The sequence below is a fragment of the Pecten maximus genome, chromosome 10 (genome assembly GCF_902652985.1).
Source record: "Pecten maximus chromosome 10, xPecMax1.1, whole genome shotgun sequence".
In the NCBI taxonomy this organism is placed as follows: domain Eukaryota; kingdom Metazoa; phylum Mollusca; class Bivalvia; order Pectinida; family Pectinidae; genus Pecten; species Pecten maximus.
Window position 1 is genome coordinate 17,175,367 of NC_047024.1, and position 144,179 is coordinate 17,319,545.

At 38.0% G+C, this 144,179-nt stretch overlaps 4 protein-coding genes and 1 non-coding gene across 9 annotated transcripts; 2 read left to right on the plus strand and 3 right to left on the minus strand.

Moving 5' to 3' along the window:
• Window positions 1-376: 376 nt before the first annotated feature.
• LOC117336498 (serine/threonine-protein kinase tricorner-like) lies at window positions 377-42,775 on the minus strand (the record flags this gene model as incomplete). The annotated part of the gene is made up of 14 exons (XM_033897089.1): window positions 377-6,192; window positions 6,715-6,803; window positions 8,348-8,443; window positions 8,845-8,968; window positions 9,826-9,943; window positions 11,277-11,338; window positions 12,221-12,338; window positions 13,392-13,546; window positions 13,853-13,976; window positions 15,732-15,815; window positions 17,556-17,678; window positions 25,673-25,724; window positions 27,312-27,454; window positions 42,596-42,775. Coding segments are annotated over 14 exons (1,596 nt in total), but the record flags the coding sequence as incomplete, so codon positions are not given.
• Window positions 42,776-43,070: 295 nt separating this feature from the next.
• LOC117336499 (transcription initiation factor TFIID subunit 11-like) lies at window positions 43,071-50,096 on the plus strand. The gene is made up of 4 exons (XM_033897091.1): window positions 43,071-43,606; window positions 45,362-45,449; window positions 47,219-47,315; window positions 49,050-50,096. Exons 1-4 carry the CDS (start codon window positions 43,254-43,256, stop codon window positions 49,181-49,183), a joined length of 672 nt encoding a protein of 223 aa, XP_033752982.1. The 5' UTR covers window positions 43,071-43,253; the 3' UTR covers window positions 49,184-50,096.
• Window positions 50,097-51,648: 1,552 nt separating this feature from the next.
• On the minus strand, window positions 51,649-74,296 carry LOC117335440 (cell cycle control protein 50A-like). Of its 4 annotated transcripts, none has more exons than XM_033895419.1 (9): window positions 74,199-74,296; window positions 71,648-71,781; window positions 65,217-65,360; window positions 64,624-64,834; window positions 63,781-63,891; window positions 61,986-62,207; window positions 61,418-61,583; window positions 58,966-59,024; window positions 51,649-54,352 (listed from the first exon to the last, which is right to left on the minus strand). In XM_033895419.1, exons 1-8 carry the CDS (start codon window positions 74,245-74,247, stop codon window positions 58,967-58,969), a joined length of 1,095 nt encoding a protein of 364 aa, XP_033751310.1. In that variant the 5' UTR covers window positions 74,248-74,296; the 3' UTR covers window positions 51,649-54,352; window position 58,966. The 4 variants fall into 4 exon arrangements, with proteins under 4 accessions (XP_033751310.1, XP_033751311.1, XP_033751314.1 ...); XM_033895420.1 differs by lacking the exon at window positions 58,966-59,024 and adding an exon at window positions 59,574-59,605; XM_033895423.1 differs by lacking the exon at window positions 58,966-59,024 and adding an exon at window positions 60,967-61,003.
• Window positions 74,297-75,265: 969 nt separating this feature from the next.
• Window positions 75,266-75,338, minus strand: Trnar-ucu. Its single transcript has one exon. It is a non-coding gene; the product is annotated as a tRNA-Arg (tRNA).
• Window positions 75,339-95,560: 20,222 nt separating this feature from the next.
• On the plus strand, window positions 95,561-117,837 carry LOC117336029 (CD151 antigen-like). Of its 2 annotated transcripts, XR_004534525.1 has the most exons (10): window positions 95,561-95,686; window positions 105,966-106,029; window positions 106,833-107,042; window positions 107,438-107,512; window positions 111,913-112,017; window positions 112,968-113,036; window positions 113,261-113,371; window positions 114,148-114,231; window positions 116,010-117,239; window positions 117,320-117,837. XR_004534525.1 is itself a non-coding variant. In XM_033896360.1 (9 exons), exons 2-9 carry the CDS (start codon window positions 105,970-105,972, stop codon window positions 116,073-116,075), a joined length of 780 nt encoding a protein of 259 aa, XP_033752251.1. In that variant the 5' UTR covers window positions 95,561-95,686; window positions 105,966-105,969; the 3' UTR covers window positions 116,076-117,837. The 2 variants fall into 2 exon arrangements, 1 of the variants encoding a protein (XP_033752251.1); XM_033896360.1 differs by having other exon boundaries at window positions 116,010-117,837.
• Window positions 117,838-144,179: the final 26,342 nt, after the last annotated feature.

The window sequence follows — 144,179 nt, forward strand, 5'->3', positions numbered from 1 at the left end:
CACCATGAGATTTCTTAAAAGTTGGCAAGTATGACCAAGGCCAAGGGATCCACAACCCTCTATTTATAAAACATTGGATCTCCCTCGCTCAATATTGCCTCAGACCAAATTTCAACAAAATCCATTCAGTCGTTCAGGACTAGCAGTGATTGTTAAAAGGAAGATGCACCATAGCATAATCAAAGCTCACCAGCTAGGCGAGCTAATAACCATACAAGTCACTTAAGTCTGAAGAAGATCCCGTCAGTGGATTTTGATAAATATTCTTACAAGAAGCATTTACATAGACAAAAGTGATTTCAAAAGTGGTCTGTCTACAAAGAGTGAGCAGTCAAATTTGGTTATTGGTATATGTAAACACAACAAAGACATTCCATAAAATTCAGTAAATTTTTATTTTTGATACATTCACCCATTTGGACACAGATTACGATTATCTACATATCACAGTATTAGGTCACCTGGTCTGAATCAGTGAAGCAGTTAGAGGCAAAGAACTGCTCAATGAACCATGTTATGTATTCACGTCAGGGTGACTCACTGATGGCAAATAAGGCCAACAAATGAACACAAATAATCAAACGTGTATTTAAAATATTGAAATGTGAAAATCCTAGTCATTGGAGGCCTTCAGTAAATCAACAGACTGGGTCATATGACCATCCGAGTTCACATATGTCATGTGATAATTAGAATTCACATTTGTCATGTGAAGATCAGAGCTCACATTAGTCATTTTATAAGAATGGCAAAGTGCATGAATGATTACACAATTGGAAATGGAAGGACTTCTGGTGTGGGCTACAATGATGTATCCATGAGAGTAGCAAAGAATCCACTTTCTTAAACAAAAAAAGTTTTTTTTAATTGTAAGAAGGGAAATACACGTACATTTGTAACTGCATTTTGTAAAATTTACCCAATTTTACTGCTGAAGCAAATACTGATGCAAAATTCAACCAGTTTTTAACCTGAAGCAAAGATCAATTGCCAAATAAGCAGTCTTCATTTTAATCAAAAATAAGGTTCTAAAAAGGGAAAACTACCAATTTTTTCAGAAATCGAAATATATCATTTTCTGAAGATAAATGTGCACAATAATCAATTACACGATTAAATATTCATGTAGTTTTCATGTAAAATATCAATGTTATGAAATACATATTTATCATAATTTGAAGATTAAAAATGCTACATGTTCAGCACATATGACTATAGACAATCATCCCCAGGTGACCCTACAGTGACTGATCACTGCAAGGTCATTAGTTATTATAAGCTGATCAGTAACATTGGAATGACACAATATTTTGGAATACCTGCTACCCAAATGGAACAGGTGTACAACTTGAGTTAAGTACACTAATGCCATCAATATATAAACCACTAAAGCATGTCAAAAACAATTCTCATTATATGACATTAATTAGTGTGCAGTATATGAAACAGAAAATTAGATTAATTTTTAGAAATTGGCTTAAATTAAGCAACCTGTGTTGATTTAGGTTTCCGACAGTTCAACAATAAGCATTTTCATTCCTAAATCATGATTTAAACTTGATGAATTATCTTTCACTCACAGGGCACTATGCACAAAGTTATATAAGAACATTATTGTGATTCTGAATCCTATGAAAAGGAAAAGTTCAATCATGCAATTGTACGGTACATGTTTACCATCTGGAGTTCAATATTCAAAGGAAATTGTACCTTTTATATAAGCATTACTAAAACTATGGTAAACAAAAAGCACTTGAAAAACAAACAAGATGAACAAATGAATGAATGGATTAACTAATTAATGAATTAAAAATATCTTATGTGTTTTCATAACTGACAAATAAATTAAAAAAAGACAAAGAAAACCAACAAGAAAAACAACAAACGTGGAATAACACGGACATGTAAATGCATGCATTATTGCAATATTTGTGCAATACTGTAACAGACTAACATCAGTATGCGCCCATGTGCTAGTATTTTGATTATGATAGGAGGTACAATTTATATCTGTGACAACATTTACCATAGACAATGAGGAGATGTGAGGTGCGATAAAAACTGCATGAGATCAAACATCTATCATCCCCATATATACTACATATCCTTAAATCAACTCGTTAAAAGAAAGATGGTCAGTTTGAACCTATCTCTATTCAACCTGAAACATGGAGGCCAGTCCTAGTCAATTACCACTCTAACAATGCTTGCATGCTTTTACAATGCTACAAGTATAAGTTTGAAATAAGTATCAACGTATTATAATGTGTAGATTCACAGAATTATGGTTCAACCCAACATCAGTGGTGGCCTAGACCAGATATTGGGGCAACATTAGGATTATTATTTGTGTCATATATGATGTATTCAACTGCAGTAAGTAATTACATCTATTAATAGGCTTTAAATAATAACATTTACAGGTATTACTAGTAATATAACGATAATAAAATAACATGTGCAATCATGATAATAATAAAAATGACCGAAGTAACTCAATGACAAAACAAGTTGTATATCACACCGCAAATGAAATTTTACCAACTATCACACATGCAAACACAAACAAGATTTGAAAACAAAGTGCTTCCTTTACCAGTGTCTACTACAGTTTAAATTCAAACTAAGGTGACAGTTATGCTACATCACTTTAGTGTTGTTAAAGATGTAGAGTTACTCAAGGGCACTGAAAGGCTATGCTTAAGCCACCATTGGCCCTGGATTTTAATAAGCCACCATTGGCCCTGGATTTTAATAAGCCACCTTTGGCCCTGGATTTTAATAAGCCACCTTTGGCCCCGGATTTTAATAAGCCACCATTGGCCCCGGATTTTAATAAGCCACCATCAACTAAAATTGAAAATGTTATATATTAACTGGTAAACATCATCTTGTTAACATAAACTATGAACTTTGTAAGCAGTAAATACCCAAGAGAGACCTCGTATCCCTACACCCATATACAGGGGGGCAGTTATATCAATGACCAGAAACACAGAGAAACATTACCAACCACAGACAAGGGGCCCTTGAGCCTTAACAGTAATATGACTTTCAAGGCCGTAGAACCTTGTAAGTGTAATGGTACTGTTGGCCATTGGGACCATCTTGCATTTTTGACCAACCAGAAAAATAACAACACTTGGTCAGGACCATTTCAGGAAAGATTGAGCTTAATTTCACTTGTGGAACTGGAAAAAGAAGCTTGAAATGGATTTTTATAAAAAAAAATTTCATAAATGGCAGCCATCTTTGATTTCAGGGCCTGTATAGCTCACCTGCTTCTAATACAACTTGAAGTTGAGGTCATTTGTGCAGATGCTAACCTGATAGCCACTTGATTCAAATATAAGAGCAGGCTAGATTTTTATTTGTTTCAATTAAATTTGTAGCCCTTCATTCCAGCATACTATTTGCCCAATATCAGGGGTGATCCATGTGACCATGAATCTAGGTCAAAGTCATTCATTCAAACAAACTTGTGTAGCCCTTCACCCGAGAATGCAACAGGCCCAATATCAGGTCCCTGACCAACTTGGTTATTAAGAAGAACTTGTAATGTAGGTCAAAGTCATTAATTTGAACAAACTTGGCAAACCTTCACCCCAGCATATTACAAACCCCGACTGATTTGCTATTGAGAAGATGTGTACAGATTGCAATAGAATTTGAACTTCTAGGAAGCTGTTTTAAAGGAATATTTTCACTATATCTCTGATTTTCACATCTACCATACACACTGAATCCAACTTCATCTTACATGATCCCTTCTTAAACCATTTGTATTGCTTCATTTTGTGATTCCTTAAGATTATCATAGTTATTCTTCCATAATAATCTTGAGAGGTAGAATTCACTTACGTGTAAAACTGTATCTGCTGTTATACCTAGAACAATCTTAAGAGGTTCATGCCTGGTTTTCCTTGAAAACTCAAATAAATACAAACACTACATCCTAACTGTTTAACCTGTGTTAGTGTACTCAGTGAGAGTCTTGTTATTCCACTTTTATCATACAGCAAATCCATACAATTAAGCAATTGTAACAGATGTTTAAATTAACTCATTACATTCATGAAATAGCATCAAAGGAAAGAAACTGAAAAAGAAAATTGGCACATACAATTTTGAAATCTTTGGAAATTACAGCATTTGATAATAGACTATTTCTTTTAATTAATAACAATAATTGCAAAATAAAGTAGATTTAATATAAATGAGTGCCACCCTTGTTAAACTGACATCGGATGTTCACACTCCCATGATAACATAGCACAATATGTATTTTCATTACAGATAATAGTTGTCACTGATATCAAATCAAATATGTCTTATCATTACTAAAAAAAATATGCTACAAGCAAAAAGAAAACTTTGTTCAATCACTCTTACAATGGAAAATTTACACACGCACATCAAATATAACAGCAGTAAAATAGCCATTAACCAACGTGTTTATATTGGATCATCAAAAGTGTAACAGGTTCTATACATGGGTCAAAAGCAGCAGTGTTTTAAATAAGGCAAAAAAATAAATGTGGGCTACCTATTACCCTCTACTTCATCATTATAACAATAAACATCTTGGGATTAAATGGAATGTGCATATTCACAATAACATATCGTCTCTTGTTGTAAGAGCATTAGCAGGAAATGACATCCTCCGTCACAGTATTCCCTCGATCTCAACCAAAAATATTGCTCAAAAACATCCAACAGCATTCTTACAATCTTAATCGTCTACTGAAACACTTTTCAAAATCTTAATCGGAAATAAGTTTGTTTCGTAAGAAGAAGTTTTGTTTGCTATAGTGTAGTGGATATACAATTCTAAAAAATAGCAAGTAAAAGTGATTTGTTTCAATGTAAAGAACCAGTAGGTGAAAGTCTGGAGAAATAGATTTTGATTGAGATTAAGAAATAACTGCCAAAAAAAGGAACAAGTTTGAGGCAAATATCATACCACAGACATGACAATTACATACAAGATGAAAATATTTGCATACAATGTGTCAAAGACATGGGGATGTTCACAATTGATAGTATAATATTTTAAAAACTTTCCAAAATTCAGAATTCTATAAAAGTTCTCTCCCCTGAGAACATTTACTCTGATCCTTGCTTCACTTTCCGTTTGTGGTAAATGACAATTTAGTTCAAAGGGAAACACTACAATGCACTCTTTGGCAAGTTGATATCAACACAACAGCTATCTCTGTTTGGTGAATCAGATCAACCAATTCAGAAATTTAAGTTAAAGCCTAATTTTGCAGAATTCAATACAGATTGAGTTCAGAACCCCAAAATTCACAGAAATGACTGATTTTAACATAACGGATATCCTAAACATGTTGATTGTTTAATTTCAATTAATTTTCACACACTAAAACAACAACAAGGTCATCTGCAGGAACTTCATAAAGCTGGTTGGTATTCAGATTCTGGGTTGTGTCACTGCCATTACAAAAACATTTCAATATTCTAATTTTGGTTGATCTTACACACCCTAGGTAAAAATTACCAAAAATGCCAAATTAAACATATTTGGATTATTCTATCCCTTTTCATTACTAAGCTAAAATTCTACTGACATTATCACATCAAGCATTCAACCAAGTTCAAGTCAGATCACTTTCAGCTGAACATGTGACATGTCTGAAATTTCTCCTTTGCTGAAGAATGAAAAGGATACAATTATAAATGATAAAGTGTAGAGTTGCTATTGCCAACAACAGATCAATCCCATTTAAGTTGGTTGTAAAAACAATTGTCTGTAGATTGTTGTCCCTTTTTCCATTCCTGGTTCTAATCTACAACAACGCTTTCTTATCACAAGGAATATCCCGTGTGTTCCATCTTCATTTATAAATCATCCTTGTTTTAAGTTTCTTTGGACAACATTCAATATCATCACATTCACTGGGACTGTCCATATTTATTACTACTGAATAGTGATTGTGTCAGTACAACTATCTCGGATGCTTCCAGATATGTGTATGTTTGTGTAGAAGTGTGAACCAGTCGTCATTATCTAACGGTCAACTGTAGTGATAAACCACTCTAACTAGCTTTTCGGGAAAGGGTTTCCCCGCTGTGTGAGTCCCTCGAAGCGTTTGTATGTATAATTGATGAACACCCAGTCTTTGTACTTGGAATCCTGGGCTTCTTGGCCTTGTGGGTCCGGGTATGTTGCTATAATACAGAAGAATAATAGTCAGTTTTCATTTTAATCATTATAATATAAACAAGAGATACATGGGCCTTAACTGTCACATGAGTACTAATATTTTTGTTATGTTTTAGTCAATATGACACATTTTAACCTGCTAATCACCCCCTAGAGTCAGTCAAGGCCAATATGGGCATTCCATCAAATTGCCATCCCATACTGATAATTCTAACCAATTTTTAACTATTTTCAATGGCAAATCAAAAATGTGATGGCCCTATATAAACTATAGTAAATTTTACCTCCTCCCCAGGAGGAAACCTGAGACCCCAGCTCCAGGGTCAAGAAATTCACAAGTTTGGCAACTCTTGTCTTGTTGGCCAACAAATATTTGTTGCAAGTGAGAATTTCAGTTTAGGGATATTTCTACCACTCTAAATACGTAAGTGTCAATCACGATGAGTGTTGAGAAAAAATATGATGTTTCAGCAAAAATGCTAGGATTTTTTAATGCCATTTTGTATATATTTTGTATAAATACTTACGCCACTTGAGATCAATTTCAGGAAAATCATCAAAGTTTGAGGTATCGTCTATACTCTTTACCTCCACCGGAATGGCCGCTGGCCTCTCTCTGTAACAATAAAACATAAAATGTTGGTATTCTTGTTAAGATTGTAAAAAGGCCTTTTTCTCAATTTCATTTTTTTCTCTCTCTCTCTCTCTCTCTCTCTTTAGAAAAATTATTACATATTCTTCTCCTGTTTAAGCCGTATTTTAGCAGACATGCATTGTCACCTGATCAGCATCAATGTAGTGCTTAACTAACTGAAATGGCGTTAATTTCCCACTGAGCCCTTTAATTATGTCTTTATCTTTTACTGTAACTTGAACATTATCAGAACCCAATCTGGTATGATTAAAGACAGCGCTCAATAATTATATATGTATAGGTGAATGAAACTCTAGCAATGTCTTTTGCACCTAAGTGCCCAGAAATACAAATTCATATTTGAGTAACAATAACACAAAATGGCCAGAAATTTTATCCAGAAACGTTCGCCTATACGTGACAGGCAACAGATGGCTCAAAAGATTTGGACCTTACTTCTGGACAAGATCGATTTTTATGATTTTTGATGGAAAACACTTGAGGGGTTTACCAGAGTAACACGAAGAACCCTGATAACATTAAATAAGAAGATGGACAAGTTGTTTTGATTTTATGTATTACAGTACTGTGATGAAGGAGTTTACCCGATATGTTCCCAGTCCACTCCTCTGATTTTATGTATTACAGTACTGTGATGAAGGAGTTTACCCGATATGTTCCCAGTCCACTCCTCTGATTTTATGTATTACAGTACTGTGATGAAGGAGTTTACCCGATATGTTCCCAGTCCACTCCTCTGATTTTATGTATTACAGTACTGTGATGAAGGAGTTTACCCGATATGTTCCCAGTCCACTCCTCTGATTTTATGTATTACAGTACTGTGATGAAGGAGTTTACCCGATATGTTCCCAGTCCACTCCTCTGATTTTATGTATTACAGTACTGTGATGAAGGAGTTTACCCGATATGTTCCCAGTCCACTCCTCTGATTTTATGTATTACAGTACTGTGATGAAGGAGTTTACCCGATATGTTCCCAGTCCACTCCTTTGAAGAATATGTCTGATTTTATGTATTACAGTACTGTGATGAAGGAGTTTACCCGATATGTTCCCAGTCCACTCCTCTGATTTTATGTATTACAGTACTGTGATGAAGGAGTTTACCCGATATGTTCCCAGTCCACTCCTCTGATTTTATGTATTACAGTACTGTGATGAAGGAGTTTACCCGATATGTTCCCAGTCCACTCCTCTGATTTATGTATTACAGTACTGTGATGAAGGAGTTTACCCGATATGTTCCCAGTCCACTCCTCTGATTTTATGTATTACAGTACTGTGATGAAGGAGTTTACCCGATATGTTCCCAGTCCACTCCTCTGATTTTATGTATTACAGTACTGTGATGAAGGAGTTTACCCGATATGTTCCCAGTCCACTCCTCTGATTTTATGTATTACAGTACTGTGATGAAGGAGTTTACCCGATATGTTCCCAGTCCACTCCTTTGAAGAATATGTCTGATTTTATGTATTACAGTACTGTGATGAAGGAGTTTACCTGATATGTTCCCAGTCCACTCCTTTGAAGAATATGTCTGATTTTATTTCCTCTATACCATTAGCACCTAGCCTGTGTTCAGGATCACAGCAAAACCTGCAAAACAGTGAGGACAAAATTTTGATCAATTTTTTTTTTGCATATAACTGTTACATGTTTATCATATACTTAAATAGATCAAAGTAATATCGTAAAAGTGAAAATTATTTAATGGAGTATTCCTTCGTTCGAATGCCAGATAACTCGAAATGGCCTCTCGCCAGACCTTAATTTCATGCCGAATCATGACTACCTAACCTCAGGATATTCACATACAAAAAATAAAACGTATCGGTGATTACCACCAGAGGGCCCAAACTGGCACCTTTCCTTTACGTTAGTATTTTTCTGCCATCTAATTTTTCACAGAGATAACAATAAATTGACTATTAACTGGATCTTGAAGAAAGTCTACACAATTAACTTACTTTCTAATTAAATGCTTACAATTTACTTACTTTCTAATTAAATCCCTAGCCTCATTTGATATAGGCATCTCGGGTGGGAAGATTAGAGTGTCCCGCCAGTTCATCACCTTCTTGTATGTCTCCTGTGGATTCTCGGAACAAAATGGTGGATACCCTGAAATGGGGACATTTACCAATAAATATATGTATCTTCAGTCTCCTGACAGAAAAAGCCTGGTTGTAACTGAACACAAAAGAATATATTTTACCAAAGAAAGTATTAGAACCTCAATGTTAGCTATATCTATACTTAACCACACAGAATAATCTATTTAAACTTCAATGATCATGAACACAATGGGGATAGATAAAGCAGCATTTCAAATACATAAATAGATAAACATTTATTAAAGTTAAGTCTGTAATAATGAAAATAAATCATAATTCCATCACTTGGCACTTATTTTGTTGTTTTTGTTTTGTTTTTTTGTTTTTTAAGCCTGAACAGGAAATTATTGTAAAATTCATACTTATTTGACCTTTGACATGAAGGTCAAGGTCATAGTGAAGTAATTGCCATCAGCTTTAGGTGATAAAAGTATCCTCCAAGTTTTATCAAAATATCTTCAACAGCTTAAAAGTTATGGTCATTTGAAGGGGAGACAATAATAGATTAGCATACTTAGCAACAGATGTCCCCTACAAGCCCCTGCTCAAAATAGTAGCAGTGAACTTGACCTTGACCCAAAAACTCTTGAAACTCAAACTTGTCCAAGTTACTATGGTCTTTTATCATTGTCTGAAATTTCATCAAAATCCCTCAAGGAATGAAGCTGGTAGAGTGCCGACAAACTGACGTACAATCTTACATACTTACATATAAGACGTATGGAGAGGAAACCTAGTCCCCACAGTTTGACTGGTAGGGAAACGACAATAAGAAACAGAGCAAAACAATATGTCCTCCACACTTTGTTTGGGGGACATAATTACCATTAAGGTTAATAATTAGTTACCAAGGATCACACTCACCTATCATCATCTCATACATAATGACGCCGAGCGACCACCAATCACAGCTGCTTGTATAACCTGTCTGAAGAAACACTTCTGGGGCGATATAGTCCGGGGTGCCCACCGTGGAATATGCCTGTCAACATTATCAGATTTTAATTCTGATGGCCACTTCAAAAATCATATTGGTTTACCATATGCAGAGTTTCATACACTATATTTCAGGGTCAAATATGTACAGAATACACAATTACATACAGTTAATGCTGCTGATCAGGTTTATCTGCAGATTTAAGAGTCAATATTTTTTAATGAATTATGAATGGGAAACACACATGCAACATAAGTCATGTGTGGTTACAACTGCTATCAAAATAGTGATTTGAAAGTAGCAGTTTATGCACAGCACATAACAATTGACGAAACACTAAAAATTTGCTTGTTTCCCATATTGAGCCCTACCCCTGAAGCTAAACCTACTGTTTACACAAAATAGTTTAGACCAATACTTTCATTCCTACACATGAAGAAGAAATCTAAAGAATTTGCTGTATTTCTTCTATTGGGCCTAGCCCCTCAGCCTAGTTCCCCTTCACCCAAGGATTCTTAAGACCAAATTTGGTCAAAATCCATAAAAGTTGTTCATGACTATAATAGCAATTCTTATCAAAATTTTATGGAGGGACACCACACTACAGCACAAGCCCTCTTGGCCTTTGCCCAAGTGAGCTATTTAAAATGAAAGTCAAGCAAACAATTATTTTACATATTAGTGCAATACTTTGCAAAAGTACAAAATGTATCACCATTTGAGTTTAAAACATATTTGTGGACAAAATTAAATGAATTTCCTTCAGAAATGAGTAGTGCTTGTCCTCAGACATAAATGTACAAGTATATGTAGCTCTGGAGCGTGCCTAGTAACAACTTTTAACTGCTTCTATACAGATCCTGAACCACTTAACACTCCCTCCCAAATGCCACAGAAATGCAAAACGATCAGACCAACACAAACAATTCTAAATATAAACGAAAAACGATCAACAATGAACACAAAACAATATCCCCTATTGGGCCCCACCCCTCTAGCGCCAAGAGAGCCACACCCTTCGTTTCTACAACATTGGATCTTCTTTGCCCAATAATGCTCCGGATCAAATTTCATTAAAATCTATTCATGCATTCATGACTAGTAGCAATTCAAAATAAATGTTGACAGACGATGGATACCTGATGCAGTGCCATGGTATGAGCTCAGCAAACGATCTCAAATAGAGCAAATGCAAATGAAGCAACCTTCTGTGAATGTTAAACTATTCAGGGTCTGTAATACACATTCGAGGGGGACTTATATCTGATGTACCACTCCTGAAAACTGTCCTAACATCCACCCAAAACCACAGTCAGATACATCTACTAGTTTATATCTACTAATGCTGTTGGTAAAATAAAAACTGTTTCTGACGTACCAATGCCCGTCGATTCCTCTTCCAGCTCTCTGCCCTTCTCTTGGAATCCATAGGGTTGGAACCTTAAACAGGCAACAAACAAAATTAACCTATTTAAAATATTGTTACAAAAACCATCATTTTAATAATTTTTGAATCAGCTTATTTGTTTAATGTTTTTTTCCCAGATGAAGATATGCAAATTAGCAGATCATGCAAATAGATTTGGGGTTAACTTCTTCCAAGACACACGTGCATCACCCAGCAAGTCAAAAACGGATTAGAAGAATAATTTTGCAAGAATTAAAGTGTTATATGATTTACTGTTACACAGTTGATTTGCATTCATTGAAGACTTTGTTTTTTTTTAAAAAAGCAAATATTCTTCAATGACTAGAAATAACTGCATCATATCAGTGCAAGTAGTTAAATGTTTATTATTGGAACAAGACCTATTGAAAGAATCACACAATTCAGTCTGAATTAAGTTAGGGTTGAAGTTTGTTTGTGTTTGAAAATGACAGCAATAGCTGATGAAAAACAAGCATACGGTAGAGTACTGTACTAAACATATTGGCAAAGCACAAAATCCTTACAGTAACTATACAATATTAAGAATTTAAAACAAAGGTGCATTTCAAAAACATTAAAACAACTTCCTTATATCATCCCCATACAGCCATTGCCAGTCATTAACACTTTGAGACAGTAACATGCTACCTTACTCATTACCCGTATGATGCAATGTGCTGAGTGTAAACAATCATATCTTGGTGGTCGTAGTAAAAACATGGTTTTACCAATGCAGAACGAAATACAGCTATGATGATGTACCAAATAAATAAATCTCAATATGCAATGAAGTGGATTCCTCTGTATTAAAAACACGTAAGTCATTAGGACTACACACATCCCGTCTTGCTGCTAGCGACATATATATTGCTGGCTAGCCACATCCCACTTACTTTTGTTATAATCACAGAAGTCGCCCGCCTTGGCTTGGGACAGGTCTTTGTAGTAATCTGTTCTATGGGATTTTTTACGGCCTGTACATAGACCAAAGTCGGATAATTTGATATGTCCCTGAAATTTAAAAATAGATCAGAGTTATTTCAACACTCCACTGAATGAAATTTTGTACAATGGTATTCTTAAAGTGTCCAGTACACACAGCAAACCTACACTGGGATATTTTAGATACCTGGTTTGTATACCTGTTTATGGATGATGCTTAGGTGAACATGTTACCTTATCAAACAAACCTAACCCAGTACTACAAGTCATGCTATAACCCCTTTACTAGTCAATGTTTGATTTTCCAAGTTTGAGGAATAAGGAATTCGACTCATCAACACAACTTGATATCTTGATTATAAAACCTACACAGTTTCAAAGAGATCAGTAGAAAACTGTAAGAGAAGATCTTCAGACAAGATTCAAGTACATCAGTGAGGACCCTGTAATGTGTCTGTCTATACCTGAACTTAACCAAAGTCATATACTGACATAGAATTACTACTTATCTGCTGCAATTATACAAATTACACTATGACCTTGACCTTAACATAAGCAACTTTTAAAATTCCTATTGCACATCTGTATTTAACAGAATATCCTCATGCATGTGAGAATAGTTTTACGTAGTAAACATGTGATATATAGCGTTGGAAAGTGACATCGTTGTCGTCAGGTGGATGCCTTGTGGCGGTATGGGGAAAGTGGTTACTAATAAGGTAATATTTCTAATTCAAGTTCTGGATTGTAATAACTACTGATGTGAAAAGAAAGGTAAGTCAGTAGAAGGGACCTTTGGCCTAATGACCTTGACCTCTGACCAGATTTTTTTTTTTGATCTCAGTATGTATTTTTGTGAACTGAACCTTCATCTTGACCAAATTACATGTCAATGAGTCAATAAATACTTCAGTGGGAATTTGTGGATGGATCGACAGATGGGACATGAGAGTGATTGCTAAAGGTGTGTATCTCTGATATTGTGACATTTAAATTAGACAAACTATCGTCATTCTTACAAAAAAACTTTAAGAGAATCAGTTAAATTTCCCCTTTGGGTAGGCGAGCTTAAATCTATGATGGAGTGTGAAAATATATGGAAGCAGATATTTGTGACTTCACCTTGGCGTCTAAAAGTAAATTATCTGGTTTGATGTCCCTGTGTATGAAGCCCAGTTTGTGGATGGAATCGATGGACAACACTGTCTCAGACACATAAAACTGTGTCTGTTCCTCAGTTAGTGTGTCCTTCTTCATCAGCAGTGTCATCATATCTCCTGCAAAGGTCAAAGGTCAACATTCAATATAGTGGAAAGGCAGCAAACCCTACAACAGGTAGATTTATATTATAGAATAAAGAGCCCTAACTCACTACTGTTAAGAGACATTTAATCATAGAACTGTAGCAGTACAAGAGGCCCATGGGACCTGCATCACCTACCTATTGTAAACAAGTTAGCATTTATTCAAAGTTTTAATGGACTTACATATAATTACTTGCATTGTAAAACAGTGTGCAGAAAATTGTGCAACAACTACACAATTACTGATATACTCTACACATAAGTTACATTCATACAAACCTCCAGGCAGAAACTCCATTATGAGGTATAAGTTTTGTGCATCTTGGAAAGAGTAATACATTTTCACAACCCATTGATGATCTGCTTCTACCAGAACATCCCGTTCTGCTCGTACATGGGCCACCTGTAATATATCATAATGACGTACAAGTACATGGGCCACCTGTAATATATCATAATGACGTACAAGTAAATGCTAAAAGTTTCAGTTAGCGATTGTTCACTGACTTCCAAGATGTGGACGACACTCATTATTATTTTTTGACAATTAGTAATTTGTGTGAAAAACAAGAGGCCCATGGGGCCTGTATCGCTCACCTAGTTGGATTAGACCAAATGTCAAAATAATGTTCATATTCAATTTGTTTTATTTGTAAATCTCTAACAGCGCTATATATGGTCATAGTGTGGAAATCCGAACTGCTTTAAAGATTAATGAAGTCCAGACTCTCTAAGGTCTGAAAGACCTCAAGAATTGTTTTTAGAACATGCATGCATTCATCACTTCATGACTAGTAGCGATTTAAAGAAATTACCTTTATTTCCCCTATTGGGCCCCACTCTTTTGGCCCCTCGGGGGTCAGAGTCACCAATTATGCAAAATCTGTTCCCCTTCCCCCAAGGATGTTTCTGACCAAATTGGGTTCAAATCCATTCATAACTTTACGACTAGTAGCGATTTAAAGGAATTACCTCTATTTCCCCTATTGGGCCCCGCCCCTTTGGCCCCTTTGGGGTCAGAGCCACCATTTATGCAAAATCTGTTCCCCTTCCCCCAAGGATGTTTCTGACTAAATTGGGTTCAAATCCATTCATAACTTTATGACAAGTAGCGATTTAAAGGAATTACCTCTATTTCCCCTATTGGGCCCCGCCCCTTTGGCCCCTTTGGGGTCAGAGCCACCATTTATGCAAAATCTGTTCCCCTTCCCCCAAGGATGTTTCTGACTAAATTGGGTTCAAATCCATTCATAACTTTATGACAAGTAGCGATTTAAAGGAATTACCTCTATTTCCCCTATTGGGCCCCGCCCCTTTGGCCCCTTTGGGGTCAGAGTCAGCATTTATGCAAAATCTATTCCCCTTCCCCCGAGGATGTTTCTGACTAAATTGGGTTCAAATCCATTCATAACTTTATGACAAGTAGCGATTTAAAGGACTTACCTCTATTTCCCTTATTGGGCGCCGCCCCTTTGGCCCCTCGGCAGTCAGAGTCACCATTTATGCAAAATCTGTTCCCCTTCCCCCAAGGATGTTCCTGACCAAATTTGGTTCAAATCCATTCATAACTTTATGACAAGTAGCAATTTAAAGGAATTACCTCTATTTCCCCTATTAGGCCCCGCCCCTTTGGGGTCAGAGCCACCATTTATGCAAAATCTTTTCCCCTTCCCCTAAGGATATCTCTGACCAAATTGGGTTAAAATCCATTCATAACTTTATGACTAGTAGCGATTTAAAGGAATTGCCTCTATTTCCCCTATTGGGTCCGCCCCTCCAGCCCCTGGGGGGTCAGAGCCACCATTTATGCAAATTCTGATCCCCTTCCGCCAAGGATGTTTCTGACCAAATTTGGTAAAAATCCAATAAGAACTTTTTGACTAGTAGCGATTTGAAGCAAATGTTGACGGACGGACGACAGACGGATGACGGACGGACGCCGCGCCATGACATAAGCTCACCGGACCTTCGGTCCAGGTGAGCTAAAAATTACAACTGTTGCATCTTTTACAAGTGTTAATACTTATATCTATATATATAAACTTATTTAGTTTTCACAATTATTTCAGTAGTAGAAGCCTGCAGATGCTAGAACCAGGCCTCTGCTTCCCATTTGAAACAATTTTTATCAAACATATACATTGTAAGACAAATTTACCTGGTCTTTATCTAACATATCCTGTTTTCGGAGAATCTTCATTGCATACACATGTCCTGTGTCCTTTTTCTGTACTAGACGTACCTGTGGAAAAAAGCAAACAAAACAGTGAGGATGCATTTATTAGAAAGCCATTTTTTTTTTTAATTTGGGAAAGGACATGAATTGAAGTTGAATATGGTTGTAAAGAGGTTTGGAGGATTGATAATCACAGTACAGTGGATATAAAAACCCTCAACAATTTATAACTCGCAGAACTACAGGAAAGTAATAGACATATACAGAACTACAGTAACGTAATAGACATATACAGAACTACAGGAACGTAATAGACATATACAGAACTACAGGAATGTAATAGACATATACAGAACTACAGGAACGTAATAGAAATATACAGAACTACAGGAACGTAATAGACATATACAGAACTACAGGAACGTAGTAGACATATACAGAACTACAGGAACATAATAGACATATACAGAACTACAGGAACGTATATACGTAATAGACATATACAGAACTACAGGAACGTAGTAGAAATATACAGAACTACAGGAACGTAGTAGACATATACAGAACTACAGGAACGTAGTAGACATATACAGAACTACAGGAACGTAATAGACATATACAGAACTACAGGAACGTATATACGTAATAGACATATACAGAACTACAGGAACGTAGTAGAAATATACAGAACTACAGGAATGTAATAGACATATACAGAACTACAGGAACGTAATAGACAGTACAGTGGATATAAAAACCCTCAACAATTTATAACTCGCAGAACTACAGGAAAGTAATAGACATATACAGAACAACAGTAACGTAATAGACATATACAGAACTACAGGAACGTAGTAGAAATATACAGAACTAGAGGAACGTAATAGACATATACAGAACTACAGGAACGTAATAGACATATACAGAACTACAGGAACGTAATAGACATATACAGAACTACAGGAACGTATATACGTAATAGACATATACAGAACTACAGGAACGTAGTAGAAATATACAGAACTACAGGAAGGTAATAGACATATACAGAACTACAGGAACGTAATAGACATATACAGAACTACAGGAACGTAATAGACATATACAGAACTACAGGAGCGTAATAGACATATACAGAACTACAGGAACGTAATAGACATATACAGAACTACAGGAACGTAGTAGAAATATACAGAACTACAGGAACGTAATAGACATATACAGAACTACAGGAACGTAATAGACATATACAGAACTACAGGAACGTATTAGAAATATACCTGATTTGTTCCTTATTGTATATAACCAATGTCCTAATTATAATCACCCTATATGTAACATAGGCCAGGGCTACTTCCTAACACACATTTGTTGTCAATCATTCCTGTAGGGCTAGTAAATACCGTTCAATATCTTTTGTTTCTCAACCCTTATTTGGGAACCTTTATTGACATCTCGATCTTGTAACCCACCCTACCATTGGACCCTCCCACTCAATGCTGGCATGTGCAATTTCAGGAAGATTTACTACCTAACAACCTATATTTTACCACCCTTACCATCCTATAAAGGAAATAAACTGAAAACTGTATGTTAAGTCTGTATGTACAAGAGACCTGTACATGTGTACATCCATAATACACTGTGGTCAATACTGCACAGTGTGACTGGGGCTTTATCTCAGGATCGTGACTAGTCAAAATAGATCACTACTCCAAACCGAACCCTCTCTAAGCTGACCAAATATAATATGAAGCATGGCTGTTTGTTGTTTAAAAGCTATAACATCAAAATCTATAAGCTTACTTCACCAAAGGCACCACGTCCTATAACTTTTATTGGAGCGAAATCATCTATATCTAGGCGAGATCGCTTTAGTCTTAAGAACTCGGTCTCCTTTGTAGCATGTTGTTGTCGCCGTTCATTTTTCTGCAAAATACAAAAAAATATATATTAACCAGTCAATGTCAATTTAACAAATATATGTTCAAGTTCAAAAGCTGGTTTGGTTTAGTATCAAATACATATAATGCTATATAGATACACAGTTAAACAAACCTTAGGATTTGACCGAGGTGATCAAGATTTGTGTGTCACACTTTGGTTCTGTGAACAGTTATGTCATTATCTTGATGAATTGACCATCTATTTCTGGTCTCAGTTTTGTGGTCTGGCATTCTTGGGTTTGCACTAAGAGAAATTATGGACAGTCTAGATTCTGATGTCAAAGATCCAAGTTCTTTTAAGAGTTTGTAGTGCATTATTAATGAAGGATTCCCTCTCTAGAAAACCGTTTCCTGAGTTTGAGTTTAATTTTGAAGTCTGGGATATGGGGAGTTGTTCTTAATGTTACAATGGGTACAGGTTTCAGCAACACTGCCCTAGTTTTACTTGTTGTTTGACAATAACTGACACATAATTAAAGTCTCATGGTACTATCTGGTACTATCAAATCAAAACACCTTATAACCAATATCAAACTTGAAATGTTTATAGTCTGTCTAATATAACCACAAAACCTGGGTCATAGGAAAACTTCTCATTGTACCCATCCACCAAGTGCCCTACTACACTTGTCCATGCAGTTTTCATTTCAACTTGATTTTCTACGTCCTATTTACATAATGCCATGTATTCTAGATTAAAGCAAACATTCAATTTGTTTTTTCAGCAAACAATCAAATCTATTTAACAAGAGGCACAGAGGGCCTGAATCTCTGCATGGCCAATCAGGAATAATGGCATATTAACTACTACTGATTTTCCTGTTGACTGTACATTATGTTAGTGATTATAGTCAGTAAACGGTATTGAAATTCCAACAAGAGGCCCAATGGGCCTGGATTTTATTGCTCACCTGCTTCTTATGCAACCTTGAAGTATTTTTTTTTTAAATGTGATCATGTTCACAGGGTCCAAAGGCAATCAAGCTACAAAGGGCCAAAACTCTGTAAGTTACAACTGAATTGGCCCAAATGGCAAACATGTCAGAGATCTAATAAATAAAAGATTACATTACACCTTTCAAGATATTCTGTTCATATTTACTGAAGTGATCATGTTCACAAGATCCAATGGTAGTAAAATACCAAGAGCCATAACTCTGTAAATTACATTTAAATTTGCCCGATTGCCGAACATGAATGATTATATATATCAAACATTAACATAGGGACATAAAAATGTGACAACATTTGTCAAACTGCACCATGTGCACATGCACATTTCATCTATCAGATCCTTATATTTTATCTGCACCACATGCACATTTCATCTATCAGATCCTTATATTTTATCTATCACTGGACAGAAAAAACCCACACAGTATATGTCAAAATGTTACATCCATTTTAATTATACAGGCCTAACCAAACACAATTCTGTTTGTCAAACTTCTGAAGACATAATAGCTCAAATAGGGGCGTTATTAAATAGGACGAGCTATCTTGTTATTGACAAATAAGCTGTGCTATGGCAGATCCTGAAGCAGCTGGTCCGTCACAATCAATACTTCTAACCTTGGACCAACATCTCTTAACTGACAGACATAAGCTAACCTCATTCAATATCTCAATTCCACCGCATCATTTAGCCTGTATCAAGGTGTACCAGGTGTTAGAGATCGTGGTCTGGGATGAAGATCCTTATACTTAGTCGGTCATTACTTACACTGTCTAGTATAAAGACAGGCTAGATCTATTATCTACAACTTATATATTAATAAGGTAACAATCAAGACAATCTATACAGCTCCACCTCCAGTCAAAATGATGAACTACTATAAAGGACAAATAAGTCCCACTTCAGTACTTTATATATGTGCTCACAAACAAAATTTGTCAACAAGAGTACCGTGGGGCGGACCAATATACACCCATCGAATGCCATAAAGAGGTGTAGTGTTGCATTGAAATAAGATTTGCATCACCTTATGAGTTGTTACACAGTGCTCTAGATAAAGGGCCTACAAGCGTAATATGTATGCCTTAAAATTCCCCTAGAAAACAAGAGGCCCATGGGGCCTGTATCGCTCACCTGGTTGGATTTGACCAAATGTCAAAATAATGTTCATGTTCAATTTGTTAATACATATACAAAAATGTACTCTCTGAAAGACCATATGGATTATTTTTACAACATAATGGTGTTTAAAGAAACTTAGTCCTTTAGGGTGGGGAAAACCCTTTGGCCTATTTTTACATAAGAATTGTGTTTATCCCTTAATGCCCAGCGCTACTATACATAGTTATGGGATTGAGGGTCACAGTAACCATTTATGCAAAATCTGTTCCCCCATCACCACGGATATATCGATGTTTCTGACCAAATTGGGTTAAAATCCATTTAAAACTCTATGACTGATAGCAATTAAAAGACTAATCTCTATTTCCCCTACTTGGCCCCGCCCCTTAGGCCCCTAGGGGTACAGAGTAAAAATTCATATAAACTCTGTTCCCCCTTCCCTCAAGGATGTTCCTGACCAAATTTGGTGAAAATACTTTAGGACTAGTAGCGATTTAAAGGAGTAACCCTATTTCCCCTATTTGGCCCCGCCCCTCAGGCCCCTGGGGGTTGAGAATAAAGATTTAAACAAACTCTGTTCCTCTTCCCCAAAGGATGTTCCTGACCAAATTTGGTTCAAATTCATTAATAACTTTTTAACTAGTAGCGATTTAAAGGATTAACCCTATTTCCCCTATTTCCCCTATTTGGCCCCGCCCCTCAGGCCCCTGGGGGTTCAGAGTAAAAATGTATACAAACTCTGTTCCCTTTCTGCCAAGGATGTTCCTGACCAAATTTGGTGAAAATCCATTCAATACTTTAGGACTAGTAGCAGTTTAAAGAAAAAGTTGACCTAACTCGATGTACGCTTCAAGACTTGTTTCAGGAGCTGTAGTCCGACTGCAAGTGCTTATATAAGCACTTTAATAACTCAGATCACTAATAACATGATGCGCACCGTGTGAATAGCAACAAGCTTATAGATGGCCCAGAGTAAGCTGACAGTATTTTTCAGAACTAAATCATCCGTCAATGAAAGCCAGATTATTGTCAAAGGTATTATAGACAAAATTATTAAAAACGATTTGTAAAAGTAAACAACACTTCAAAATTCATTCAACAACTGCAAAAGCATGGAGCCTATTATTTCTTATCTGGAGCACTGGTTGTATGTGGCATGATTGAAACCTTCTCCTGACTTGTCATCTGTTTTGACATATATGCATTATCACACAATTTCTTGTGACTTGTCATCTGTTTTGACATATATGCATTATCACACAATTTCTTGTGACTTGTCATCTGTTTTGACATATATGCATTATCACACAATTTCTTGTGACTTGTCATCTGTTTTGACATATACGCATTATCACACAATGTTACCAGAGCCTATTGTTAGTTTCTTAACACAGGTGAAGTAAAATATTAGGGTCTATAACTTAGAATAAAATGTACAAGTTTAAGTCTACAAACCATAAATTTTGCTTTGATCTGTAACCTTGCACAAATATTTTTTATTATATTAGATAATCAAATAATTGTTATCATGTACAATTAATTTCTTTGTTATTATTTACTGTATTGTTTGTTTTCGACCATGTTATCAAGCATACAGCTGATGATACTTGGGTATTTTGTCTCCATATACAAACGGACACGGATAAATCGAACCATCGGATAAGTCGAATATTTTGCTTTGTCCCGTCGACTTCGACTTATCCGATTTTTACTGTAGTTCCTCAACAAACAAAAGGAAATGTACTCCATTCGTAGGAAGAAACATGGAACTCTTAACACCCTTCCATCCATGTTGATCTTACTTAATTACAAATAGATCTCGAAAAGAAGAAAAAGAACAAACTTCAGTTAATCTTGACCCCTAAGTCTTTTTATTATAATTCACATGTTTGGTTGTCCTTTGGCTATAAAAAGTTTCTGCTAAATTTCATTGAAATTGGTTCAGCGGTTTAGGAGAATTTGAACATGTGAAACTTAACAGTGTTATTTATCCAGAATAAAATAAATCATCAATGAACACTCTAAAAAGACTGTACTTCACTTCGGCAAAAAAAAAATGACTATTAATCATAAAAAAAAAGAAATTTCCCCCACTTGCCATAATTTGCCAATTGTTAAATTCTACACTTGATTGATGACAAGAGATGTCATCCACTGACCTTCTGATTGCATTGGTGACCAGCTGAACATCAGAACACAATGTTGCCTGTGGCTGTCTGTTTGTGTGGCCTGACTGTACTTGTGACCATAATATACAGAACCAGAGAAGTACAGTCATCAATATCAATCAGAACCTTAGTTCCACTTATCTTCACCTGTCAACACTGCTAAACAACCAATACCAGTATGTATAATTCTCAAACTATTTGATGAATACCCACATCAAGACAGAAATCATTTACATCTACAATGATTTTGAAATCACAAAGCACCAATTGCAAGAATGCATTTTAAACAAGAGGCCCAAGGACATCAAAGAAATCATCTGACTTTCATTAAAGTTTGATTTTTACTTGAAATACAAAATATGACAAAAATCTCAAAGACAAGGATAATCTAAATTTGCTGTATACTATTATTTCTATATGATCATGAGCTATAATAAACTTTACCCTTTCAAAGAGATTGGGGGGATGTCTCATGATCCCCGTCTTGGTTATTGAGAAGTTGAACATGTATGACTAAGCATGCTACAGGCTATATAAAAGGTCTGGATCTCTTGGACATAAAGAAGTTGTTAAGATTTTAGTCTCTTTGGCCCTTGCGCTCTCAAAGAAATGTCAAGGTCATTCATTTAGCCCCCCGCCCCCTCATGATCAAGGTGCTACAGGTCAAATATCAGGTGTCTGGGCCTCTTGGTTATTGAGAAGAGGTCAATTTAAAGATTTCATCAGATTCACCCCTATGACCTTAGATGTAGTTCAAGGTCATTCATTTGAACACACTTGGTAGCACTTCAGCCCAGCATGCTACAGGCTATCTGGTCTCTGAGCCTATTAGTTATTAGGAAGAAGCTGTTTAAAGCCAAAAATTGAGGAAAGACAGCAAACCATTTAGAGGACAGACACTGCAATTATCCAGCTAGGATTTGAAAAGGGCAGGGCGCAGGGTGAAAAAACGGGCTTTTTTGCGCACGACATCTTTTCCGCGATAATATATCCATTTGAGTGATTCATATATATATATAAATATGTTTCCACACTATATTCAGGCAGTTTAGTTTGTAGTACAAGATGATTATAGTACTGTATTTGTATCTCTAATAAAAAGTCCACATTGTCCGCCTTTGGGCCAGGTGAGCTAAAAACATTATTTAGGTCAACAATATGCAGTCACACAGTACAAGCAATATGATAGATGTTCTATGTCAACATATCATTGCATAACAAAGCACCCACAAGCTACAGACAGGGAATAAATAATGTGTATGTAAAATAGTAAATACTCCTACATCTGGAAGCAATGCAGTTTTTATTTTGTTTGTGACCGTGAAACGACCCTGTGCCCACTTAACAACAGTTGGCGCGCAATGCTTTGTTAATCATTCAAGTTATGTAACCCATCATGTCACAGCCTAATAAATTTCTCTGACAGTGTCAAGTTGTATGCATAAAACATCTTGATGAATTAACAGCTCTAGTATAGTAGACTTGCACAAGATCATTCCATCTCATTGTAATAAAGATTGGAGCCCGTATCTGCTATGTTAATATTGTTTTATCCCATCATTACATGTGAGCTACATCACATGCGATCTAGATTTTTTTTTATTGTTGAGGCAGACTCACTGAATACTGATTGCTTCAGTACTCTCTGTCTCTACCGAGTTGGTCTGTTACATAATCCATTTGTAATGAACCTCAATCGATGTGAAGGTTTTATTTTATCATTGGCTGTGGTGACCTAGAGCACAAGACCCTCAGCCAGTGCCAATAATCTGAATGCCACTAGTTGTTTTTAGTATTTCTGAGCTTTGCTGGAGACAACATGCTTACACATAGATTTGTTAAAGTGCATGTTCCCCAAGGCCAATGATCCATCAATGGGGAAAATAATGTTCCATAATGTAGTGAGATTTTAACTTTTGTAGTGAGGATTTTGTTTGTTTTTGTTTAATGTCCTATTAACAGCCAGGGTCATTTAAGGGCGTGCCAGGTTTTGGAGGTGGAGGAAAGCCGGAGAACCCGGAGAAAAGCCACCAGCCTACGCGTACGGTCAGTACCTGGCAACTGCATGCCCCACCTAGGTTTCGAACTAACTCGCAACCCAGAGGTGGAGGGCTAGTGATAAAGTGTTGGGACACTTTAACCACTCGGCCACCGTGTAGTGAGGAAAGAGATGGGTTATGGCATCGAAAAAAAGTTAGGGAAATTGAAGGGCAGTAGGGAGAAGGGGGAGGGGCAGCATAGAACACTGAAGTTGAGGGGTAGTATAGGACACTGAATTGGAGGGGCATCCTAGGACACTGAAGTGAAGGGGCAGTATAGGACACTGAAGTGGAGGGACAGCCTAAGACACTGAGGTGGAGGGACAGCATAGGACACTGAAGAGGAGGGGCAGCATAGGACACTGAAATGGAGGGACAGCCTAGGACACTGAAATGGAGGGACAGCATAGGACACTGAAATGGAGGGGCAGCATAGGACACTGAAATGGAGGGACAGCCTAGGACACTGAAGTGGAGGAGCAGCCTAGGACACTGAAGTGGAGGGGCAGCATAGGACACTGAAATGGAGGGACAGCCTAGGACACTGAAGTGGAGGGACAGCCTAGGACAGTGAAATGGAGGGACAGCCTAGGACACTGAAGTGGAGGGGCAGCATAGGACACTGAAGTGGAGGGACAGCCTAGGACACTGAAGTGGAGGGGCAGCATAGGACACTGAAATGGAGGGACAGCCTAGGACACTGAAGTTGAGGAGCAGCATAGGGAACTGAAATGGAGGGACAGCATAGGACACTGAAGTGGAGGGGCAGCATAGGACACTGAAATGGAGGGACAGCATAGGACACTGAAGTGGAGGGGCAGCATAGGACACTGAAATGGAGGGGCAGCATAGGACACTGAAATGGAGGGGCAGCATAGGACACTGAAGTGGAGGGGCAGCATAGGACACTGAAATGGAGGGACAGCATAGGACACTGAAATGGAGGGACAGCATAGGACACTAAAGTGGAGGGACAGCCTAGGACACTGAAGTGGAGGGGCAGCCTAGGACACTGAAGAGGAGGGGCAGCATAGGACACTGAAATGGAGGGACAGCATAGGACACTGAAATGGAGGGACAGCCTAGGACACTGAAATGGAGGGACAGCCTAGGACACTGAAGTGGAGGGACAGCCTAGGACACTGAAGTGGAGGGACAGCCTAGGACACTGAAGTGGAGGGGCAGCATAGGACACTGAAATGGAGGGACAGCATAGGACACTGAAATGGAGGGGCAGCCTATGACACTGAAGTGGAGGGGCAGCATAGGACACTGAAGTGGAGGGACAGCCTATGACACTGAAGTGGAGGGGCAGCATAGGACACTGAAGTGGAGGGGCAGCATAGGACACTGAAGTGGAGGGACAGCCTAGGACACTGAAGTGGAGGGGCAGCATAGGACACTGAAATGGAGGGACAGCATAGGACACTGAAGTGGCAGAGTTAAATAGGGCTTGGAAGGTATTTGGATGAGGACAAATAGAAAGGAACAAATCATTTCAGATTCAAAGGAAAAGGTTTGGCTCTTGTTTTCTTTAGACCTAAAAGGGGTAGGGTCGGACAAGATTGAAAAGGGAAAGATTATTAAAGCCCAGCAGGACTGAAGCAGAAAAAGAAATGTCAGTTTTTGACTTTTCATTTAAATATCTTGCAATAAGAAACTATGTGGCATTTTGTATAAAGAAGAAACCTACCTGTTCATCTGAAAGTCCCTCCTTTTCCATGGATTGTTCAAGGAGCCGATACCTAGGAATATAAAAGATACACAATTAATATGATCATTCTCTTTTATCATAACAGGAGGTCCAATGGTCTTGTGTTGCTCAAATGCATCTAATGCAACTTTACACATACTAAGCTAATAATCACTTCATTCAAACATAAAAGTTTGGCTCAATATCAGGTCTCCAGCTGTATGCATCTGACCCATGTGACAGTGAAAATAGTTCAAGGTCATGATTCATTTGAAGATGATTGGTAGCCTTCATTCATAGAATTCCACAAGCTCGATCAATATCAGGTCTCTATACAGCCTGGTTGCAATGAGAAGAAGTTGCTTTTTAAGCAAATTTGACATCTGTGAACTTGAATAAAGTTCAACATTGATATTCATTTGAAAACAAGACATCCAATGGGTCTATAATGCTCACATGTTTCTAATGAGACCTTGAAGTTGTTCTAGTTCACGTCTATGCAGATGATAATTGACTTGTGACCTTGAATGTAGGTGTCATTATAATTCAAACAAATTAAGTAGCACTTCACAACAACAGTATTAGCACAATATTAGGTCTCTGGGCCCCATGGTTTTCGAGATGCATTTGTTTTAAAGATTTAAGCTTAAGATTTCAACCATGTGACCTTGATTGTAGGTCAAGGTCATTCATTTGAACAAATGTTGTAGCCCTTCACCCCCACCATGTTACACACCCAATATCCAGTCTCTGGGCCTTTTGGTCTTTGATAAGTTGTTAAAATGATTTTAGCCTATTTGACCCTTGGTTATAACCTTCAATATAGGTCAAGGACATTCATTTGAACAAAATTTAGCCCTTCTTTCCAGCATCATGTTACAGGCTTAATATAAAGTCTCTAGTGCTTATTGCGAAGAAGCTGTTTAAAGATTTTGGCGTATTTATATTGAATGAAAGACAAGGTCATTCATTTGAACAAACTGGCTCGTCCTTCACCACAAAATAATCAGCATTTCAACTTTCTGTATGACTTTCTTTTCCATACTACAATATTTAAAATCATTATGAATCACATCTATCAGAAAAGTTTACCGTTAACTCTTGGGAGTACAGCATAATTTCACATCAATATTACCTTTGTTGTAAACATATGATCAACACCTTATGATCTAGGACTAACCAATGACAACTCGAATACCTTGTATTTTTCAATTTTTATCATGGTCCCTTGGAGTTGGAGTCATCAGTCAGTGCCTATGTGGCTGTGAAATACAGTTGTATTTGTGTTGCAAACCCCTATTTCTTTTTGAACTGCAAGTTTCGCAGTTTATATTGGACAACTTGTCAGATCTAACAGGTTACTTGCTCTATATGGCACTAAAATTAACATTGTGCATAAATTTACCACTTTTTTCTCCAATTTTCACTTGATTGTATGAAAATGAGCTATGATGGACCATATTTACAAATTTCTCCTGTCCTTCTTGTTCAAGACAGTGTTTGCAGGACTATACATTTATAAGATTTTTTGTGTGTAAAGTGGAATGAGGAACAAACATTACCAGCTGGATATAGGCCATTTTTTACCCAATTCATTTTGATCATTATTATGAGACAGGGGTTGAGGGACTATATTTACCTGTTTTCTCTCTCCTCATTCTGTGAGAGGAGATTGGAGTAGTAGTTTTCAAGGGTAACCTTAGCTTTGGTAGCCTTGTCTTTGGTATGGTTACTTACTACAGGCGTCTGCTCCCCCACAGTGGCCATTTTGGAGCGGCGACTCTACAAAACAAAACATCATTATTGACTCTATATAACTGTGTGCATGGTATTAACAGACAATTACTTCTCTACTTGGTAAACGTAACACATGGATTTCTTCAGGCTTTAAAAAATATGAAAAATTGGAAGTTAAACAATATTGTTATTTAAGATAAGCAACCCAGATATCATACATCATTGTGTTTGTAAAATCACGTAAGCAATTTACACCCTTTATAGTTAGGTGTCCTGATATATAATTGCTCAATACACTGAATACTTTTGTCACTGCCCGAGTACATCATGTGAATCTCAGAAACCTTTAACTGAATCACAAGTCTGTATATGTATGTTATTTGTATCATGCTCTCTTTTGATTATTTCCGGATAAAACTGAAACAATGGACCTCTTGGTTATTAATCAGAATTAAAGTTGTTTTAAAGATTCTTACACGTTTGCCCCGCATAATCTTGAAAAAAGCCTCTAGGTCAAGGTCATTCTTTTAAACAACTTTTGTTGAAGCCTTTCATTAAAGAATGCTTTTGGCCTAATATCATCACCCTTGGTTTCTTGCTTATTAAGAGATCATTTAAAGATTTTACCCTTTTTGATCCCTGTGACCTTGAATGCAAGTCGAGATCATTCACTAGAAAAATCTTGGTTGCATATTAACCCAGCATTCTATAGGCACAATTATATCAGGTCCTTGGGCCTTCTGGTTTTTGAGAAGTCATTTAAACATTTTTGCACACTTGACCTTAAATGTGGTATATTTTTGGCATATTTCACCTGTGACTTTGAATGTAGATCAAGGTCATTCCTTTAAAAAAAAACTTGGTAGTTCTTCATTCAAGCATGCTCGATCCATACAGGCCCAGTATCAGGTCCCTGGGACTCTTGGTAATTGAGAAGATGTTTAAAGATTTTAGCATATTTGATACTAGTGTTCTTAATGTGGGTCAAGGTAACTCAAATTCATTTAAACAAATTTGGTAACACTTCACTATATAGTATGCTACAGACATAATAAAAAGTCTCTAGGCCTATTGAATTGGTTAAATATTTATTGAGATTTTGTACTTTTTTCAGTCAACCACTAATATTTTCAGCTGTTTTACCTGTTTTATGCACGTGCAATGCACTGCTGTAATCAATAGTTTGTGCATGCATATTAATTTTGATGCGTGAATCATCTACAGTTGTACGTAATGGGACAGGCTGTAGCATTTATGACCACTGTGACCTTGAAAGTCAGTCATTTGGACAAAATTGGTAGCCCTTCTATAAGCATGCTCAGGCCTCACATCAAGGTCCCTGGGCCTCTTGTTATTGAGAAGCTGAAGTAAAAGTTGACACAGGACAGACACTAAATGACTCACCATGGCATAAGCTCAATATATAGTCCTTCAGACATGGGATCATCATGATCATGAGCTAATAAATTCCCGAGGGGAAGATGTGAGACCCCAGGATCATAAAATTCACAAGTTCATAATATGAATATAGTATTTGCTTCTACTACGTCTTCGTGTTGGAAAGATGATTTTTGAAATTTCAGTCAATTTAACCCATTTTGACCCTTGTGCTACTCGAAAGCCACTTGGGGTCAGCTACGTGTGTAGGCCCATCATGTGCATATGAGCAAACTGCTATCCCATGCCAATATTTCCATAACCAATTGCAAGCTTGAGTTTTTTTCTTAAGTCAACAACTGATGGTCAAAAATATAATTTTCTCTACAAACTTTAGTAAAGTTTAACAGAGGGGAAACATGATACCCCTGGGTCATCAAATCCACAATTTTGGTGAAGCACCTGAAGACACATCAATCTATGAAGAGCATCTGGCATGAGTAGCTACATATATATATAATGGGAAGAAAATTTTGGAAATTCAGTCAATTTGACCTATTTTGGCGGCCACCCATCAGCCAATGGTGTCGTTTGAATTGAGGGCCAATATATGTGCATACATGGCCATGGCCATATACCATCAAAAAATGCCATCCTTTATTTCTAAGCTTTAAGTGTGTTGTAGCATTCAAAATAACCTAGGTAAAACAATATACATACATATACACAGACAAATGATGATCCTAATCAAGTGAATTAAATTTCTTTTGTTAGATAGTATTTACTGTAGAATATTAAAGTGAAATTTATTACCCCGGAAATTTATTACCCCATGAACTACCGGTGTAGTTCCTACACCGGTAAGTCAAACTGGGTCAACCACGAAATATGAGCCCTAATGAAATTTATCAACTATAAAGTACATCGGCAGGATATAGTAAATCTTACTTTCCATTCAAGATATGATATGACCAAGAAGTGTATATTCTGATCACAAAGCCATATATAGATTATCACCCCACCCCCAGGTACACTGAATTAATCACATGAACATCATGATGATAAATAATGAACATCAAAAGATTCCTGAGTACTGTGCAATATCATCATAACTGATCATCGTAACTGATCATGATAGTTTGTGCAACAGAAAATATCAGCCAGCTATAGGGTCAAAGACCTCTGATCAATTGGACAGACTATTGGATGTATGCATGTAAACTTAATTTAAACAAACCACATAATTGTACAGCTCACACAGACATGCAGACATCACAGCATATACACATGACCTTCACCAGGCCTTTTGTCCAGCTGTATGTATCATACATCTAAGGATGACACAAACCAGGCAAGTATATATATATATACAACATCATCATGTCATCAAATGTGTATCATAACTTATAAAGTCAAACACAGCTTGGACATAAAGTCAACAGGTCTCGCTTCACCTTATTTCCAATCATAAAACACAATATTGGGGTCATGTAAAGGTCATTTAATGTCTTCAACTTTTAACACATCTGTAATGTTTCCCTGACAAGCCTGTCAACTTTGATAAAGGGCTTAAAATTATAAGTACACCATGTTGTTATATTTGTTAAAATGTTTCACTGTCATGGTCTAGTGATATTTGATTCCTTATATTCATCCTTCTGTTGGTGTCAGCTATAAATACATTACATAAGGCTTAGAATTTGTTGTTTTGGGTGTTTTTCGGTTCAGAATTTTAGTATGTAGAAAAATATAAAGACATGACTAGTGCTTCTATGGACGCTACCAGGTGTTTTCTTCATGTTTCAGGCATTGAATAACACTATAGCAGCATATAACAAAATATATAAATCTTGTTACTTGAGGTTATCGTTTTGTTTGGCTAGTCTGAATTTTCTGACAATCTTGCAATATGTATATAGCTACAAGGCAGTTTTAAAAATGTATTAACATATGAACCCTTCAGAATAAAGTTGGGCTAGCGCAGATGCTTTTTCCAAATCAATGCGTGTTTATTATCCGACGTTGTGTCGGCTGTGAGATTCTCGAACTATCTTATATTCAGAGTGTACTCTATAACCAAAGTAATTCCACATTCGAAAGTAGACTATACGTAGGGAGCATCCTTCATAATTGTTTGGTCCAATTCCATCTTCCTCACAATTGGGTATCATTTAAACTGTAGGATTAATTACCAGTGCATGATGAAACAGCTAAGCCACCCTGAAGCACATACTGTAGTTTGGAGTTATTATACTGTTCAACAACACCACAGTTTGCTCTTTCACCTCTTCCAGGTATGATTTTATATCAAACAAAAGATGATACGGTAAATGTATCAACATAGGTTATGGCATTTAATTACCTGTAATGAGATACACACTAATAGCATTTAGCAGTAAACACTTGGATAATAATATTTATTCAAGCTAAAAAACTTCAACAACACCCCAACAACCTATGTTCGACATCTGATACAAAAGTATCGAACACACTGGGTATTGCTAAAGCAATTAATGTGGCCAACCAGTCCCCACTAGCTATAATGTATACACTGTAATGATTTATAAAGATGGTACCCGTTGGTGTTCATTTGGGAAAATGAACAGTTTACCATAATTAGCTTGTAAATCATTTGAACATATATCAGTACAAGAAACATTGTAATGTTAGTATTTTGACTGGGGAATCATACAAAATGAAAGTGGGTTTTCTAAAAATAGCAATGGCGACAATTACCTTACAAAAATGTTGTGTAATAACGTTATAAAATGGCCCCCATGGCTGCCATGCTGAACTTTTTATCATGCCAAAAGATAAGAACATTTGTCCTCTTCCCTTCCTTTAACATCCTCACCAATTCCCAGCTAGATGGCACCAATGAAGACCAGTATCAATATTGAGGTCAGGACCATCACAGGATCATTTCAGCAAAGTTAGAGGTAAATCCAACTGCAGGTGAAACTTTGAGAAAAAGTTTGAAATGTGAAATGTTTATAAACACTGGACAGCAAGGGACGAAATACATTGGATATAGGTCATGCTGACCTATGGGTCAGATGATCTAAAAAATTAAATATAAGTGTACTCTGAAAGTCTTACCCCCATGGTTCCAATGCTATATAACACCTGTACCACACCTGGTCAACTTCAATGTACTCCCTTCCCCATAGGCCATCTCTGTAGAAATGTAGAAAATCAATTCCCATTGCTGGATGATGATTTAGGTACATTAGGTAGTAAAATGCTTTGTCACACAGGCCACTGTTTAACATACAGTAGTCATGGAAGCCTAATGCAATTGGTGGTGAAGCACTTTTATTAGGACTGCAGCTCTAGATCTACTGACTGTAATCTACAGGCCAAGGTCACCTAGTCTACACCTTATGTTGGTAAATAACAATGGCTGAAATAATATATTACCACAGCTTCATCCACTTAAACCTTTATATATCTAGAATAACTTGTTAAAACAAGCATCTACTAATCTGGATACCTGTCTATTCCGATCCCTCTGTAATGTTTGGTTCTGGCGTTTTTTCTCTTAAATATATGGTAGTCAATAATCTGTGAAATCTGGCCGTCTCATTGATTTAAGTCCCCATGGGTGTCGAACATAAAAATTGATTCCCATGGAAATCTTTTAATTTATTGATTAACAAGAGATTACAGAGGGATCTTGGTGCCCACCATCAAATGATCTGTATCAGTCAAATGAAAGAGTAATCTTTTCTCTTCTTTTCCCTTCTTTCACTCTTCCTTTAAAACATTTAATAACTTTATATAACACTATATATAGCAGAAGCGACCTGCAATTGTCAAATCCAAGATGGTCATACTCTTTGTCATCCATTCAGTTCTTCAAATCTGACTAACATGCACAACTGGAGACCAAGGGGAACCTCTACTTTCAAATTTGAGAATACAAAAAATTAATAATGACTATTCAGTACTTCAAGAAATTGTTAATGAAGTACGTTTCATTGGTCAAAATCAAAATGGCTGCCTGTTGTCAGGTTGGTCCTATACCGCAATTCAATATGCATAACTTTGGATCAAGGGGAACCTACATACTAAAGATCCCTTTATAGCACTTTCTGAGAAATTGCGATAACAGACTTCAATTGTCAAAATCAAAGATGGCCCCTGCTGGCCATGTTGTTTTCCGATCGATACCAAAATGCAATATGCACAACTAGGAATTCGGGACCCTACAGATGAAATTTCACAATTTTTTTTAGTACTTTGGGACCCTACAGATGAAACTTCACAATTTTTTTTTAGTACTTTCTAAGAACTAGCAGTAACAAACTTCTATTGTCAAAATCCAAGATGGCCACATGTTGGCCATATTGTTGCTCAATCAGTCGCCAAATGCAATATACATGACTAGGGACCAAGGGCAACCTACATATGTAATTTGAGAAAGATTTCTTAAGTACTTTCTGAGATCTGGCAGTAACAATCTGGCAGTAACAAACTTCAATTGTCAAAATCCACCTAGCGGCCATGGTGTCTTTTCATCTGTCACAAAATGCAATATATATATGTACCACTTGGGTCCAAGGGGAACTTACATATTAAATTTGAGAAAGATCCCTTCAGTACTTTTTAAGAAATAGCGATAACAAGAATTGTTTATGAAGGGACCCAAGGGATCATCTAGACAATGCACAGATAAGGTGACTTGACCTCTATAGTTTTCGGTTGGTGAGGTGTACATGTAAACTCTCAGACTGAGGCACTGGCATGGAGGCCTCTGGCGATAATTAGGGACGCTAATGACTTGTCCAGGTGTCAAATATGACCAGTATCTGAGGTTACAGCTTATAAAAACAAGTGTACCATCTTTGGTACAAAGCTCGCCTCACAATGTATATCACTATATATATATACTTCACACCAGCATTCTGGGATGAATTCACCAACTGGAACCTATATTGTAATACATTGTATAGAGGATATCTAACAGTGTCTTCAGTAATACCAAATATATTTCACGAGTGGGCTAATATTTTGATATTTTTCACGAGTGCGCAGCACGAGTGAAAAATATCAAAATATTAGCAACACGAGTGAAACATATTTGGTATTACTGAAGACACTGTTAGATATTCTGTTTATTACATTTTTTATCAACGAAAACCCTACCCTGTATGCTAACTAGGCCTAATGTAAACAAAAAAAGTAGTTTCCCCTGTCCAGGTGCTGACATATATGTCGGGCTTTCTGATTGGTCAATTATTTTGCTATTTTCTAATCATTGATTTGATTGGTCAAATCAGCAAAAGTGATATTTTTCACTATATTTTTCACTAGATGATATTTTTCACTAGTGAAAAATATCACTTTTATAGAATGAATAATTTTTGATATTTCACTGGTAAAAATGTAATAAATACTGATATTTTAAGTAAATTAAAAAAAAAAAAAATTTTAAAGGTAAAATTGACCAAATCAGGTTTAACTTTTTTTATTAATCTATTATTGAAAAATGTTCAACTACGGGAACTAAAAGTTAACACTCACAGCAACCCTCCAACAAAACATTAGTACCCTTGTACAATTATAAAGGGCCTTTCAACACGTGCACCAAAATCTTAACATCAGATTAGCATAAAAAGTCTAGGTCCAAAATGTTTTTCCCAAAAAATATTGATTCCAAACCTGGAAAGTAATAGTTTACCCCAAAAGCAATCCTCAAACCAATTATTAGAGCCCTAGTACACTTATAAAGTAGTTTACTGATACCCGCCTTGCATTTACACCAAAAACTTAACATCAGATTTAGCACAAAAAATCATCTTTAAACACACCTCAGCCCTAGCCCTGTGACCTTGAAAATAGGTCAAAGTCATTCAACTTGGTAGCCATTAATCCTAGGGTCAGCCCCACCATTGGTACAATTTTGAATCCCACCAACCAGTGATGCTTCTTGTCATATTAGCTTAATTTTGGATCAGTGATTAAGAAGAGAAGTTGCTTAAGAAATCGTTGATGTACAAACAACAGGTGACAGATGGACAGACCACAGATGCCACTACGGTATGACATAAGGCCACAATGATCTAAACCATGGTGAGCTAACAAGTGGCCCAATTGGCCTGCATCGCTCACCTGGTAACCACTTACTTGATGATTATCTCTTGTTCATCTATTTCAGGTAATTAAAAGAAGTCCTTCATATGTATGAATATGTGGGGCTCTATCTCTGGAAACTAGCAGTCTAATATGATTCTAGGTACATTAATTTTTTAGAACAAGTGGTCTGAAGGTTTCAACACATCGGACCCCTTATGACTTTGAATGGAAGTCAAGGTCATTTCTTTTCAAAACCTCTATTGGGCCTCATTCAAGGAACATAGCTATCAGCCAAAATATACTGGAGAGTCTTAGTGAGAAGAAATTGTTTAAATGGAAATTTGACACCAGACAGATTCAGAACGACAAACGACAGACGCTAACATTGCACCATGGCATAATTAGGTCACAAAGGGCCAAATGAGCTGAAAATAGGAAGGAAGATGGAACCAGATGTGCATCTTTAATATCTATTATACTCTATTCTACGGGTATACGTTTATATTATTATCATTAAGGACAACAAAATACAGAATCTTTAAGCATTCACTACATGACAGTATATATACATTGCAACACAGTTCAAAACATAAAACAGTAATTTATATAATTATTCAAACAGGTAGAGGCCGCCCGCAGAGGACGCTACCTTAGCTACCGAGAGTGTATTATAGTGCTCTGTCAGTACTACACACTGCTCACACTACAAGGCTCCAGATGCTGCATTGCACAGGTCAATATAAATGTACCATTGATTTTTATACCTCAATGCACCATGAAATGTAAATAAATACACAAAAGATGCCAACTTGTATTCTTATTCATGTGTACACTAACTGCATCAATGTGTCCTGTACAAGTTTCAAGTGTGTCTCTATTTTCAGAAGCAGATAAAAACATCATTCAAAAACCATGTCAGTTTGATGTAACATTGACACAGAAAGGAGACTTGTATTTATATTTATATGTGTACAGTAACATTGACACAGTGAGGAGACTGGTATGTGTACAGTAACATTGACACAGTGAGGAGACTGGTATGTATACAGTAACATTGACACAGTGAGGAGACTGGTATATATACAGTAACATTGACACAGTGAGGAGACTGGTATATATACAGTAACATTGACACAGTGAGGAGACTGGTATATATACAGTAACATTGACACAGTGAGGAGACTGGTATATATACAGTAACATTGACACAGTGAGGAGACTGGTATGTGTACAGTAACATTGACACAGTGAGGAGACTGGTATATATACAGTAACATTGACACAGTGAGGAGACTGGTATATATACAGTAACATTGATCACACAGTGAGGAGACTGGTATATATACAGTAACATTGACACAGTGAGGAGACTGGTATGTATACAGTAACATTGACACAGTGAGGAGACTGGTATATATACAGTAACATTGACACAGTGAGGAGACTGGTATATATACAGTAACATTGACACAGTGAGGAGACTGGTATATATACAGTAACATTGACACAGTGAGGAGACTGGTATGTGTACAGTAACGTTAACATTGACACAGTGAGGAGACTGGTATGTGTACAGTAACATTGACACAGTGAGGAGACTGGTATATATACAGTAACATTGACACAGTGAGGAGACTGGTATATATACAGTAACATTGACACAGTGAGGAGACTGGTATATATACAGTAACATTGACACAGTGAGGAGACTGGTATATATACAGTAACATTGACACAGTGAGGAGACTGGTATGTGTACAGTAACATTGACACAGTGAGGAGACTGGTATATATACAGTAACATTGACACAGTGAGGAGACTGGTATATATACAGTAACATTGACACAGTGAGGAGACTGGTATATATACAGTAACATTGACACAGTGAGGAGACTGGTATATATACAGTAACATTGACACAGTGAGGAGACTGGTATATATACAGTAACATTGACACAGTGAGGAGACTGGTATGTGTACAGTAACATTGACACAGTGAGGAGACTGGTATATATACAGTAACATTGACACAGTGAGGAGACTGGTATATATATACAGTAACATTGACACAGGGAGGAGACTGGTATGACATTTGATCTCTCAATGTTTAAGGAGATAAATGTGACATTTAGTTTTATTACTATATATAATTAATCAGCTATCCGATCCTGAGTTTAGAACGTCCTGTCAACTTTCCATGTAATTGATGCAGATAAACTTTTATTTACATTAACTTTATACCAGACAGGTGTCAAAGTGCTCAAATTAGGAAACTCTCCTTTGTGTATATATATATATACATGTAATATAATTCATATCCATGTATGTAAATACATTGCGATTCAGATATTCATATCATCTAATAGACAAGTCAACTTCCACAAATTAAAGATCATGTCAGGGTATACGTATCGGGCCGACCATCACTGCGCCATTGAAACGTTCTTTATAAGAACGCCTATGTGGCGCAGTGGTATAAGCTGCGGATACTTCTGGCTAGATGATTGGGTGCCGTAGATCGCAAGTTCGAGGCCCGGCCAGGGCACGAGTCAAAAGGTTGTCTTCCTTTGTCATTTGTGTTACTATGTTAGATATATATATATACAGTTGAACTTTGATGTTTGAAGTTCAGGAGACTAACAGAAAAACTTTGAAAAACAGTGGGACTTCGAATTATTCATGGTTGACAATAGATCAATGTTTTCTTGATAATGACCAGAGCTGTTAACGTTACATGTCCTCAGTGTCTTCATGTTGATCGTCGCCTGTCAGGCTCACATCGAAAAGTTTAGTTAATTTTAAATTACCTCAAAGTAAAACACAGCAAAATAAAAAAATACCTTTCATCAATTAGGCATTTTATTAATAAAACTATGCATCGTTTACAAAACAATTATATAACATTTAAAAGATAAAGCAAAAGAAGTACAATGCACACTTACGTTAAAATTTTTCTGTTGAAGACACATGTGTTTACGTTATGTGCATAAATAAAATGCGGAATGCCGATCAGTTGGAGAATGCATGTTGAATGATTGTAACCCAGGGTAATTGTTGTACGTTGTATGTGTCAGGTCCCTGTGCAATATACTCGTGACCTGTACTTATTGTACCTGTGAATCGTATTGTGGTGTTATATCCGTACTTGTTACCTGTTAAGATTTGTACTCATGTATTGTATTGTGATGTTAACTCTGACCTCGGACATGCACGCTTCATCTGACAGATGATCATGAGCGTGGACACGACACTCGACGAGCGGCACGACTTTCTCTCTTTACTTTCACTGCGCCTGCGCACTGAGCTTTCTTGCTAAATCTCTTACCCTATACTGGTCATTCTATAACTGCTAACTGTGAGAATCAGTTGTAACACCCTGATGGTCAGCACTTTAGCAACATATATATATATCATCCAGCTGAGGGGATCGGGAAGCCTGGTAAGCATAGTGTTGGTGCGAATGGGAGTGAGGGTGTGCTCGATTTGGTGTATACTTGTGTATGGGTACGAAGTCGGAGAGTGTGTGTACGTCAGTTTATATTTGAGTAACATGTTTGTTTTTGTCTTACAGGTCTTTGTCTTGAATATAAATAAAACTATTGAACGGAAGAACTCCCGAGAGTCTATTATATTTGATCCCCGGATTACATGATAAATAATTGATTTACATGGATATTTCTGTAAAAGTTTGAAACACGACACATTTAGTATAAGTGAAGACATCGCTAATTTTGTATGTTTTAAAGTGATCCTCTTATTTTACTGTTCGGTATAATTTACTCACCAACCGCCGATTTCAATGGCGGCGGAGATCATCAAAGACGAATACTGGTATGTTATAACGGAGTTATAAAATGCCATGACTTCTAAATACACAATTAATCTATAAAATGGGCCCAATTATTAATTGACCCCATGATCGGGAGTAGACAACATACGCTATCGTAATCCATATTGTTGTTCAGAGCGTTTGTGGGAGAGGTGTGAAATCTTGCCGCGGGAGTCACGGCTGACACCTGTCTAGTGGTCAGTACATACAGGTACATTTTTTGTTTGAATCATGAGATGTCAATTACCTTAGCTATAATATTATAGCTAATGGTCCATGAAAAAAGTTTGATACATCGAAAACTTCGATTTGTAAAAATTCAAATCATACATAGGTTTGTTAGTAGTGTTATTTAGTGAGGAAATTAGGGACCAAGCAAAAGGTTCGATACAGCAAGAAATTTGAATCAACGAAGTTCGAATCATAAAAGTTTGACTGTATTTTAGACAACTTAAATAACTAAATTTTCATTTAAGTTTTTTAAATCAAAAATATGAAGGTTATGAAATCTACTGATGTCATTATATTGTACATGTTAATATAAGTGAAAGAATAGAGAGGATATAGAGACCTCAATTGTGAATAATCTCAAAGGTGTTTATAGTTGTGTCATGATAAAAAGTCAGCATAATCAAATAATTATTTGTCACTCAAATCAAATCAAAATTAAAAATGCTATAGGCCAGAAGGTTTCAATTGGTGGCTTGCTTGTAGGTGGAAAGAAACTAATTAAAAACATGCTATTTTTATCCTCGTGTATTGTGGTATTACAATCGAAGGAACATGCCTGCAGTACCACAATCATTGTGTTACCCAATACAATAGATTTTACAAACATAATACCGGTATATCTTTTATGACAGATGACTAGGTCAAGAGTTCTGAATGACTGACGGTACATGCACGTATTTTCCAAAATACATTGGTTTTTGAAAAGATCATATCACGTACAAATGGATATATAGTTTGGGCTGTAAATATATTGTGAAAATTATGACAATATAAAACATGTACCTATGTACATCAGTGAGAGGTTAATGTGAGTGGGTGTGGATAATGAATAGACTGGTTTGTTGTGATCACAATATATGTCTCTGGCGGGAATGGATAAAATATGGGAGTATGAAGTTCAGTGAATATTTGAACATAATCATGATTCGTTTTGATTGGAGTACAATGTGTGCACATGTATGATTTTGACATGAATGTTTATCATGTATACAGGCTGGAATGTTGGGAACATTTTCCCCGATATATATACAGTGCTGCAGATAAGGGGTGCACAAGCGTAATTTACGCCTTAGAATTTAAAAACTCCCTAGAAAAAAATTGAGACATACGTATACACAAAACTGCCATGAATGTAGCATTATACCCAAGACCTTGACGCAAAATGTACAAGCTCCTGTGACGATAAACATTGCATAGGGATCATGACGTGTTCATGTATAATACGTACTACTTATAAATGATGTGCAAGATATTTTTTACCGACAATGCCCCGCGTAATTCGATGTACGCTTCAATGATTGTTCCAAGTGCTGTTTGTCTCTATAGTATGACTGCAAGTTCAATATCAAGTCCCTTGGCTTCTTAGTTATTGAGAAGAAGTTGTTTTAAGATTTTAGCCTATTCGACTTATGTGACCTTGAATGTAGGTTAAGTTCATTCCTTTGAACAAACTTGGTAGCCCTTCACCCCAGCATGCTACAATATCAAGTCCCTGGGCCTCTTGGTTATTGAGGAGAAGGTCGTTTAAAGATTTTAGATGATGAAATATTCAATAATTTTTTGTTGGTTCGGAGTATATATTTCATTGAAACGTATATAATGCATATAGTATAGGGCAAGTAGAAATTACATTCAGACAAGTGGATTTCTGATATCTACTGGGAATAATTAGGACAGTCTAGTAGGTAAATCCCTATTATGTTCTGTGATCATGTTAAACAAAGCGAGGATCAAGTATGTTTAGAAATTTATTACAGATCTCAAAAGGCGAGACTCCATGTAAAGTAGGACCCAGTTTGTGTCAACTGTCAAACCAATAATTTTGTATAAGAACTTGCAGATTATGAGATAGCGAGCAGGCAATCTCATATTAACCATATATAGTGCTTAAATAACTTTACAATAAAGCAGAGAGGTTGTTAAACCAAATTCTAATGATAGGGCTTTAGACAGGGCTATATATATGAGTGTGTATAAGGTATTATTATATACCGCTGTTCATTTTACAAACTAGAGACTGTAAGGTTAACGTTATACCCGATATAGATCTATACCAGTGAGATAAAGTCAGTCTGATACAGGTGTACATGTAGTCTGGCAAAACTGGCCACCAGCATTTCATCCAAAAATCTTATTTAATTACCAGCTGTTGAATACAAATGATCACATGAGCATGTGCTATCAGGGGTTTTTAATCTATGTGTTATTATATATTATCATGTTCAGTTTTAGCTTATAGTCTGATTTTATGTGACAGAAGAAATTTGAATTCTCAGTCATAACTGCAAGCAGCTTTAGTTTCTTTCGACCCAAATACTATGCAAAAATGTTAAAATGATCTGCCTGTATTATCTGGTAGATCCTGTCTAGGTGTCCACAAACTTTTACTAAAGGTAGAACTGATTCACTTTCTATCCATGTCTAATTCATGCTGTTGTTGCATTTTGTTTATAACTATATGTTCTTTAATCCTAGACATGACATTTAAATTTTGTTTCTTACAAGAAACATTTCAAAACTCATGAAAATATTGACGGTGATGATAACTAGTTCCACCTGACAATAACTGCCTCTGTTCCACCAGAAATACAAATAAAATATTGCTCCCTAGCTCGTATAAGTGACAAATACTCAAAGAGTCAAACACAGGTAAACACAACACTGGACTAAACTTGACCTACAACAGTTATTGTATTTTTAACGACATTGACTGGCAATAGGGTAATCATACTTAACCTGACGATAATACTCTCCATTGCTCTATTTTTCCTAAAATATATATTAATAACAACCTTCAATTGCCAAAATTCAAGATGACTACTTGTCTATGACATTTTATTTCTGGATAAGACTGTAGAGCAATATCCTGGTTATCATTATATATTTTTCCTGGAAAGTGGAATAATAGAAGTGGGATTTGCCACTAGTACATTAAGCATCATATAGTTGTTGGTGATGAATAGGTAATGGTTTATTCTTAAATTGTGAATTGTAGTGACAAGTTAGGTAATAGATTAAGCTGTAATCTATCAAGGCGACATCTCTGGGTTCTAATTAATTTAGGATTTTTCATTTACATGTAGTTGGCTACTTTCTGGCAGCTTTTAAGATGGACACATCTCAGAAAAATTCTGAAATATTAATTATGAAAATAAATCAATGTGCCTCCATGCATGGCCACTGGGGTAATTCGCACCCATAACCATCAGCTTACTGGTCCGCTGCTCTAGCTGACAGAACTGAAAGTACTGCAAAGCTAGAAGGCGACAGTATCACTATGTACAATACATATATTCACAATTAAAACCGACAAAAGTATTTGTACTCAACTGTAAAATAATGTTAAAACCTAGTAAGAACTAAGATCATTCTCAGGTGTTGTGTATTCCAAATCCTCTCTAAACGAACTCCCAATTTCGCGTCATTCACCAATGATGACACGGTCAGGCACAACAATCAAAATTAGAGTTTCAATACAATGATTTGAATTTCACCAACTGTTACCACGATATAATTAATCAGAAATGATCTTTAATGATTTCAGCATTCGAATATCATTTCGCATGACGATTGAGGTCATGGAGAGATGTAAGTTTATATTGCCAAAACAAAGCAGACATAAATCGATATATTTCTCCGAAAATCGTTCGATTTGTAGATAAATTCTTACCCTGGCCTTAAGGAGTTTATTCTTGAGTCTCCAAATTGCAGCGGTTGAATTGTTCCTACATCCAAACAGTATTTTAACATTCACGACTTGTTTCCTTGCTCTGTAGAGATTTAGGTGACGAAGCGGAAATGTGGTCCTCCGCAATCGGCAGATCTGCTCATAAAATAGTGCACAGCCTTTTCAATGATTACATGGTTTGCTTTTTCATTCAATGTCTTTTGTAACAATGCCGGAATATCATATATTCTTTTGATATGAACATAAAAGTCACAATTATTTTTAATCCGTTAAAATGTTTTGTTTATGTCTAGGAAAATAAATTCATACGCGATCATTCCTTGATTATTTTGTGATATTTTGGAAACGGAGGTGTCAACATTTGTTTACATTAACATTATAATGTTGCATACTGTCCATTTAATATAGGTATTATTTGCACAAATTAACACAAAACTTATCTACTTATAATGGAAATATTTCTATTTTCAGCTAGGCCTATATAAGTCACCTGTGAAAATATACAGATATAAACTACATCATAAAAACGTTTGACTGCTACAGGCACCCGTGCATATTGACGGATTAACTATCAAGCATATGATCTACGTTGATTGTTTATCTGAACTTCCGTGAGTTTTTCATCTCTAATCGTCTAAAAATGAGTTCAACCACACCTGAAAAGGTTTCAGCCAGCTTTAATGACAATGTATCACCTTTGAAAGATACATCCAAATCTCCTGCAAGTGAAAAGGGTGGTAGTGATCACATAAATGAACATTCGGGGCATTCAGAGTCAGAGAGTGATACAAGCCCCGAGAAATCCATTTCTTGTCGGAGCATACCTGGCCCATCAACTTCAAGTGATGGTAAAAGGGAGAGAAAAACAAGTGGCTCCAGTAAAGCAGCCAGCGAATCTCCTGACAGGAAACGAAAATATGAACCAACAGAAGAAGAAATCAGAGTATATAGGCACAAAAAAGAAAAGCAAGAAGAAGAAAGATTAAAAATGCAGTCAGTTACATTCTGTATAGATCTAGCGTATATATGAAAGATTGTAAAAAATATTTTTCAAATCATGCCATGGTGCGGCATCCGTCTGTCAATTTTTTCGTAAAAAAATCAGCAAGTCGGGAACGAGTAAGTAGATTTTGACCACAATTGGTCTGAATCATCCATGGGGGATGGGGAACCAATTTTGTGTAAATGGTGCATCTGGCATCTGCATGGCCCCAAAGAAGTTAGAATTTAATTACTTAATATTTCATTAGCTTCATCCATACATATTCTACTCGCTGATCATCATTCACTAAATATATCGGAGAGCTTCATAGCTACCACTATAGATAATCAGGTGACCTAAATCTTGCCGCAAGTGGTTTGTCTGATCTGTTTGCATTGAAATCTTGTGAGGTCTTAAATTGTGTCTTAGCAATAATAGCCATTTTTAAAACTATGCTTATAACAGGATCGCAAAGAATGTGAATGAATTTGTTTATTTAACAATTGTCAGTGAGTAAAATGTATTTAAGCAAATAAAATAACTTATATTAATTGATACATACATTTTATGTGTCAGGTTAATTGAATTGAAGGGAATGAAGGGAAGTGTAAATTGTTCAAACACCAATCTGAAGGTCAGGGTCCAAAAAATAGCTTGTTTCCTTATGGGTTGAGTTCTGATGTTAAATTGCGGCAAGGCAGCTTTAAAGGCGATATATTATTATTAACATCAGGAGCCTGAGGGGTGGGACCAATAGGGGAAATATAGCAAATTCTTCAAAATCTTTCTTCTGTAGGAATGATAGGATTTTAAATACTTTTAAGCAAACTTGGATGATGGAGATTTTAAATACTTTTAAATGGTGGCTATAATTATAACTTCTTAACCGCTGAAGTTATCTTGACAAAGCTTGGAGTATACTTGCATTACCTGAAGCTGATGTAGAATGTGCTACAGTACACTCACTTTGACCTTGATCTGTATGCCTTTATCACCCCAATAACAAAGTACAACGCAAGTTTGACCTACAGATCAAAGGTCAATGGAGTGCAAACAAATCTGCATAATAAGGGAGAATGGGAGACATGTTTTTGTTCTCAAAAGCATTCTCTAGCTGTTAAATATTAACTGTTTAATTCTCTTTCTCTTTAGGATTTCTTTCCATACCATTACCGATAGCTTTGTTTTGATAGTAAAAACTAAACAGATCACCATTTCAAATCAATGATAATAAAATATAATATGCTCAACAGTTGGGTGAACATGATTTAAGGATAATTTAGTTATGATGGAATCCATATTAGAATTGTAAATATCTCTTTAAGTTGATCTGTATATCATTTTATTTTTTTTAGTGTTAGTTATTTTAAATCAGATGGTTTTGCTTCTACCAGATAAACTCATGTCTACTAAATTTAGATTTTTTTTTACAAATTCTTTATTATTAATCAAAGCTTAAGAAAGTCCAACTCTTATCAGAGTTATTGCCCCTGGTGGAAATTTGGTATCTGGACCTATCTTCCAATCATAAGTTTTGTTCTTGGATTGATTTTTGCTTTAATTCGCCCCAGAAGTTTTTGTTATACATCTAATGAATCATTTTGTGTATAATATAATGAAACATGTAATCATCAATGAACACATGGTACATGTACATACTTATATATATATATTTTTTTGAATCTGTATCTACCTACGCTATTTTATTTGGCTCATGTGAACAGATATGTTTTTTATGGTCTTATCAATCTTTATTTAATTTTCAGAGTGTTGGTTTCCAATTTTACGGAGGAACAACTTAACCGCTATGAGATGTATAGAAGAGCAGCATTCCCAAAGGCTGCTGTAAAGAGGGTGAGTAGCTGTGCTCAATATCCACATGTCTTTAAAGTATACAGGGTGCTTTCAAACTCTCAAATGTAGGGGGTGGGAGAAGGTTGTTGTTTTTGGAAAAACCAATATTTTAGAGAATTTGCTTAAAACTTACTACAGTATTTGACCTAATAAGGGCGCCCCTACCTTTTTTCAAGGAAATAAATCTTTGACTGAGTGTTAAAATGGTGTTCAAAAGTAATAATTCATGTGAAATATTTTGCTACTTTATGTGTTCAATTTTCTTCAGCAAATTGAGTAACTGGAACACATGTTTTCGCCACATTTTGTGTATTCCTACAGGCTACAGATGACATGTCAGTGCAAAGAGCACCCAAAACTAAACACACATACAAATAATAACTTACCATCTTTATTTGAAGATAAAGTAAAGACTTCATTCTTGTTGATAAATAACTTTTGTTCAGAACAGAAAGCTAGTAAAAGACATTGTAAACCAATTATTAGGTCAAAGAAAAGATGTCTGACATGATCTGGGAAATCACCTGTTTCTATAAATAGAACACAAAAGAGTTCCATTTGAACATAAATGGTGGAACACACGTTCTCTGGTCTAAAGATCAGCTGGCATGGTTTACAAGTTTACAGGAGTATTCAAGTGATGTTTAAGCTTAATATATGATAATGAATATATATCTTCATCTGGAATATTTTTATGACTGAATATTTTACCGTTTCCACAACCTTGGGTATTCTGCTATAAGGTATAGTCTGTTTCATAAAACTTCAGAATAACTAATCTTAATAAGGGCGCCCCCACTGTCAATTACCCACGCCCTGCGCCCTTATTAGGTCAAATACGGTATTGTATTGACAAAGTAGGACAGGCCAGACATAATAAGGTACATGTCATACTGTCCAGGCCTTGGGGCCTGAGAGTCGAGCGCAATAGATGAAATGTAGCAATTCAACATCCTTTTTCTGTAGACAGAGGCATAGAATACAACCATTACTCATTTTATAACACAGATTCTAGTTTCATGTCATAGTGAAATTAAAATTTAAGATGTCACCCTGATCCAAGTAGAGATGAATTTTTGATTTGTCAGTTCTAAATGATCATAATTGAAAGCATAATAGATGATCATGTTATGAACATCTGTCACCTGTGTGCTTGAGTTCTTAATGTCATTAATGGCATAACTAAGCATTTGATACACCTAGATGAATATACAATTTACGTTGGAGAAAGGTGTGTTGAATTGATATCAACCACATATGGTTGTAAAATCTTATTAAATGTAGATATATATAACTGAAAATGTTCACTTGCCAACAGGCTAGTCAGTGTCATGGAGCCTGAAAACCACTAGCCCAGTGAGTTAGGATTGTGGAATTTAATAAACAGTGGATCTAGTCCTCCAGGTGGCTGATCGATGACCAAATTATAGCAAATTCTTTAAAAATCCTTCTTCTGTTGTCATGAAAGGATTTTGTCCATATTTGGACTGAAGAATATGTGACAAAAAGGAAACCAATTTTGTATAATTGGTAGGTTTGGCTCCCCAGGGGCATGAAGGATAAGGCCCAATAGGGGAAATATAGCAAATTCTGCAAATTCCTTCTCCTACATTGGGTGGAGGGTTGGGACCCAAAGGGAGTCTTTGAACATAATTGGCTTTGAATTTTAGTAAAAGGAATATGTTGACTGCAGTGCATGGTACTGAGTGGCAGATCCTAAACTGGGCCTCTTGTTGTTTCCAAAATTAACATTTGATCTTTGTTGACAGTTGATGCAGTCTATAACCAGATCGGGAGTGGCCCAGAATGTTGTGATTGCCATGTCCGGTATTGCCAAGGTATTTGTTGGGGAAGTGGTTGAGGAAGGTAAGTGGTTCATGCTTCAACTGGTAGACATTTATCATCCCCCAAGTTCACAGAAACATCAGTCTGTCACGCTTCATTTCATGCAATAACTGCAACAAATGTTAATGAATTTTCTTTAAACTTGATAACATGGTTAAATGCCTAATGGCTAGGCCAAGCAGATTTCAACCAAATTTGGTTCCAAACATCGTAGGGGGAACTTTGCTGAAATTTTTCTTTAAAATACTTTTACTCCTTAAAGGGACAATTTAGTCAAGTTTGTTTACTTTTTTATCATTTCACAAATTATTTCATGAAAGTGTACTTCAGTTCTCCTTATGAACTATCCTTGGTCATATATTGATACACGTTTATGTTTTCCATACGTTTTTTAATTAATTGTAAGGAGGATCATAATCGTATATATAACCATACGATTTATATGCAAATGAGCAAGTCGTCTCTACACACTTTGTATACATGTGTGCAAGCACAGCCCCGTCTCGTGACTGTAAACAACTTTGGTTTGCATGTGAAGCTGTTAGCGGATATTTTAACTATAGGTTGCGGGTCTCGTACCAAACGTAGACAGTGAATGGATAAACAAAATATATGGAGAATTACTGTTAGGTCATGAATATAACAGATGTGAGTTTTTCGAACGCTTGCGACAACAATGAAGAAGTTTATACAGTTACGAGTGAGTTTGTCGAGACTTGACCTAGATCGGCCTACGGAGTAATGTTGAGTGCAATATTTTTGTTCTGTACAACTTCCATTATCATAATTCCATTCATACTTGTTATAAATATTGTTCTGATTACATCATGGATGAAATAAATCACCTAGATTGGTGTTAGCGTTTGTTTGCATTCGTACACAAATGAAAATACAATCTTTTTCTACATATGTATCGGCCGTATACATGCATGTGTGTACACAATTACATGAACACGAATTCCCGTTCGGTGACCCTGGAATAAACCTGTGTTTGGTCGATTTGAATTGTCAAAACAATAAATCATTATTGAATCTGTCAATATTATGATACATGTAACAACTGTTTGCCACACATGTTGTTAAATCGAAATCCAAAGAAATAAGTATACATCGGATCTACCGTATCGTCACTTACAACCAACTCTGTTCCCGCCAGAGGGCGCAACAAGTTGCACTATATTTGGAGTATAGCTATATTTGACGTGGGCTTTCCCAAAACTTAAACTGACCATAGTGGACATTGGCTACATAGAGATAATTATTGACCGCAAATGTTTTTGTCTGGATATATGTTTTATCGTTTCTGTCTGAATTATAAAAAGCTTGCTTGACTAAATTGTCCCTTTAATGCATGCATGCTTGGATAACAACACAAATTTGGTTGAATTATTTATCATTGGTGTAGGGCAATCATAATTTATAAAAATTAGCCTGGTTCGACTTCCTGGGACAGAGGTGCAGGGCTTTGAAAAGGGGTGGACTATTAAAAGGGGTGGACTATTAGTTTGTCACCCTTTCAGTGCTGCCTGTTTCACAGTGGTTGGATCAAGATCAAAATCGCTGTTACTATTTTTAGAAGTTCATGTTTCAGGATTATTAGGTCAAGATTGAATTGCACCATCTTTATATACCATAACCAAGTTTTATAGCTAGAGTGGCCAGTAGGGGAATGCATTGCTTTTGAAATACTCACTATGCTTGTTATTTAGTAATAGGACAGTTTTTAAATAATTTGAATTTTTTTTTAACCTACAGCACTTGATGTGATGAAACAATGGGGGGAGACTGGGCCCATTCAGCCAAAACACCTGCGCGAGTCCGTCCGACGCCTTAAAAGTACAAGAAATGTCCCCAACACAAAGACTAAAACAACCTTACTTAATGGGTGATCAAGAGGAACCACATATTTTACAGTTTTCTTCAGCTTTAGATATCGGACAACAGTGCAGCATTCCTACATCCGAGTATCAACAGAAGCATGCAAGAGTTGTGCCCCTTATTGGTTCAGTGCTTTCCTGTTCTGAGGTGAAAAACTGGTTCATCTGTTTCGTGAAGATGTGCTATTGTCAGTTGTGAAGGATTGAAGGTCAATTGCTGGCCAGAAATCATCGTCGTGACTTTTGGGTTCATCTTCATTTCAACCCAGTATGAGTGTCCCAAATTGACATGATTCACAAAGTCCAGAAAAGTTGTAGAAATTTAAACAAAGTTATCTGATCAGCTATGTAGTGGTGTACTATGTTAATGTTGACTTGGTCTTCCAAATGTGTATTTGTACCGTGTTGTGTCCGAATAAAGAATTTATGATTAGCCTATGCCATCAGTTATGGACGATATATTTTAGATTTGTGATTGTGCAATAGGGGTCTGCTTTTATATGGAGACTTTGATAATAGAATGTAGATGGAATCACAAGGAATTTGTTTCATGCCAATCTAATGCTATTCAATATGATATATTTACATATGTCGTTAGTAAATCAAATACCAGTTATGAGATACTACAATTTACGATGATTCAGTCAGTGTAGGAATACAGCTCAAAGTGTTCTGGGTAAAACAATTAAAATGGCTGCCAGTTACTTTCTGTATCAACAGGCCTAAAGAGCTTTCTAAAGTTGTTAACTCTAGTCACATAAGCTATCACAGTACCGGGTATATTAATTGACAGAAAATTGGATTTAATTCAAAACAATCAGAAATTATGCAATTTACCTTTCACCCAAATTGTATTGATATCGATTACTAGCATCTGGTAACAATGCTTAAATACATCATAAATAAAATTATTTTATTAACTGTGCATCTAAAGTCTTGTTTTACATGAGGTTTGCTTTGTAAGCTTAATGTGATATTGGAGAGTTACCCGGTATGAACACAGTTTCACAAAGCAAAGTAAATTATGAATTTTTGTGAATATCAATTATATGCAGAACTTACAAAGTTTTTAAGTCCATTTCACAAAGGTGTTGATAATTGTCTTCATATCATTTGACAAAAACTTGTAACCAGCTAATTCGTAGAATTTATATCCCCCACTTCCCCCTTTCATGAGGGGGTAATCATATATTGTAGGTGAACTCTATTGAGGTTAGGTTAGAACATGTAATTTTCATGCTTTTGACACAATTAGATCTGACATTACCAAAGCTTTTGAATTTGGCAGAGTCCTTGTATAAAGTTTGAAGAGAACTGGATAACAATTCCATCAGGTATGGCCAAATGGCAAATTGCAGCTCCTGTGTTTGGATTAGACATTTATAGTTAACGATACCAGAATGCCTGGAACTGGATCCAATATTGGGAATAATTTGACAGCCCTGCTCCAGTCAGGTTAAGCCATTACAATTTTTGCAGTCACCTCCACATAAATATGGATTGCTTTAACACCTGTCATTTGCGGCAAGGTTGGGATACAGGCCAGGGCATAGGCTGGATTTGACTAGAATAGCAGTTGGCATGTACACTTTTACCTACATCAAAGAATAATAGAATCTTTCATATAGGGGAATCTGAGGAGGAAGATTGGTAAATCCCTAAACTCGAGGCTTGTCGAGTGAGATCCCCTATCTCATCCCAAAAAGGGGTGAATGATTATTTTTCTCTTGCCCCGTTTTCCAATCGAAGTGTGAACCAAATCCAAGCATATATAAACAACACGCGGACGGCGGATGACAGTTGTGATAAGACTGCAGCAGACGCTTTACACCTTACGATGTTGATTTCATACAAAATATAGTTTCGATTAGCTTGTCAAAAAGAACACCAAACACTCGGTTAACTCTGATACTTATTTTGATTTCTTTTGTGAATAACACTCAAACGTTCTGGGTCAGGTCATAGTGACGTCACCCTATCGAGAACAAGAGCACGCTCAAAGAGCATGTGTAGCTTGTCTTTTCCCTAGGGTGAGGTAAGAAAATCTCATCCCGGTAAAACTGTGGATATCTCTGTCCAGGGTAAGAGAACAGTTTGTCCAGGTTCTATTGCCTACACTACTTGTCAATAGAATGTCATACTTGGGTCGAAGGTTTACTTGGGCGAGACTGTGTCACTTTTAACATACATCAAAGAAAAAATTTGTCTTTCACTTTGAGGAAAGGTTCATCTTACATTGCATTGAACTATACTATATCACTCACTAAGATAATTAATATTCCTGAATTCATTCACATTAATACCACACACTGCAATTTGAATGTGGTGTGTCTGTCAAACAATCTGTGCATGGAAGTAGTCCCAAATTCATTATCAGTGCATTCTTGGTAGATGATTTCACATCCCCGTCTCGCCCCCAAGGAGGAGAAAGGTTGTATTTGTCCATGTTCCTTGTATCAAATAACTAAAACAAAATACATTGTGTCTCAATTTATTAATAAAAAGAACAAACATCTATGATAACAGAAATAATTTTTCGAATTCTAATTTACATTAACAATAAACTCTGACTTACATATGAAAGGAATGTAAAAAATCTGCTCAAAAATTCTTTCTCACAAGTTGTCGTAGATACAAGTCAATTTGAACTACTGATATAAATAACGCTTAAAACCAAAAATGCATCCAGCATTTTCAAGCCACATATATGTTTCTAAATCAGCCATGTAATGAACTGGCTTATTGGGTTGGATTATCATCCAATAGTTTAATGTATTTATGCATTGTATCGGTACTCTACACTAAACAGACACATAATATGAAATTCAAAGACAAAAAAAATAAATGAAAAGCCTGCTTATTAGTGTATACTAGTTATCTCACTGGTAAACACACTGTAATTCTAAAGAATACATTCCTACATTGACCGTACATTTGGTATTTATGCTGTGTACCTGGTGCTTTGAAAAGGTAGTGGCTACTTTGTGGAACTGCTTACTATATGCTACCAGGAAGTCGAAAACAAACTTAAGGGGATCAAAACTCACCTGTTTACATCTGCTTTTAGAACCCGATACAGATGTCCTGTACAATTATTTACCCATTTGTTGGAGGTGATATATATTGTATATGATCTGCTTTTTGTGTAGAACCTAAAATATTATTATGTCAGGTAATGTGTAGAAAATTAAGAGTAATTATCCAAGTTAGATAGTGTTCTATATAAATGCTGTATAATATTATCTATTAATAGCATATATTCTCTACAATCATTAGGAAGCCGTCTACCGATATTGCTGAGATCAATGTTTGACATTTGGACTTAAAAATCAACATTGCTTATAATGGCATGTGAAAACATTTAGCAGTAAAAAAAAAACCCACAAAAAAAATTTAGTCAGTTGACTCTGTTTACCATTTTTCAACATCAGGGAACACGAATGTACTGGATGCTTCAGACCAAATTTGATTAAAATCTGCTCAAATGTTCATGACTGTAGCGATGACAATGAAAAGTACAAACTACGGACGCCAAGCAAGAGTGAATAGAATCATCACAGACATATCAGCAGACTTGGAGACAAACACAAAATGAAATACTTGTTGAAGAATATCTGAAGATAAAACCTGTGTAGATCTCGCATAAAATGAACAGTTAATGGAATTTCATCACTAGTTTACAGATTGGCCAGGATGTCTGTGTCCGATGTGTAATGTCCTTTATTAGGAGATGATGGGGTGTACTAATGTACATTATTTTTTAAGAGACATTCGTTAATAAATAGAACCTCTCATAATAAAACTGTATTATGATAACTAGAGAAGACCAGACATAGAGGTTTACACAAACAGGATTTCAAAATTCTATTTTTCTCTCATACACATTCATGCAATAAATATAACCCGATACATTGTACTCTAGGTACATAAAACATTCATACTGATATTGTATATACTAATTAACATAGAAAATAATCACTCAATACTCAATACATACAATAAATTATAGTCTCATTCATTTGAGATTGGAACTCAAACTACGTGTAATGTCTGAAGAATACTAATCATGATTAGATCTAGTTTTTCCCTTGTACTTGAGTATACAACAAAAGATTCACACTTTTAATTCTACTATAAATTCACTTGAAAAGTCATAGGATCTTGGATATTCAGGTGTAAAAATAATGAAAATAATAAGTTTTCAGGGAAAAAACTCTTAAGGTTGAATTAATGAATAAAAAGTTCTGTACAGTAATTTATTTTTGTTTCCATTATTAATTGTAATTGACATATTGACACACGTTATCGGTGGAATAAAAATTGATACAAACTAATCCGTCATCAATGATATCCCAGAAGCCAAAGCACTGACCTAAAGTTGCTATAGCTAAACAGGCATGAATTTAGAGGTGACCACTTTGTAATAAACACTAAAATGTGCTTTATACAAATATGACTAGTGCTTATTATGAAACATGGAAAAATACTGATCTGCTAAAATCTTCAACAGACAAATATAAATGGTACAGTGCCTGCTCATTTCAGAATGAAAGATACAGAGGTGTTTGAGATATTGAGACTGCTCCTATACTTATATGTGAAAGTGTAAACAAGAGAATATTTAAAAAAAAAAAAAAGTCAATTTGGAGATATATCCAGGGTGATTTTTTCAGCATTATTATGTTAAATTTATTCAAGCAGAAAAATTAGATAAGTATATATGAATGGGTCACTTGAGACTTCATATCATGTGACCTAAAAAAGAGTGTGCTTCTAGTTTTCTTACATTCTTTATATACAATATAAAACAATTGTAAATTATGACCTCATCATTAACATTCTCACCAGATCATTCTCACTAGCACAATAAAAAGGGAAATCATACCTAAAACAACATCAAAGGACCAAAGGCCCTGAAAAACATCAGGGTTTGGGATTATAAATCTTTAGTCTATAATCTACAAATCCTTCAGATCAGATGACCTAATAAGTGTTTTTGGTTAAGTTCACCAGAACGGTTCTCTAGAAATTGCACATTGTTGATATTGCCATAATGGCCTCCATTTCCTTCACTCGAGTTTTTCCTAGCTGATTACTTCCCTTATTTGTAGAACTCTCCTCCACCTAAGTATTCTACTTCAGTATGCAGTTCTGCTGGTCACATTGATGGTCTCGGAGACTCTGGAAGGAGAAATTATATGAACCATTAATTCTACCCTATAAATAGTCTTTTTGTTTGTATATCCTCAATAAGTTACTACGAGGATTGTTTCACTTAGTGACATCAAGGGCCATAACCCGGGTAAAAATTGATGGAACTTAATGGCAATCAAGGAGACACAAGGACATGTCATAAATAAGGGGTACACAGTTTCGTTGAATACATAATCTTGGGAGGTGTAGGCAGAAATAATTGTGTCTACAGATGGACAGACAGACAAGGTCAGCTGGTCCGTATGGACAGACAGACAAGGTCTGCTGGTCCATATGGACAGACAGACAAGGTCAGCTGGTCCGTATGGACAGACAGACAAGGTCAGCTGGTCCGTATGGACAGACAGACAAGGTCAGCTGGTCCATAAATGTATTACCAATGGAAAGTCCACAAGAACACGTGTTAATAGCTAAGCTGTATCCTCATTAGTAATTGCACAACACAGTTTTATAAAAACTTCTTATCTAGCTGTCGATGGACACTGCTGCCAGTCCGTTTGACTTCATCCGGACAGGCTAACAAATTGTGCTAAAAAATGTGATTTTCCTGTTAACTATATTATAGTTTAGCTTCTCCCCGGGGATCTCTTGATCTTCAGAAGCAGGTTTTTGAAATTTAAGTCAGTTTGACCTTTTTTGGGCCCCTGCCCTTCATATAGGAACTGAAACAAGAGGCCCATGGGGCCTGCATCGCTCACCTGGTTGGATTAGGCCAAATGTCAAAATAATGTTCATATTCAATTTGTTTTATTTGTTAATCTCTAACAATGCTATATATGGTTATAGTGTGGGAATCCAAACTGCTTTAAAGATTAATGAAGTCCTGACTCTCTAAGGTCTGAAAGACCTCAAGAATTGCTTTTAGAACATGCATTCCTCACTTTATGACTAGTAGTGATTCAAAGGAATTACCTCTATTTCACCTATTGGGCCCCGCCCCTTTGGCCCCTCGGGGGTCAGAGTCACCATTTATGCAAAATCTGTTCTTCTTCCCCCAAGGATGTTTCTAATTAAATTGGGTTCAAATCCATTCATAACTTTATGATAAGTAGCGATTTAAAATAATTACCCCTATTTCCCCTATTGGGCCCCGCCCCTTTCGGGTCAGAGTCACCATTTATGCAATATCTCTTCCCCTTCCCAAAAGGATGTTTCTGACCAAATTGGGTTCAAATCCATTCATAACTTAATAACTAGTAGCGATTTAAAGGAATTACCTCTATTTCCCCTATTGGGCCCCGCCCTTTTGGCCCCTTTGGGGTCAGAGTCACCATTTATGCAAAATCTGTTCTTCTTCCCCCAAGGATGTTTCTGACCAAATTGGGTTCAAATCCATTCATAACTTTATGACTAGTAGCGATTCAAAGGAATTACCTCTATTTCACCTATTGGGCCCCGCCCTTTTGGCCCCTCGGGGGTCAGAGTCACCATTTATGCACAATCTGTTCCCCTTCCACCAAGGATGTTTCTGACCAAATTGGGTTCAAATCCATTCATAATTTTATGACAAGTAGCGATTTAAAGGAATTACCTCTATTTCCCCTATTGGGCCCCGCCCCTTTGGCCCCTCTGGGGTCAGAGCTACCATTTATGCAAAGTCTGTTCCCCTTCCCCAAAGGATGCTTCTGACCAACTTGGGTTCAAATCCATTCAAATCTTTATGACTAGTAGCGATTTAAAGGAATTACCTCTATTTCCCCTATTGGGCCCCGCCCCTTTGGCCCCTTTGCGGCCAGAGTCACCATTTATGCAAAATCTGTTCTTCTTCCCCCAAGGATGTTTCTGACCAAATTGGGTTCAAATCCATTCATAACTTTATGACTAGTAGTGATTCAAAGGAATTACCTCTATTTCCCCTATTGGGCCCCGCCCCTTTGGCCCCTCGGGGGTCAGAGTCACCATTTATGCAAAATCTGTTCCCCTTCCCCCAAGGATGTTTCTGACCAAATTGGGTTCAAATCCATTCATAACTTTATGACAAGTAGCGATTTAAAGGAATTACCTCTATTTCCCCTATTGGGCCCCGCCCCTTTGACCCCTCGGGGGTCAGAGTCACCATTTATGCAAAATCTGTTCCCCTTCTCCCAAGGATGTTTCTGACCAAATTGGGTTCAAATCCCTTCATAACTTAACAACTAGTAGCGATTTAAAGGAATTACCTCTATTTCCCCTAATGGGCCCCGCCCTTTTGGCCCCTCTGGGGTCAGAGTCACCATTTATGCAAAATCTGTTCCCCTTCTGCCAAGGATGTTTCTGACCAAATTGGGTTCAAATCCATTCATAACTTTATGCCTAGTAGCGCTTTAAAGGAATTACCTCTATTTCCCCTATTGGGCCCCGTCCCTTTGGCCCCTCCGGGGTCAGAGCTACCATTTATGCAAAATCTGTTCCCCTTCCCCCAAGGATGTTTCTGACCAAATTGGGTTCAAATCCATTCATAACTTTATGACTAGTAGCGATTTAAAGGAATTACCTCTATTTCCCCTATTGGGCCCCGCCCCTTTGGCCCTTCGGGGGTCAGAGTCACCATTTATGCAAAATCTGTTCCCCTTCTGCCAAGGATGTTTCTGGCCGAATTTGGTCAAAATCCAATAAGAACTTTTTGACTAGTAGCGATTTGAAGCAAATGTTGACGGACGACGGACGGACGGACGACGGACGGACGGACGGACGGACGGACGGACGGACGACGGACGGACGACGGACGCTGCGCCATGACATAAGCTCACCAGACCTTCGGTCCAGGTGAGCTAAAAAGGATCGTGGATATGAGAACTGAAAAAAGGTTCGTGGATATGAGAACTGAAAAAAGGATTGTGGCAGTCATTAAATAATCTTTAATGGTTCTATGTAATACTGATCTCTATCTCTACTTAAGTAATTTGATAACATGTAGAACCTACATATAAAATCAGTTAAGAGAGATCTAAAAAGAAATTTCTATAATTGCAGACTTCAACTGTCAGCCATTTTTTTTCTGGATCAATGAACACAACTAGGGACCAAGGGAAACCTATATGTGAAGTTTGAGAAATATCCCTCTAGTACTTTTTTTTTAGAAATAGCGATACTGGTATCTAAACCAAAGATGGCTGCTTGTGGCCAAATGGGCACAACTAAAGATCATAGGGGAATGAACATGTATACGTACTTCTCAAGTAACAGCTATAACAAGCTTCTATTGTCAAAATCCAAGATTGTTACTTGTTTGTCATTTCCTGATTGGACTCAAAATTGAATAGGCACAACTAGGGATCAAGGGGAACCTACATATGAAGTGTGTTAAATATCCTAGAACAAGTGATAATTAAATTGTTTGAGGATGGATGACCGACTACATACATGGGGCAATTTGAAATTTTGATTTGATACAATGACTGATTTATAAAATATTCAGGATTCAAAACATGACTGATTTATAAAATATTCAGGATTCAAAACACACAAGTGTTATATACATAAGGCAATACCAACCAACTGCAATGCTGTAATTATAAGTATGTGTCTGCCAATGACTTCTGTAAATCTTTGTTAATATCTTACATTTTCATTCAAACAAGACCATCAACTCACCAACAGCCTATACTTATAGTCCCTCAGTTGTTAGTCTGAAAAAAGTTTAATCTATTCATAACATGTCAACAATGTTGATAAAACATTACTTTTTGTACACCTTGACTAAAACATAAGAGTCCCAATGGGCCTGTATCATGTATCACTCACCTGCTTTTATTCTAATGCTTTTAAAGTTTTTTGACATACTTAGTCAGTGATTTGTTGAAGTTTTCCTTTTTGTCTAAGGACAGAAAAGCTGTGTTAGAACCCAGCAGTTTTTATGTAGAAAAATAAAGGTGCAACATAAGAGGGTCTGCTTTATGAAATATTAATTATATCTAGCAAATCAAATGCATTACTGAAGTCTGTTAGCAGTGGATTTGGTGTACAATGAAACCTGCCTTTACTGACTCACTGTCATATCCGACACATTGACTTACTCCAGTGTCAAGTCTGAACGAGGCATTCTGCTGAATATAGTCAATGTTGATGTTATAAGAACAACTGGCGAAAGCAGGAGAAGTAATTCTTGTGCATATAACGTTGTAATTGAGGTTAGAGGTTCTACTTGTATAAACTTGCATTGTATAAAGCCTAGGTCTATCATAGGATCACAAATTTATTTACTGAACATACAGCTACATTTATATATATCACATAGTTACAAATATGGCATATCAAACACTTAAAATGTTAAAACCATTTGTTTTCTTAATCTGTGCATGTATTCCAAAAAAACTTCTCTATCCTTATAGAAATCTAATGGCTAAGATACCATTAGTATTATTATTAATTATTCGTATATTTTATGTTGCAATTACCTTTTGAAATATCATTACCTTATTTCCTAACATTGTCAGACAAGAGCCCAGCATGCAAAAATATATTTGTGAACCATTAAACTATCAACATCATCAGCTATTATTCTGAAAAACAAACACATTCCTAGCTGCATACTAGCTTAATCAAAGGGGAAATAAAGCAAGGGGAAATAACTGTGAAATGATAACTTGTCTCTCGATTACCTTACTCGTTCTCATCATCCTCAGTTGAGTCAAGTGTGCTCTTCATTTTATCCCAAGCCCTATATATATATTGATATCATTATCAATTGATATTTTTCATGTTTTCCTTGATCAGTATCGTTTATCGAAAAACTATGTAGATACCCTTTCATAAACTTTATATTATCATTGTACAATATTGGAATTCACAGGTATATCACTAACCAAGTTTATTTATAGACTTGATCTTGTTTTGAATTCTATCCTCAGGGCCCAGTTATTCAAAAGGTGATTAGGCTCATCACAGTTTAACCACAATATTAAAATCTGAATAAAATCATTTCTGTTAAAATCTATTTGACAAAATTTTCTGAAACTATAACACTCATCTGTCTCTTCATACCTGCTTATTTTGAAGAATATACACATATAGTATGGTTAAGGTAATCACCTTTTGAACAGGTGGGCCGACATTCAACAACATTTTACCCATGCAAAGCTGCACATCTATGTTTTCTCACCACAACTTCTCAGACAGGAAACAAATCAACAGAACATTGAACCCTGACAAAGCTTCAACACTTTTATAAAAGAAACCGCATGCAATGTATAACCACAGAAAAAAGTACCTGGAGGACTGGTGTGAACTCTGTAGACGATACTATATACATAGAGGTTTTATAGAGGACTGGTGTGAACTCTGTAGACGATACTATATACATAGAGGTTTTATAGAGGACGGATGTGAACTCTGTACATGATACTATATACATAGAGGTTTTATAGAGGACTGGTGTGAACTCTGTACAGGATACTATATACATAGAGGTTTTATAGAGGACCGATGTGAACTCTGTACATGATACTATATACATAGAGGTTTTATAGAGGACTGGTGTGAACTCTGTAGACGTTACTATATACATAGAGGTTTTATAGAGGACTGGTGTGAACTCTGTAGACGATACTATATACATAGAGGTTTTATAGAGGACGGATGTGAACTCTGTACATGATACTATATACATAGAGGTTTTATAGAGGACGGATGTGAACTCTGTACATGATACTATATACATAGAGGTTTTATAGAGGACTGGTGTGAACTCTGTACAGGATACTATATACATAGAGGTTTTATAGAGGACCGATGTGAACTCTGTACACGATACTATATACATAGAGGTTTTATAGAGGACGGATGTGAACTCTGTACATGATACTATATACATAGAGGTTTTATAGAGGACTGGTGTGAACTCTGTACAGGATACTATATACATAGAGGTTTTATAGAGGACCGATGTGAACTCTGTACATGATACTATATACATAGAGGTTTTATAGAGGACTGGTGTGAACTCTGTAGACGATACTATATACATAGAGGTTTTATAGAGGACCGGTGTGAACTCTGTACATGATACTATATACATAGAGGTTTTATAGAGGACCGATGTGAACTCTGTAGACGATACTATATACATAGAGGTTTTATAGAGGACCGATGTGAACTCTGTACATGATACTATATACATAGAGGTTTATAGAGTTGGGCGGTTAATATTGTGACAAATGAGAAGTGATACAAAGAATACACTACTGACAGCAGTATAAGTGGCTTTACTAAATCAATAGAATTTTTAAAATAACCTTATAGTTATATAGCTGTGCTATTTGTGATTATTTGTGTAAATGACATTCAGTGATTTGATTGTGCAGGAATGGGTTAAACTATTTATTCGAACTTTGGTATTTGCAGTACACATATATGTTTTGTGTTCTTTACATTGACCATATAATAAATGGTCTTTTGACTTACAAATATTCATTTTCCGTATGTAAACTGTTTCCTTCATCTTCATAAATACTATAGCAAATATGGATAGTAAGAAACGACAAACTGGACAAACATGGATTCAACTACAACGTTAATGTTTCATAACACAAACTTTCTGAACTATATGTAGCCGTTAGATCAGGAACTTTATAAAAATTTTAACAAACACTTGTAATGAATACCTGTCAGAACTTGCAATGACTCCTCAAAAATTCATTTCTGCGTTATTTAATGATAAATGTCAGTTATGGACACAGGATATGATGAAAAGCTTTGATTTAAAGAGAGAATATTTAGCTTTGTACCTGAACCATGGTATTATCATGAACTTAAGTAAAGACTATAAATCCATTCACAATGTAAAATACAATCATGTATACAAATTATCCGATATCACCTGGAAATAACAGCTGTTTTTGTTTTTTTAGTTTTGTCAGCTTACAAATATTTCCAAAGCAAAATATAAACAGCATGAAATGGTTAAAAACCCTGTTTCACAGAAAATGAATTGACAATATAAATGGTTTAATGAATAGATAAATTGTAAATTTGAAGTGAGCTACTACACACAGTCCAACAATCACTGTAAACAGGTTTTTGTGGAAACAAGGTAACCCGAACATAGAGACTTACTTCTTGCCGTATTTGATGTGAATGATGAGGAAGATTACTCCCAACAGGATACAGATACTTCCCACCACAATGTACGCAATACCTAGGAACGGGTTCTTCCCTCCTAACCAGGACGTGGTCGAGATGATGAAATGCTTTGTCCCATCAAAAGAAGTGACAGGGTAGGCTAAAAGTAGAGGGATACAAAATCATGTATCATAAAATTCAAGGTGTTTCTTTTCCAACTTAAGTTTAAGAACATCATATGTGTGAAAATATAAATCTACATCATTCTCATTACTTCACCACACTGTGGCAAAAATTGAAGTGTTTATCAAGTTTAAATTTTGCAATATCTTACTAGTGAAATAATATGTTGTTATAAAAAAAATGAACTCACTTTATTGTAAACACAACCAACCTTTAACATATACTAAAAAGTTAAAGATTACATAATAGTATATTATTCCATTTTATATCACTGTCACTTATATTTCGAGCTGTTTAGTTCATTTATTTTGAAACATGATCTTATTTAATCATATCGTGTTTCCCTATGCACGCTTCGCGTTACAGAACAACGGTATACCATAGTCAATGTTGATCGTATAATTTCCCTGAGGCAGAGATTCTAAGAAGGTGCCTTGATGACTGATCCTGCGATGGAGTTTACGGAATGTGGGCAGAGCAGCTGTCCTCATCCAGACGATGAGGTCCTCATTAACGTAGCCGTTGTTATCACTGTTGTTGGTGTCCAGTGTCCAGGCATACTTGTTAGGCCAGCTTGGTGGGTTGGTAAAACCACTCCAGCCTGATCAAGATGCAAGGTAACATATACAATGCATTTACTGATTCATAAATAACAAGGCAATTCTGTAAATTACAGTCCGCTACTAAAAATTATATGCCAAGAATGCACAGATACCTATGCCCCAGTAAGAAGTACCAGTGACAAGAAGAGCTGCAGATCAGTCTCAAACAATTTTGTTTTTCATTTCTAAACAAGTTATAGTAGCAACTTTTGCTGGCCTAGAGGGAAGCACAGCAGGGGGTCTTATTGTTAGAGGAAACCAGAGTACCCAAAGAACCCTGGTTGCCTAGGTGAAAGACAAATGTGTTACCAGTGTGCATATGCTATCCATTTGATATAGGTCAAAGGTCAAAATCTAGATCAGAATGACAATCCTGACACACAACCTCACCTAACTAAGACCACATCCCAAGAATTAAGTTCCAGTGACAATATTAGTGTAGGAGATAAAGCTGCGACAAGATAAAAGATGGACAGACGGACACAGTGCAAAATATAGTTCCCCCTTGGAACTGATAAGGGACTTTGTGGGGGACTAATAAACATGTTTTTCAACTTTCTAACTTTCCGAAGCATTTTGTGGGGATTTTTTATTTTCTACCTCTGATGTAAGCATAAATATATACTTCAAATCAACAAACTTATTTTCAATCCATATTTATAGTAACCTGATAATTTTAGGAAGATTTTTCCTAAATAAATCAATAAATTAAGTATCTTGATAATTTACCTACTAATGACCTACATGTACTTGTTGATGCAAGATGGTCTACCTGTATGTTAATATACTTAAACTATGTTATGAATTTTTTTCATTTCTACTCAGAATATTTGACACAAGGTACTGGTAATGGACCACTGTTCTACTGCACGAGACCAAAAATGAAAAATTAGTATCATGAATTTAATATGATTATAGAAATGAATGACAGATCCTCTATGTATTGGTAAAAAAACAACAGTGCTGAAAACTTGTAGGTTTTGGTCTAAGGGGAGATAATTTGTAATGGCATACTAACTAGGTTGTCTCCCATAGTTTATAACTTGCCTTTAGGTGATAAAAATATATATTATGATCTGCAAATTCTGTTTGTCATCAGCTTATTATCTTTATCCTTTATCATATGATGGTCATCTAGTAAAATGGTCTTATCATAAATTAGTCATATATGGCACCTGAGTATTCATGATAGTTGGGTGTGCAGTGGAGCGAGGCAATGAGATAATATTTTTTACTGATGTCACTTATACTATCTTACTTATTCAAAACTATGTAAATAGAATCCTTTGATTCTGTTTATTTTCTTTGCTATTCTCCATCATATACTTGTATCAAATGCCTGTATAAATTAACTATTTGAAAAAGAATGAAAAAACAATATCTACAAATATCTTAAAATCATATTTTTTGCCAGAGGAAGTCCCTTTTTTAATGTTTAACAAGTAAGTAATTTCTGACACCAAGTACAGGTTGTAGAGATATCCCAAGCGGAGAGTTCTCAAGGAAACATCAACATAATATCAATAAAAAGGTATCAAATGATAGTACATAAGAATGCATGAAGTAACTTACTGGCGGGGTTATTGAACTTGTCCTTCTTGTCCGACAGCCAGGCAATTCCAGTGTTGAGAAGGGTCACAGACTCAGAACTCGACCCACCATTATATGTCAAGGTAAATGTATCTAAAAAGTAAAAACATTATCAAAGGACCTTCCAAACAAACACAATCAGTCTTGTTTTTTTAAAGAATATCAGATATTATCTGTTAGCTCAAAACTGGTCACAGGTACTGAGGACAACATTATATCTCTGTCATGTATTAAGTTTAGCTTACAAATACTGTCAAACCTGTTCTAACGACTGCCTGTATATAACGACCACATGCCTGTAACAGCTGGTTTTCAGACAGATACCTCTTGAGAACGGCCCACTTTATAGCAACCACCTTTCTGATGTGACTAACAACCGATGATTTCTAAACGGTGGTCCCTTTTTTGTTTTCTATAGCAACTGTCATCCCCCGTTAAACCCTTTGAAAACTCAGAAATGTCGGCCCTGGCCTGATTATGTAAACAAAAGACCCCCACCACCTGTTATATTTCAGAACAAAATACTTAAAGGAAATTACTTTTGTACCCATTAGAATATTTTGAGTTATATTTTTTGTCTTGTACTCCACAAAATTATGTTTTATTTATGGATTTAAACGATTTAACACTAAATATTTATAAAAAGATATATCAAAAACGAGTATGCATTGACCAGACTTCAGAAAAAGTTAAAACTGACTGGTCTACTGAATGCCCTGTTCAATGACAAGTTATTTGTGGCAGTTTCAATTAAACAGGTTGGTTAATATATCACAAGTGTTAACTCATAAAGATGATGACATCTAAACATTAGAAAGCATTTACCATTGAACAGGCTGTTGGCAATGGCTCCACAAGGTGCTATAGGTAGGGTGAGGGTAGAGTTGAATGGCTTAGTAAGGTAAGGTTCACAGTCAGACAGCAGTGAGCTAGCAGAGACAGAGTCCCCATGTATCTGGTTGTCGTCACGAGACCGTACATATCGCCTGTGATTCTGGTAGTAGTTGGACAAACCGTAATACAAATACACATCTTTCTGAAAGATTAGAACAAAAGTTTGGGTTAGAAAGCTTTATGCCTTTGGTACTGTACATATGATACAACTGATTATCAATACAATCACAGTAACAAAGCATACAGCCCCTGGATTGAATGGGTTTTTCTTGTCATATTCTTAACTATTGTTACTTTTCCATTTAATACTTGTACAGCACACAAGACACAACAACTTGATACATGTGTGACAATTGAAGATTGCTTTAAACTTATCAGATATTGTATAAAGTATGTTCCAGAACGTACGAATGTTTGTATGCCATACTAACATAAGGTCACTAGCCCTAGAAACAGGTAAGCTAACAAGAGAAAACATTAAACATTCCTACTCTTTCTAGCAAGTATCATGATTAATACCAAACCTCAAAATTCTCTGGCAAAACAAAGGTTACAGCACAGGTACATATAAAGCCCGAGTTGTTTGTTCCTATGGCTGCTAGCTGGGATGCACAAGTATCTCCATTGGTAGTTGTACATTGTGTATAGTCATAGGTGAACTCCTTAACCTGAAAAACAAAACACAAATCAGTGAAAACTTGGCTGACGTGAAAATTCTGTTCAATTTGTAAATCATTGGGTTTTTTCTTGTCTACCTTTAAAATTGAAAAATTATTCATCAGATATTAAATATTTGATTATTGAAGCATGACAAGTGGTCACCAAAGATTGTAATGAATTATAATATGAACTACACAGTAACCAGGCTGATGAATTGTAGTTGGTAATACAGAAACAAGACTGATGAATAACCAATTGTAGTTAGAAATACACAGAAACCATGAGACTGAAGTTAAATTTCTAATCCTCAACCTACAGGGACATCCTAACTAACTTAGCAGGATACTCACTCTACCTAACTAAGCTAATTATATTTAACTCATCTAACACTATACCTATATTTACAGACTCTCTACCTAACTTGGCTAACTCATCTAACCCTCTACCTATATAGACTCTCTACCTAACTGAGCTAACTTGTCTAACTCTCTACCTATAGAGACTCTCTACCTAACTGAGCTAACTTGTCTATCCCTCTAAAATAAAACAACTTTCACTTCACATGTTCTTTTAAAAACATTGTTTATTTTTTAGTTTCTACAAAATAAAAGAAAACAAGAATCATATCAAGAACATAAGTATATTTATTTTTTAAAAAGACTGACAATTAGACGTGTTTATGAAACGTCATTAAACGTCCCGTATTGTATAGAGTCAAGGGAGATAACCTTTACACAACAATTTTTTTTGACCTGGTAGACGAAATTCGGTAGTCCGGAAAACTCGTAATCCGGACGGTTTGGGCTGGGAACGAAGGTGTTCGGATTATCGAGGGTCCACTGTACACAGAAACCATGAGACTGAAGTTAAATTTCTAATCCTCAACCTACAGGGACATCCTAACTAACTTAGCAGGATACTCACTCTACCTAACTAAGCTAATTATATTTAACTCATCTAACACTATACCTATATTTACAGACTCTCTACCTAACTTGGCTAACTCATCTAACCCTCTACCTATATAGAATCTCTACCTAACTGAGCTAACTTGTCTATCCCTCTACCTATATAGACTCTCTACCTAACTGAGCTAACTTGTCTAACTCTCTACCTATAGAGACTCTCTACCTAACTGAGCTAACTTGTCTATCCCTCTACCTATAGAGACTCTCTACCTAACTGAGCTAACTTGTCTAACTCTCTACCTATAGAGACTCTCTACCTAACTGAGCTAACTCGTCTAACCCTCTACCTATAGAGACTTTCTACCTAACTGAGCTAACTTGTCTAACCCTCTACCTATAGAGACTCTCTACCTAACTTACCTTACTTGTCTAACCCTCTACCTATAGAGACTCTCTACCTAACTGAGCTAACTTGTCTAACCCTCTACCTATAGAGACTCTCTACCTAACTTAGCTAACTTGTCTAACCCTCTACCTATAGAGACTCTCTACCTAACTGAGCTAACTTGTCTAACCCTCTACCTATAGAGACTCTCTACCTAACTGAGCTAACTTGTCTAACCCTCTACCTATAGAGACTCTCTACCTAACTGAGCTTATTATATATAACTTGTCTAATCCTCTACCTATATAGACTCTCTACCTAACTGAGCTAACTTGTCTAACCCTCTACCTATAGAGACTCTCTACCTAACTTAGCTAACTTGTCTAACCCTCTACCTATAGAGACTCTCTACCTAACTGAGCTAACTTGTCTAACCCTCTACCTATAGAGACTCTCTACCTAACTTAGCTAACTTGTCTAACCCTCTACCTATAGAGACTCTCTACCTAACTGAGCTAACTTGTCTAACCCTCTACCTATAGAGACTCTCTACCTAACTGAGCTAACTTGTCTAACCCTCTACCTATATAGACTCTCTACCTAACTGAGCTAACTTGTCTAACCCTCTACCTATAGAGACTCTCTACCTAACTGAGCTAACTTGTCTAACCCTCTACCTATAGAGACTCTCTACATAACTGAGCTAACTTGTCTAACCCTCTACCTATATAGACTCTCTACCTAACTGAGCTAACTTGTCTAACCCTCTACCTATAGAGACTCTCTACCTAACTGAGCTTATTATATATAACTTGTCTAGCCCTCTACCTAAAGAGACTCTTTACCTAACTGAGCTAACTTGTCTAACCCTCTACCTATAGAGACTCTCTACCTAACTGAGCTAACTTGTCTAACCCTCTACCTATAGAGACTCTCTACATAACTGAGCTAACTTGTCTAACCCTCTACCTATAGAGACTCTCTACCTAACTGAGCTAACTTGTCTAACCCTCTACCTATATAGACTCTCTACCTAACTGAGCTAACTTGTCTAACCCTCTACCTATAGAGACTCTCTACATAACTGAGCTAACTTGTCTAACCCTCTACCTATAGAGACTCTCTACATAACTGAGCTAACTTATCTAACCCTCTACCTATAGAGACTCTCTACCTAACTGAGCTAACTTGTCTAACCCTCTACCTATAGAGACTCTCTACATAACTGAGCTAACTTGTCTAACCCTCTACCTATAGAGACTCTCTACCTAACTGAGCTTATTATATATAACTTGTCTAACCCTCTACCTATAGAGACTCTCTACCTAACTGAGCTAACTTGTCTAACCCTCTACCTATAGAGACTCTCTACCTAACTTAGCTAACTTGTCTAACCCTCTACCTATAGAGACTCTCTACCTAACTGAGCTAACTTGTCTAACCCTCTACCTATAGAGACTCTCTACCTAACTGAGCTAACTTGTCTAACCCTCTACCTATATAGACTCTCTACCTAACTGAGCTAACTTGTCTAACCCTCTACCTATAGAGACTCTCTACCTAACTGAGCTAACTTGTCTAACCCTCTACCTATAGAGACTCTCTACCTAACTGAGCTAACTTGTCTAACCCTCTACCTATATAGACTCTCTACCTAACTGAGCTAACTTGTCTAACCCTCTACCTATAGAGACTCTCTACCTAACTGAGCTAACTTGTCTAACCCTCTACCTATAGAGACTCTCTACCTAACTGAGCTAACTTGTCTAACCCTCTACCTATATAGACTCTCTACCTAACTGAGCTAACTTGTCTAACCCTCTACCTATAGAGACTCTCTACCTAACTGAGCTTATTATATATAACTTGTCTAGCCCTCTACCTATAGAGACTCTTTACCTAACTGAGCTAACTTGTCTATCCCTCTACCTATAAAGACTCTCTACCTAACTGAGCTAACTTGTCTAACCCTTTACCTATAGAGACTTTCTACCTAACTGAGCTAACTTGTCTATCCCTCTACCTATAGAGACTCTCTACCTAACTGAGCTAACTTGTCTAACCCTCTACCTATAGAGACTCTCTACCTAACTGAGCTAACTTGTCTAACCCTCTACCTATAGAGACTCTCTACCTAACTGAGCTAACTTGTCTAACCCTCTACCTATAGAGACTCTCTACCTAACTGAGCTTATTATATATAACTTGTCTAATCCTCTACCTATATAGACTCTCTACCTAACTGAGCTAACTTGTCTAACCCTCTACCTATAGAGACTCTCTACCTAACTTAGCTAACTTGTCTAACCCTCTACCTATAGAGACTCTCTACCTAACTGAGCTAACTTGTCTAACCCTCTACCTATAGAGACTCTCTACCTAACTTAGCTAACTTGTCTAACCCTCTACCTATAGAGACTCTCTACCTAACTGAGCTAACTTGTCTAACCCTCTACCTATAGAGACTCTCTACCTAACTGAGCTAACTTGTCTAACCCTCTACCTATATAGACTCTCTACCTAACTGAGCTAACTTGTCTAACCCTCTACCTATAGAGACTCTCTACCTAACTGAGCTAACTTGTCTAACCCTCTACCTATAGAGACTCTCTACATAACTGAGCTAACTTGTCTAACCCTCTACCTATATAGACTCTCTACCTAACTGAGCTAACTTGTCTAACCCTCTACCTATAGAGACTCTCTACCTAACTGAGCTTATTATATATAACTTGTCTAGCCCTCTACCTAAAGAGACTCTTTACCTAACTGAGCTAACTTGTCTAACCCTCTACCTATAGAGACTCTCTACCTAACTTAGCTAACTTGTCTAACCCTCTACCTATAGAGACTCTCTACCTAACTGAGCTAACTTGTCTAACCCTCTACCTATAGAGACTCTCTACCTAACTGAGCTAACTTGTCTAACCCTCTACCTATATAGACTCTCTACCTAACTGAGCTAACTTGTCTAACCCTCTACCTATAGAGACTCTCTACCTAACTGAGCTAACTTGTCTAACCCTCTACCTATAGAGACTCTCTACCTAACTGAGCTAACTTGTCTAACCCTCTACCTATAGAGACTCTCTACCTAACTGAGCTAACTTGTCTAACCCTCTACCTATATAGACTCTCTACCTAACTGAGCTAACTTGTCTAACCCTCTACCTATAGAGACTCTCTACATAACTGAGCTAACTTGTCTAACCCTCTACCTATAGAGACTCTCTACATAACTGAGCTAACTTGTCTAACCCTCTACCTATAGAGACTCTCTACCTAACTGAGCTAACTTGTCTAACCCTCTACCTATAGAGACTCTCTACATAACTGAGCTAACTTGTCTAACCCTCTACCTATAGAGACTCTCTACCTAACTGAGCTTATTATATATAACTTGTCTAACCCTCTACCTATAGAGACTCTCTACCTAACTGAGCTAACTTGTCTAACCCTCTACCTATAGAGACTCTCTACCTAACTTAGCTAACTTGTCTAACCCTCTACCTATAGAGACTCTCTACCTAACTGAGCTAACTTGTCTAACCCTCTACCTATAGAGACTCTCTACCTAACTGAGCTAACTTGTCTAACCCTCTACCTATATAGACTCTCTACCTAACTGAGCTAACTTGTCTAACCCTCTACCTATAGAGACTCTCTACCTAACTGAGCTAACTTGTCTAACCCTCTACCTATAGAGACTCTCTACATAACTGAGCTAACTTGTCTAACCCTCTACCTATAGAGACTCTCTACATAACTGAGCTAACTTGTCTAACCCTCTACCTATAGAGACTCTCTACCTAACTGAGCTAACTTGTCTAACCCTCTACCTATAGAGACTCTCTACATAACTGAGCTAACTTGTCTAACCCTCTACCTATAGAGACTCTCTACCTAACTGGGCTTATTATATATAACTTGTCTAGCCCTCTACCTATAGAGACTCTTTACCTAACTGAGCTAACTTGTCTATCCCTCTACCTATAAAGACTCTCTACCTAACTGAGCTAACTTGTCTAACCCTTTACCTATAGAGACTTTCTACCTAACTGAGCTAACTTGTCTATCCCTCTACCTATAGAGACTCTCTACCTAACTGAGCTAACTTGTCTAACCCTCTACCTATAGAGACTCTCTACCTAACTGAGCTAACTTGTCTAACCCTCTACCTATAGAGACTCTCTACCTAACTGAGCTAACTTGTCTAACCCTCTACCTATAGAGACTCTCTACATAACTGAGCTAACTTGTCTAACCCTCTACCTATAGAGACTCTCTACCTAACTGAGCTAACTTGTCTAACCCTCTACCTATAGAGACTCTCTACATAACTGAGCTAACTTGTCTAACCCTCTACCTATAGAGACTCTCTACCTAACTGAGCTTATTATATATAACTTGTCTAACCCTCTACCTATATAGACTCTCTACCTAACTGAGCTAACTTGTCTAACCCTCTACCTATAGAGACTCTCTACCTAACTGAGCTAACTTGTCTAACCCTCTACCTATAGAGACTTTCTACCTTACTGAGCTAACTTGTCTAACCCTCTACCTATATAGACTCTCTACCTAACTGAGCTAACTTGTCTAACCCTCTACCTATAGAGACTCTCTACCTAACTGAGCTAACTTGTCTAACCCTCTACCTATAGAGACTTTCTACCTAACTGAGCTAACTTGTCTAACCCTCTACCTATAGAGACTCTCTACCTAACTGAGCTTATTATATATAACTTGTCTAACCCTCTACCTATAGAGACTCTCTACCTAACTGAGATAACTTGTCTAACCTTCTACCTATAGAGACTTTCTACCTAACTGAGCTAACTTGTCTAACCCTCTACCTATAGAGACTCTCTACCTAACTGAGCTTATTATTTATAACTTGTCTAACCCTCTACCTATAGAGACTCTCTACCTAACTAAGCTAACTTGTCTTACCCTCTACCTATAGAGACTCTCTACATAACTGAGCTAACTTGACACTCACAGAATTTGAGGTGATGAGGAGTGCAATACCAAGCGGAATGAATGCAATCCCAATGGCAAAGAATGCTGGCAGTACTGTCCCTGCTGTTAGGATGGGCTGCCATGCTGGTAACTTCTGCTGCTTAAATTTCGTTTCTGAAAATAAATCGCATAATATATACTTCATCATATGTACATGCCATGCAACTGTTTTATTGCTTTTAGCAAAAAAATAAATACCTAAACCTCTATTACATATAAATCATGTATATTCATGAGCCAGAGATCTAGACATCCAAGATAATTAAAGGCCAAGAACAAAATGTGCCTCAGATATTTTTGTATACTGTAGTATATTTGACTTACTACTTGAATTACTATTAATTGTACTTCCTTGATTGTTTTAAATAAACACCGGGTGAAACATCTGACAAAGTTCTATACATCATATATTACTGGAAACATAGCTATGATAGTTTATTATATCCGAGAGTGTAATAGTTAGTCAGGAGCATATATATATCAAGAAGAGTCAGAAAAGCCTATCAAAGCTTCCAGGCTTCGACAACTAATATAATTTATATATAAAACAAAAAATTAGGTAGGAAAAAGTGCAGATATGTTATTTTTATCAATCATTAGATGATCCAATGATCATGATCTATTGATCGATTACCTGTTGAGTACAGTATAAAATTGAAGGGTCAAGATCAATATAAATATCATATCGCTTTATGTTTATATTGATCTTGACTCTATTTCCACAGACGTTTAGGGCATTTTCCAACATTTTACATCTAACAATAGCCCTTGGGTTACTAAAGTGATAGAAGGACTTGTTTTAAGGTGGTAGCTAGCCTGTCTTGTCGTGTCATCTGAATAAAAATAAATTTTCACCAAAGCATTTATACCTGTAATGTGTATGTGTGCATTTACATGCAAAATCTCAATGTCATCAAACTGTAATGAAAGCACATGTGTGACATTAACAGTAGTATCTGAGTGCGTTTGTATCGGATAGCTATATTTTGCATGCACTATATACACACTATATACACAAGCCTGTAATTGATGCTGATGTGTTTTTAAAATGTCCCTTTCCCTATGGTTGGGGACTTCAATTTTTTAAGGTAAAACTGCCAACGAGAAGAAAGTGATGCAGCATCAATATAAAAATAAACTGGAAGAGAAATATGTACAAGACAACACGGGAACACGACTTCCCTTTTTTGCATTACTTTGTGTTCCTAGGATCATGACAAATCTGAAGAGGAGAAGGCTGAACTCTCAAGGAAAGATTTAATTGCTTTGCACTGTCTGCTCTTAGATTAAGTTCAATGAAATATTCAAACACAACTCAGTCTTGATTTCTTTTCTTTCATCTGGCTTCTAAGTGGATATCTTGAAATGAAGAACAAATTTTTTATTGTTGGGTTTTCTTGTAATCTACATGATTTTGTGTAAAGTACAAAATGAAAAAAGTCTGGAAAAAAACTTTTTTTTTTATTGAAAATAAGGAGAAGCCATTTGAAGCCATCATTTTGCATCTAGGTTTAAAAAAGTGTCCAGGCAAGGACTCTGAAACCCCACTTGCAATAGGGAATCAAATCTCGACAACCCCCCTCCCCCCTTTCCATGCCTGCACTCATCACCACGCCTCTGAACATGTGACAAGATGTCACAAAAACATAAACTAGTACCAAACTATCATCCAACAAGGCTTATATATCAATCATAACAACAGAACTAAAATATGAACAAGTGTGACTAAATGTGACATGTAACTCATAACCAATTAATACTGACTGGAATATCTAACTCTATCATTATGATATCAAAGTTACGAAATTTAGGTCTCATTATATTTATCAAACCCTGTACATGTGGAATTGACTCATGACTTGCGAGCATGGGTAGTCAGTTTTCGGGCTACCAGAACAAGGGAAAGGCTATCCTGGAAATAGTGGGCTACTATCTTAAAAAACCCTGGCATTATTGTTATATCTTACTGTATTAAATATAAATTGTATGGGTATTTAATTTGCAGTACATTTCTGTTAACAAATGCCGAAGACTTCAGGTGGGTGACGGGTCAATATGTTTTATACGATATTGAACTTAAGAATATATATGACAATTCAAAATTATTTGCTCATGTATTCTGAGAATCCCTTCTTTGCCACGATACTTAATTAAGAAGATCAGTGGTTCTACTGCGGTTAGTGAAAATAAGATACAATGCAGTTATAGCATTGACCTATTAGCATTTCCCCTTCCCTACTCTAGCAACATTTGTTTTTAATATACAACATTATAGTCATATTATAATAATCAACGTATGATTGATTCATAGATCTCTGGTTAAATATTGAAAAACAGGAGTGTCAACCGATTTGGCCAGGCAGTGTTTGTTGTTGTTACACCTCGTTCCCAAGCTAAGGCGATCACACACAAATCATCAATATTCCGCTATATAGTGGTAAATTAAGTAAGTGAATCGTATTCATGTTAAATATGTCAACATATATATATGAACTCTGTATGTGTTTTGATACTTAAAATAAACTCCAAACCTTTAGGTCTTCTACTCTTCTCTTCCTCCATTTTGCCGGAATTAGACATTGACGTAGCGCTACCTGGAGCAGAAGAGTGGATAAAAAAGCTGGAGAGGGGAGGTAATTCGTCTATCCTCTCAAACACAGGGACCTGAGAATTTTAATGTCTATAATATTACGTGTATTTGGACCAAAACTGATATGAATAACATATTCTCGGTACGGACTGACCACCGAGGGGTGTCATTTTTACCGAATTAACCGAGCACAGAAAAGGTCAGAAAATATGCTGACGTTAGGCTAGGTCCTAGACTACTGCAGTATCGCGATCAAACTTGTGACGTCACAGCCACAGAAAGCTCGACAGGTGTAGGGGCCGATATCTCGATACAGGATATGGAGCAATTTTGAAACCGTTTGCGACTTCTTTGGGGGATAAATCTAAATGGATACAATTTTCGTTCCGGGTACACTTTAATTCGGCCTTTTTAAGATAATAAACGGACATATCTGACATTTTATACCAGACGTACGTGTAAGCAGGGTCCCCGTCTCTGTTTATACTTAGCATAATAAATGTTGCCCTGGTTTACATTTATATTCTGTATAAAAATACACTTTTAGTCACTCCGTATCATCTACAGGAATTACTGTGTGTCTGGCGGTTTTGTGTAATCGTGAAATGATATTAATTTTTGTCTTTTTTTTGTGTATACATGTACGTGTGTGGAATTGATATATTTTTTATACAAACAAAAACTACAAGAGACGTCAGTTCATTCACGGACTTAACTATAAACCCCTGGTTTATTTTAAGTCAAACGTAGACATAGTAAAGTTAATATATATGCAAAAATATACGGCCGAATAGCATGTCATTACGGACAGAAACGTGTATTAGTTATATATATTTTCTGTTACGGACTCCATGAGCACATGCACGGAATATTCCTTGCATAAATAAATCACGAAACTATGCATATGTACTAAAAAAATAATCATATGTTTATAAATTGTCAGTTGGATTCTAATAAGCTTCTTTGTCAAAAGTAGTAGTGAAATTTAAAAAAAAAAAAAAAAATGAGCATTCCCGGCGGGATTCGAACCCGCGACCTCTGGATTAGAAGTCCAGCGCGCTATCCGCTGCGCTACGGGAACCTACATCATATGTTAACAAGATTGTTCTGTCAGTTTCCTTAGTTTATCATACACCAGTAAAAACGTTATTTTTTTACAATATATGTACTAGGTAATGTAAATAACCCTTTCGAATACATTATACCTATTATCCATATTTGTATATTAAGGTTCACCTACCGTCACAGAGATTTGATAACCGCTGTAATCGAAGGTTATGATAGCCCTGCTAGAGTCCTCCGACAAGTGAATTGCGTTGTAAAAAAAAAAAAAAAAGACGGACAAACACGATCAGAAAAAGAACATAGCTGCGTATAATTAGATGTCACTGGCACTGCATTTAAAGTACTTTAATTGACTGTATTCTCGCCTGTCCTGCAAACCCCATATATAAGCCTATAAACTAATTTGTAAATCAATTGGCGATGCAATAAAAAATCAGAATTCGATCTAGATCTATATCGATATTTTTCAAAATGTATTAAATGTACACGTCTCTGTCAAAATCGAAAGATTTCAAGTCAAATATACAGAAATAAAACAAAAATCGTGTAATCTGTAGATTTTGTTGAGATGTCTATAATGCAACTACATTCCAGATTTGGTTGAAAAAACACACATTGATGATTTTTGAGAAACTGAGCTAAACACAAAAATTTAGGCAGATTCCTAGCATCCCTAATTTCCAAAGTTTCTGAACCATAAATTCTGGATGAAATCATCCAATTTACGTATAGGGCCATACCGGGCGAAACCGATATCCAAACCTCAAGGCTCTTTTTCCCCGATACAGGGTTTCTCTCAACTGCTCCATTTCTTCACGCAAAAGTCAGGGCAGCAATGTGTCCCACGTTTTGACAATGTTTACATATAGACTGGTCATCCGTTGTCGTCAGATTTCGACCTATGTACTGGTCCTCGTCCCTCCCCACGTCCTCACCAGTCGACTCGAAAAGACTAGTTACCCAATTTTGGTGGCTAGTATGCCGACTTGGGCGGCTATAACTCTCTTACGTTGTCCCGGTTCGTCTCACTACGTTACACTGTCCAGCTATCGATTGGTTGTTACATTGCTTAAAAGGCTTCCTTAAATGCCTTCTGATGTTAAGTCCTCAACAAAACGTTCCTTAATATATGTTGTCTTTGCTCATGAGGCATTTCACTATAAGCTCCGATCAACAGCTTGTTATTTTGTCAACACTCTGTCCGACTTTCTGCTTAGTTTGAAATAACCCGTCTTGTCAAGTTTTCACACAATTGTTTTTAATGACAGGTCTTCATTCGGTATATCATAAAACCCAGCTGCTTTGTTCATTAAATTGGCTGGGTATATCACAGCCTTTTTGGTGTCATTCCATACCTTTGCTCTACCAATTTTTGTTTTTAATCCAAGAGTCAATGTCGTCACCAAGTGTTCCTTAAAATATATAGGTGGTTTCACATTTATTCCAGTATTTTATGATTTAACTGATATTCCTTTAGCATTGTCGATCTCTGTGTAATTTCCCTCGGTGTGATCTGTTTGATGTCTTGGAGTTCAGTGCGACATCTTGTTTTTACAACTTCTTTTCACAGCTTCAGTTTTCGTCACTGTATAATATTGTCTCATCCCACCGCTGACACCATATGTATAATGCTGAGATATGTACAGATTATTTTCAACACAGCATATATATACACCTGCCGAAATATGTTCCGCTCTTGCACTCCGTTTCCCAATCTGGCGTACTTCACAAGACTTGCCTCATACCAACCCTTTTCTACTCTACTCCCATTTTGGTTACACTCAACACCTGTTGATTCTCAACATCTCGCTCCCTAATTCCCAGACCATAAACTTTCACATTTAATAGAATTTCAACACGTTCATTCGCCACAATCTAATCCTAAAACAATTTGATAACCAGATAACCTCTCCACACGGAACAGACACAACTCATTAATACGAATGTCTGACCTCTCCCTGACCGACTCCCCCTGACCGGCTCTCCCTGACCGACTCCCCCTGACCGACTCTCCCAAAACTCAAAGTTATCACTCTTTCACATACCTCCCCATTTTAAAGTTTGACATCCCCAGCACAACCATAAACGTGTCACACACATGCACAATGCTATTGGTATGTAATTAATGTATTTAACATATAGACATTACTTTATAGATATACATGACATACCTCTATTTAAATAATGACAATGTTATTGTCCACGATAACATATACATGATGTATATCACACAGATCATAGGTCATAAGGTCATCAGGGAAACTACACACGTCTGAAATCCATCACAGTTTGGAATCCTAAACCTTAATCTACTTTAGTGGAATTTGATGAACTTCACAAAAGAGTTTTACTCACATAACATCTAATATTTAGACAATGTTTTCACTAATAATCTGAGGTTTGATATTCTTATACACTTACTGACCCCCTCTCCCCGCACGACAGCCGGGCTGACATAACTCGTCAGTCATACTTCCGACATCTCCCTGACTGACCCTCCCCGTACTCAAAGTTATCATAGATAATATTGATTACAGTAAATTAGGGAACAGAAAAGTAGTAGTAGTATACAAGATTACGTGTTAAATGAATAGAAGGGAGAGAAGCATACAATTTTTTTTTCAGACTGGAAAGTATACATTTCATCTCTTAACGATATAACAAGATTACAATTAGGTAATGAAAAAAATAATTACAAAGGTAGATATCTTGAAAGAAGTTCAGATTATGAAAAGCTGTATGATTCTGACAGTGATATATAGCAATGTAAAATTTACGTTAACTTTTGGAACCTTACATGTCAATAAAATTAGTAAACACGATTCTTAAAAGTTGGATGGCCTAATCACATCGGAAGAAACTGCAAGGTTAAACATTCAGACGTATGAAAAATAATAAAAGTCCAGAAACTTTTCATTTCTTGAATTGGCATTGGATTTCAAGTTAATTTACACGAGATACCTAAACTGAGCTTTGATAAGAAAAACTTACAAAGGAATAGAATATTGACACCAATTGGTAAAATAAACAATGAAATCAATTTTGGTTTCACAATTTAATCATTTATTTATCTACATGTCTGCCAAACCATGAGAAAAAGTTTCTTTGTAAACCAAACTCTATACTTTATGGATTCTTATGGAAGACTAAAATGGATAAAGTAAAAAAAGAGAAGTGGACGTTCAAGAAAACATAATTTTTTTTTTTTTTTATTATTTTTTATTTTTAAAGACATTTTTAATACATAAATACATAAGAATCACACTCACACACACAAACACACATCGATTCCAATATGTATGGTTTGCTATCATCATAATCATAATATCATCTTCACTGTCATCATAACCTATATTTTTCATCATCATAATCTCATCATCCTACTTAAACATTAAAATCATCATCATAAAAATAATCATCATCATAATATCATCATCATACTGATCATCATCATAAACATCATAATCATCCTCATCATCATAGTCATCATCATCATAATCTCATCATCATCATCATCATCATCATCATCATAAACATCATAATCATCCTCATCATCATAGTCATCATCATCATAATCTCATCATCATCATCATCATAATCATACTAATCATTATCATCATAATCATCATTCTCATAACCATCAGAATCTTATCATCATCAGTCATCATCATAATAAACTTCATCATCATCATTAAGAAAACATAAATGGTAAATTAAACATGATCAGCATTCCATGTACGAGCTTTATAGGCTGGTGGGGGCCGCGGTGGCCGAGTGGTTAAGGTGTACCGACACTTTAACACTAGCCCTCCACCACTTGGTTGCGAGTTCGAAACCTACGTGGGGCAGTTGCCAGGTATTGACCGTAGGCCGGTGGTTTTTCTCCGGGTACTCCGGCTTTCCTCCATCTCCAAAACCTGGCACGTCCTTAAATGACCCTGGCTGTTAATAGGACGTTAAACAAAAAACAAACAAATAGGCTGGTGCCAATTTAGTTGGATAAGAAGATTATGTCAATGTACATTTAAATGACAAGCATTTTTTAGTCAGCGTAGACATAATGGTAAATTGTTGTTCAGATTATATAGAGTTTTGTGAAAGTAAATGTAAAATCAAGTTCTGGATTGATGTTTTCAAAGCTTGTAAAAAGTCAAATCTGGCTAATGAATAACAACAAAAGGAACCATTCCCCCAAAATTACTGTTAGAAGGTCAACTTTCATTAAGGATTGGTATAATCAGAGACTTATTGATATATGTGACCTGTTAAAATATTATAATTTTAGTGTACATTTTATACATTTCACTAATTTATTGAAAATCAAATACATGTACAGATTAGTTTTCGTTCTTTTTGCAGAAAACAAATTTAACTCTAATTCTGATTTTCTTCAATTAGAATTTATATGTTCCTTTATTTCTGCTCACGCGGAACCGTTCATCAAAACGTCATAAGGTTCCAAACATTCTTAAAGTATCCCGTTAAAAATAACACCATTCCGTCAGGACAGAAGAAATGGAATTGAATGTTTAATTTTAATATTTTCTCTTGATAACTGTTTTATACTTCTCTCATAATATCCTGATGACACTTGACTCTTGGCACCAGATCTTTACGTGTACACTTTACAATTATGAATTATGAAATTTAAGCCATTATAAAAAAAGTTATGAGAATGTCAAGAGGTTCAGAAACTTCTTAGTTTTGAAAGTATTTTAAATGGACCCATGCTTCCTTTTGATTTCAACAAAGAATCCTATCTATTTGAATTTCTTACACAAAAATGTGAATGGTAGAATTGATAACGAGATACTCATTATAATTAAACACTATACATTTATATATATGATGTCTTTACAGCTCCTTACATGTAAATGCATTGGTAAACACAAAGATTACCATAATATAGACAAATTATTGCAGATAGCAAAGGAGATACTTCTACAAAGAAGTTTGAAAAGGAAAGGAAAAATGGGAAAAACGGTTTTGTAAAAAGAAATAATGTTCCGACTGTTGTCTCCTGGATTTGAAACACATGATTTACTCAGTAATTTTCTTCTAATTCATTGATGATGCCTGACGTGATTGATCAATAGACGACGACGACGACGACGACGACGACGACGACGACGACGACGACGGCGACGCTGATGATGATGACGACGGCGACGTTGACGATGACGACGATGATGATGATGACGACGGCGACGTTGACGATGACGACGATGATGATGATGACGACGGCGACGTTGACGATGACGATGATGATGATGATGACGACGGCGACGTTGATGATGATGATGATGATGATGATGATGACATATTTTTTAGCAACATATTTAGACCTTAACTCAAAACTTTACAGTGAAACGAAGACCTTGTCGCCGCCGGAAAAGTTCGTCACAGATGAGACAAAAATGATGTTATGCAATAATCGCAAGTTGTGGCGGGGTTCAAACCAAGGACAAAAGTTTATATAATACTAATTACACTGTTTATTTACAGAAAATTTGTACATATCAATATTCACAGTAGTGCGCATTCTAAACTTATACCAACCTATCGCAATATAGGTCACCAAATCAGTCTCCACAAAACGTCTGTACTCCTTCACATCCAAATACCAACTGGTGAAACTCAACTGACCGATTACTCTGGGTCCTAATCTCACTGACCTCTAGTGACCTAAACTCTCCCTCCTTACTACGCCCGTGTTGACAGACACGTACCAGCCAGGATACTGGAACTTGACTCGTCTGGTTTGTTTTCAGACAAAACAATTCGGCGTTAAAACTAATTAATTTCCTATTCTGTGTTCTGTCAATCTCCCAAAATGAACACCACCTACACCTCACACAATTGTTGCTATATAATAGGAGGGTTAACGCACTGTAAGTGTAATTTATATAGCAAGAGAATAAAATCCTATATGATATAGTGTAATTTACATATATAATACAGCACGAGAATAAAATTCCTATATGATATAGTGTAATTTACACATATAATATGGCACGACAGTAACATTTTATACAATATCATGTAATTTACATATATATATTATAATACAGCACGAGAATAAAATTCTATATAAACTAGAAATTGTTTCGGAACAATTTGACGGGCTTTTCACTATTTAGCATAAATGACCAAAAGGCTTGGTATTTCCAAACATAAAAAACTATTTTAGAACACTTGATAGGTCATCCACATTCTAGTTTTGATTAATCTGGCATCTGAGATATTACATTTCAACAAAGGAGTGGACGAAGGGAAATAACTCGTACAGCCTTGTACGAGTTATCTCCCCTCGTCCAACTAACGTTATATCTCAGATGCCGTTATATATCAGATGCCAAATTAATTCAAAATGGCGTTCCGCGTTAATGGTAAACGTTACCGAAACACCAAAAAACATGAAAATCATCAGAATAACATTTTGAATCATACTTAAATTTCTTTTTTTGGAAAAAGATTAAAAAATGAAGATTTTCTAAAAATAGACTTATTTGACCCCATAGCGAACGCTTTTATTTGACCTCTGACCCTAAAACTTTTAGTTAGTAAAAGCTAGAGCCAGGCCTTAACTACAAATAACATAATTACCTGACCCCTGTAAAATTAATACTTTTTTAATTATGGGCATTTTAAGCTTTTTAATAGATGACGTCATGGCGGCCATCTTGGATTTCAAATCAACTTAAAAAATAGCATAACTTGGCCAGGACAATCCAAGGATTATTTCAGCTAAGATTGAGCTGAATGCCACTGGTGGAACTTGAGAACAAGTTTAAAATGTAAAACTATTTTTAATATAGAATATATAGTGGAAATTCAAAATGACGTATACCGGAAACCGTATGTGTCACAGAAAAACTGAAAACGTCAAATTTATCAGAATGACATTCTACATCATACTAAGAACTTTTTTGGGAAAAAGATTGAAAAATGAAGATTTTTTAAAAATAGACTAATTTGACCCATAGCAAACTCTTTTATTTGACCTCTGACCTTAAAACTTTTGGTGAGTAAAAGTTAGCGCTAGTCATTATCTACAAATCATATTATTACATGACCTTTGTAAAATGAATACTTTTAGAGTTATGGCCATTTTAAACTTTTCAATACATGACGTCATGGCGGCCATCTTGAATTTCAAACCATCTTAAAAAATAACATAACTTGGCCAGGACAGTCCAAGGATTATTTCAGCTAAGATTGAGCTGAATGCCACTGGTGGAACTTAGAAGAAGTTTGAAATGTAACACACTTTTCTATTGAAATATATAGGGGGAAATTCAAAATGGCGTACAACAGAAACCGTATGTGTCACAGAAAAACTGAAATCGTCAAATTCATCAGAATGGCATTCTACATCATTCTAAGATTTTTTTTGGAAAAAGATTGAAAAATGAAAGTTTTCTAAAAATAGATTAACTTGACCCTCAGGCGAGCTTTTTTATTTGACCTCTGACCTTTAACTTGTTAGCCCCAAAGGTACTGTAACATAATATCATAACATGACTCTTGTTTCTTGAAGACTTTTCGAGTTATGGCCATTTTAAACTTTTGAGGTATGACGTCATGGCGGCCATCTTGGTTTCTTGACCTACTTGAAGATGTTGCTGTCACCCCTTCAACTCATGCCATATACAATAGGCATAACTGACTTGGCATACCTTTTACCATTTTCCCACAATTTGTGTGACAAAATAAAATGCAGAAGAAGAAGAAGAAGAAGAATAATTAAATAAGTATTTATATAATAATCCGAATTTTTATGTTAATAACCGTAGCGACTAAACAACAACTGTTCTGAATACATAATGAAAAAATTAGATGATCTGACCACACGGGGACATTTTACGATGTTTACTTGCGAAATATACGCATTTTAATTCCAATCCAAACCGCCTCACAGCTTCAGGTCGCCATCTTTGCTCAAATCAAAGCATCTGTGCGTTTGAAAGAGTCAGTACTGCAAAGCTTCTAAATGATATTGTGATCATAAATTTTAGGATTATCAAAGAAACGAAAAGTAAATTTTAAATCATTTTTATTTTGATTGGTTATGATTGAGGTAAGCGAATTGAAATAATTGTTTACAAAGTGAATTCAATTTTCTACTCAATACTGATAACTTTTCTTTTATTTAGATAATCTTTATTTCTTTCGTTTCATTTCATTTTAAAGGGAAAATTAGATTCCCCAATATATTCGCGGGAAATGAATTTGATGACGTAAACGGAAGCGCATGCATTCAGAATGTGACCCGGACTGGCGGAAGATATGTTCACCTGTAAACGACAGAAACTTGACGATAATAAAAACAGAAGATTATCGAATATGACTGGATTTTTTCCGTATTTGTTGAGACACCAATGTGCTAGAATACAACGAAAGGTAACACTTATTTAATTCATAGCTATCGTATCAAATAAAACGAACAGTCATTGCGAAATAGCAGTGTCTGTTGCTGAGCTAGACCTACTTTCGTTTTACAGTTTACGCACATGGTCATTTAAATACTTCATCTTCACAACCATTGTCTATATAAATGCTTGTCCGCGACATTGATCTATGTGGGGATATTTGTAATTCTGTACAGTACAGTGTAATTACCTTTTTTTTAATTGACTGGTCTGGTTTGGAATATTTATATAATTAACTACCCCGATCACAGGGCCATGTAACTACATTCACCTTTTGAACACTTGTCTGTTTACCATACGACTCATAATCTGGCTGCCGCAGGTTATGAATTATTATAGGTTAAAGAGACATATCAAGTGTGTCTCAGGCTAATCATGATTCATAGGGTATTGGTAAACAGAGATATATATCAAAATGCTTCAAGTGTTTACAAAACGAAAAGATTGTGACGAGGCCCTGTGCCCCGACTGACATTGCTTAAGGCACTGAGGACAGGGGTTGGTGTTGATAACACATAGCACTATTGGGAAAAGTTATTTTGTATTACAAGATCAATTAAATTTATTTCAACGCCTGCACTATATGTACGGATTGATGTTGGGACCTCAGGAAAATTACTGTTACAGGCTAGGAGAAGGGGAAAATGTAGCAACCAGATTAGGGTTCGAACCCGGGACCTTCCGAACTTAAGACAGATACTCTACCACTGAGTCAAAATAAATGTCTGGTTATATAATTATTAATACATGTTTTTGGGAGTCTGCAGTGTTCATGTTTGTCTCCTTTTGGTAGTGTGGAACTGTGGATCTTATGCCAACTTGAGATTAACTCCCTAAAGCGAACCTAAATTGCTGAAGACACCCAGCAAAAGAAAAGAAAACACACATTACAGTTTATTATCGAACCTCTGTATCTAACCGTCTTTTGACTTATGATTGTATCAGCACTGGCCATCTAGTCTTTTCCTTTGTTGCCATTTACATTAAGAATATAGTCAATTTAATCTTTCCCAATTGATATAAATACAGAAAATTTTCCCCGAATAATTTCAGCAAAAAATCTTACATATTGCACAAATCACCTCAGTACTATGTGCTGTCATTACTATTTACACTTCCAGGGACTTGCCATGAATTTGAACCCATGGTCTACCCATATGTAATACACAATTTCATTAGATACTCTTATAAAAGACACACTTATTGGAAAGCTTGTTTGTTTCTACAAACAGGTAAATGCAAAAGAGGGTACCCAGTTAATTGGTGGGTAGGATTTGTTTTAAACAATCTGGCAAAAACAATTCAGCACAGGAAAATTTGAAATAGTGAAACAATTCAACACAGGAAAATCTGAAATAGAACAATGTAACAGTTCATTGAACTGTTTAAGCAACAGATATAACCAATGGATGGAAAACCTGGAGATATCTATATTTTAAGTGTAATTAATTTACATATACATTGTAAATTTGTATTACTGACAGTTAAACAGGAATCAACTACACAAAGGTAACAAATATTTGCAATTTAGGAAAAAAACTGATTTGGGGGAAATCTTTTTAAGGTTATAATGGGTTAGTAGAAACAAAGCTTTTATTCTATTTGGCCTATCAAGGCTAAGTCATGAAAATATGGTTTTAGAAATAAAACTTTGGTTATTGAAGATGAGATGTTACATACTGGACACAACAGGGAATGACAACAGTAAAAGCAGAAGAAAACATATGTATGTATGGAATGTTTTTCTCTGTCAGTTCTGACAGACTGTAAATTTAACACATTATGAAGATGTAAAATTAATCTCATTTTACACAAATTACCAGATTGTATTGTCTACATTTTTGAATTTAGTTCATCTCTATTTCCATACTATTCTCTGTAGAATTTTTTTTTCTTTGTTATAAATCCTCACTACAACTATTAAAGTCAAATATATATATAGTATATACATTGTATGTAAAAGGATATGATTCTTGACAACTTGACTACAGAGCAGGAATTAAGCTTTCAACATCCAATGCACTCCACATCATATTGTGTGTTGACATTTTTCTGTGACAATTATGATTAATATACATATTTTTTAGAATACTGTGTCAATATATCTCTTGGATCAACTCAAACATAAGCATTTCCTTCAATTCTGAAATCTGTAATGAAAATAATTACAGAAAATATATAAGTTTGCTTTAATAATGCAAAAACAATTTTGTTAAACATTGGTGGATCCATCCAAAAACACTGCAATACTTATCAGATTTTCTTATTAGATCTGGTAATCTCACCTTCTAACACGTCAAAGACCCTTGATGAGAATGAGTAGCCAGAGTTTCCTCTGGCCCAAACACCGGAAGTTAGACACATACTAGCTCTCTTGACTTTGGTTTAGGAACACATTCTCAAAAGACAATCATCACATATTAAATTCAGGGCTGGATTTCCACTAACTTGAAGAGTTGTGTCCCTTTATTTTCTTTCCTATATATATCTTATACAGTTCTAGCTATTCTAGCAGTTTATCGTTCATTTTTCCCCCATTGTTCTGCACTTCATAATTAATATACATCTGATGATACATATGCATCTGGAAGTGTTTATCTTGTTTTAAAAAGTCTCATTGACTTCATTTCTCAAATTCATCAAGTTCAAGAAATCTTAAAGTTACAGAAGATTCAAAACTTTACAAAGTCATTTCTGTTTCCATGATTTAATTATGGTTGTTTTACTTTCCATTGTGGGGATAGGGGACTTATTCTTATCAATCAGATATAACTTTTATATAGTAAGGTTCCCACTTTCATATTTGTATATTTCTGATTTTTTTTTCATAATATCTCTTTAGTTAAAGTCCCTCAAAAGGTTCTTTATATTTCTTTCTGTTAAATATTTTTCTTCTCATTTCTATATGTTCCCATGCCAGTTTCCTTTTGTATATTTCTGATTTTTTTTTCATAATATCTCTTTAGTTAAAGTCCCTTAAAAGGTTCTTTATATTTCTTTCTGTTAAATATTTTTCTTCTCATTTCTATATGTTCCCATGCCAGTTTCCTTTGGGTAAAATATGGTCATATTTAGGTGAATTTTGAGAATTGGTTGTTTTGCAGAATTCTTTTTTGTTTTGCAATACATCAATATTTTGCATGGCTATAAAAAATATAGACATGCTCTGTCACTTCCTTTTATGTTGAATGTTTGAGTTTCTTTAAAACTTCCCATACTGATGGTGTTGGACATCTTGAATTTGCTGATTTGTCAGATCACAATGTTTTCAAACTTGTTCTGGAGCATTACTTAGCTGGACTAAATGTTTTTAAGAGACTTAAGTTTCTCTCACAGCACTCTGCATGCTCCCAAGGGGGAGAAATGGGACCAAAAGGGGGATTCTTCCATTCAAATGAACAGTACACACTTTGTAGTTATGGTCCAAAATCACGAGATGTGGTGCCCTAAAATGAAATGGTCTCTGTCTGTCCGTCTATTTTCAACTCAATCACATGCCAGGAAGTCTACCAAGTTTTTTTTGAATGAATTACCTTTACCTTCATTATAGGGCACAGGGGCCAAACATGCAAACATTTGAAAATCTTCTACTCAATAACCCAGAGGCCAAGTGACCTGATATTGGGCCTGTAGTATATATATATGCTGTGGTAAAGTTTGTTAAAATGAATGACCTTGACATACATTCACAGTCACAGGAGTCAAACATGCTAAAATATTGAAACACTTTTTTCTCAATAGGCAAGAGGTCCAGAGAAGCAGGTCATTGATACAGGTCCATAGAGCATCTTGTTTGGTTGCTGCACAATACCTTAATTAGTCCCCTGCCGTTTGAAAAACGGGGGGGGACTTTAGGTTTACCCTCCATCCGTCTGTCCGTCCGTCGGTCCGTTCGTCCGCCTGTCTCTCTGTCTGTCTGTCTGTCTGTCTGTCACGCAACAGTTGTCCGGACAACTCCTCCTAAAGTACTACTCCGATTTTAACAAAACTTGGTATACATGATCAGTATAACATGTAGTTGTGCATTCCACAATTTTTTTCTCGAAAATCCATTTTTCAAAATGGCCGCCGGCTTCTCATTGGTTGAGGCTTGTCCGGACAACTCCTCCTAAAGTACTACTCCGATTTTAACAAAACTTGGTATACATGATCAGTATAACATGTAGTTGTGCATCCCACATTTTTTTTCTCGAAAATCCATTTTTCAAAATGGCCGCCGGCTTCTCATTGGTTGAGGCTTGTCCGGACAACTCCTCCTAAAGTACTACTCAGATTTTAACGAAACTTGGTATACACAATCAGTATAACATGTAGTTGTGCATCCCACATTTTTGTTCTCGAAAATCCATTTTTCAAATGGCCGCCGGCTTCTCATTGGTTGAGGCTTGTCCGGACAACTCCTCCTAAAGTACTACTCAGATTTTAACGAAACTTGGTATACATGATCAGTATGACATGTAGTTGTACATCCCACATTTTTTTTCTCGAAAATCCATTTTTCAAAAATGAATAGGTGCACGTCTAGCTCAGGCAGGGGACTTTGTATTGCTGTTGCAATACTATCCATCCTTGTTACGCTTTCAGGCCTGCAGGTCAATGGTCAATGTCACTATTTCTATAAATTGAAAATCAGTTGAAGTACAATATATTATGAATTCATCTGAGCTGATTATGCTTATTAGAAGTTATCAAGTTCTACCTTGTGCCTGCTTTCAAGGATAACTTATAAGGGCCCGATGGTCAAGATCACTGCTACTAAAGAACGTATTTGCTTGAAAGTCAAAGGTCAAAGACAATGTTACTATAAATAGATTTAAAAAAAAAAATCATGCACATCACTTTTTTGTTGGATTCTATGCACTCAGACTTTGTCCAGTGCTTTATCGCAGAAAGACTTTATTTTCCCCGAATAAAAAACTATCTTACACAGATTGTGTTATTCTTCAATGAACACAGGTGATATATACGGTAGTTTGTTTTAGATATATAAATACTTATTACCGGTTAGCTTGTAATAATAATAATAAACATAACAGAAACAATAGGTCTTTTCACCACTTAGGTGAAAAGCCCTAATTAGTGATATTTTTATATATAATACAGCGAGAGAATAAAATTGTATACGACAAGTGTAATTTACAAGACAACACGGTCTATAGTAATCAATAAGATATCAAGCTATACATGGTCTACAGTAATCAATAAGATATTGAGCTATACACGGTCTACAGTAATCAATAAGATATCGAGCTATACACGGTCTACAGTAATCAATAAGATATCGAGCTATACACGGTCTACAGTAATCAATAAGATATCGAGCTATACTTATTATTAGAAGGTTAGAAACTATCAGGCATTGGTACGTAAACGTGTTATGCAAAGATGAAGTTAAGTTAAATAGAAAGGTAAATTATTAAACAGATAAATTATAAATAAATATTACAGCTAACTAGTAATGAAGACTAACGCGCTTGATGACCCAGATTCTGTCCACCTTCCCCAAACGGGTTAGCCTGCTCCACACCCAGGCGATCTCGTAGCGACTTCAGACCATACCTTGTTACTCTTGGTAGTTTGAGCTGCCATATCTCCATGGGTTACAAAAAAGGATGATTTCAGGGTCAAAAGATTGCCTAAATAATCCGGAGCTACTTTGGGGATGATTTTAACAACTTCAGAAACCATGGCTTCCATTCATTTTGCATGAAGAAATGAGAAACTAGCTTTCTCTAGAAGTTTTGAAGCTGGCGTTGTGGACGCATTCTCAATAAAACGAATGGCTGTTTTTGAAAGAATGAAAATTAAAAAATCGACCAAAACGTCATTATTTATCATAGTTCAGTGACCTCAAGAAGTCATGTACCTGATTAAGACAAGGTTTGTGCGTCCCAGTATTGTTTACTATTCTACACAAATGGCAATACCGTTGTAGACACGTGACACTAAGTATTCATACTTTTTCTGGGACAAATCATGTCACATCGAACTATACATGATTTACCTCGCGTTGCCTTTATGTGCGGTGTCTGTGCTGTTTGTGGTGTCCGTGCGGTCTGTGCGGTGTCTGTGCAGTCTGTGTGGTGTCTGTGCTGTCTGTACTGTGTCAGTGCGGTTTGTGAGGTCTGTGTGGTGTCTGTGCGGTGGCTGTGCGGTCTGTGCGGTCTGTGAGGTATGTGGGGTCTGTGTGGTGTCTGTGCGATCTGTACGATGTATGTGCTGTCTGTGCGGTGTCAGTGCGGTGTCTGTGCGGTTTGTGCGGTCTGTGTGGTCTGTGAGGTCTGTGCGGTCTGTACGATGTATGTGCTGTCTGTGCGGTGTCAGTGCGGTCTGTGTGGTCTGTGAGGTTTGTGGGGTCTGTGTGGTGTCTGTGCGGTGTCTGTGCTGTCTGTGCTGTGTCTGTGCGGTATCTATGCGGTGTCAGTGCGGTCTTTGCTGTCTGTGCGGTGTCTGTGCGTTGTCTGTGCGGTGTCTGTGCGGTCTGTGTGGTCTGTGAGGTATGTGGGGTATGTGGGGTCTGTGCGGTGTATGTGCAGTCTGTGTGGTGTCTGTGCGGTGTCTGTGCGTGTCTGTGCGTGTCTGTGCGGTCTGTGAGGTCTGTGGGGTCTGTGTGGTGTCTGTGGGTGACTGTGTGTGTCTGTGCGGTCTGTATGGTCTGTGAGGTCTGTGGGGTCTGTGTGGTGTCTGTGCGGTGTCAGTGCGGTCTGTGTGGTCTGTGAGGTATGTGGGGTCTGTGTGGTGTCTGTGCGGTGTCTGTGCTGTCTGTGCTGTGTCTGTGCTGTGTCTGTGCGGGGTCTGTGCTGTGTCTGTGCAGTGTCTGTGCGGTGTTTGTGCGGTGTCTGTGCGGTGTCAGTGCGGTCTGTGCGGTGTCTGTGCTGTCTGTGCGATGTCTGTGCAGTGTCTTTGCAGTGTTTGTGCGGTGTCTGTGCTGTCTGTGCGGTGTTTGTGCGGTGTCTATATTGTGTCTGTGCGGTATCTATGCGGTGTCAGTGCGGTCTTTGCTGTCTGTGCGGTGTCAGTGCGGTCTGTGCGTTGTCTGTGCGTTGTCTGTGCGGTCTGTGTGGTCTGTGAGGTATGTGGGGTATGTGGGGTCTGTGCGGTGTATGTGCAGTCTGTGTGGTGTCTGTGCGGTGTCTGTGCGGTCTGTATGGTCTGTGAGGTCTGTGGGGTCTGTGTGGTGTCTGTGGGTGACTGTGCGTGTCTGTGCGGTCTGTATGGTCTGTGAGGTCTGTGGGGTCTGTGTGGTGTCTGTGCGGTGTCTGTGCGGTCTGTGCTGTCTGTGCGGTGTCCGTGCGGTCTGTGCAGTGTTTGTGATGTCTGTGATGTCTGTGCGGTGTCTGTGCGGTCTTTGCGGTGTCAGTGCGGTCTGTGCGGTGTCTGTGTGGTGTCTGTGTGGTGTCCGTGCGGTGTCAGTGCGGTGTCTGTGCGGTGTCTGTGCGGTGTCTGTGTGGTGTCTGTGCGGTGTCTGTGCTGTCTGTGCGGTGTCAGTGCGGTCTGTGGGGTCTGTGCGGTGTCCGTGCGGTGTCTGTGCGGTGTCCGTGCGGTCTGTGCTGTGTTTGTGGTGTCTGTGCGATCTTTACGGTGTCAGTGCGGTCTGTGCGGTGTCTGTGTGGTGTCTGTGTGGTGTCTGTGTGGTGTCTGTGTGGTGTCTGTGAGGTCTGTGCGGTGTCTGTGCGGTGTCTGTGCGGTGTCTGTGCGGTCTGTGCGCTGTCTGTGCTGTCTGTGCGGTGTCTGTGTGGTCTGTGAGGTCTGTGGTGTCTGTGCAGTGTCTATGCGGTGTCTGTGCGGACTGTGCGCTGTCTGTGCTGTCTTTGCGGTGTCTGTGCGGTGTCAGTGCGGTGTCTGTGCGGCGTCTGTGCGGTGTCTGTGCGGTCTGTGTGGTCTGTGAGGCATGTGGGGTATGTGCGGTGTCTGTGCGGTGTATGTGCAGTCTGTGTGGTGTCTGTGCGGTCTGTATGGTCTGTGAGACCTGTGGGGTCTGTGTGGTGTCTGTGCGGTGTCTGTGCGGTGTCTGTGCGATCTGTGCGGTGTCCGTGCGGTCTGTGCTGTGTTTGTGGTGTCTGTGCTGTCTGTGCGGTGTCTGTGCGGTGTCTGTGCGGTCTTTGGGGTGTCAGTGCGGTCTTTGCGGTGTCTGTGTGGTGTCTGTGTGGTGTCTGTGTGGTGTCTGTGTGGTGTCTGTGCGGTGTCTGTGCTGTGTCTGTGCGGTATCTATGCGGTGTCAGTGCGGTCTTTGCTGTCTGTGCGGTGTCAGTGGGTCTGTGCGTTGTCTGTGCGGTGTCTGTGCGGTCTGTGTGGTCTGTGAGGTATGTGGGGTATGTGGGGTCTGTGCGGTGTATGTGCAGTCTGTGTGGTGTCTGTGCGGTGTATGTGCGTGTCTGTGCGGTCTGTATGGTCTGTGAGGTCTGTGGGGTCTGTGTGGTGTCTGTGGGTGACTGTGCGTGTCTGTGCGGTCTGTATGGTCTGTGAGGTCTGTGGGGTCTGTGTGGTGTCTGTGCGGTGTCAGTGCGGTCTGTGTGGTCTGTGAGGTATGTGGGGTCTGTGTGGTGTCTGTGCGGTGTCTGTGCTGTCTGTGCGGTGTCTGTGCTGTGTCTGTGCGGGGTCTGTGCTGTGTCTGTGCAGTGTCTGTGCGGTGTTTGTGCGGTGTCTGTGCGGTGTCAGTGCGGTCTGTGCGGTGTCTGTGCTGTCTGTGCGATGTCTGTGCAGTGTCTTTGCAGTGTTTGTGCGGTGTCTGTGCTGTCTGTGCGGTGTTTGTGCGGTGTCTATATTGTGTCTGTGCGGTATCTATGCGGTGTCAGTGCGGTCTTTGCTGTCTGTGCGGTGTCAGTGCGGTCTGTGCGTTGTCTGTGCGGTGTCTGTGCGGTCTGTGTGGTCTGTGAGGTATGTGGGGTATGTGGGGTCTGTGCGGTGTATGTGCAGTCTGTGTGGTGTCTGTGCGGTGTCTGTGCGTGTCTGTGCGGTCTGTATGGTCTGTGAGGTCTGTGGGGTCTGTGTGGTGTCTGTGGGTGACTGTGCGTGTCTGTGCGGTCTGTATGGTCTGTGAGGTCTGTGGGGTCTGTGTGGTGTCTGTGCGGTGTCTGTGCGGTCTGTGCTGTCTGTGCGGTGTCCATGCGGTCTGTGCAGTGTTTGTGATGTCTGTGATGTCTGTGCGGTGTCTGTGCGGTCTTTGCGGTGTCAGTGCGGTCTGTGCGGTGTCTGTGTGGTGTCCGTGCGGTGTCAGTGCGGTGTCTGTGCGGTGTCTGTGCAGTGTCTGTGTGGTGTCTGTGCGGTGTCTGTGCTGTCTGTGCGGTGTCAGTGCGGTCTGTGGGGTCTGTGCGGTGTCCGTGCGGTGTCTGTGCGGTGTCCGTGCGGTCTGTGCTGTGTTTGTGGTGTCTGTGCGATCTTTACGGTGTCAGTGCGGTCTGTGCGGTGTCTGTGTGGTGTCTGTGTGGTGTCTGTGTGGTGTCTGTGTGGTGTCTGTGAGGTCTGTGCGGTGTCTGTGCGGTGTCTGTGCGGTGTCTGTGCGGTCTGTGTGGTCTGTGAGGTCTGTGCAGTGTGTGCGGTGTCTGTGCGGACTGTGCGGTGTCTGTGCGGTGTCTGTGCTGTCTGTGCGGTGTCTGTGTGGTCTGTGAGGTCTGTGGTGTCTGTGCAGTGTCTATGCGGTGTCTGTGCGGACTGTGCGCTGTCTGTGCTGTCTTTGCGGTGTCTGTGCGGTGTCAGTGCGGTGTCTGTGCGGCGTCTGTGCGGTGTCTGTGCGGTCTGTGTGGTCTGTGAGGCATGTGGGGTATGTGCGGTGTCTGTGCGGTGTATGTGCAGTCTGTGTGGTGTCTGTGCGGTCTGTATGGTCTGTGAGACCTGTGGGGTCTGTGTGGTGTCTGTGCGGTGTCTGTGCGATCTGTGCGGTGTCCGTGCGGTCTGTGCTGTGTTTGTGGTGTCTGTGCTGTCTGTGCGGTGTCTGTGCGGTGTCTGTGCGGTCTTTGGGGTGTCAGTGCGGTCTTTGCGGTGTCTGTGTGGTGTCTGTGTGGTGTCTGTGTGGTGTCTGTGCGGTGTCTGTGTGGTGTCTGTGAGGTCTGTGCGGTGTCTGTGCGGTCTGGGTGGTCTGCGGTGTCTGCGGTGCTTGTGCGGTCTGTGCGGTGTCTGTGCGGTGCTTGTGCGGTCTGTGAGGTCTGTGCGGTGTCTGTGCGGACTGTGCGCTGTCTGTGCTGTCTGTGCGGTGTCTGTGCGGTCTGTGAGGTATGTGGGGTCTGTGCGGTGTCTGTGCGGTGTCTGTGCGGTGTCTGTGCGGTGTCTGTGTGGTGTCTGTGTGGTGTATGTGTGGTGTCTGTGTGGTGTCTGTGCGGTGTCTGTGTGGTGTCTGTGTGGTGTCTGTGCGGTGTATGTGTGGTGTCTGTGTGGTGTCTGTGCGGTGTCTGTGCGGTGTCTGTGCGGTCTGTGGGGTCTGTGCGGTGTATGTGGTGTCTGTGCGGTGTATGTGCAGTCTGTGCGGTGTCTGTGCGGTCTGTATGGTCTGTGAGGTCTGTGAGGTGTCTGTGCAGTCTGTGTGGTGTCTGTGCTGTCTTTGCGGTGTCAGTGCGGTCTGTGCGGTGTCTGTGCTGTGTCTGTGCTGTGTCTGTGCTGTGTCTGTGCGGTGTCTGTGTGGTGTCTTTGTGGTGTCTGTGTGGTGTCTGTGCGGTGTCTGTGTGGTGTCTGTGCAGTGTCTGTGCGTTGTCTGTGTGGTGTCTGTGTGGTGTCTGTGTGGTGTCTGTGTGGTGTCTTTGTGGTGTCTGTGTGGTGTCTGTGTGGTGTCTTTGTGGTGTCTGTGTGGTGTCTTTGTGGTGTCTTTGTGGTGTCTGTGTGGTGTCTGTGCGGTGTCTGTGCGGTGTCTGTGCGGTGTCTGTGTGGTGTCTTTGTGGTGTCTGTGTGGTGTCTTTGTGGTGTCTGTGCGGTGTCTGTGCGGTGTCTGTGCGGTGTCTGTGCGGTGTCTGTGCGGTGTCTGTGTGGTGTCTGTGTGGTGTCTTTGTGGTGTCTGTGTGGTGTCTTTGTGGTGTCTGTGCGGTGTCTGTGCGGTGTCTGTGCGGTGTCTGTGTGGTGTCTGTGTGGTGTCTGTGCGGTGTCTGTGTGGTGTCTGTGTGGTGTCTGTGCGGTGTCTGTGCGGTGTCTGTGTGGTGTCTGTGTGGTGTCTTTGTGGTGTCTGTGCGGTGTCTGTGAGGTATGTGCGGTGTCTGTGCGGTGTCTGTGCGGTGTCTTTGCGGTCTGTGTGGTCTGTGCGGACTGTGCGGGGTCTGTGCGGTGTCTGTGCGGCCGATAATCTGTTACTGGGTGTACCCGTTAAGTAATGGTTTTTCCAAGACGGCGGACTAAGACGATCACAAAAAGTTAGTGAGTACAGTCAGACCGAGACAAGTACAATGTCTGACTCAGAAAGTTTAGTTCATAAACAACTGTGAATCCTTCGTTTGGCGAACTTTTAAACTAGGCATTGAGAAATATTTAGCTGTGGGTTTTTACTCATATTATCTCCATTGTCAGAAAAGTTAGGACTCAACCCGGATTTTACCTGTAGCTGTGTCGATGAAGCAGAAGACGCTCAACATTCTCTATCACCTGGTCTTATTTCTATTGTCTCCATACACATGTTTACTTATATATTTAGTCCTCATTCGATCGATTTTGAGTTGAATGATGGCTTTGTTAGTATTATCTGTTGTGTCTGATAAATTACGAAGTATGTGTCCTGTGACCAGGAAAAAAACACAATATGAAGATTATATCAGTGATGGAGATTCACCTGACGATCAGTCACACACTGATAAAAGGGCTCGCACCATCCGGGCACTCACACCATCCGGGTACTTACACGGACATCTCTGATAACAATAGGCGCGACCTGGGTCCACTGAACATATAAATATCAAAGATCACACATCCGTATAGAGGAGAAGGAAACAACCAACTTAACAGCCAAAACAAATCACAGGTGAGTTGTAGATTGGGAGAGCGAATAAAGAACAATTTTCATGGTTTGGTGAATGTTAGTGACACGGACACATTTCATCCTGTCTTATTACTATTTAAGAGTAATTCAATATTCTGGTAAAATCGGAAATCAGTTTAACATGAACTATTCAATCATTTAATACAGGTTCATGTAATGTAAACATAGCTATATTATATATATATAATTATAGAGTTGTCTATTTCTGGTCACAACTTACATAAGTTTAAAGACACATTGTTATTAGTTAAAACAGTGAATCAGTTATTATCGATATATAACCCAGAAGCCTATTCTAGTAGAAGATGGAATGGTAGACACTGGAACTGACAAATGTTGTTAATGCTAAGGTTATTATCTCACATCGATTTGATTTTTCATTTATTTCATTTTCTATATATTAATTATTAGTTATATTAATTGATCTAACTAAGTGTCACACATGGTTAGTTTGCTTAAGTGAAAACTTCATATGCTGGATGAATCGAAAAAAAACATCCTCGCGTCATTATATAATTCTATCTTCTATCCTTTACAAATATATAAATGATGTTTTCGATAAATGAACGAATGAACAACATCAATTGAACTATTTCATGTAAATCTGGAATATCGTTAAACGTGCACAATACATTATTTTATTATTACAACATATTCATGACCGAACGTGCTGTACAAATTACCGGGGTCAGATTTAAATCAGATTCATCATATTACTTTATCTCCACACTTTTGAACCATATAATCCCTGAAAATTCCTAAAACCATATACTGTGTCTAAATTTACTAAATCAACCATATAGCTGTCCGTGGGAGCATTTATAGATATGCATAAATGTGAGATAACACTTTATCTGGTAGTTACCAAGGGGCGATAACCCCTCAGTCCAGTGCTGTTATATCACAAGATGATAACACTAGTACATCCCTGTTATATCAGGGAAGTGTACCAAGATAAAGCTGGACATGTAGTCTATCTTACCTGATCACGTGGTGATAGTAATCGTGACGTCAGAAGAGTGTCACAACAATCATAGTGGTGATTCACAACAATCAAGTCCCACAAAGTTTTGGGACTTATTGTTTTTACCCTGATTTTTATTCTTCTGTTTTTGAAAGAATGAAAATTGAAGATTCGATCAAAACGTCATTATGTATCATAGTTCAGTGTCTCGGAAAATTTAAGTTGGATCTTCATCAACTGTTGAAGGATTATTCCTTAATGCATCTTTTGGAAATCCATCCAAAATATAACACAGGGGCTTGGCACGATTTTCCAAATGATGGTCCATATATATATGTATTATAGTGTCACACTATAATACATATATATATGGACCATCATTTGGAAAATCGTGCCAAGCCCCTGTGAAATATAAGACATGTTCTCAGATAAAAACAAAACAACAACAACACACTGTCCTCAATATGCCCGTCCAGTGGAGGCTTCTGATTGGTCGTCCGATTTTCACGAAAATTGGTTTATCAGTGTGTTATAACATGATAAACAAAATGGTGTAATCCGTTTCGTAAATTCAAAATGTAACTATTAATTTTCATTAGAATTAATTGACTACAATAGAAGTGTCTAGACGTACTCCAGTAGAAAATATCTAAGGATCGAATGCACATGTTGCTTTGGTCGATTTCAAGAGGTGATGAATTAAGTTACAGGAGTATTGTTCAGACAAAGGAGGGGTACCAATTTGGGCCCTCTGGTGGCTATCACCGATAAGTCTCTGGTGGTTATCACCGATACCATTCTGGTGGCTATCCCCGATAAGTCTCTGGTGGCTATCCCCAATACCATTCTGGTGGCTATCACCGATAAGTCTCTGGTGGCTATCACCGATAAGTCTCTGGTGGCTATCACCGATAAGTCTCCGGTGGCTATCACCGATACCATTCTGGTGGCTATCCCCGATAAGTCTCTGGTGGCTATCCCCGATCAGTCTCTGGTGGCTATCACCGATAAGTCTCTGGTGGCTATCCCCGATAAGTCTCTGGTGGCTATCACCGGTAAGTCTCTGGTGGCTATCACCGATACCATTCTGGTGGCTATTCCCGAGAAATCTCTGGTGGCTGTCACCGATAAGTCTCTGGTGGCTATCATCGATAAGTCTCCGGTGGCTATTCCCGATAAGTCTCTGGTGGCTATTCCCGATAAGTCTCTGGTGGCTGTCACCGATAAGTCTCTGGTGGCTATCATCGATAAGTCTCCGGTGGCTATTCCCGATAAGTCTCTGGTGGCTATTCCCGAGAAATCTCTGGTGGCTATCACCGGTAAGTCTCTGGTGGCTATCACCGATACCATTCTGGTGGCTATTCCCGAGAAATCTCTGGTGGCTGTCACCGATAAGTCTCTGGTGGCTGTCACCGATAAGTCTCTGGTGGCTATCATCGATAAGTCTCCGGTGGCTATCACCGGTAAGTCTCTGGTGGCTATTCCCGATAAATCTCCGGTGGCTATCACCGGTAAGTCTCTGGTGGCTATCACCGATACCATTCTGGTGGCTATTCCCGATAAGTCTCTGGTGGCTATCACCGATAAGTCTCCGGTGGCTATCCCCGGTAAGTCTCCGGTGGCTATTCCCGATAAGTCTCTGGTGGCTATCCCCGATAAGTCTCTGGTGGCTATCACCGGTAAATCTCTGGTGGCTATTACCGATACCATTCTGGTGGCTATCCCCGATAAGTCTCCGGTGGCTATCATCGATAAGTCTCTGGTGGCTATTCCCGATAAGTCTCTGGTGGCTATTCCCGATAAGTCTCTGGTGGCTATCCCCGATAAGTATCAGGTGGCTATCCCCGATAAGTCTCTGGTGGCTATCACCGATAAGTCTCTGGTGGCTATCCCCGATAAGTCTCTGGTGGCTATCATCGATAAGTCTCTGGTGGCTATCATCGATAAGTCTCTGGTGGCTATCCCCGATAAGTCTCTGGTGGCTATCACCGAGAAGTCTCTGGTGGCTATCACCGAGAAGTTTCATTTTTTTGCATATACCTTGAGGTAAGGTGGTCAGGACATGGCATGCAATTAAGGTCAGGTCAGAGGCCATTTCGAATTATGAGGGGGTAAAATGGAGGGTCAGTTTCTCGATTGGCCCAATTTTGCCGAAACTTAATCATATTTGTGTAATCTTTATTCATAATTAAGATACATGTACATGGATGTGTTAGTAATAAAACCCATTTTAAAAAACACATAGCCGAAAAGTAGGTCACAGTGGCCAATTATATAAATTCTAATTACGTCAAATATATATTCTATTTTGTACCTTAATACAAACAAGACCGATATAATTATTGGCCTGGTATAGATCATTCAAATTCCTCATCACGTTATCTCACCTATATATGGATGATGTGATGATAATGACTGAGAACTGGTCCGAGTTCTGAGAGTAACAGTGAATGAATGACACTGCCAGTATGTCCCAACACGATCATACATCAGAATGGACAGGACACTACCAGTATGTCCCAACACGATCAGAATCGACAGGACACTATCAGTATGTCCCAACACGATCAGAATGGACAGGACACTACCAGTATGTCCCAACACGATAATATATCAGAATGGACAGGACACTACCAGTATGTCCCAACACGATCAGAATCGACAGGACACTACCAGCATGTTCCAATACGATCATACATCAGAATGGACAGGACACCACCAGTATGTCCCAACACGATCAGAATCGACAGGACACTACCAGTATGTCCCAACACGATCATACATCAGAATGGACAGGACACCACCAGTATGTCCCAACACGATCATACATCAGAATGGACAGGACACCACCTGTATGTCCCAACACGATCATACATCAGAATGGACAGGACACCACCAGTATGTCCCAACACGATCAGAATGGACAGGACACCACCAGTATGTCCCAACACGATCATACATCAGAATGGACAGGACACTACCAGTATGTCCCAACACGATAATATATCAGAATGGACAGGACACCACCAGTATGTCCCAACACGATCAGAATGGACAGGACACTACCAGTATGTCCCAACACGATCATACATCAGAATGGACAGGACACTACCAGTATGTCCCAACACGATCAGAATGGACAGGACACTACCAGTATGTCCCAACACGATCATACATCAGAATGGAAAGGACACTACCAGTATGTCCCAACACGATCATACATCAGAATGGACAGGACACTACCAGTATGTCCCAACACGATCAGAATGGACAGGACACTACCAGTATATCCCAACACGATCATACATCAGAACGGACAGGACACTACCAGTATGTCTCAACACGATCAGAATAGACAGGACACTACCAGTATGTCCCAACACGATCAGAATAGACAGGACACTACCAGTATGTCCCAACACGATCATACATCAGAACGGACAGGACACTACCAGTATGTACCAACACGATCATACATCAGAACGGACAGGACACTACCAGTATGTCCCAACACGATCATACATCAGAACGGACAGGACACTACCAGTATGTCCCAACACGATCATACATCAGAACGGACAGGACACTACCAGTATGTCCCAACACGATCATACATCAGAACGGACAGGACACCACCAGTATGTCCCAACACGATCATACATCAGAATGGACAGGACACTACCAGTATGTCCCAACACGATCATACATCAGAACGGACAGGACACTACCAGTATGTCCCAACACGATCATACATCAGAATGGACAGGACACTACCAGTATGTCACAACACGATCATACATCAGAATGGACAGGACACTACCAGTATGTCCCAACACGATCATACATCAGAATGGACAGGACACCACCAGTATGTCCCAACACGATCATACATCTGAATGGACAGAACACCACCAGTATGTCCCAACACGATCATACATCAGAATGGACAGGACACTGCCAGTATGTCCCAACACGATCATACATCAGAATGGACAGGACACTACCAGTATGTCCCAACACGATCATACATCAGAATGGACAGGACACTACCAGTATGTCCCAACACGATCATAAATCAGAATCGACAGGATACTACCAGTATGTCCCAACACGATAATACATCAGAATGGACAGGACACTACCAGTATGTCCCAACACGATCATACATCAGAATGGACAGGACACTACCAGTATGTCCCAACACGATCATACATCAGAATGGACAGGACACCACCAGTATGTCCCAACACGATCAGAATGGACAGGACACTACCAGTATGTCCCAACACGATCATACATCAGAATCGACAGGACACTACCAGTATGTCCCAACACGATCAGAATGGACAGGACACTACCAGTATGTCCCAACACGATCATACATCAGAATGGACAGGGCACCAGCAGTATGTCCCAACACGATCATACATCAGAATGGACAGGCCACCACCAGTATGTCCCAACACGATCATACATCAGAATGGACAGGACACTATCAGTATGTCCCAACACGATCATACATCAGAATGGACAGGACACCACCAGTATGTCCCAACACGATCATACATCAGAATGGACAGGACACTACCAGTATGTCCCAACACGATCAGAATGGACAGGACACTACCAGTATGTCCCAACACGATCATACATCAGAATGGACAGGACACTACCAGTATATCCCAACACGATCATACATCAGAATGGACAGGACACTACCAGTATGTCCCAACACGATCATACATCAGAATGGACAGGACACCACCAGTATGTCCAAACACGATCATACATCAGAATGGACAGGACACTACCAGTATGTCCAAACACGATCAGAATGGACAGGACACTATCAGTATGTCCCAACACAATCATACATCAGAATGGACAGGACACCACCAGTATGTCCCAACACGATCAGAATCGACAGGACACTACCAGTATGTCCCAACACGATCATACATCAGAATGGACAGGACACTACCAGTATGTCACAACACGATCATACATCAGAATGGACAGGACACTACCAGTATGTCCCAACACGATCATATATCAGAATCGACAGGACACTACCAGTATGTCCCAACACGATCATACATCAGAATGGACAGGACACTACCAGTATGTCCCAACACGATCATACATCAGAACGGACAGGACACCACCAGTATGTCCCAACACGATCATACATCAGAATGGACAGGACACTACCAGTATGTCCCAACACGATCATACATCAGAATCGACAGGACACTACCAGTATATCCCAACACGATCATACATCAGAATAGACAGGACACTACCAGTATGTCTCAACACGATCATACATCAGAATGGACAGGACACTACCAATATGTCCCAACACGATCAGAATGGACAGGACACTACCAGTATGTCCCAACACGATCATACATCAGAATCGACAGGACACTATCAGTATGTCCCAACACGATCATACATCAGAATCGACAGGACACTACCAGTATGTCCCAACACGATCATACATCAGAACGGACAGGACACTACCAGTATGTCCCAACACGATCATACATCCGAATGGACAGGACACTACCAGTATGTCCCAACACGATCATACATCAGAATGGACAGGACACTACCAGTATGTCCCAACACGATCATACATCAGAATCGACAGGACACTACCAGTATGTCCCAACACGATCATACATCAGAATGGACAGGACACTACCAGTATGTCCCAACACGATCAGAATGGACAGGACACCACCAGTATGTCCCCACACGATCATACATCAAAATGGACAGGACACTACCAGTATGTCCCAACACGATCATACATCAGAATGGACAGGACACTACCAGTATGTCCCAACACGATCATACATCAGAATGGACAGGACACTACCAATATGTCCCAACACGATCAGAATGGACAGGACACTACCAGTATGTCCCAACACGATCATACATCAGAATGGACAGGACACTACCAGTATGTCCCAACACGATCATACATCAGAATGGACAGGGCACCAGCAGTATGTCCCAACACGATCATACATCAGAATCGACAGGACACTACCAGTATGTCCCAACACGATCATACATCAGAATCGACAGGACACTACCAGTATGTCCCAACACGATCATACATCAGAATCGACAGGACACTACCAGTATGTCCCAACACGATCATACATCAGAATGGACAGGACACCACCAGTATGTCTCAACACGATCATACATCAGAATCGACAGGACACTACCAGTATGTCTCAACACGATCATACATCAGAATGGACAGGACACTACCAGTATGTCCCAACACGATCATACATCAGAATGGACAGGACACCACCAGTATGTCCCAACACGATCATACATCAGAATGGACAGGACACTACCAGTATGTCCCAACACGATCAGAATCGACAGTGTTGGGTATGACCTACAGTAGAGTACAGTGTTGGGTATGACCTACAGTAGAGTACAGTGTTGGGTATGACCTACAGTAGAGTACAGTGTTGGGTATGACCCACAGTAGAGTACAGTGTTGGGTATGACCCACAGTAGAGTACAGTGTTGGGTACAGTGTTGGGTATGACCCACAGTAGAGTACAGTGTTGTGTATGACCCACAGTAGAGTACAGTGTTGTGTATGACCCACAGTAGAGTACATTGTTGGGTATGACCCACAGTAGAGTACAGTGTTGGGTACAGTGTTGGGTATGACCTACAGTAGAGTACAGTGTTGGGTATGACCCACAGTAGAGTAAAGTGTTGGGTATGACCCACAGTATAGTACAGTGTTGGGTATGACCTACAGTAGTGTACAGTGTTGGGTATGACCCCCAGTAGAGTACAGTGTTGGGTATGACCCACAGTAGAGTACAGTGTTGGGTATGACCCACAGTAGAGTACAGTGTTGGGTATGACCCACAGTAGAGTACAGTGTTGGGTATGACCTACAGTAGAGTACAGTGTTGGGTATGACCCACAGTAGAGTACAGTGTTGGGTATGACCTACAGTAGAGTACAGTGTTGGGTATGACCCACAGTAGAGTACAGTGTTGGGTTTGACCCACAGTAGAGTACAGTGTTGGGTATGACCCACAGTAGAGTACAGTGTTGGGTATGACCCACAGTAGAGTACAGTGTTTGGTATGACCCACAGTAGAGTACAGTGTTGGGTATGACCCACAGTAGAGTACAGTGTTGGGTACAGTGTTGGGTATGACCTACAGTAGAGTACAGTGTTGGGTATGACCCACAGTAGAGTACAGTGTTGGGTATGACCCACAGTAGAGTACAGTGTTGGGTACAGTGTTGGGTATGACCTACAGTAGAGTACAGTGTTGGGTATGACCCACAGTAGAGTAAAGTGTTGGGTATGACCCACAGTAGAGTACAGTGTTGGGTATGACCCCCAGTAGAGTACAGTGTTGGGTATGACCCACAGTAGAGTACAGTGTTGGGTATGACCCACAGTAGAGTACAGTGTTGGGTATGACCCACAGTAGAGTACAGTGTTGGGTATGACCTACAGTAGAGTACAGTGTTGGGTATGACCCACAGTAGAGTACAGTGTTGGGTATGACCTACAGTAGAGTACAGTGTTGGGTATGACCCACAGTAGAGTACAGTGTTGGGTTTGACCCACAGTAGAGTACAGTGTTGGGTATGACCCACAGTAGAGTACAGTGTTGGGTACAGTGTTGGGTATGACCCACAGTAGAGTACAGTGTTGGGTATGACCCACAGTAGAGTACAGTGTTTGGTATGACCCACAGTAGAGTACAGTGTTGGGTATGACCCACAGTAGAGTACAGTGTTGGGTACAGTGTTGGGTATGACCCACAGTAGAGTACAGTGTTGGGTATGACCCACAGTAGAGTACAGTGTTTGGTATGACCCACAGTAGAGTACAGTGTTTGGTATGACCCACAGTAGAGTACAGTGTTGGGTATGACCCACAGTAGAGTACAGTGTTGGGTACAGTGTTGGGTATGACCCACAGTAGAGTACAGTGTTGGGTACAGTGTTGGGTATGACCCACAGTAGAGTACAGTGTTGGGTATGACCCACAGTAGAGTACAGTGTTGGGTATGACCCACAGTAGAGTACAGTGTTGGGTATGACCCACAGTAGAGTACAGTGTTGGGTATGACCCACAGTAGAGTACAGTGTTGGGTACAGTGTTGGGTATGACCCACAGTAGAGTACAGTGTTGGGTACAGTGTTGGGTACAGTGTTGGGTATGACCCACAGTAGAGTACAGTGTTGGGTATGACCCACAGTAGAGTACAGTGTTGGGTATGACCCACAGTAGAGTACAGTGTTGAGTACAGTGTTGGGTATGACCCACAGTAGAGTACAGTGTTGGGTATGACCCACAGTAGAGTACAGTGTTGGGTATGACCCACAGTAGAGTACAGTGTTGGGTACAGTGTTGGGTATGACCCACAGTAGAGTACAGTGTTGGGTACAGTGTTGGGTATGACCCACAGTAGCCCTATACATTACTGATGCCCTAGACTTACCACATTTGTCAGGTGATTGATCTTTATATTCATTGTGCATTTCTGTTGGGTATTGATCATATTTCTACCATCACGCTGAGTTCCAATTTTGTCGTGTTGGTCGTTTGGTACTATATGTTAGTTCTACAACGAAAGTGAGGTTGTACTGGACAATAAATTAAGTTAAAATTATTTAGTAATTTAATGGGTGTATCTTCTGTTTAGCTTTCACTCTTTTCGTCAATATTAAACCGTTCGTGATTAAGTCAATGCTATTTAAACACAAATGTCCACGAATATATGTCAAAATTGTTTCTGGCGATTTTGGATTCATTCCTAAATATAAGTATACAATATAATGTACCTTACTGTTGACATAAGAAATAGGTCATAATTCACGTGCTACTGACACAGCGTGACATGATCATGTTGTGACATCGTCATGTCGTGACATCGTCATGTCGTGACATCGTCATTTAACCATTCAGACACATACCCTCTTCGCTACCAAGAATCCTTGTCTTCAGAACACACATATACATAAGGACTTCGAGAATACAGTTTGATGATTAGATTATCACAACAAATTAAAAGTATTGAACAAAATCAACTGAATGTTACAAATGTAGACAGAGTAATAACTAATCAAAAATGGAACCCGTGATTCCGGTAACAGAGTATTGAGCCTGAGGCATTTGGCAGATTTTTCAGTGAGATTTTCATTAATCAGAGTGCCGATGCTGGGCGCCATCTGGTTACAGAAGCTTATACACAAATCATGCTTTGTATTTTGCAGCATTATGGGGATATGTGAGGGATTCGCTCGGTTTATATTCGTGGCTTTCAATGTCGTCTTTGTGGTAAGTTAAATTTCAATTTTGATATTCATTGTGAAATACATCTAAAACACATATGTAAGATTTTATATCGGCAGTATATATATACTTTTTCAGTTATCCCCCGAAAAACATTGACTCCAAATTTTACTTGTTAGCATTCCAACAGCTCCACCACACCAAATATCACATCTAAATGATCTCCTGTCAATATTTATTGAATATGTTGAAGATATTTTCCTTTTTTGCTACTAATAGCGACTGCATGATTTTCCTTATCTACATTTAGAATACATATGATTTGTAAATCTCTAGACCAATAATCATATCGTACCGTTAAGATTATTTTTCTATGTACCAAATTATTTTTACAGGAATATAAACATACATAAATATATATAAACATAAATAACTAGGTATTACTTAATGAAGTGCTGTGTATGCCATCTTTCGTGTACGTTAGCTATACTGTTATATTTTAGTCAGATCAGAGTGACGAACCTGTTCGAACATGAACAAGATTATATCGATGCTGTTACGTAGAGAAAGACGTAAAAATAGTTGGCGCAGTGTTCAATCTCGATATTATATCCCTCTTCTAACACGTATACCCTCGACGGTATGAAGTTGTGAGTGTTTCTTTGGACAAAGTCATTGGACATTGTAGATTTTAACTAAGATGGATAATCTTCTACACTGGTCTTGCAAAGATATGGCGTAACAATACAGATTCTTGACAGTTAACTGTCTAATGGTAGCAGGTACGGATGGTTTTTAATTTGGACTCAAATTACCTATACCAAAAGAGCGTGCATGTTTCCCCACAGTTGTTCGGTATCGGAGTCCTTGCCGCTGGGATCTGGGTGAAAGCCGACCCCGAGTTGTTGAATGTCCAGAAGCTGATTGAACTTGACGCCAGTGACAAGTTTTTATCTACCGCTGGCTGGATCCTGATCATATTCGGGGTACTAGTACTGATCATTGGAGTATTCGGCTGTGTGGGAGGAATCAAGAGAAACAAATGCTTTCTCGGGTTTGTACGTATTTGTTTTATTATTATTATTAATATCATAAGCATCAGTTTATGTCCCAAATAAATTGAAGAAATGCTAGGTTTCTCAGATTGTTAATTACACGTGAGGGCTGTATGTACTGTATCGTTCGAATGTATTAAATCCTGCACTAGATATCACGCATGTGGGGTCAGAAACGCTCGCCTTGTAGCCTGGGTGACCATCGAGTCTCCTTTGGATTCGTTGTATCTTAACATTCGGTCTCCTCGGTGTTCATTGTTAATGATATGCTAGTGCATCATGCAGATTCTAAATTGATTACTATTGATGATTATTGATTATTGTGATCAATTGATATGTTGAAGATCCTACTGTACTTTATTAAAACGTTCACTTTTATACAATTCTGTTTGTTTCAGTATATCGCACTTGTTTCGGTCATTTTCATTGGCGAACTGTCTGGAGGAATAATGGCAGCCGTCTTCAAAAGTAAGGTAAGAGTCATTTCCGAGGACGTGTATTACTCCACAGACTGGAACATAGGGAAAACTTTAAACCGTCCGTGGAGACGAGAGTACATGATGTATTTATATAAAGATTCTTGAAATATTTAACATATTTGGCCCCTTAGTTGAGAAAAGGCCAAGGTCATTGCTATGAGCCCACTTTATTTTATATCTTCCTCGGGTATCCACTTCAAAGTTGTTTATTTTATTTTCCATCATCATCATCATCATCACCATCACCATCACTGGTGTCGATAAAGGGGAGGGGCGAATGGTATACTGTAAATGTGTTATCTTTACTATATTGTCGGCTATTTTAAAGATGTTGCCCTGTCTTGTATTTTCCGATTGGTTGTGATTAATATAAACTTTATTTTATTCATTCAATTCATACATATACAATACACAATCATACAATCATAATGTGAATAGGATTCGGAAACAAGTATAAGACTTATATTAATCCGTTTCCTTTTATGACACATTGAGTAAACGGCAGCAAGTGGGAGAATACGTAAGTGAGCAATGTAATACTTGAATAAATGAAAAATGGGGAAATTCGGAAAAAGGAGAGATGAAAAGACCAGAAGAAAAAGATCAGAGAGGAATTTTATGCCATGACATGAGATATACAACCTGCTGTAACAGCTGTGCAAACAATAAAGAATAAAAAATAAAAACAATCATTCAAATCTTTTAGAAATAATTATAAATTCTTGAACACTGGAAAAAATCAAAAGATTTTCATCATACGTGAGTTTGTTATCACCGAAGAGTAGTATTTCGGTTGATAAGGGATAGTTTAGAGCACTAAAACAACGTAAGCGAAACTGCGCGAAAAGTGGACAACGTAATAAGAAATGTTCGTTGGTCTCATCTTCATGGTTGTGATTAACATGACAATCCCCGTTATAATTTTGCTGCTTTATTTCAACATTTATAGTGATATTGATAAACTATAAGAGTTTACTCAATTTGAAAAGTACATAGCTTGAATAATATTTCCTTTGAACTGTGAACTAGTTATTTATGTGCTTATATATAATGTATTTGGATAAAGAAAATGATAAAAGAGTCGAGTCATATATATAGTGTCCTCCATACTCTCAAATATATAGTGATGTTGATATTTTATGTTATAGAGGTGTTGTAGGAAATCAGTACAACATGTATATAGTGTCTGACACAAATAACTTGAATGATTATACATCTACGATGGAATGTTAATGTATAGATTTATATGATCATACCCTGTAATATACCGCACTGCAAAATGTGACTTAAGGGGTTTTCATGTTTATAACCTATTTGATACTCTAAACATGTATAGATCCCTATATAGAGTGACATATAAGAACAGATTAAAAGTGCTATTTCTATACAAATATTATATAATGACCTGTGAAAAGGCAAGTGGGTTTTATGTATAATATTGGACATGTTATTGTTTTTAGTGTCTCGTAAGTCTGATAAGACTGGACATTTTAATGTATCATATGTATGTGAATTATGTACTTGTATGTATTTAAAATGTGTGACACTTAAATAAAATATATCTTATCTTATCTTATGAAATAAAATGTAAAAAGAATAGGAATAATCAATACTAGATCGAGTGCTGACTGTAGTTCGTCACCGTTTACCGGGGCGGTAGGAGTGTCCGGCGGAGTTAATTGTCGGGATTAGTATATAGACGTACTGACGTGGGTAGGCATTAGTACTGTAAAGGGGTGAACTGTATTTAGTCTACCTGAGGGGACAAACGAAGAGTTACCTCCTACATACTTACCGAGGAATTGATTAACATTTGATATATACAGAAGCTAATTTACAGAATTTTAATGCTTTAAACAGCAAAGATAAATTAATATTTCTTATGAAAGAAGATAATTTGCAAAAAGACGTCGCCAGGTTATTGTTTGATATGTACCAAAGAAGACAAAACTTTTTATCAATAAGTCTTAATATTAATTGACACTCAAGATTTTACTGTAGTAGTGTCTCATAAGCCAAATATGGCTGGGTGTTGATGCATTTTAACGTTTTTAATGAAATTATGCTTGTATTTTATGTATATTTTATGTATCAATACGTGACACTTTAATAAACATATCTGAATCTGAATCTATATCATAACTTTACTAAAGCTTTTGCAATGAAATTGATATGTTAATGTTTAGAATAATATGAAATATTTCTAAATCAAATTTGCTAAACATGAACCGTTTGCAGTGGCATAAAACTTGTGTAGAAAATATGTGTACACCCGGGAAAATCGATTTTCTTTGGTATAAAGTAGTAGGTTTCTGCAACGAGGAATGCTTTTACTTTTCAAACACAGGTGCGAATACGTACCACCGTGTAATCAAAGGTCCACTAAGCCCCAATTGGCCTTCCCAATGCTTATTGATACAGTGTACTAACACTACACAAATTGCGTTTGACCAGAGACTTGTATATCAGGTATATACTTCTCTGGTTTGACCTATGAGCCAGCACTATTTACGCTTCAGCGAAATAGCCAGCACTATTTACGCTTCAGCGAAATAGGATTGCACCCGTTTGGGATGCTGTTATATTCTTATTTCTCGCCTGTCGCTATCACTCTGATTTCCCTATCTTTTCTTGCCCAACATTGTACACATATATATGATAGTTTATGTGCCAAACCCATATGGTTTATTTTACATGTATTACATGTATTACATGTATTAAAAGAAAACGCATTCTTCTTTGCAGAAACGTACCACTTTATACCAAAGGAAATCGATTTTCCCGGGTGTACATATTTTCTACACATGTTTTATTACTGTAAAATGTTTCATTTTCCTCGTGTCACCGTTAAACAACTGAAAATTACGGTTACACGACGAAAATGAAACATTTAAACTTATTAAAAAAAAGAAAATATGCTAGTGTGCATTTATTATGAAACAGTATTGTGATTATGACAATTACTCGGAGAGAGAGAGGAGGAGGGGGAGGGGGCATTGTTGGACATGCATGGAGTGTATGATCGAATAGTGTAGTATGTAGATATATGTTATGTACAGGGTGTAGAGAGAGATTATTATAAGCAAAGGGAAAGTTTTCAATTCTTCTTGGACCTCTTCACATTCCCATGAGCGTCAGTTTCATTTTCTCCGTTTCAGAAAGTAATAACAGGATAGGGTTTTATTTTATTTTATAGAGAAATATCTTGGTTACCAAAATGTGATGTATAAAACTTAAAACCACCGCAATTTTAAAAAAGTTTAGAAGATAATTCAAATATTTTGTCCACTTTTCCTTATCAAACTCCCGATTCCATTTTCTAGTTCCAGTAGGTATAGAACATGGAGCAACATTATAGTTATAAAACTCTTTGGAACTTCGTTTGCCCTTGAAGAACTTCTAACATGAGAGGTTTAGTATAGGCCGTGGTGGTCCTTCGAACTGTACTGGTGTTTAACTGTAGTCACTCTCCCGTGATATTGTAGAAAGTTTATGTTAATTTGATAAAGACACAGGATTTCAAGAATGAAAGGTTCAATTATTAAGATTTTGTATCAAGTCATTCAACGTAAACACCCCAGCCCTAAACCAGTTCAAAATAGTGTCAACACAAAATCAAAATAGTGTCAACACAAAATCAAAATAGTGTCAACACAAAATCAAAATAGTGTCAACACAAAATCAAAAAGTGTTAACATCATATCAGATAGTGTGAACACAAAATCAAAACAGTGTCAACACGAAATCAAAATAGTGTTAACAATATATTAGATAGTGTGAACACGAAATAAAAAAAGTGTAAACACAAAATCAAAACAGTGTCAACACAAGATCAAAATAGTGTCAACACAAAATCAAAATAGTTCCAACACAAAATCAAAATAGTGTTAACACAAAATCAAAACAGTGTCAACACAAAATCAAAATAGTGTCAACACAGTTAAAATAGTGTCAACACGAAATCAAAATAGTGTCAACACAAAGTCAAGATAGTGTCAACACGAAATCAAAATAGTGTCAACACAAAATCAAAATAGTGTCAACACAAAATCAAAATAGTGTCAACACAAAGTCAAAATAGTGTTAACACAAAGTCAAAACAGTGTCAACACAAAATCAAAATAGTGTTAACACAAAATCAAATCACCAATGATATAATTATTCAAGCTTCTCATACATAGTTCTAGCTTTACTCACCGTCGCTTTGTTCTGCATCCGGAAACTAAACCGAAACATGACAGCGTCAATCAACATTGGTGATCTATTTCTCTGTCAGGTAACACACATCATGTAGAACCACATGTATCACGCCTCATTGTCTTAACCAGGTTGTTTACCGGGGCAAGATTTGTTAAAACTTGACGATATTTACATTTGTACTTTCACGTTTTCAGATTTCAACTGAGCTGAAAGATGCGCTAAGCGGCACATTGAAGAACTACAAACCGAGTAAAGGAAATGACATTGTCACTAAAACATGGGACGAAGTACAGAAACTGGTAAGTATGTATAGTGACTTGATATGATTCTATCTAATACAGCATACTAGTGTTTAAGAAATATTTTTGGGAGAGCTGGCAGTATGGTTACATATATCTAAACATAACAAGTATATAGTGTCACGCGCGAATACATCTATATTAAACTAATGTGAGAAAGTTAATGTGAGAAAGTTAATGTGAGAAACATAATGTGAGAAAGTTAATGTGAGAAAGTTAATGTAAGAAAGTTAATGTGAGAAACATAATGTGAGAAAATCTTGTGTGAGAAACTTAATGTAAGAAAGTTAATGTAAGAAACATAATGTGAGAATATGTTATATGAGAAAATCTGATATGACAAACCTAATGTGACAAACTTAATGTTAGAAATTCTTATGTGAGAAAGTTAATGTGAGAAACCTAAAGCATCACCACACAATGAAAAGTGGTGTTTCAGAAGTACTGTAAAATCCCGAAATATCTGTAGAGTTACATTGAGGCAGAATGGTACACATTACATTTTTTGTACTTCAACCAAATCGGTGGCCAAGTGGTTATGGTGTCCCGACACTAGCCCTCTACCTCTGGGTTGCGAATTCGAAACCCACCCGGGGCAGTTGCGTGGTACTGACCAAAGACCGGTGGCTCCACCTCCAAAACCTGGCACGTCCTTAATTACCCTGGCTGTTAATAGGACGTTCAACAAAAACAAACCATAAACCATAGAGAGTTGTGTTTACGTCACTAAGAGAACTTTGTAGTTGATATGGTATAGCCTTTACCATTCTATTTGATGTAAGTGCCACGTATTACATCATTAAGAGAGTTTTGTAGTTTACATGGTATAACCTTTACCATTCTATTTGATGTAAGTGTCACGTATTACATCATTAAGAGAGTTTTGTAGTTTACATGGTATAGCCTTTACCATTCTATTTGATGTAAGTGTCACGTGTTTCTTTCCTCAGTTTTCCTGTTGTGGTATAAACAATTACACGGACTATTCAAAGAACAACGTAACATTCCCAGGTACACAGGTACGTAGATGACGTCATTTAGTTCAAATATTTATATATGTACAATGTATGTACAAAATAGTTGATAGATTTTCAATATCACGTATTGAGAGTTCAATTATAGATAAGAATTTGTAGTTTTTATAATGAAAAAATCTCCCAATGGAACAGCATTGTAAGCTCAGAATATTTGTGTTAGAATTTTTAAATCACAAAAATTAAACATTTAATAAATTTTTTTTCAGCTTGTACCAAGTACGTGTTGTAACCCAGCAAATAACGAAACTCTCTGTCAAGAAGAGGCTACACAAACCCCAGGGACAAAGGGCGCTTCATACAAATCCCTTTACAACCAGGTAAATCACGGTCAAGTGATTCTTAGATCAGATTTATGTTTTCAAAAAATGAAAACACTATATGGAAATGAGTATTAACAGTTAAAGGAACTCCTTGATATGGTATAGTAGCTCAATTTACATTAATACTATTTATATTTTCTTTAAGGTAAGGATAATTTCGTTAAAGGTTAGGGAGAATTTGGTCATAGGATAGAGAGAATTTTGTGATAGGGTAGGGAGAATTTGGTCATAGGATAGAGAGAATTTTGTGATAGGGTAGGGAGAATTTGGTCATACGATAGGGAGAATTTCGTGATAGGGTAGGGAGAATTTCGTCATAGAGTAGAGAGAATTTCCGAGATAGGGTATGGAGAATTTCGTCATAGAGTTAGAGAGAATTTCGTGATAGGGTATGGAGAATTTCGTCATAGGGTAGAGAGAATTTCGAGATAGGGTAGGGAGAATTTTCGTCATAGGGATAGAGAGAATTTCGTCATAGGATAGAGAGAATTTCGTGATAGGGTATGGAGAATTTCGTCATAGAGTAGAGGGATTTTCGTCATAGGGTAGGGAAAATTTTGTCATAAGGTAGGGAGAATTTCGAAACCCATCCGGGGCAGTTGAAATTTGAGAATTTTTGTCATAGGGTAGAGAGAATTTCGCTATATGGTAGGGAGAATTTCGTTATAGGACATGAAGAATTTCGTCAGGTCTCATGGGAGAATTTCGTCACAGGGTAGCAATGAAGCCATGATTACACAGTAACATAACCGATACACGTATTTCCTTCACAGGGATGCTACCCGAAGTTTAACGATCTACTGTCCAGTCATCTTACATTGATTATAGGTCTAGCCATCGCCATCGCAATGTTTCCGGTAAGTTGTGTCTGCTGAATACATCCAGAATAACTGAAGCGACAAGTAAACAATCAGAAACTGGCTTCAAAGACGAGAATATCATTGACTCCAATCAATTTCAAAAGCAGCATTCATAAATTAGTTCCTGCAGTAGATTTCAATGTGTAAAATGAAGAAAATTTATCGAAAACAAGATAACAGGAACGAGAATCTTAAAGGCAACCTTAGAACACGTGATTTCTGCGTGTATTTAATGTTCCAATGCCATTAGCTTACGAATTTTAGTGTCGAAGATTGTGTATTTCATAGAATAATCACGCGCGATGATATTAATTAACATTTTCAATGATTTCACATAGCTTCCAATACTTTACGTAAGTATAGGGAACACCCAGACCCATGTTTTTATCGTTTTATATATTGTTTACAGACCCATGTTTTTTATCGTTTTATATATTGTTTACAGACCCATGTTTTTTTTTATCGTTTTATATATTGTTTACGAAGCAATGCCACACAATTTGCCTTTGAGTTTTTACATAAAATGAATACGGGTATAACGAAAATCCCGCATAACTCAACATTTTAATGTCTTCCCATCCGTCACGTTTTTTCTTTCTTTATTCTTCCACAAATTGTTTACATCTGATTTGGTATATCACACATCCTCTCAATGGTGTCCCAGGTGAAGATCCGAGGTGCATGGTTCGACGCTGCCATTCTGATATATAAATTCCGTTTGTTCCACTAAACATTATAGTAAAGGGATTGCTTGTCAGTCGATGGGGGCTGAGAATGGACTTCCTTACCCGTAGCGGAGTGTGTTTCTCGGGTCATTGAGAAACTGTCCGGTCTGTGCTGTCGTGGTTTTGTCCTTGGGAAAGACAGACTCTTTACCCTAATTGTTCAGGATGGCATGAGACTTTACTCCCGTATTTCGTTCATATCAGGTAGTCATGAACTACTACAAAGGCCCCCCCCCCCCCCCCCCCCCCTCCCTCTAAAAATACCATGACTGTTCAAGAGACAAGAGAGCAAGCAAACAATTAAACAATATTGTCAATAATACACAACAGTTTACAACTCTTTGTTGTAGAGAAAATCATATAATGTATTTGACTAATTGCGCCTCTTTATCCAGATTTTGGCCATTCACATCAATTGTATGATACAGTTTGATTCGTTTACAAGTTTTACCGATCTAACTCTAAGTAATATATAATCTATATCCGGAGAACGCTTTAGTGGTGCCCTCTTGTGACAGTGACATAAAATGTTCCGTTCTGCATTAAAGCTAAATTAGGAAATTATTACATTTGTTTCTTTATTAGGTGCCATCTTCGATACTGAAAACTATGACACAACAACATAACTACTTGACAACACTGACATAACAACATAACTACTGGACAACACTGACATAACAACATAACTACTGGACAACACTGACATAACAACATAACTACTGGACAACACTGACACAACAACATAACTACTGGACAACACTGACATAACAACATAACTACTGGACAACACTGACATAACAACATAACTACTGGACAACACTGACACAACAACATAACTACTGGACAACACTGACATAACAACATAACTACTGGACAACACTGACATAACAACATAACTACTGGACAACACTGACACAACAACATAACTACTGGACAACACTGACACAACAACATAACTACTGGACAACACTGACACAACAACATAACTACTGGACAACACTGACATAACAACATAACTCTGCTGTTTATATTTGTTTTCTTCCGTTGCAGTTATTTGGGATATGTTTAGCCTGTGTCACGTGTAAGGACGGGTCAGTGGAGGATCACATGGCTTAAAGCCGAACCAGCATGTGATAGAGTGCCTTCTCCAGCAGACGATGACGTCATACCCGGTTACCCTGGAACAGATATAGATATACCTGATTTGATCATTATAGTGCCTGAGATGAAATACCGGTACTCTACACAAACAGATGGCCAAGTTCTTGTTTTAAGTAGCTCGAAAAGTTGACACTTGGAAAGCAAAAAGATTTTCTTTGCATTTTTTCCGGGGATGTCGATCGAATTTTATCATAAAAATGTTCTTTGACAACTGTTCAATTTGTGAGGATTTTGGAAACATTTTGGAAACAATCGCAATTGATTTAAAGGCACTTGAACAAACAATTATTTGAAATGAAATTGATTTATGTAATAATGTTTGTAAAACTATATAGAATAGGAAAAAATCAATGGTATTAAGTCAGTGACAGTCGTAGTGACAGTATACCATTAAACATTCTGTGGTTATTATGAACTGGATATACATATTTGTTAATGACAATGTTATGAGATTCGAAACAAAACATTGTGATATCCTGTGTGTACTTTCATGTACCAGCTTGTATGTTTTATGTATGATTGTATATTTATATTTGTTTGTATGTTTTATGTATGTTTGTATGTTTGATGTTTTATGTATGTTTGTAATTTCATCAATTATGGTAGTACTACTAAAGGTAATCAACGATGTTGATATCACCACTAGAAGTTATCATCAACCACATGTCATCACTGTTAGAGGTCATGACTACTAGAGGTCATGACTTCTAGAGGTCATGACTTCTAGAGGTCATGACTACTAGAGGTCATCTTTACTTGAGGTCATTACTACCAGAAGGCATCACTAGTAGAGGGCATCACTACAAGCAGTCATCACTACTAGATGGCATTACTAGCAGATGACATCACTAAATGATGTGATCACTACTAGAAGGCACCACTAGTAGAGGGCATCAGTATTGAAGTCATAATAAGTAGAAGGCACACTCGTAGAAGGCATCACTAGCAGAGAGCATCACTAGTAGAGGCTACTGGAAGTTATTATTACTAGAAGACATCACTACTAGAATTCATCACTGAAAAAGGTCATCACTAGTAGAAGTCATAACTAGAAGAGGTCATTACTGCTAGAAATCATCACTCCTAGGTCATCACTACTAGAATTCCTCACTACTAGAGGTCATCACTACTAGAGGTCATAACTATTAGAAGTCATAACTAGTAGAGGTCATTACTACTAGAAACCATCACTACTAGAGGTCATCACTACTAGAAATTTTCACTACTAGAGGTCATCACTACTAGAGGTCATAACTATTAGAAGTCATAACTAGTAGAGATCATTACTACTAGAAACCATCACTACTAGAGGTCATCACTTGTAGAAGTACTCAGTACTTTAGATCGTCTTTTCGAACGGTCATCAGTACTTGAGATCGTTATTACTAGAGGGCATCACTACTAGAGGGCATCACTAGTCAAGGTAATCACCAGTTGAAGTCATCACTACTAGAAGTCATCAGTACTTGAGGTAATCAGGAATAGAGGTCATCGGTACTTGAGGTCACCACAATTTGCGGTCATTACTACTAGAGGGCATCACCAGTAGAGGTCATCACTATTGCGGGTCATTACTGGTGATCTTCACTGTTCGACATTCTAAAAATTCGGCATCATAGCATGTCATACGTTACTAAACAATGGTATTATGTACTATATTGTAACGGTAATATCTTATTGTTGTTTTGTTTTAATAAGATTCATCTTTTGAATATGACTCATTGTTTTTCTTTTACATAGCCTAGAACTAGTTGTAACATTGTTTTAGCATGCAATGTTTATGTTTAAAGTTTATCAAAAGCGACGTGTAAAAGTGTAAGATGTGACCTTATATCCAAAAACACAAGGAGCAAAGCAACAAGCATATGGATGTATGGACGTGCATTACAGAATGGACATGCGCTACAGAATGGACGTACATTACAGAATGGACGTGAGCTACAGAATGGACGTACATTACAGAATGGACGTACATTACAGAATGGACGTGCATTACAGAATGGACGTGCGAACTTAAGACGGACACTCTACCACTGAGTCAAAATAAAAATCTGGTTATTAATACATGCTTTTGGGAGTCTGCAGTGTTCATGTTTGTCTCCTTTTGGTAGTGTGGAACTGTGGATCTGATGCCAACTTTAAGGTTAACTCACTAAAGCGGACCTAAATTGCTGAAGACACCCAGCAAAAGAAAAGAAAAGACACATTACGGTTTATTATCGAACCTCTGTATCTAACCGTCTTTTCTAACCAAAGGTTGATTATTTTGTATTGAACCTTGGCAGATTTAGCCTTGCATTTAATTCCCCTCATCCGCCACATAATAGTGTAACTTTTTACTATAAAAAACTTTGAAACTTATGATTGTTTCAGCACTGGCCACCTAGTCTTTTCCTTTGTTGCCATTTACATTAAGAATATAGTCAATTTAATCTTTCCCAATTGATATAGAAAATTTTCCCCGAATAATTTCAGCAAAAAATCTGACATATTGCACAAATCACCTCAGTACTATGTGCTGTCATTACTATTTACACTTCCAGGGACTTGCCATGAATTTGAACCCATGGTCTACTCATATGTAATACACAATTTCATTAGATACTCTTAAAAAAAGACACACACTAATTGGAAAGCTTGTTTGTTTCTACAAACAGGTAAATGCAAAAGAGGGTACCCAGTTAATTGGTGGGTAGGATTTTTTTTAAACAATCTGGCAAAAACAATTCAGCACAGGAAAATTTGAAACAGTGAAACAATTCAACACAGGAAAATCTGAAATAGAACAATGTAACAGTTCATTGAACTGTTTAAGCAACAGATATAACCAATGGATGGAAAACCTGGAGATATCTATATTTTAAGTGTAATTGATTTACATATACATTGTAAATGTGTATTACTGACAGTTAAACAGGAATCAACTACACAAAGGTAACAAATATTTGCAATTTAGGAAAAAAAACTGATTTGGGGGAAATCTTTTTAAGGTTAAGATGGGTTAGTAGAAACAAAGCTTTTATTCTATTTGGCCTATCAAGGCTAAGTCATGAAAATATGGTTTTAGAAATAAAACTTTGGTTGTTGAAGATGAGATGTTACATACTGGACACAACAGGGAATGACAACAGTAAAAGCAGAAAACATATGTATGTATGGAATGTTTTTCTCTGTCAGTTCTGACAGACTGTAAATTTAACACATTATGAAGATGTAAAATTAAGCTCATTTTACACAAATCACCAGATTGTATTGTATACATTTTTGAATTTAGTTCATCTCTATTTCCACACTATTCTCTGTAGAATTTTGTTTCTTTGTTATAAATCCTCACTACAACTATTAAAGTCAAATATATATATATATATACATTGTATGTAAAAGGATATGATTCTTGACAACTTGACTACAGAGCAGGAATTAAGCTTTCAACATCCAATGCACTCCACATCATATTGTGTGTTGACATTTTTCTGTGACAATTATGATTAATACACATATTTTTTAGAATACCGTGTTATATCTCTTGGATCAACTCAAACATTAGCATTTCCTTCAATTCTGAAATCTGTAATGAAACTAATTACAGAAAATATATAAGTTTGCTTTAATAATACGAAAACAGTTTTGTTAAACATTGGTGGATCCATCCAAAAACACTGCAATACTTTTTTATCAGATTTTCTTATTAGATAAGGCAATCTCACCTTCTAACACGTCAAAGACCCTTCGTGAGAATGAGTAGCCAGAGTTTCCTCTGGCCCAAACACCGGAAGTTAGACACATACAAGCTCTCTTGACTTTGGTTTAGGAACACATTCTCAAAAGACAATCATCACATATTAAATTCAGGGCTGGATTTCCACTAACTTGAAGAGTTGTGTCCCTTTATTTTCTTTCCTATATATGTCTTATACAGTTCAACTTTTCTGACTAAAATAATGATACATATTACGGAATGAGGAACCTGTATTGCAATACATCGCGATACAAGTTTTTTTTGCACATCCCTAGTACATAATAATTTGATTAAATTTAGTCATAATTGTTCAATTTGCTTTTCAGTAATATTGTACAATATTTAGTATCATTGCAGTATCTAGTGTAATTCCACCAAGATCTATAGATTATGACGTCATTAACAGACTACATCAGGTAAACTGTGTACTATCTATGCATCAGATGTCAACTGTAATTTGCTATGCAGAGATACTAACTGTAAACAACGTGTGTTACAAGTTGCTGGTCAGAGGTACTAACTGTAAACAACGTGTGTTACAAGTTGCTGGTCAGAGGTACTAACTGTAAACAACGTGTGTTACAAGTTGCTGGTCAGAGGTACTAACTGTAAACAACGTGTGTAGTTGTAAGTCAGGTGTACTAACTGTAAACTGTAAACAACATGTGAAGTTGCTACTAGGCAGAGGTACTATACTGTTAATAGCATGTGTAGTTGATAGGCAGAGGTACTATACTGTTAATAGCATGTGTAGTTGATAGGCAGAGGTACTAACTGGTAACAGCATGTGTAGTTGATAGGTAGAGGTACTAACTGGTAACAATATCAAGTCGGATGTACTATACTGTAAACAACATGTGTAGTTGCTAGACAGAGGTACTAACTGGTAACAGCATGTGTAGTTGCTAGGCAGAGGTACTATACTGTTAATAGCATGTGTAGTTGATAGGCAGAGGTACTATACTGTTAATAGCATGTGTAGTTGCTAGGCAGAGGTACTATACTGTTAATAGCATGTGTAGTTGCTAGGCAGAGGTACTATACTGTTAATAGCATGTGTAGTTGATAGGCAGAGGTACTATACTGTTAATAGCATGTGTAGTTGATAGGCAGAGGTACTAACTGGTAACAGCATGTGTAGTTGCTAGACAGAGGTACTAACTGGTAACAATATCAAGTCGGATGTACTATACTGTAAACAACATGTGTAGTTGCTAGACAGAGGTACTAACTGGTAACAATATCAAGTCGGATGTACTATACTGTACACAACATGTGTAGTTGATAGGCAGAGGTACTAACTGTAAACAAAATGTGTAGTTGCTAAGCAGAGGTACTAACTGGTAACAACATGTGTAGTTGCTAAGCAGATATACTATACTGTACACAACATGTGTAGTTGCTAGACAGAGGTACTAACTGTAAACAAAATGTGTAGTTGCTAAGCAGAGGTACTAACTGGTAACAACATGTGTAGTTGCTAAGCAGATATACTATACTGTACACAAAATGTGTAGTTACTAGGCAGAGGTACTAACTGTAAACAACATTTGTAGTTGCTAGGCAGAGGTACTATACTGTAAACAACATGTGTAGTTGCTAAGCAAATATACTATACTGTAAACAACATGTGTAGTTGCTAAGCAGGGGTACTATACTGTAAACAACATGTGTAGTTGCTAGGCAGAGCTACTAAATGATAGCATGTGTAGTTGCTAGGCAGAGGTACTAACTGTTATCAACATGTGTAGTTGCTAGGTAGAGCATGTAGTTGCTAGTCAGAGGTACCAACTGTCCACAACATGTGTAGTTGCTAGTCAGAGGTACTAACTGTAAACAACATGTGTAAAGTCATTTTTTTTAATTGTTCCACTGTTGTTAAAATGGCATACCTAGTATGCTGAAACATCGTAAACAATTAAAGAAGTTGAAGATCTCTCTACAGATGCTGACATGGTATAGAATATTTCATAGGCATTCATTCAATTAATTCTTATTCTCTTCTAAGTCTCTGATAAAGCCAGCATCAGAGATATAAGGTCTCACACAACCAATGCCCCCTCAATCGCTCATTTGAAGTTCAAATATTGTGAAATTTATATCATATTAAAGTTTGAAGATTTTACCCTACGTGAAAAACAATGTTATTGGACTGTGGTTTAATGGCATATAAGAGCAAGCCAGATCTACAGAAGACAGGGGAGCCTCAACCATCGTCAACTGAAAGGCTGCAAGGCCATTATAGTGGACGTAAAATTAAAGTTACAGCAACCAGCATTTTGCGGCTTCCCGATGTAGCAAATTGTCCCCCCCCCCCCCCCCCCCCCTATGTGCCCCTTGAATGTGTCAGGAATTCCAATGACCTGACCTGAGCTGAGGCCCTCTAAGTTATAAACCAATAATCTTCAAACTTTGTACACATGTGATACAGGCATGTAATAAACTGGTGATCTAAAATCGATATATAAATTTAATTATATTTTTATAATTTTTTTTTATTAACTATTTAAAAAAAACATGAAATTCTTTTAAAAACCCATATTAGCACAGAAGTGACTGAAAGTCTTACTCGTACAAGTGAAGCTATATATGATATATGATTTGATACAAATAACAAATGGTAGCAAGATTTAACCTGGAAATCAATTGGGGGTGGGAAGCATTAAGCCTCTGTAATGGCACTTGACTGACCTGGCAAACATCATACTCCTATAATCTCATTAGCAGAAGTATTCTAGTACATACATGCAAGGTTCGCTGAAGATCACTCTCATTGCATTCTCAGAAAATGGATAGAGATTGCAGAAAACTTTCTAACTCTCTTAGATTTCCTATGATGAATGTGCCACACAATAATCCTACAGCACTAGCTAATATAATCTGGCTACTGTTGTACATGAATCCAGAGTAAAGCCTGAAAAGGCATGTATTCTCACTGGCCAGCGTTCCAACCAAAAATCAAAATATTAGGGCCAAGACAAGTCGGCAACACCTACAGATGAGCTCAAACACCTCAACACACAAATTCAAGACAAATACATGTATAAGTTGTACTGGTCTATTATAATGTCACAAGATCATAGAACTTCCCCCATAAAATCTTTAATTTCAAATGAAGTAAAACTTATATCAAATTAAAGTTTGAAGATTTTCCTACCTGAATTTGATAGGTTTAATAACATATAAGAGCACGCCAGTACTGACACAGCTGATTAGCCGACTGAGTTTTGGGAGACCCATTATGTGTCTAACAAGGGAGTTGGAAAAGGGGAGATAACTTGTACATGTTGCAGTTGTGTGATCGCACAACGTTCCATAAACATCATGCGCATATCATGCAGACACCTTGCACACAAATGTGCATTGTGTGATACAAACTGCACAACTGTGCAGTGTGAACTGCACAGCTAACGATAGGTTTGTAAATATTACAAAATAACTAGTTATACGAAAACATATATGAAAAAAATATATATCAAGATTTAAGATGGTCGCTATATTATATATACGTGCTGCATAACAATTGTTTTCATACATGGAACACATATGACCTGTTAGTTTTTGCCATCAAAGTACCGTCCTTTTTTCTCGCCGGTATTCAAGATGTTTTCGACGGCCTGGTGTTACATACAGTATGTATGGTGTATACATCTACATGTACATATACCAGGATGGTAGATGGACTCCACAATGATTATTTCTCTTACTTAATACATTAATTACATATAATATGTATTTTTAAACAAAAAAGAAAGGTTTCTTTTTAAAACTAGTCATTTTAACTGTTGTTTATCTCTACATGTATAAAACATCCTGTATATAATATCGCCGGTCGCTATATGTCAAATGCGTGTACGCACGTACATGTATACATTTTGCATCTTCTAGAGGAGCCTGAACGACAATATGGCAAAAAGCTAGCAAGTCCAACAGTCAAAGACAAAATGAAGTGAACTGAAAAGATACTAATTATTATAACGACTGATATATAAAAACTGATGTAAAGAAGTAGCTGACTTGTCAAATTAGTGTTGATGATATAGAAATAAAATAATGTGTCTTGAAGACTTGATGTGTGTGTGATATATCAATATTAAAACATTTAATTCTGTGACAATCATATTCATTCGATTATGTTAGCAAAAGTTTTGACGATTTGTTTATCAAAGAATTTTATTTTTGTATAGAGTTCAGAAAACTTCTACTACAATCTGAAAATCTTTGAAACTGAGGTTTAATAATTAATAACTTTGGGTACATATAATCATTATATGAAGCTGTGTTTCCTTGAAAAGAATCACGATTCGGCTATTTTTGCATTTTTTTATTTGATTCTTGTTGATCTAGTCCTTCTTTTTCGATTTTACTAATTTTCTATCAAACTTTGTACACTTTATCATGACATGTAATTGCACATTTGCTTTTTAGCATCCAACAAGTGTGTGTTTGATTCATGATAAATTATTTTTAATTGAAATATTGTCTTTCTATGCATGTTAAATTTGATGTTGCAGTCTTCTAGTAATCTTCCTGCAGTCATGATTCTGTATGCTACTGGGATGCAATGGAGGCAGCATTGTCCAAGAATTATATGGTGCTGAGGTGATGGCTGGCTAAGGTTGCAGCATACTGGCAGCATGGTCACTGTATCATCATTAGCCATTCTGCTTGCTTAGGTTGCAGCATACTGGCAGCATGGCCACTGTAGCCAGCCTGCAGCATACTGGCAGTATGGTCTGCAGCATACTGGCAGCATGGCCACTGTAGCCAGCCTGCAGCATACTGGCAGTATGGTCTGCAGCATACTGGCAGCATGGCCACTGTAGCCAGCCTGCAGCATACTGGCAGCATGGTCAATAAGGTACTATTGGCCATGCTGCTGGCATGCTGCTGGTTGAGGTTGCAGCATACTGGCAGCATAATTTAAATATTTGAAACATGCTGCCAGCATGCTGCTCCTCTTATAATTACTAGGGCAAAATTTTGCAGCATGATGGCAGCATGGGCTGTGCATGCTGCTTGTATGCTGCCAGCATGCTGCAAATCCGTAAGGGATTTATCCCAAGTTCTCCTTTTGGGGGCCTCGCCATTCTTTCCCTAGGGGTCGGACCCGACTCGTTTATATGAATTATGATTGCTGTCCCTTATGATATTTCAAACCAAATTTGGTTGTTATCCATTTAGGCATAAGTAGGGGAAGCATTTTGAAGTAAAATTTCAGCTAAGTTCCCCTGTTGAGGCCTCACTCCTTTGTCCCCAGGGGTAGCTCCACTTATATAAATTATGATCACCATCCCCCATATGATGTTTCGTATAAAATTTGGTTGTAATCAACTGAACAGTTAAGGAGGACTAGGGTTTTAAAGCAAAATCACTGCAAAGTTCCCCTTTGGGGCCCCACCAATGGGGCCCTATTGGTCACACTAGTCTCATTTAGATACAATACGATTTCTCACTCCCAAGGATGTTTCACACCAAATTTGGTTGTAATCCAACCAAGGGTGAAGGAGGAGTAGGATTTTAAACAAAAAATCACTTAAGTTCCCCTTTTGGGGCCCCAACCCTCTGGTCCTAGGGGTCGGACCAGCTTCATTTGTATGAAATATTAAAGCTCTCCCCCAATGATGTGTCACATATAATTTGGTTGTAATCCACCCAAAGGTTAAGATGGGTTTTATATCAGAAATTCATCAAAGTTCCCCTTTGGAGCCCAGCCCCTTGGGCCCCAGGGGTCATACTATCCTCATTTATATAAAATATGACTGCCTTCCCCCGTTGATAGTTCACAACAAATTTGGTTGTAATCCACCCAAGGGTTAAGGAGAAGTAAGATTTTAAAGCAAAAGGACCCAAAAGTAATCATCTCTCGTCAAATTCATTGAACTTGAAAAATGTAAATCAAATTTGATAATGACAAAATCTAAAATCAATGCTCCGCCAAATATTGTCAATATAACATCTATAATTTCTATGACCTTTCTCTAAAAAATGAAAATTCAACATATTCATGATATGTTTTCAGTTCAAATTTGGTGTTGAAATTTAATGATTTTAAAATTAAAATAAAGTTAGAATCTTAAAATTTAGTAAAATTCCTTGTTAGCTGAGAAGCACCCTTATTAAATCTGAAAAGGTTATATTCTCAAATTTCTGAATATATAGGTGATTCACCAAACATTTTGACAAAAAAGGGTGGAAAATCATGAACCAAAATGTCAGATTTTGGCAGTTCAATTGAAAAATTATGGGAGTTAAGGGAACAAGCATTCTGTGAGTATTGCTAAACCAATACATGTCCCCTACCGGTGCCCCCAAGTTAAAACTTGAGCCAAATTTGAGTAAAAAAGTTTAGCCACAACTGAAACATGATCATTTTATGAAAATTCAACTCTATTGGGGTGAATAAACAATGTTTCCTGCCCATAAAAGATATTCAGGTATTCTTTTGGTATGTCTACTGTACAGAGTAAAAGAATCTAAAGTGAATTTAAATTGAAATGTGTAATAACAGCATTGGATTGAAATATAAACATAATTGGTGATACCGGAAGTTACGAATCCGACGGGGAGTATCTACCCGAAGGGCGTAAGGACATGGCTGGGGTATGTTTTATAGTGATACATGGCATTTTAACATACTATCGAAAATATGATGATACCCACGGAATTCTACGCTATCTCCTTTATACATATCAGTAATTCGTTAATCTCATAAACTTGCCGTGTTTGATTGATGCTCAATATTATCCGGCTGCCCTACTGTCAAACAACGAATTTGCTATGATTTTTGTCAAAAATACCCAATAATTGCTATCAAAACACGATGGACAGAGTTTTGGCATTAAACATTGACTACAATAAACTGTTAGTAATCAACAATTTGTTTGGATTACAGCTATAAAGTACCTTAATTGGCAAATTATAATGGCACCCAAAATTCCGACGGTGAAAATATCTCTCCAATATCTGAATCCGACGGGGAATATCAGTACCATAAATCGGCCCTTCGGTTTAGGAGGAGTTGTCCGGACAAACTTAAAGTTATAGTTCTTATCAGAAAACCTGTTTATAGTGACCAGTTGCCATAGCAACCATAATTTTGAAAAAAAAAAGTGGCATGCACATCTACACATGGTTCTCTATATTTGTGCAAAGTTTCATTGAAATCGGCCCTTTGGTTTAGGAGGAGTTGTCCGGACAAACTTAAAGTTATGATTCTTATTGGAAAACCTGTTTATAGTGACCAGTTGCCATAGCAACCATAATTTTGAGAAAAATAAAGTGGCATGCACATCTACACATGATCATTAACATTTGTGTGAAGTTTCATCGGAATTGGCCCGTCGGTTTAGGAGGAGTTGTCCGGACAAAATGCGTCTACGGACGGACGGACGGACAACCTGATTCCAGTACACCCCTAACTTCGTTGCGGGGGTATAAAAAAGGTGATGCTGGATGATGGATGACATACTAGTGCATAAGCTAATTTGCCCTTCAGGCAGGCAAGCTCAAAACCTAAATGACCTAAACCTTTGTTCAGTTGACTCCTTGTTTAAATTCTGACCAACATTGCTTAAAAGTGTCATTACAAAATATTCATCGGTGAAAAAATATAAAATTACTTTTGACCATGTGACCTTCACCTTTGGTCAGTTGACTCCTTGTTTAAATTTAACCAACATCACTTCAAATAGTCATCACCAAATATTCATTAGTAAAAAAGACAAAACTTGACCTTGGACCAATGACCTTGACATTTTGTCAGTTGACCTCTTGTTAAAATCTTAGCAACAATGCTTCTTACAGTCACAACGAAATATTCAATATAGAAAAGTGTTACTTGTAACTCGTCCCATTCTAAAAGTCCACCAAACTACCCCTGCAGTAGCTAATGAAGCTGTTTTTGAACATAAGACATTACAGACACACATCTAACACATTACCATGCTGCATTACAATGATATCAATAATTGGATAATAAATGTTAACAACAGCCAGGCAAAACAAGTACTGATTGTAATGGGGACCTTTACAGACGTCTCCCGAACTCCCCCACAATTGTACCATTATGTTCATCATCCCTCACAGCCCATATATAAATTGCAGAATTAAACCATAGCAATTGAGGTTTTACAATATTGTCCAGCAATTCTCATCACACCTATGTACCAACTGTCCTAAAATATTACCACGTTATTTAGCATTCCCCAAAAACCCCTTTGTACCATTTTTTACCAAAATTGGAGACCAAAATTTAAAACCAAAATGGGTTCTGGTGGCCATCTTGGATTTCCGATCGCAAGCGAAAAATCATGCGTGCACACACCCCACCCCTAAAGAGTATGTCTGAAGTTTCATGAAGATCCTATCAGTAGTTTCTGAGAAAAATGACTGAAATCTCCGTGGTGGAGGAAATTATGCCCCCCCCCCCCCCCTTCCCAACTTCGTTTAGGGGACATAACAAGAGGCCATGGAGTCCAAATTACCCACCTGCAAGCAGCTAGCTAATTGCCACTTGCAGACGTATATGTTCATGTAATATCTGTGATTGATATTTTTTATTATATTAGCAGATTTATGAAATTTGCTAAAGGTTATCCCTTAAAACCCACATAAATCCATTATATCATAATTATTTTTTTCTGTTGTGGTATGATATACATAAAAATATCCTCTATGTCTACTGCAGTATACTCTAATATTTTATAGTAGATTCTATGATTTAAGAAATTAACCCCTCTCGTGGGGGAAACCTGAAGTAACAAGGTCATGATAAGTTTTTTCAAAAAGCCTTATATACCTGGTAACAAGAATTATGAAGAAATTTATGTCTTCTCTTTCCCGCTTTGTCAATAACATCCTTCAATTTATGGATATTAAATAATATCAGTAACCCAGTGTTCAGCATGATAGTAACAGTAACCTTACCAAGATTCAATTCAATGGGATTGGGTGAAAATTGAATTTTAATGAAAATTCTCATAATTCAGTTTTCGGGCCAAAATAGGTGAATCTGTGAAAATATTTCTTCCTAATTATGGTTGAAAGTTTAGTGTAATAGAGTCAGTCACAAAGTTTCAATTCAATTAATATTGCTTATATAACACAGTTTAAAGTGAACCTTAACATAATTCACAAAATTCACTGTTAGTATTTTTACCCAAAAATAGGTGAACCTGGAAAATTTTTTCTCTAAATGATGGATAGGTGCATGTACAGTATGATTGTATCAGTACCATCGCCAGTTTCAATTCAATTTGACAGCATGCAATAACACTGTCAAAAGTGGACTTTATACACATAACACAAATATTGACGCTGCCGCTATTAAATAGTGATGGTTGTAAACTCGCTTTTATTTAATAAATTACCTGAACAAATTAAATAAGGCCAAAAAGTGTGATTTCTGTATATGAATTAGATATTTATTTCTAACCCATCCCTATAGGCGTAACAGGACATTCTGTGGTCAGAAAAAAAAACTAAAATTTTCGAAAAGTACCTTAAGTCTCTTTCATCCATGAAGAATGTTTGATTTCTTCATACTGGAAGTTTGAAGAAGTTTTTGAAATTTTGTCAATTTTACCCTTTTTGGTCCCAGTTTGCTAAGGCCACTGTGGATCAGTCATAGTGCCAATATATATACAGTATCTGTGTGCATACTATTGCACAGTTATCCCATTCTGATACTTCTGATCAAGTTTGTGTTATTTCCAATAGCAACATTTAATATGATTTCTGTGTTTTCCCTTATTACTGCAGAGTAAACCAATAACCCAGGTCCCCTCACCTAAAAAAATAACTTCAGATCCCGGGCTCATGAAATTATATTAACTTTAAAGGACTTGAATAGAAGATCCTTCTGTCCATGTGGAATATGTGATTCTACCATATATTGGGAATAGAATAGAACATTTTGAACTGTTATTCAGTCACTTCAACCCATTTTTGGGCAAAACCGCATTGGACCGAGGACATATATTTATAACATATGATTTGATGATCTGTTTAGAGAGAACTTTAAAGGAAATTCACTTAACAGTTAACACTACGCGCCTTTCAAAATAAAATATGAATCAACTTCGGGATTACAATCAGAGTTTTTGCCCCTAGGGGTCTGTCAGGGCCAATATGTATACCATTAAGCTGTCATCCAATTCCAAATGCAACACAGCATATAGGATAACACAATATTCATATAATATGTATACATATTGCAACTTGAATGACAAGATGGCGGAGGGCACAACACAAGCAACATACTTACGACACATAATAATGAATAACATAATGATTTTGAAAACTTGTAACTGATGCATAACAATTCAGCGTTTACATATTGCATGCCTATGACGTCATGACAGTATGACGACATAATTTAAACATGTACTATTCGATATAAGTAACATACTTTCTAAATATACACAAGAATACTATATATGAAAACTGTGATCTTAATTTCCAAAACACATTTAATATAATTACTTACAAGGAGAGTTTTTCTTTCTGCAGTGGCATGTAACAAAAATTTACCCAATCTATTCAAAGTTTTAACACTTTTACTGGAAAATAGTTCTATCAGTTTATAAAGACTTGGACGAGAATAATAATACTTTTTGATGTATGTTTTTCTTAGTTCAGAATATGCAGGACAAAGAAGCACAAAATGTACTTCGTCCTCAACGTCATTTTTGTCATAAACTGTGCAAATTCTTTGACTTCTAGGTATTTTATTGTAGCGCCAAGATTCAATATTAAGACTGTGTCCTTGCATACGGAATTGACTCAACAACTTTTTAAATTTATAATCAATTGGCTTAATAAGATAAAATTGAGTATTGAAGGTATCCACAATATGTTTGTATAAATAACATTTCGACGATATATCAAACGCACTGCGTAATTCTTGAATAAATACATCATGAACACGCTGGGCATATACTTGCATAAAATGACTTTTATTTAAAACGTATTGGCTGTTCCAAATATAACCAAAACCTAAACTACAAAGCTCATGTTTAATATGATAAACCCAATTACTTTTACAATTAGGTTTTTTATTATTCAATTCGACAAGTGCATCATAACATGATTTTAAAACAAAATTATTGGTTTTTAGTAATTTCAGCCAATATTTCATTACTGCTATTTTATGTTGCACATACAATGAATATCTACCAGTTTCAAAGAAGACCATAGCAGAATTTACCGATTTCTTAACATTAAGTAAGTCTTTGAGAAAAAGAAGATGAATTTATTCAATTTGTGGTGAAACAGCTTGTCCCCATACTTCACATCCGTAATTCAAAACACATGCAACATAAGTGTCAAATACAGACATTTTCGTTTCAATATTAAGGGTGAACACTTTCATTTTTCTTTTTAAATGATAATATGCTTTTCTTCCTTGGCAAGCCAAAGTATCTAATGCTGCAGTGAATCTACCGTTAAAGTTAAAAATCAGGCCAAGGTAACAAAACTTATCGACAATTTCTATTGGGTTTCCATTAAACGTCCAGTTTTCGGAGGGTAGCATTCTTTTTCTTTTCCTAAAAACAACAATTTTTGTTTTATCTGTGTTTGTTTTGAAGTTCCATTTAAGAGTATAAGTCTGTAAACTATCAAGCATAATTTGGTTTATGGGTTTTGGAGAAGTCGAAAATGTAAATTGTTTACGGACGCACGACGCACGATGGACAAAAGGCGATTAGAATAGGTCACTTGAGACTTTGTCTCAGGTGACCTAAAAACATGGGACGTAACTGGCACTTGTTAGTTGTTTCCTATGCATTGTCTTTCAATGTAAATCAATTACCGGTGATGTATGCCTAACGTTAACGCTGAGTAAACAAATCTATAAGGCGGCCTAAATATTTACGATAGAATCGATCATAACACAGTGCTGATGTTATCGGCAAATGCCTACCTTCGATCAGATCAGACTGGAATCACATACAAAAATGATGACTATACTGAGTTTAATTCCAACATACTCGCGTGTCTTGTTGTGTAAGTTTATGCTTACAATATATAGGTCAGACGTGAATAGAGTTGATGACACACGGTTATTCCCGATCAGTTACGGACGACATGATGAAAATAAAAGCGAAAAAATACCGCTGTTTTGTTATTTATTTTTTATCTGAAAACAAAAGACATATATAACTAATGTTCAAACAGTATAGTGAGACTTTGGTGTTGATATTAAAACTACGTTTGACTTTTGTTCAAGATTATTTGCCCATGGGAATACTACATCCGGATTTGAGCCATTCCGGTTCCGGTTTTTGGACCATACAATTTTCTTTGTTCGTATAATAGGACTAAGACCACAATTAAGTACTTCCGGGTTCAGGCCCCACGAATGAAGTCCCCTCAAAAATGTATGTATTTCAGGAAAACCAATCAAATGCCTCTTTGAACTTGATTTCTGTTGATGAATTTAATGTGGATTTATAGCAGAGATGTCAATCTATGTTTTGTGATGTAAAATAATAATATTGATCATTTATTATGTGCTCCAGGACCCTGTGCGATGAGTCCTGATTTGACCTCTACCCCTGACCCGGATGTATATAATCCACGTTGGTGACACATTTTGACAGCTATCTCCAGAAAATGCCGAACATGCTGGGTTGAAACTTTTATATTTTGCTTCTCAGATGTTGGTCTTGACCAGGTGAGATGGAAAGTTGCATATGAGATGTTGGGAATTTATTATGAATTTTAATGTTACAATGAAACATATAGCGAAGCTAATTGTGGTCTTAGTCCGTATGTATGGGAAGGGAGGCAACTCTTATTGGAGGTACCGTTTTCCAGTATTTAGAGAGCTTCGCTTGGGCGCCTTTGGCGCCCTAGAGCTGCGCTCTTATAAGTGTACACTTTTTTTTTCAGAAATTGACAAGTAGAAAAATCAACTGTAAACTGTATGCAGATGAAAGCCTCTTTGCCAATCAGTCAAATGCATGTGTGTCATGAATGTTATTTGATATTTGAGTAATACTTCATGCGGCTATCAGATGATCACAAACTATCAAGATGTACCAATCAAAACATAGGTTCCTCACTGAATTAAATACTCTATATCCAGTTAAAACACTCAAAAATGAACTACGGACAAACACATGTAGCATGCTGCTGAACGGTTTTGTTATTTTACACAAGTTTTTGCTTAGGTATCATCAGCACACGGCTAGTGTTCGAAATGGATTTTTACATTAAATTTTCTTGTTATTTTTTATCAATATTGGAAATTCTCCAATCTCTCTTAGACTTAACACCAAAACCTAGTGTTACAGGAAGTTAGATTCCTTTACTGGCAACAAGACGTACATTTTGTAACTTTGAGTTTGGGTTTACTGAAATGAGAGTAAACTTTAGGACAGTGGATATATGTTAGATTGTTCTGGTCCACTCGAATACCTTTATCAATTAACTCCTCAGGTCGAGGCTCAGGAGGGAATCAGGATCATTTTGTTCAGATCTATGTACATTTTAAACAATGACTTGAATTATCAGGAGTTTACATTTTAGGGTACGGAGATCAATGATTTATAGATAAAGTTTGTCATCGCTGCAACATCATTTATATAGCCTTAAATTTTACGCACTAAACAAATCATATGCCATCTCCGCAAAATAAGCCGATAATTATCATTTCAACATCCCATGATAATTTATGAATAATGTAGTACAAAATAAGTTATTTACGCAAATACGCAAATCAGGATATAGTAAAACATGAATCACCAGGCCCGGATTTTCGAAAGGGGGGGGGGGGGGGGGGGGGGGGGGGGGGTCCAGTAATTTAGTGAAAATGCGAGCGCCATAAACGATTTTTTTTTTTTTTTTGCGAGGGGTCTGGGGATCGCCCAGCGGGTCCAGGGGTTCTAGGCGGAAAATGAATACAGTAGAGGATTATCGCCCTTTGACTGTATTGTCTTATTTTCCGGATCGCACTAGCGTGCCGGTTTCGGTTATTATGAGGATGAAGATAACATCCGCCCTACTGAACATATGACATGTGTTAGATCTGTAATACACAGATTAGATGTAAGGACTGATAGGTACGTTATCAGGTTGATCTGTTTCATTCTGTTTAATGTTCCCAATTCCTTTGTGTTAACGATGTGCACATCTATTGTTTGAACTTATGTAATTGATTGTAACATTGTGGTCATTGTCTTACGGTGAATAAACTCAACTGTAAACGACAAATAGGACTGGTACTTATTTATGACCACAGTCAAGAGTTCTACAGAACCATGCCATCTGTACAGTGTCCAATACAGAATTGCACATATCAGACGGGCGATTACGACGCCGCCATTGTCGCTGCCCTCATTACGGCACACAGTGCGGTCCATGAGAGAATCCCCGAGCCAGCAGCAAAAGTGGAGAAAGTTCGAAGGCCAACCATATCTTCGGCAGGACAGAATGTTGTGATGAAGCTCTCAGAAAGGACCTAACTCGATAGTGAGTCGTTCTACATCGGACAGACTAACAGAGAAAGGACCTGCTGATGTACTCGAAGCTATCAAAAAGCTAGCAGTTCGACGAGAGAATAACATGGTTGCAAGGGTTGCCCTACACAACATGAGGCAAGATAGAGACGAACCCATTCGCAACTTTAGTGCCCGTCTCCGTGGACAAGCGGGTGTCTGTAATTTTGTAATAAAATGTAAAAATTGCCAACATGATGCTCATTATACAGACGTCATCGTACGTGACGTTTTGGCCAGAGGTCTTGCTGATCCTGATAAACAGTTAGACTTGCTCGGTGATAAAAACCAAGACATGTCACTGGAGGAGGTAATTCAGTTTATTGAGGCCAATGAGGCTGGCAAACGCTCCGCGTCACGGTTATTAGATACACATGCTGTTGATATGTCAAGCTCATACAAGCAGGTGAGAAGTTTGTCAAACAAACATGATAAATGCTCATATTGTGGTAAGACAGGTCACGGTGTTCGAGCCCCCGGACGTGAACGTAAGACTATCTGTACTGCATATGGCCACCGGTGCACCCAATGCAATAAGGAACACCACCTGGAGTCCGTATGTCGCTCTAAAATAAAAGTTAATACACCCAACCAGAACGAATCTGCATCAAACGCCTGTTGTTCAGATGACAAACTGTTTCAGAGCTTATGTGTAATCTCTGAGACAATAAATGGTAATCGTCGGATTAGTATCGGTCTCGATCATCACCTATATGACAACCTCTCTGGTAGATGGGTGAGAGGATGCTCAAAATCACAGCCCTATATCAACCTTTCCATCAGGGTTGTCGCAGATGACTACGATTCCTTCCTTAGGATTCCATTTGAAACACAACTCGAGGGCTATAGATATTTCTGCTATGGCCGATACCGGATGTCAAAGCTGTCTAGCTGGAATGAAGGTGATACACCGCCTTGGACTTACAAAAACGGATCTCATACCAGTAACTATGAAGATGCATGCAGCCAACAACAATGGCATCAAGATCATTGGAGCTACAGTTCTACGGATCGCGGGAACGAATACACAAGGGAGGTGTATAGAGACACGACAAATGACCTACGTCACCGATGAATCTGACAAATTCTTCCTGAGCAGGGAGGCTTGTACCTCCCTTGGTATTATCTCAACTACATTCCCCTCGTTGGGTGAACATCACCATATCAGCGTCCTTGGCAAGACTGAAGAGACTGGCCCCGTGCCTAAACCTGAGACTGAAACGTGTCAGTGCCCTCAACGAGAGCTACCGCCACCACCACCCGATCATCTACCCTTTCCCCTAGAGGATGATTGTTGTCAGAAGTTGAAGGACTTTTTGTTGGACTACTACCGGAGCAGCACATTCAATACATGTGACCACCAGCCCCTTCCATTAATGTCAGGCCCCCCCACTGAGACTTCTCGTGGATGCTGAAGCAGAGCCGGTTGCACATCACACCCCAGTTCCAGTTCCTCTACTTTGGCGGGAAGAAGTGAAGGCTGCCTTAGATCAAGACGTACGCCTAGGCGTACTTGAGCCGGTCCCGAACGATGAACCTGTAACCTGGTGTCATAGGATAGTCATCTGCGCCAAAAAGAACGGATCTCCTCGACGTACTGTTGATTTCTTAGCTCTCAACGCTCACGCCACACGTGAAACGCACCACACACCATCTCCGTTTCACCAGGCTAGGATGGTGCCACACGGGGTAAAGAAAACAGTCTTGGATGCATGGAACGGCTACCACAGCGTCTCCCTCCACCCCGATGACCGACACCTCACCACGTTCATTACACCATGGGGTAGATATAGATATAAAACTGCTCCACAGGGTTACATTGCCTCCGGGGATGGTTACACCAGACGCTATGATGCAATCGTGGCTGATATCCAGAACAAGACCAAATGCGTTGATGACGTTCTCCTTTGGGCTGACACAATAGAGAAGTGCTTCTTCCAGACAGTGGAATGGCTAGATCGCTGTGGCAAAAAGGGCATCACCCTTAACCCAGAGAAATTTGTCTTTGGCCAGGACTGCGTGGAGTTTGCCGGTTTTGAGATCACCTCCGACAGCGTCCGTCCTTGCTCCAAGTACTTAGAAGCCATTCAGCATTTTCCGACCCCATGCAACATTACAGATATCAGATCCTGGTTTGGCCTTGTAAACCAAGTCTCGTATGCATTCAGCATGGCAGAACAAATGCTCCCATTTCGTAAACGCCTTCAACATGGAACACCTTTCCAATGGACCGATGAGCTTGAGGGGTTATTCCAGACCTCAAAGACCAAAATCATCCAAGATATTGAAAACGGTGTTCGTATATTTGACTGCAAGAAACCAACATGTCTGGCTACGGATTGGTCCAAATCTGGAATTGGCTTCTGGCTTTTTCAGAAGCATTGCAGCTGCCCAGGCTCCAAGCCATTCTGCTGCAAAACTGGATGGAAAGTGACATTGGTCGGAAGCAGGTTCACACATTCTGCTGAATCCCGATATGCTCCTATCGAAGGAGAAGCACTGGCAGTCGCGGATGCACTGGACAAGGCGCGTTACTTTGTTCTTGGCTGTGAGAACCTCGTCGTTGCGGTCGATCATAAACCCCTACTTCGTGTCCTTGGCAATCGCTCATTAGAGGACATCCCAAACTGCAGACTAAGAAACCTGAAGGAAAAAACGTTACGTTACAGATTCCGCGTTGTACACATACCTGGTGCAAAACACTGCGCTGCAGATTGCCTATCTAGACATCCTTGTGGTGAAACGGACTTACTATCCCTACCGGATGATAACCCATCCTCATCTACTGGCCTTAGTGTGATCCGGACATTCGAGTCTCCTGATGACTTCGAAGATACCCTTGTCGCTACAGCAGAATCCACCCTCTCCTCACTTGGCACACAGGCAGTCACATGGGATAGAGTTCGGATGGCTACAGCCAGTGATGAATCTATGACCCAGCTATTGAGTTTGATAGAAGATGGTCTCCCAGAATCCCGCCATTCCTTTCCACCAAACCTGCGCACCTTTCACCAGTTTCAGTCAGATCTCCACTCGCTTGATGGTGTGATCCTCTACAAGGACCGTGTCGTGGTTCCACAATCACTCCGGCACGAGGTACTTTCCACCCTTCATTCTGCTCACCAGGGAGTGTCTAAGATGATTGCAAGGGCTGAAAGCTCAGTCTTCTGGCCGGGCATTACACGCGCAATCAACACGGTGAGACTTGAATGTAATCACTGCAATCGCATTGCCCCTTCGAATCCAAGTGCTCCTCCATATCCATTGATGTCAGCTGACTATCCCTTTCAGTGCATATGCGCAGATTATTTCACACACAGAGATGTGAATTACCTTGTCATCATTGACCGCTACTCCAACTGGCCAATAGTTGAAAGAGCTTCTGGAGGTGCGGCCGGACTACTCGCATGTCTTAGAAGGACATTTGCAACCTACGGCATACCAGATGAACTAGCATCTGACGGCGGCCCCGAATTTACTGCAACCGCGACTAGACAATTATTCAAAGATTGGGGTGTCCACCACCGATTATCTTCGGTTGCCTTCCCACACAGCAACTGTCGTGCAGAGGTTGGAGTGAAAACAGTGAAACGCCTGATCGCTGACAGCACCTCGCCCAACGGTGACCTAGACACCGATATGTTTCAACGCGCTATCTTACAGTACAGGAATACACCAGACTGCGACCATAAACTCTCCCCAGCAATGTGCATATTTGGCCATCCGATAAGGGATTTCATCCCGATCCCACCAGGACGCCTGCCACCCCTCGTGATTGGTGATCACGTACGGCTACAAAACCAAACAGGCCCTTACCCGAAGAAATGGGATAAGACTGGCAAAGTTGTTGAGGTTCGCCAGTTTGATCAATATATCATCCGGGTTGATGGTTCTGGAAGGATGACATTACGGAACAGAAAATTCTTAAGGAAGTTCACGCCTGTGCAAACGCTCCCAGCCACCCGAACCATCTCATCGGACCTCCCATTGGTCCATGAAACACCACCGTCAGCTCCCCCAACCGTTTCGGACCCTTCTCCATCTGCGACCCCCCAACCTCGGCAGTATCTCCAAGCAATTTGGATGCACCACCGGATATAAGTGATATTCCACATGAGGATACACCCAGCAATGGCCATGACGCCTCTAGACAACGTGATGACAATATTAAACTGTCCTAATCCTGAACCAGATTCAGCAGTGACTGTACACGCGTCACGTTCAGCCACCCAAGTGGCATTCTGACCTTAAGTAATAATTACAAGGCAAAGAATGCCTGTTAATTTTTCAGTCTTTGTTTACCTTTTCACTCAGTGTTCTTTTCCTCAAAGACTTGGGGGGAGATAGAGGATTATCGCCCTTTGACTGTATTGTCTTATTTTCCGGATCGCACTAGCGTGCCGGTTTCGGTTATTATGAGGATGAAGATAACATCCGCCCTACTGGAACATATGACATGTGTTAGATCTGTAATACACAGATTAGATGTATGGACTGATAGGTACGTTATCAGGTTGATCTGTTTCATTCTGTTTAATGTTCCCCATTCCTTTGTGTTAACGATGTGCACATCTATTGTTTGAACTTATGTAATTGATTGTAACATTGTTTATTTACAGATGACTGTGGTCATTGTCTTACGGTGAATAAACTCAACTGTTAACGACAAATAGGACTGGTACTTATTTATATAGCACATTTGCAATCATTCGGGATTTTCGAAAGAGGGGTCCAGTAATTTAGTGAATGCGAGCGCTGTAGTCGCGAGCCAAATTTTTTTTTTCATTTTTAAGGCTATACATAATTTCCTCCTCCGAAAAAAGGGAAAATTTACCTAGAACAGGTATTCACCTTAAAAACTTATTATTGTTCCTTAATAATTGACAGGTTTTTAACTTTTCGAATATGATAGAATGTGTATCTAAAGCGAATATTATATGCTGCTAATTTGTCGACAACAGATGCCAGTGCCGTTTCATGTTATACGGTGTTTCCTCATTGGTATCTGTCGGTAATTAGTATCACTCTATTCACGTTAAAACCGCGCATTCTTATCCATGTTGTGTTTTTGTCTTATCATAATAATGAAATCAATCAACTTCACAAATTATCATCAACTTATTGAATCTATGTGATGAAGTTAAGCAAAATTTCGTATTAAGATATAAATATTGAGGTACCAGGCTAGTGCAGACAACCGACACACAGGTCTGAGGATTGATATACTAGTATAAAAGTCGGAATGTTCCGGATGTACAAGATTAAGTTTTTATCGTTGCCTTCAAGAAAACATTTCGGTTCGAAAATTAACAGATATTTATCGAAATGAATATAAAAATTCGCTGTTTTTCCCCTTTTTAGCTCACCTGGTCCGAAGGACCAAGGTGAGCTTATGCCATACCGTGGCGTCCGTCGTCCGTCCGTCCGTCCGTCGTCCGTCTGTCGTCCGTCCGTCCGTCAACAATTGACTTATTTGACTTCTTCTTCATAACCGCTGATTGGAATTTCACCAAATTTGGTCAGAAGCATCCCTATGGGTAGGGGACTCAAAATTCTACAAATGATGGGGCTGATCCCCTGGGGGCCTCTAGGGCGGGGCCAAAAGGGGTCAATTTAGCTATTTTGATATAAACGACTTCTTCTCTGAAACCGAGCAATGGATATCGCTCATATTTGCTTGGTAGCATCACTATGGGGTGGGGATTCAAAATTGTACAAATGATGGGGCTGACCCCTGGGGGCCTCTGGGGCGGGGCCAAATGAGGTCAATCAGGCTATATTGATATAAACGACTTCTTCTCTGAAACCGAGCATTGGATATGGCTCATATTTGCCTGGTAGCATCACTATGTGGTGGGGATTCAAAATTGTACAAATGATGGGGCTGACACCCCAGGGGCCTGAGGGGCGGGGTCAAATGTGGTCAATTGGGCTCTATTGATATAAACGACTTCTTCTCTGAAACTGAGCAATGGATATCGCTCATATTTGCCTGGTAGCATCACCATTGAGTGGGAACTCAAAATTGTATAAGTGGTTGGGCTGACCCCCCGGGGCGCTGAGGGGCGGGGCCAAACAGGGTCGATTTGGCTAAATTGATATAAACAACTTCTCCTCTGAAACTAAGCAATGGATATCTCACGTATTTGCCTTGTAGCACCTACTTGGGGTAGGAATTCAAAATTGTACAAATGGTGGGGCTAACCCCCTGGGTGTCTTAGGGGCGGGGCCAAAAAGGGCCAGTTTGACTAGATTGATATAAACGACTTCTCCTCTGAAACTAAGCAATGGATATCTCACATATTTGACTGGTAATATCCCCTTGGGGTAGGGATTCAAAATTGTACAAATGATAGGGCTGACCCCCTGGGGGCCTCTGGGGCGGGGCCAAATGAGGTCAATCAGGCTATATTGATATAAACGACTTCTTCTCTGAAACCGAGCATTGGATATGGCTCATATTTGCCTGGTAGCATCACTATGTGGTGGGGATTCAAAATTGTACAAATGATGGGGCTGACACCCCAGGGGCCTGAGGGGCGGGGTCAAATGTGGTCAATTGGGCTCTATTGATATAAACGACTTCTTCTCTGAAACTGAGCAATGGATATCGCTCATATTTGCCTGGTAGCATCACCATTGAGTGGGAACTCAAAATTGTATAAGTGGTTGGGCTGACCCCCCGGGGCGCTGAGGGGCGGGGCCAAACAGGGTCGATTTGGCTAAATTGATATAAACAACTTCTCCTCTGAAACTAAGCAATGGATATCTCACGTATTTGCCTTGTAGCACCTACTTGGGGTAGGAATTCAAAATTGTACAAATGGTGGGGCTAACCCCCTGGGTGTCTTAGGGGCGGGGCCAAAAAGGGCCAGTTTGACTAGATTGATATAAACGACTTCTCCTCTGAAACTAAGCAATGGATATCTCACATATTTTACTGGTAATATCCCCTTGGGGTAGGGATTCAAAATTGTACAAATGATAGGGCTGACCCCCCTGAGGGCTGAGGGGGCGGGGCCAAATGAGGTCAATCAGGCTATATTGATATAAACGACTTCTTCTCTGAAACCGAGCATTGGATATGGCTCATATTTGCCTGGTAGCATCACTATGTGGTGGGGATTCAAAATTGTACAAATGATGGGGCTGACACCCCAGGGGCCTGAGGGGCGGGGTCAAATGTGGTCAATTGGGCTCTATTGATATAAACGACTTCTTCTCTGAAACTGAGCAGTGGATATCGCTCATACTTGCCTGGTAGCATCACCATTGAGTGGGAACTCAAAATTGTATAAGTGGTTGGGCTGACCCCCCGGGGCGCTGAGGGGCGGGGCCAAACAGGGTCGATTTGGCTAAATTGATATAAACAACTTCTCCTCTGAAACTAAGCAATGGATATCTCACGTATTTGCCTTGTAGCACTTACTTGGGGTAGGAATTCAAAATTGTACAAATGGTGGGGCTAACCCCCTGGGTGTCTTAGGGGCGGGGCCAAAAGGGGCCAGTTTGGCTAGATTGATATAAACGACTTCTCCTCTGAAACTAAGCAATGGATATCTCACATATTTGACTGGTAATATCCCCTTGGGGTAGGGATTCAAAATTGTACAAATGATAGGGCTGACCCCCCTGAGGGCTGAGGGGCGGGCCAGAAGGGGTCAATTTGCCTAAATTGATATAAACAACTTCTTCTCTGAAACTAAGCAATGGATAAATATATATCGCTCATATTCGCCTGGTAGCATCCCCTTGAGGTAGAGATTCAAAATTGTACAATTGGTGGGGCTGACCCCCGGGGGGCCAAAAGGGATCAATTTGGCTAAATTGACATTTTTAGAATTACAATAAAAACAATGTTCATGTAACCATATGAAATGCCTATGATATATTGACATAGCAATACCAGTGGCAAATATACTTAAGCATAGTTCTTGTTTCATATATCATGAAACCAGGTGAGCGATACAGGCCCTCTGGGCCTCTTGTTTAGATTTCATAAAGTGGGGGTGCAAAAAGATATGCCCCCCCCCACCACCACCACCACCACCACCACCACCGATTGGATGTTATGTTTTTTATTATTTTCTTTATCTGACACTTTAAATATCTAGATTTGTACCTACCTATAATAACCCCATTCCCTTCTTTCTCCCCAGATATGTTATACCCCTACCTATAATGTAACCCATTCCTCCCTCCAAAGATATTCTATATACCTATAATGTAACTCATTCCTCCCTCCAAAGATATTCTATATACTTACCTATAATGTAACCCATTCCTCCCTCCAAAGATATTCTATATACTTATAATGTAACCCATTCCGCCCTCCAAAGATATTCTATATACTTATAATGTAACCCATTCCGCCCTCCAAAGATATTCTATATACTTATAATGTAACCCATTCCGCCCTCCAAAGATATTCTATATACCTATAATGTTATAATGTAACCATTCCTCCCTCCAAAGATATTCTATATACTTATAATGTAGCCATTCCTCCCTCCAAAGATACTCTATATACTTATAATGTAACTCATTCCTCCCTCCAAACATATTCTATATACTTATAATGTAACCCATTCCTCCCTCCAAAGATATTCTATATACCTATAATGTAACCCATTCCTCCCTCCAAAGATATTCTATATACCTATAATGTAACCCATTCCTCCCTCCAAACATATTCTATATACGTATAATGTAACCCGTTCCTCCCTCCAAAGATATTCTATATACATTGTACTTATAATGTAACTCATTCCTCCCTCCAAACATATTCTATATACCTATAATGTAACCCATTCCTCCCTCCAAAGATATTCTATATACTTATAATGTAACCCATTCCTCCCTCCAAAGATATTCTATATACATTGTACTTATAATGAAACCCATTCCTCCCTCCAAAGATATTCTATATACTTATAATGTAACCCATTCCTCCCTCCAAAGAAAGGGGCCGCGGTGGCCGAGTGGTTAAGGTGTCCCGACACTTTAACACTAGCCCTCCACCTCTGGGTTGCGAGTTCGAAACCTACGTGGGCAGTTGCCAGGTACTGACCGTAGGCCGGTGGTTTTTCTCCGGGTACTCCGGCTTTCCTCCACCTCCAAAACCTGGCACGTCCTTAAATGACCCTGGCTGTTAATAGGACGTTAAACAAAAACAAACAAACCAAACCCTCCAAAGATATTTCAATATACTTACCTATAATGTAGCCCCACCCCCTCCTCCCTCTCAAAATATTTTATAGTCCTACCTCTACTAACCCAACCCCCACCTTCCCAAGATATTGTATAACCCTACCAATAACCTATAAAAACCCCACCCATTCCTCCCAAGATATTGTATAACCCTACCAATAATAACCCCACCCCTTCCTCCCTAGATATATTATACCCCTACCTGTAATGTAACACAACCCCCTTATTCCTCCCAGATATGTTCATACCCCCCAACCATAATGTAACCCCACTCCCTCCTTTACTCATTACACTCAATCCACGGTATTGGGTGTCCCCAATGAGGTCAAAGTTCACGACCCTCATTTCATTGTTTTCACTAGCCCCACCTTATCTCTATTGCACATTTGCGATATTGAAAATAATAGCACTTATGGCAATAAACCATATAGTGCCGTTATCAGAGGGCACATGAATTATTGGTGTTGTCCAACCTGACGCCTATTTGGCGAAAGTGATAATCGAGTTATCTCCCTTGTTAAAGGAAGACAACTTTGTGAAGATCAGCCAGAGAGTTATCAGGCTAAGTTTATCAAAAATTTACTTGCTTAAATACTTTATTTCTTC

What these genes read in the sequence shown, in the direction of transcription:
- LOC117335440 (XM_033895419.1), bottom strand. Translation starts at nt 74,247, where the DNA reads ATGTCTAATTCCGGCAAAATGGAGGAAGAGAAGAGTAGAAGACCTAAA. An exon ending in GAAGAGTAGAAGACCTAAAG is followed by an intron (nt 71,782 to 74,198) that starts GTTTGGAGTTTA and finishes ATTTATTTTCAG; the next exon opens with AAACGAAATTTAAGCAGCAG. An exon ending in TACGATCAACATTGACTATG is followed by an intron (nt 61,584 to 61,985) that starts GTATACCGTTGT and finishes CTCTACTTTTAG; the next exon opens with CCTACCCTGTCACTTCTTTT.
- LOC117336499 (XM_033897091.1), top strand. Translation starts at nt 43,254, where the DNA reads ATGAGTTCAACCACACCTGAAAAGGTTTCAGCCAGCTTTAATGACAAT. An exon ending in GAAGAAAGATTAAAAATGCA is followed by an intron (nt 43,607 to 45,361) that starts GTCAGTTACATT and finishes TTTAATTTTCAG; the next exon opens with AGTGTTGGTTTCCAATTTTA. An exon ending in TGGGGAAGTGGTTGAGGAAG is followed by an intron (nt 47,316 to 49,049) that starts GTAAGTGGTTCA and finishes TTTAACCTACAG; the next exon opens with CACTTGATGTGATGAAACAA.
- LOC117336029 (XM_033896360.1), top strand. Translation starts at nt 105,970, where the DNA reads ATGGGGATATGTGAGGGATTCGCTCGGTTTATATTCGTGGCTTTCAAT. An exon ending in ACAAATGCTTTCTCGGGTTT is followed by an intron (nt 107,043 to 107,437) that starts GTACGTATTTGT and finishes TGTTTGTTTCAG; the next exon opens with TATATCGCACTTGTTTCGGT. An exon ending in TAACATTCCCAGGTACACAG is followed by an intron (nt 113,037 to 113,260) that starts GTACGTAGATGA and finishes ATTTTTTTTCAG; the next exon opens with CTTGTACCAAGTACGTGTTG.